This window comes from Hemitrygon akajei, chromosome 16 (assembly GCF_048418815.1).
Source record: "Hemitrygon akajei chromosome 16, sHemAka1.3, whole genome shotgun sequence".
Taxonomy (NCBI): Eukaryota; Metazoa; Chordata; class Chondrichthyes; order Myliobatiformes; family Dasyatidae; genus Hemitrygon; species Hemitrygon akajei.
Genome location: NC_133139.1, coordinates 68,766,017 through 68,910,195, shown reverse-complemented (window position 1 = coordinate 68,910,195; position 144,179 = coordinate 68,766,017). Strand labels below are relative to the sequence as shown.

Genomic DNA, 144,179 nt, shown 5'->3' with positions numbered 1-144,179 from the left:
GCTTGGATGATCTCATACAATTAGAACATTTTCTCATAAGATGTTTTCTTGCACAGCAGACAATAAACACCACCTCACCTTTTTGCTCTCGTTTTGCACTACTAATTTATTTTATAAAATTGTATTTCCTTTGTTAAGTTACAGTTTTTACAAATGTATTGCAATGCTCGGCTGCCACAAAACAACAAATTTCATTTGTCGGAGATACTAAACTTGATTCTGATTCTGATTCAAGTCACCCATCAGGCACCCATTTACCCAACACTAACCTCATTCTCTATTTCACTACATTCCCATCAACTCGGTATGTACCACTCACGTAGATATACAAGGGGAAATTTACAGTCGTATCAAACTATTAAAACCTCCAGCTTTGTTATTTATCAGTAGAAAGTTCTAAGGTTATGAGACAGAGTGTGAATTATTTAACTAAAAGTGTCCTTATTCAAACTTTACATTATATTTCATTTCATTCGGCTATTTTATAAAGGTTTTATAGATCATCTGCTACTTAAAGTTCAAGCTCAAGATCTACAAATAGATGTGTTTAGAAATAACTGTATAAAAGCTAAATCAGCTTACACTTCATGTGATACAAAATTAAAAAACAGCTTAGGGTTTCAGTGTAAGATTTTACTTGGAATCCAAGATCACACTGCAAGAGTTTTGGAACCAAGTCAATACTCTGGTTCCAAGGTGTCAAATTAGCCAATTCTAGGGAACTCCAGGGAATTGGTATTGGTTAATAAGTCTGGCTGACTTGTAAAATCCATCGCAGTGAGATGAGATTTTCTCCTCAGTGAGCGACTAATATTCCACAGACTGAGCTCCCACAGGTAGGGTGGCCCTGGCAGAGGAAAAGCTGGGATTTCCCATGGCAAAGAAACTGCGCGGATTGCTCAGATGATCTCAGGCAATTAGGACATATCCTCGTAAGTCCTTGTTTCTAACACAGCACTCCCTTCAACCCACCGTCTACATCAGCCAAAATGCTGGAGGAACTCTTGTGTGTGTTGCTTGGATTTCCAGCATCTGCAGATTTTCTCTTGTTTGTGATCAACCACATTAGGCACCCATTTATTCTACACTAATCCCATTTTCTATTTCCCACCAACTTCCCCAGTTTCTACCACTCATGTATATACACTAGGGAATATTTACAGTGACCAATTACCGTACCAGCCGGCACATCTTTCAGATGTGAGAGTACTTGAGGACATCAATGCAGTCACAGGGAAAATGTGCAAGGCAGCAGCAGCAGTCTGGGTTGAACACTGGAACTGTGAGGAGGTGGTTATACCAAGAAAGCACAAGAGATTCTGCATATGCACTCCTGATGCAGGGTCTCGGCCAAATCGTTGACTGTTTATTCCTCTCCATAGATGCTGCCTGGCCTGCTGAGTTCCTCCAGTATTTTGTGTTTGTTGTACCAAGAAAGGTGGAGTGGGGTAGTTGGTGGAGTTGCTGCCTTACAGCTACAGCAATCCAGGTTCAGTCTTCCAATGGAGACTGTGTGGAGTTTGCACGTTGTCCTTTTGATTGGTATTGGTTTATTATTGTCACATATACCAAGATACATTTACCTCGCTGGCGACACACGGAAACTGAACCCCTTTCGGACTCAGGGTGAACTAAGAGGACAGGGAGGAGGTCTGGCCCTTGCATACATAGCACACAGGCCCACTGGTGTGTGGACACACCATGGCGCCCGTGAACCAGTTCCCCAGCTATGGGTAAATAACCCCTCTGTTTTTTGGGCAGCCTTGGGAGAGTGAAGGCTAGAGGAGTAAACCCAGACAGCAAATTCGAAGTGGAGCCCCTAAGGCGGCTGGACGTCACTGAACATCCTTCCGGCAGCTCCTGCAGCCAAACTGGTGCCAAACGTACTGCTTCATAAGCTTTCCTTTGGACCACACTGGTGAGGCCGAGAGGGGGATCTTGACGACTGGGATCTCCATGCCTTCCACCCAGGCTTGCGATGACTATAATCAACACCCATTGTCCTTCAAGACAGACGGCTACCAACCACCAAGGTACAGTGAAAAGTTTGTCTTACATACTGTTTATACAGATCAAACCCTTACACGGTGCACTGAGCTGGAATAAGGTAAAACAAGAATAATGCAGAATGAAGTGAAAAGGATACGGAAAAAGTGCAATGGAGGCAAATGATAAAGTGCAAGATCAAAGCAAGATAGATTGTGAGGTCAAGAGTTCATCTTATAGTACAAAGTCCATTCAAGACGGTGGGATAGAAACTGTCCTTGAGCCTGGTGGAATGTGTCTTCAGGCTTTTGTATTTTCTGTCCAATGTGAGAGGGGAGAAGAGAGGATGTCCGGGTTGGGTTGGGGTCTCTGATAAAGTCTGCCGCTTTACTGAGGCAGCAAGACATTTAGATAGAGCCCACAAAGAGCAGGCTGGTTCTCGTGATGCGCCCACAACTCTCTGCAGTTTCTTACGGTCACAGGCAGAGTAGTTGCCGTACCAAGCCATTATGCGTCCAGATAGAATGTTTTTCTGGTGCACCAATAAAAATTAGCAAGGTCCCACAGACACATGCCAAATTTCTTAACCCTCCTGAGGAAGTGGAGGTGTAGGTGAGCTTTCCTGGCCACAACGTCAATGTGGTTGGACCTGGGTTGGGTATGGGTGATGTTCCTACCAAGGAACTTGAAGCTCTCAAGCCTCTCAACCTCTACACTATTGAGGTAGACAAGAGCATGTGTGCCACCCATCCCCCCCCCACCTTTCTGAAGTCTATGACCAGACCTTTTGTTTTGTTGACTTTGAAGGAAAGGTGGTTGTCATGACACATGTTGCTAAGTTCTCTATCTCCTTCCTGAATATGTGGGTTTCCTTGGGTGCTGTGGTTTACTCCCACATCCCAAAGACGTGTGGATCAGAAGGTTAATTGGCCACTGTACACTTCCCTTAATGTGTGAATGATGTAATCTGGGAGGGGCTGACAGGAATGCTGGGATAATCAAGTGGGCTTAGTGTAAATGGGTGCATCCTGGTTTGTGAGGACTCAGTTGGTTGAAGGACCTTTTTCAATGCTGTATGACTTTGCGACTCTAAATGCTCACATGCACATATAAATTTACCGGTTCAAACTCTGCTAACCTGTGCCAAAACTCTTTGTCGTATTAGGGACAGGATCTGCTCTCCACAACGGCCAGAGAGGACTGAACTATTCAAATCTTGTTCTCTCTTTTTTCCCCAGTCCTGACGTTAACTCGATTTCTCTTTTCTTACCTGCTAAGGGTTTCCACACTTCAAAAATCAATGTAACTTTATTATGGAAGTACATATATGGCACCTGAGATGAATTTTCTTGAAGGCAGGCACAGAAAATACAAAGAAATACATTCAAATCAATAAAAAACCACGCAACTAGATGGACAAACAACCTATGTCCTAAAGACAACAAATGTGCAAATAAAAAAAGACTAAGTAAATAAACAAATAAGCAATAATTATCGAGAATATGGGGTGAAGAGTCGTTGAAAGTGAGTCCCATAGTTTGGGGAACAGCTCAGTCTTGGGGTGAGTGAAGTTATCCGTGCGATTCTGGAGTCTGATGGTTGAAGGGGAATGACTGTCCCTGAACTGGGTGGTGTGTGACCTAAAGTTCCGGTACCTCCCTCCCAATGGCAGCAACGGGAAGAGAGCACGGCCTGGATGGCGGGAGTCCTCGGCGATGGACGTTGCTTTCCTGTAACAGTGCTCCTTACAGATGCGAGCGATAGTGCACTGTTTCCCGTTCTCATTTTAAATCCTCAGTCATTTAGTTTTCCCAGTCTTAAGCAAGAACGTGGATCTCGATATATTAGACAAAATGCACATAGCTGAGAAAATTTGGCAGTATTTAGAAGGAAAATCAAATATTAACCATTCAGCTCAGCATTCTGCGACTGTTCCGTACTGGGCCATGCACAGTGGGTAGATCAGCAGGGACACCACAATCCTCTTGTGATTGTTAAACACATTAAGGATGGATATGGATATATTATACACATTTGCTTAGTGTGCCTTTGCAAAAGCAGTCAAATTTAAAAATCTAGCATGAGTGCCATGTCCATGATATCTGTGATATCCAAACTATGAAGTGTAAGCCAAGTAACTCTGGGCTAAGTGGAATTTTATAGAGCATTTGAGGATGACAAGAAATGTCAGCATCTCAGACTTACAGAAAAGTACATTAAAGAAAGAGGCCATTTGGCCCACTGTCCATACTAGCCATATGCAAGAGTAGCTCAACTGGTCCCACGTCCCCACCTCTCCAGACTTCTGCGTGTTCCTTGTATTCTTACCCCCTTCCTTTCCAGACCCCACAATTGAGTCTGCTTCCACTGCTACTCTTGGCATACATTCCAGAACCTCGGCACGTACTGGATAAAAATCATAATTCTGAATCTTTTGTCAATCACCTCCACTCTACTATACGTCCCCTGGCTCTTCACCTTGCGGCCAATGTCATGTTTCTTTATATCGAACCTGAGGGGCCACTCCAATAGTTACCGTTTTTCACCCAATGCTAGAACACCCCACCCCCACACTCAAACACTTCAAGGAGCTTATTTAGGTGGGAATCTTAAATATGAATTAAGATACGTAGCAGAGCACTTTGCAATACCAGTGACCCAGGTTTATTTCCCTCTGCTGTTGGTCAGGAGCTTGTACACGGGTTTCCTCCAGCTGCTCTAGTTTCCTCCCACATTCCAAACGTGTACCAGTTACTAGGTTAGTTGAGCACATGGGTGTAACTGGGCAGTGTAGGGTGGGCTCGTTGAGCTAGCAAAGCATGTTGCTGTGCTGTATCTCCAAATAAAATTGACAAATAAATATTCATTGCTCTTCAGAAACCTGTGCAAATTCCTCTGTCCTCAGTACCCCAACTGTGGCCTCCCACTAGCGGCAATGACAAGGAATGAATACATGGTTTACGATGATCAGAGAAGGTTAGTCGATTGCTGGTTGTATTGTGGTGTGACCACAGAGCTATTTCCTGTGGTCACAAGACCGGAGGAAAGTGCAGATGGTTTTGTTAACATCTCTTTTTCTCTCTTTTTAAAAAATTCCTTATTTGATAAGCTTGAAACCATTTCACATATTCCAGGATTCTCTCTGGCATTTATAGTTATTTAATTTTAAAGAAGAATTATCTGGGGGGGGGGGGTTGGTGTGACAACTGGCATCCCTCTTTGGGTTTTCACTTCATGAGGTTTGTACGGGAGTTGTGTCTGGCTTCTGAAATAGCGTCATTATTAAAACGGTTCTTCTGGAAAGGGAACACTGAGGTTGAAAACCTGTCAGATGGCAAATTTTTGACCTTGCACTATGACCACCCTGCCTCGCCCACCATCCAAGCCTTCTCAAAGGAGGTACAAGAAGTTTAGGTCCCAAACCACCAGGTCCAGGTTCAGGTATTACCCCTCAACCACCAGACTCCTGAACCAGAGTGGATAACTTCACTCACCTCAGCACTGAACTGATTCCACACCCATGGAGTCAATGACTCATGTTCTCAATATTATTGATGTATGTATTATCATTACTTTGTTTTTCTTTTTGTGTTTGGACAATATGTTGCCTTTTGCACCTTAGTTGTTGGTCCATATTTGTCAGTGTGTAGTTTTTCATTGATTCTGTTGTGTTCTTTGTATCTACTCCGAATGCCCACAAGAAAGTGGATCTCAGGGTAGTATATGGTGACATATATGTACTTTGAACTTTAAACTTTGAGTTGAGGTTATTTGAGTGAGCCAAACACTGGAGAAGCAGAGCAACGCATCCAAACCTTTCACAGCAATAACAGCACATGAAATTAACAACACGTGATAACTTTCCCAGTAACATGTCAGTAATACATAGTTTAATGTCATCTCCAGAATGCCATTTACTCCTGGCCTCGGATGGACGAGCTTTCTGGCAAATTCCGTATATGGCACTCTTCAGATTTGACTCTTCAAAGCCTGGGGGGCTTTGTACTTTGAACAGAGATACAGAGGAGTCCCTGGCCTGATTACATCTCACTGAGAGCAGTTGCATTGGAGGGTACAAATCAATGGTTGGACTTGCAGCTCCATGATTAGGGATGTTGCAAGCAGAAGAGACTACGCTTCTCACTGGGAGTACTCCACCATTCATGGCTGTCCTGATTCTCCTGAACCTCCTACCCGCAAATAATAGTATTGGCTTATTACTGTCCAGAAACAGCGAAAAGCTTATCTTGCATACAGCACTGCTCATACAGATTAAATCATTACACAGTACAGTGAGCTAAAACAATAAAAGGGCAGAATAAAGAAGTGCGGTGCAATTAAACAAGATCGCAACGAGGGAGGCTGTAAGGTCAAGAGTCCATTTTATTGTACAAGAGGTCAATCGAGGAGTCCAGTAACTGTGGGACAGAAGCTGCCCTTGAGCCGGTGCTACGTGCTTTCAGACTTTTGTACTTTCTGCCCAATAGGAGAGGGGAGATGGGAGATCATCTGGGGTCTTTGATTATGCTGGCTGTTATGCTTTGTAACTCCAAAAACTAATTGAAAGGAAAAACACGGGAGCTGGGAGATTCAGGTCCACTCCACTTTACTTCTTTAGTGAGGCACTCACATATGACGTGGTGGCGTCGTATAATCAAATAATATATTTACAATTTACTCAAATATCACAAAAGTATTAAATACGCAACACTCCTGCCTGCTTAGCTATAAACCCCAACTCACCAGACAAAGTTTTGAGCCAACATTTTCATCTTGACCATGCCTAGATGACCAGTATGTAGCTCCTCCTCCAACACTTTAGCTCTCAGCTTTGATGGTACAACTCACAATATCCACTTAATGCAAACATCCTCAAGAGATAAAAATGGGAGAACTAGAATTTCTGCTGCACAGTCCAGCCATTTAAGTTTGCCATGCAGACCCGAGTCAGTGTGGGGCCCTTTCTGGTTCCCTTTTGGATCATCTCTGCTGTAAAGGGGAGGCTTTCAATTCGCATTAGGTAGAATACGTCAAGAGGATTGTCCTCTTTTGTAAATTTTTCAGGTATTTCCCTTTCCAAGGGTAAAGGTGACAATCCATCAGCATTCCTAAGATTTGTTGTCCTTTTGAATTCAATCTTGTAATTGTGCACTCCAAGAAACAGAGGCCATTTCTGCATTCATGCTGCTGCTGTTAGTGGAACATCCTTCTGTGGACTGAAAACGGACACTCGTGGTCGATGATCAGTAATGACGATAAACTCTCCCATACAGGTATTGTTTTACACCCCAAACTAGACTCAAGGCTTCTCAGTCAATCTGGGCATAATGTTCTCAGTAGTGATAAGGAAATGTGATACAAAGGCTGTAGAGCATTCATTTCCATCACTCATAACATGTGACATGACTGCATCTATACCATAAGTGAAACATCACAGGCAAACTTCACTGGACAATGTGGATTATAACGTGTGCACAGAGTCTGATGTCACCATTTCCTTTAGCTTTTCGAAAGCCACCTCACACCGCCTTGTTCATTGCCAATTCTTCCCAATCTGTAATAATGAGTTCAAGGGGTGGAGCACAGTAGCTAAGTTTGGCAGGAACCTGTTATAGTCATTGACAAATCCTGAATAGACAACTGTGATATGTGCTTAGGTCTTGGGTCATCCACCACCGCTAGAATTTTCTCAGCACACTTGTGCGTCAATGGTGCGACCGCAGTAAATGATGGTTCATTCAAAGAATTCACACTTGCTGTATCATGCTCTGAGCCCATAATTTTCTATTACTTTTAACACTATCTTGAGATTTTGGAGATGTTCCTTGTCATCAAAAATCGGTAACAAGGTTTGACATCCAGGTAACACTGAGTGCCAAGACAGCCTTGCAGCACCTGGCCCATGGCCCATAGTTTTCTGCCAGAGTGCAGGTGCAGATGCTGCTCAAGAAATAAGCCCTCTGTGAGTATTTATGGTGAGAAACACTTTGGACTCTTCTTCCATCTCCATCTGTAGGAAGGCCTCAGCAAATCTACTTTGCTGAAGTGTTTTCCTCCAGAAAGGTTTGCTAAGATATCATCTATCCTGGGCAGAGGTTATTGATCCACTTTCAGCACTGGGTTGATGGTGACTTTACGATCAGCGGACATCCTGACAGACCTATGCATCTTGGTTACTGGGACCACTTGCATTGCCCAAAGGCTCCACTCAGCTCAAAAAGAATTTCTGCAGTCTCCATGTGATCTAAGCCACTGGCTACCTTATCATGGATGGTATAAACAACCAGATAGGCTTTGTAAAACTTGGGGCTGGCATTTTCATTTAACACTGTTTATCCTTGATATGTTTAAATTTTCTAATGCCATCCTTCTTGATGTTTACATTTTCTAATGCCACCCTTAAACTCTGCTGTGGCATTATCCAGTACCTTCATAAATTCGCTTTCAGTTGACTCTATTACAGGGTATGCGGCATGCAAATGGTAGATGAATCAAGTTGTAGTTGATCTCAGCCAATCACAGCCCTAAAAAACTGGTTCTCCTGTTTTTACCACATACAGGCCCAATGTGGCTTGTTGGTTTTTTTAAATTGTTACTAACGCCATTCCCACAGGAGTTTCCTTTCTCCAGTATATGTTTTTATTTGGATATCTGCAGGTATCAGTTTATAAGAAATAGGAGCAGGAGTAGGCCATCCGGCCCATCGAGCCTGCCCCATCATTCAATAAGATCATGGCTGATCTGTCCGTAAACTCAGCTCCATCTATCTGCCTTTTCCCCCATAACCCTTAATTCCCCTTACTATGTAAAAACCTATCTAACTGCAACTTAAATATATTTAGTGAGGAAGCCTCAACTGCTTCCCTGGACAGAGAATTCCACAGATTCACCACTCTTTGGGAAAAACAGTTTCTCCTCATCTCGGTCCTAATCTTCTCCCCTGAATCTTGAGGCAATGTCCCCTAGTTCTAGTCTCACCTACCAATGGAAACAACTTTCCTACTTCTATCTTATCTATCCCTTTCAAAATTTTGTATGTTTCTATAAGATCCCCTCTCATTCTTCTGAATTCCAGAGAGTATAGTCCCAGGTGACTCAATCTCTCCTCTTCATCTCTGGAATCAACCTGGTGAACCTCCTCTGCACTGCCTCCAAAGCCAGTATATCCTTCCTCAAGTATGGAGACCAGAACTACACACAGTACTCCAGGTGCAGCCTCATCAGTTCAGTACTTTTGAAATACCGATCAAACTCATTTTGTGGAATGACTGAAACAGCCGTGCCAGTGTCCAATTCAATTTTAATTAATTTGCTGTTCACTTCTGGTGTGAGCTATATTGCTTGTCTCTTGTTAGTTTTCACATGGTAAATCTCAAGGCTAATCAGACCTACGTCACTCTCATCATTATCAGCTTTTTCATCAACAGCAAGCAGATTAGTGCCCTTTTTGAAACTACAAATTGACTTTTTATCTCTTTCTCTTCCCTGTGGAGTATATTTATTTTTGTCTGCCTACATGCTCTGTGTATGTGTCCTATTTCGCTGCATTTTCTGCAAGTTTTGCCTTTAAATCTGCATTGGTCTGTTGTACGTGAGCCCTGGCACAACGGTAACACAATTTGTTCGGTCAGGCAGGTCTCTGTTGAGAGATATTGCTATTTTGTTCATACTCGTTTTCATTTCTGATTGCCACTCAGTTGTGTCTCTGGCTGCTGTTTCCTTCGATGCAACTATTTCAACTGCTATATTAAATGTGAGTTATGCTTCAATTAGAGGCCATTTTTGAATGCTTTCTTGTAAGATTCCACAAACTAAACGATCTCTTAGCGGATCATTATGCCCATCACTGACCTGACAATGCTTGAACGATCTCTTTAATACAGTCACATAAGCTGAAATGGACTACCATTCCTTTTGATTCTTCGTATGAACCCTAAAGCATTCTACAATCAACTAGGGTTTTGGTTCTAAATGTTCCTGCATACCATTCTTGATATAAGCAAAGCTCGCTATGGCTGGTTTGGTTGGAGCAATCAAATTTCTAAGCAACCTGTATGCCTTTCCACTTATTGCGCTGGCCCTTGCTTTTTATTGACTATTTCATTTGTTTCAAAATACTGCTCTATTCATTCAGTATACATCACCCAGTTATTTGTTGTGCAATCAAATGCATCTATCTTTCTGATGCAGCTAGCCATTTCTGCTTTATTTTTAAATTTATGATTATCATCACCCAGTATAAACTGTTTATGAACCCATGAGTTTCGTCTGATTTATGCCTTTTTTTTTAAACTCAAATGTCTCTCCCCCCTTTCAAAGAAAAATCATGCCGCACTTCACGGGGTAGGTGGCAGTCTTGGGTTTGTTTTAAAACTAGCTCATTGCAACTGTTACGTTTTATAATTCCAGAAACTAATTGTAAGGAAAAACACAGGGGCCATGAGATGTGTGTTTACTTAATTTTACTTCTTTAGTGAGGTGCACATGTGACGCAGCGGCGTGATGACATTTGCCAATCACGTACTTCTTACATGTAACCCTTAATGCAATATACAAAACACAAAAATGCTTAATCAAATTATATATTTACCATATTACTTAAATATCAATGAAATATTAACAGAACATACATAGAAAATCTACAGCAGATTACTGGCCCTTCAGCCCATAACATTGTGCCAAGAATGTAACCTACTCCAGAAGCTGCCTGGAATTTTCTTACCGCATAGCAATACACTATCGCAATACACAATAGCAATACCTCAGTATACAATATTGGCTGTTTTAAGACTCTGCGACTCCTTTGCTTGGTATTTGTCACAAATTAAGCAAGATTAAGGTTAAGATTAGCTTTATTTGTCACATGTATGTTGAAACGTTCAGTGAAACGCACTATTTGCGTCAGCAACCAACAGTCCGAGGATGTCCTGGGGACAGCCCATAAGTGCTGCCATGCTTCCAGCACTGGGACAGGATGCTCAGAAACTACTAACCCTAACCCATACACCTTTGGAATGAGGGAGGAAACCGGAGCACATGGAGGAAATCCAAGTGGCCACCGGGAGAATGCACAAACTCCTTAGCGGGTGGGAGTACCCCGCTCTTACAGCTGGAATAGTGCTACGCTCACCACTGTGCTACTGTGCCGTCACAGGAGCCTTTGTTCTGGCCGTGCAGGTGAAAGGCCTTGAGGCACCAAAGTTATCCTAATGAAGCACCATCGGCAGGTAAACATCGTCCCTGTCCACCAGTCACCGCTGCAGGCTCCAGGCCAGAAAGCTGAAAAGGCAACCATTCGTTTCCCTCCATTGACACTGCCAGATCTGCAGAGTAAATGCAACATATATACTTTTACTGAATTCCCAGTTGCTAGACCTGCTTTAGGCCCCACTTTTGTTCTGTGTCACTGCCCCACCTAGAGAGTTGCTCAAGTGTCCTTTGTTAACAGGCAGCAGGCAGTGGGATAATGAAGCTACTTGTACGGCAACCTTTCAATCTGTCCAAGATCAGGGGGATTCCACAAGCAGGAAAGTGCAGTGCAATTTGAGGAGGAAACAATGCACACCAGTCTACGTCCTACCTGGAATACCCTTCCCCCACCACCTCCTCCAGATTAAGTTGCTGATAGAATTGTCTGTTACTCTGCTGATGATAACAATGAAATCACTGGTGCCTGGGCAAGGGTCACTGTGATCACACAGAAGAGGGCTTGTGCTCCCTGGTGCGTGCTGGCATTGTTTTTGAGAGCAGGGAATGTCAGGCAAGGGAGTGCCACTGCGACATACTGGGAGTGCTTCAGTCATTTTACAAAAGATTAGAGATTAATGAATGCCTGTTAGCAGTTTCTACCTCAGATCCACTGCATTGATGTAAACATTCTGAAAACAGTAAAGCCAATCCCTGTTGCATCTCACACCAGCAACAAAGCTCACACAGAGTAAAAGCATAAGGCTCCACCAGTTGAGTTATGTCAAGTGGGGAGTCATGGTTTTAGGGGCGAGGTTGGTCATCATGGTAGCATAGCAGTTGTTGTTCCTTTCCGTGCCTTGTGGTGGCAACCTTGCAATTTCTTTTAGCTGTTTTGCCTGGTTTTTTTCTGTGAAGCAGAGTTGCTAGCTCGACGCCCAACCCAGCACGGATGGAAAGCATGCAAGGGAGCCGGCCGGATTCGAACCTCCAAGTCCGGAGCCGATGCCACTACAGCACCGGCCATTAAAGCGCGGCGGCTAGTGCAGCGCTATTACAGCTCAGAATTCCGGTGCCATATTTAAAGAGTTTGTACATTCTCCCCGTGAACTGCATGGGTTTCCTCCAGAGGCTCCAGTTTCCTCCCACAGTCCAAAGGCGGCCCGGTTAGTAGGCCATTGTAAATTGTCCCATGATTAGGCTAGGGTGAAATAGGTGGGCTGCTGGGAGGCATGGCTCGTTGGGCCTGTTCAGGAAATCTGCCCTATTGAAGATTAAACAGTTGGGTCCTGATAGGAGGGAGTTATTCTAAAAGGAGAAATTGAGCAAGATTGGCCTCTTTGCTTCAGGTATTTACAGTAGAAGAAGGGGAAGCAATACAGAGGCAACTAAGCTTTAGAGAACAGCTGAGTGGAAATGCTGAGGGTCTTCCTCTGGCTAGAAAATCAGAACAATGGGGTAAACACTAGAGTAACACACACAAAATTCCAGAGAAACTCAGCAGGTCAGGCAGCATCTCCGGAGAAAAATAAACAGTCGACGTTTCAGGCCAAAACCCCTCTTCTGGTCTGGAAAGGAAGGGGAAGAGGTTGGGTGAGGGGAAAGGTGTATGGATGGGGGAGGGAGATAAAGTAAGAAGCTGGCAGGTGAGGTCAGGGAGTGGGGGATGGCAAAGCTGGCCGATGATAATTCAAAGAGATAAAGTATCACTTCCTGATTCTCACTTCAGCCCCCTCCCCTACCTACCCACCTTCCCCCCTACCTGGTCTCACTTATCACCTGCCAGTTTGTCCTCCTTCCTCCCCACCCCCCAACCACCTTATTCTGGTTTCTGCCCCCTTCCTTTCCAGGACAATGAAGTGTAGTTTTCGGATAAATAGTTGGCAGTTTATTCAAGGTTAAAAATCTCTGAAATGCTCTAACAAAGGGGGCTGTAGATGTTTAGTCAATGAACGTGTTCAAAACAAATTGATTGACTTTGGGCTGCAAAGGACTCAAGGTCAAGATCAAGCTTATTTTCATAGGCACACATACACTGGGTATAAATGCAGAGTGTATAGAAGTTATGGTACAGACATATAAGCCACTAGGAGGCTACAGCTGGGGTACTGGGTGCTCCATAGGAAATGCTTTAAAGAGATAAATATAGAGACCAGCTTTGTTTGTCACATGCACATCAAGACGCTGAAACACACAGTGGAATATGCCTTGTGCGCGATGACCAGCGCAGTCTGGCGACGTGCTGGGGGCAGCCCACAAGTGTCGCCAAGCTTCAGGCAGCAACATAGCAAGACCACGACTTACTAACCTAACTCGTACGTCTTTTGAATGTGGAAAGAAAGCAGAACAACATCATTATGTGCCGTGTCGATTGACGTAGGCGATCACGCTCTCATGACCATGATTGTTCTTGACAAACTTTTCTCCACAAGTGTTATGCCATTGCCTTCTTCTGGGAAGTGTCCTTACAAGACAGATGACCTGGCTATAACTCTTCTGTCATGATCCCTTCTGGCAATCCCCCAGCTTGCTATTTACCTCAGGAACTGGGCCTCAATCCCCTCGTTTAGTTTCCAATCATTCCCAGGTTCCACTAACTACACACACCTGTTTTCCATCAGAAAATGCAGGATAAAGACCCTGTGATCACAACAAGGAGCTGCCAGTTCGTTGGTTGTGAGTAAACTCGTTTCATGGTTTTTAGGACTGCCAATTCTAAGTCTAGCATTGCTCCTGGAAACCGATTCCACGCTTGCTACATCAATAACACCTCCCGACTCTGTCTCCGCACCTGTGTTCTGCACTTGTGGTCGTCCACCGCCTCGCTCATGTAACATCTTCAGAGATTGTCTGGCATCAGTGGTCGCATAACCAAGACTTTTGATATGCAATAGCTGCTCCCTAGGTTTGGCATGACCCTGATTGGGGCATTAAGCAGGTGCTACACCTTGCCCAAGGGTGACCTGCAGGCCAGTGGAAGGAAGGAGCGCCTTACACCTCCTTTGGTCGAGTCGTAACTCCACTGTGCCACCCAGAAAGCAGAGTGCCTGGAGGAAACCCACACAGTCATGGGGAAGATGTACAAACTCCTTACAGACAGCAGATGAAATCGAACCCTAATCTGCTAACTGCTACACTACCTTGCCATCCATATTCACTTCCGGCCCGCTCATAGACATGGGCCGAGAGGCAGTTCAACAGGGTATTAACTGGGATGGAGCATTTTGGATACGAGAGACTGGAAAAGCTGGGTATGTTTACTTTAGAACAGAGGAGGCTGAGAGGTGAGCTGATAGAAGAATACAGAATTACAAAGGCTGAGATAGAATAGACAGCGAGAAACATTTTGCCTAAGTCAGAGGACATTGTTTAAGGTAAAAGAAAAGAATTGGAGGACAATCTTTTTTTTTTATCCAGAAAGTGGCTGGAATCTGGAACATGTTGTCCGAGGGGGAAGTGGTGACAGATACAATCAGATGATTTAGGGGTATTTAGATAAGATCTTGAAGTACCATAGTGTATCAGGGAATGAGAATGATTTCAGTATGTTCTTGATGGCTGGTGTGGCTTTGGTGAGCTAAGGAGACTTTACGCAAGTGAGAAATAGCTTCTTTCTCTCAATTTCCTCTCAATTTCCTCTCAATTTTCAAGATGGTGGTGCAATGCAGCGCGCAGCGGCCATTCCAGGAATGAATATCTGTTATCTGTAAGTAGGGGCCGTGTACAATCCTGATTTGATGGAGACGGACGTGTGAAGCACGGAGGAACATCTGGTGAAACTTTTGAAATGCCTGTTTCGCTGCTGCTGCTACTGTGCAATCGAAAAATCTCCGGGAGGAAGGCCCCGAATCCTCGGCTTTGCCTGTTGCTTGGCGGCCGGGGCCGGGGTCGAAGCGGTCGGCAGAGATGGTGCTCGGTGCTCGGTGTCGGAGGGCTGGTCGGAGGCTCGAAGTTTTCGGACGGACTCGGAGTTGGCTGTGGTCGGAGCTCCCAAAGTGCTGTATCGGCAAGCTGCGGCGCTGGAGGTTCATGGCAGGAAGAGTTTTTCTTCCTTCTACCGTCTGCGTGAGATTATGGGCTGTCGGGACTTTGAGACTTTCTTTTAAACCGTGCCATGGACTGCTCTTTATCAGATTACGGTATTGCTTTGCACTGTTGAAACTATGTGTTATAATTATGTGGTCTTTGTCAGTTAGTCTTTTATCAATTATGGTATTGTCTGCACTGTTGAAACTATATGTTAACTATAACTATATGTAACTATGTGGTTTTGTGTAGGTCTTGTAGCTTTAGGTTTGTCTGATGGGTTTGTAGTTCCTTTCCGGGGAACGTGCTAAGACAGTAGCGCGATATCGGCACGCAACAGCCTCTCCAGACTCTGGATTGGGAATTACCAAATGTTATGTGGTTTTTCTTGTGTGGTCTGTTTTGTGCTTTTTCGTGATATCATTCCGGAGAACATTGTCTCATTTTTTAACTGCAGTGTATTTGTGGTTTATAAATGACAATAAACTGAATCTGAACCTGAACATCAGATTTCTAAGCAATCCATGAACTCCCGTCGTTAATCCTTTTTTTGTACTATTTATTAATTTTGTAATTTATAGCCATGTTACGTCTCTGTACCTTACTGCTGTGGCAAGACAATAAATGTCACACCATATTGAGCAGATAATCGGAATAAACCTGATTCTGAACATGATTTACTACACGTTACTTAAATATATGAAGGTTGCAGAAAGAATGGAGAATGTATTAAAAGAATGGCTCCAGGGACAAGGGACTATTAGACTGGAGAAGTGGATGTTCTCAGAGAAAAGACTTAAAGAAGATTTATTGGCAATGTACCAGACTGATTAAAAGAGGATAATATTTCTATATGTGAATGACACAAGGATCATTTGAAATATACTTAACTATTTCTTTCTAGCAAAAGAGATGAGAAGCCCATTTACTCAGAGAGCAGTTATGATCCGGAAACAGAATTAATCATGCCCTCACAATGAAAATGGATTTGGTGCTTTGGAGAGAATTATTTACGGGACCTCTGGGAAAGAATGAAAAAGCACCTCACAGGGTTACTCTACCAGAAGCCTACACAGAGTTAACCAATCAAATGCCACCTTTCACGGTCATCTCAATCCTGCGGTTCAGTGAATACAACATCTTCCCCATTTCCACCAAGATCTTCCAAATATGAATCATGCTTTTTAATGTTATCTCTTGATTTATGCTTACCTTGCTTTTTGATCACAGCAAGCAATTTAAATTTAGCATAACAAATCTATCAGGATGGATCTTTTACACAACGGCATCCAACTCTGAGTGTATATAGTGGAACAATTTTGAAGCACATGCCTGCCCTGCTCTAGGCTTCTCTAGCACTCCAACTGTAAATTGGTTTCAGTGTACAGCCTGTAAATACTCAGATCATAAAAATATTCTGTTTCTGCCTTGAACGTGCAATGCCTGAAGTGGTTGACCCTTTTTAACCAGTCTCAAGTTAGCCACAAGTATAAAGGCAAAGCCAAGTTGCAAGCAGTGATGGGAAACTGACTGAAGAATGTTAGCCCTTTGCCCCTAGCCTGAGACACAACGTTCTTCTGCTTTGAGTGACTACTTCCATAATTCCCACCAGGCAGAATGTTTACTGAAAACAGGATCTTTTTTGTTGCTTCATAAGGGCCACATTCAAGATTCATACCCAGACAGCACTCGATTGAATTGCACAACCTTTTCCCTTCCCTCAAATGTCTGGGCACATTCCCTTAAGCTGAGCAGCACTCAAACCTCAGGTTTTCCCACCCACCGCTCTGGGAACAGGGAGAACATTAAAGTAGGAAGAAACTTATAGGCAAGATTTGTGTCAAGTGTATATGTATACGTGCTCATAAATGTTCAAAGATCAAAGTAAATTTGTTATCAAGCTATGTATGTCACATACAACCTTGAGATTCACTTTCTTTCAGGCACTCACAGGAAAACAAAGAAATACGATAGAATCCACACAGGAAAAAAAAAAGACCGACAAATATACTATGTGCAAAAGAGGACAAATTGTGGAAATAATTTTTTTTAAAACAAATCGTACTGTGGACTCGTCAGAAGTGAGTTCATAGGCTGGCGAGTCAGTTTGGTTCTGAGGCGGGTGAAGCCGGCCCAGGAGCCCAAAGCAACAACTCTTCCGCGAAATGTCACTTCACGGACATCACACCCTCCAGCACAGGGAAGAGGTGAAGATAAAAAACCTGCTGACAAATAACCCACATGTGATTTTTAGTAAGTGAGGGTAATCGGTACCCTGTATCAATCTTCCGCCTAATAATAAGGGCAGGAAGCCACCCCCCCCCTTAGAACAAAGAGGGCCAAGAAAACACTCCCAACAGTGATCAGCTAACAAAGCCATAGTAAAAGTCTAACCACAGCAGTCAAATCTATTAGTGAAAGTGAAGCTAAAAAGCAAAAGAACTGTGGGTGAAAAACAGCTAACAAAATTAAAATTTATCAAATTAACTCAGAATCGGTCATTGCAAAGCTCCCAAGGTCTTGTTTCATTGAATACTCAAATACTACTTTGGGTTACAATGACAAAGCACTTCCTCGGGTAATTAATGATACCTTTCAGAAAACTACAAATATTTCAGAACCCTTTTCGTATCAAGTGCTTGAGGTCAATTGTTAAGAACTTTTTCCAGTATGAGGGATTATTACTTGTACTCAGCCGTGACTAAATGACGGTGCAACAGAGTAGCCTGGCCGAGCTGTGGTGTGGAACTGCATTCCAATGCCAGGAACCTTGGACTTCGAACTTGAGATTCAAGTTATTCAGGAAAAATGATCTAAGGCTCGCTGACAATCAAAGCAAAGGTCAATGCTCTGGAAAATTGTTTTCTTAAAAAATATAGCATCGATCGCTGGAACTCAGAATGATGGAGAGCAAAAGTTATACTGTGACTCATATAGTAGAAAGTTCCAGCAAGTGACAAGAACGATCAGGCTATTGGACCAACATCAAACACAATACATTTCTTACATGAAAGGCCATTAGTTATTCCTTTTCCTTCATTCATTTTATTTTGGGTTATTTAAATATTTCACGATCTACTTTTCACTTGTGGCCTTAACTCGAGAATGCCCCAGCCTCATCCGGAAGTGCTTCCCAGAGGACAGCATTTAAAGTCATGAGCAGGTGAATTCACGTGGGCTGCAGATGGAACTTGCCCCTGCTGCGGGAGGACCAAACTCATGGTAGAAAGTCTGAGCCACAAACGCCGTATAGTTAAAAAGAACAGTTGTCGAAACGGGAAAAATCAAGTTGTCAAATTGAAAAAGCAGTGCGCTCTGGCATGGTGCGAAGTCTGAGCTAGATTTCTTTTCTAAATATTGTCCCCTAATTCCCTGCTGACCAATAAGACAGAGGGACTGTCATATCACTGATGTGGTATCCAAAAATCATAAACTGGAAGGTCTGTTTCTGGCCCACCTTGAATTCGGTGATCAGCAAGAAATGGGAATCAAAACAGAATTATCATATCTGATTATTATCCAATATCCTTTGCTGAAATGTCTGCAAATATGCGCATTAGGGTAAAAATCCATCCTAGATCACATGCACTAAATGTGTAACAAAATAGACATTTCATTTCATACTCTTCTTCCAAAACTATTTTCTTTTATTTTATTTAGAGATGCACAGTGGTTGTCCATCATATCCAACAACAACAGGAGACCTGTGCAGGAAAGTTTTTGAAGTGGAAAAGCTGTTGCACTGGGGCAGTTCCACTCTCTTGACCTTGCAAAACCAGATCCAGTGGTACAAGTAGTCGCCACAAACTGGGGTCTTCCTTGGTTATAGTGAATGACCATGACTTCGTCTGTGCCTTGTCATGTGTTATGGTTTGTAACTTCAGAAACTGATCAGGAGCCAGGGAAAGTCGTGTATTTAGTTTTTACTGTCAGTGAAACACTCACACATGATGTGATGGCATAATGACGTAACGACGTATGCCATTCACATACATATAACACAAAATGAGTTATGTAAACAAAGAATGCTTAATCAAACAATATATTTACAATATTACTCAAATATTAAATACACGACATCCCTCCATGCTTAGTTATAAAGTCCAATCCTATATAGAATACATCTAAACTCAAATATGTAATGTATTGTTCTCTGGTAATTATATATATATATTTATACACACACACACTGTATACTATATAATACAACCACTACATAGACATTCACAGCATAGTAAATTTTAAATTGTCCCATTTAGATCTAAAGATTTAATTACTTTGGAGGATTTTATACTCTTGTGAGATAACATCTTTCCTGACAAGGAAGTTGGGATGGTGCTTGACGGTGGGACTTGTCACAAATTGTGGACTACTGTCATTGACAAAGTGTTCTGAAACAGCAGTCCTTCAGAAGAGACATCTCAAAGCAGTAGATGAGGCTGTAGTGGAGGCTATAGGGAACACTTCTGGCCACCTTGTAGCTGTATCCACTACTACCAAGAGATTTGTGCCCATGAATGATCAGGCAAAATCCATATGAACCCTGCAAGGCCATTCCCAGGATGGAGAGCGATGGTCCCTCTAAGGTGTGCAGGTGTGTGCGCACACATCTTCTGCTGCTAGTGCACAGAGGAGTTTAAGCTGCGCAACCTCTACCTTGTTGGCATGTTAAGTATAAGTCACGATCACATTTCCTTTTCCGGTTTCTGATGCAGGAGGTGTTGACAATGTGGAATTTGCAATGCTTTGTCTGCAGATATTAGAACTGCCTTACTTATATTGTTTTTGTTGAAGAGATTATTGATTCACTACGTCGAATTCCAAAGAAGCAAAGGGTGTGAAGCGCCAAAGAACTGCTAGTTCATTTAAAGTTGAATGGCTTAATGAAACAGTAGAAAGTGCTACACCAAAAGCTCAGGAGGTCAGGAACGTGCAGCTACGAGTAATATTTACGTACAATACAGAAACTGGTGTTACCTGTGTGCATTGTTGCAATGCGAAAGTTGCTGGAGAATTTAAACAATGAACAACAAGCTGCACGTGGTAGCTTATTATCCTTAGAATAGCTCCAGGTTTACTTCCACTTAAAAATACAGTGTGCACATGTTGTCGTCACTGGGCAAAAAATTGCACAGCACGGGTTTTGCGCACACTGGCCATTACAAATTAGAGGGAACATTCAAGGAGAGGCACTGATTCTGGCATCTTCTGGATGTGCTGACATTCTGAACAGGGCATGGCAAGCTGCTTGATCTGCTGATCTATCCCAGGCCACCAGCCAATGCCTTCATCTTGACCATGCCTAGATGACCAGCGTGCAGCTCCTCCAACACTTCAGCTCTCAGTTTCGATGGTTCATCAAACCTCAATCCCCACCTAAGTCAACCCCCCATCAGGGGCAAGTTTATCTTGGTGCTGGTAAAAATAGGGGAACTGGAATTTCTGCTGCACATTCCAGCCATTTAAGGTTGCCATGTAGACCTGAGACAGTGTCGGGTCCTTTCTGGTTCCCTTTTGGATCATCCCTGCTGTAATAGGGAGACTTCCGATTTGCATTCGGGAGTACATGTCAAGAGGAGTGCCCTCTTCTGCAAAGTGCTTCCCCCCCACCCCCCACCCCCAGCAGAGTAAACTAGGCAATCCATCAGCAATTTCATGAATATTGTCCTCTTGAATTCAATCTTGTGGTTGTGTTCTCCAAGAAACAGAGCTCATCTCTGAATTTGTGCTGCTGCTGTTCGTGGAACACCCTTCTGTAGATCAAAAATGGACACTAGTGGTTGGAGATAAATTCGCTCCCAAATTGGTACTGGTTGAATTGTTTTACACCCAAACCAGGACTCAAGGCCTGTCTGTCAATTCGTGAATAATGTTTCTCTGCAGAGGTAAGAGAACGTGATTCGAAGGCTGTAGAGCGTTCACCTCCATCGTTCATGAAATGGACATGACTGCACCTATACCATAAGGCAAACCGCCACAGGCAAGCTTTACTGAATGATGTGGATTATAATGTGTGAAGTCACCACTTCCTTACCTTTTGAAAAGCCACTTCACACTGCTGTGTCCATTGCCATTTCTTCCCGATGGGTAATAATGAGTCCAAAGGGCGGAATACAGTAGCTAGGTTTGGTAGGAACCTGTGAGAGTAATTGACAAATCCAAGAAAAGGTCTGCAGCTGTGACAGGTCCTTTGCCATGGGACATCCACCATGGATTGAATTTTCTCAGCACACTTATTTAATTCTTGTGCATCAATGGCGTGACCACAGTAAGTGATGTTTGGTTTAAAGAATTCACTCTAGCGGCTCATTGCTCTGAGCCCATAATCTGCTAATCTTTTTGACGCTGTCTGGAGATTTTGGAGATGTTCCTTCTCATCCTCACTGGTAACAATTATGTCATCCAGGTGACACTGTGAGCCTACATAGCCTTGCAGCACCTGGTTTATAGCTCTCTGCCAGAGTGCAGGTACAGATGCTACTCCAAAAATAAGCCTATTATAGCGATAAAGCCGTTTTTGAATGTTTATGGTAGAAATACTTCAGACTCTTCTTCCATCTCCATCTATAGGTAGGGCTCATCCAACTCCACTTTGCTGAAGTGTTTTCATCCAGGAGAGTTTGCAAAGATATCCTCTTTCCTGGGCAGAGGGTATTGATCTACTTTCAGTACCAGGTTGATGGTGATCTCAAAATTACCACGGATCCTGACAGCCCCATCCTTCTTGGCTGTTGGAACCACAGGCTTTCCCCATTCAACCTTGGAGAGAATTCCTTTAGCCTCCATGCCATCTAGCTCATTGGCTACTTTATCACAGATAGTATAAGGGACTGGATGGGCTTTGTAAAACTAGGGTATGGCGATTTCATTTAACAATTTTTTTAAATTTTTTTTTTAAAACACAATTTCAACACCATTTGTATTTTCCAATACCATCCTTGAATACTGCTGTGGCATCATCCAGTACTTTTCCTAATATGCTTTCAGTTGACTCTATTTCAGGGATTGTGGCATGCAAATAGTGGATGGATCTCCAATGACAGAGAAGCAGTTTCAGCGACAGGTTACTATCGATGCAATGCTCCTCAGACAGGATGAAGAGGTCAATACTCCCCAATGCCATTAGGCTTTACAATTCTACCGCCAGGACTTAAGAACTTTTTAAAAGCTATTATTAATGCTTTTTGAGATAGTGATTTAGATGCATATCATATTCTTTACTGAGTTAAGTATTGTATGTAATTAGTTTTGCTACAACAAGTGTATGGGACATTGGAAAAAAAGTTGAATTTCCCCATGGGGATGAATAAAGTATCTATCTATCTATCTATCAATCAAGTTGTAGTTGTCTCAGCCAATCACAGCTCCACGATGCTGGCCCTCCTGTTTCTACCACATTCAAGCCCAATGTGACTTGTTGGTTGTTGTATTCTATTGTTATGAATGTCATTCCCACAGGAGTTATCCTTTCTCCAGTATACGTTTTTAGTTGGATATCTGCAGGCTTCAGATCTTTGAAATGTCGTTCAAATTCATTTTGTGGAATGACTGAAACAGCCAAGCCAGTGTCCAATTCCATTTTAATTAATTTGCTGTCCATTTCTGGTGTAAGCTATATTGCTGGGCTCTTGTTAGTTTTCACATGGTAAGTCTCAAGGCCAACAAATCCCGTGTCTCTCTCATTATCAAGTTTTTCATCAACAGCGTGCAGATTAGTGCTCTTTTTGAAATTGCAACTTGACCTTTTATCTTTTTCTCTTCCCTGTGCAGTATATTTATTTTAGTCTGCCTGACATGCTCTTTGTATGTGCCCTATTCTGTGGCATTTTCTGCAGGTTTTGCCTTTGAGCCAGCATTGGTCTGCTGTATTTGAGCCTGTACCACAATGGTAACAAAATTTGTTCAGACAGGCAGGTCTCTGTTGGGAGGCATTGAAATTTTGTTCACACTTACTTTCATTACTGACTGCAACTCAGCTGTGTCTCTGGCTGCTGTTTCCATTGATACAGCTATTTCAAATGCTCTTTTAAGTGCGAGTTTCAGTTACGAGTTATTTTTGAATGCTTTCTTGTAATATTCCACAAACCAAACAATCTCTAAGTACTTCATTAAGCCCATCACTGATCTGGCATTGTTTGGACAATTTCTTCAATTCAATCATGTAAGCTGAAATTGACTCCCGATCCTTCTGATTCTGCACATGAAACCTAAAGCATTCTGCAGTCAATAATGGTTTTGGTTCTAAATGTTCCTGCATTAAATTCACAATATCTCACTTCGGCTGGTTTGACTGGAGTAGATAAACTTCAAAGCAAACTGTATGTTTTCTACCTATTGCATTCAGTAACACTGTCACTCGCTTTTCATTCCCTTCAAAATACAGCTCAGTTCTTTCAGTATACATCATCCAGTTATCTGTTGTACAATGAAATGCATCTATCTTTCCGATGTAACTAGCCATGTATGTTTTTTTCTAATTTATTATTATTATTATCACATAGTACTCACTGTTCATGACCCCATGGCCGTAGCCATTGCTTGTTGATTTTGTCCATCTTCTGCCCTTTTGTTTCAAATCAACCGCCTCTCTCCCCCTCTGAAGTAAAAGCATGTTGTGATTCAATAGGTACGTAGTCATCCCAGGTTTGCTTCGAAATGTCCTTGTCACCACTGTCATGGAGCTATGAATACTCATGTACTTAGCTTTTCCTTTAGTGAGTCACTCACATATGACGTGGTGGCGTAACAATTATGACATTCGTGTACTTCCTACTTACAACACCTAATGAGTTATGTAAACAAAGAATGCTTATCAAACAATAACCTTTCAAAATTACTCAAATGTTACTGAAATATTAAATACCCTTTTCTCTCCACGAAGCGTTACAGAACCACCTTCCTGGTCAATGGATCTCCCTGTTGATGCCATCTGCCCAGTCGGCCGAAGCTGCCTTCACACGTTTGGGTTGCCAGCAGGCCTCGTACCCCAGTGAGCCGGGGACATGCCTGTCCTAGTATGCGTAAAGTTATTTAGAGATTAGCGTGGTAACAGGTTCTTCCAGCCCAACATTGCCGCACTGCTCAATTAAACCCATGTGACCAATTTACTATTAACACGTACATCATTGGAATGTTGTGGGAGGGGGGAACCGGGGCACCCGGAGGAACCCCATATGGTCACTCCTTACAGACAGGGGTGGCATTGACCCTGGGACACTGGAGTTGTAAAGCTTTCTCTAACTGCAATGCAACAATGCCACCCCATTGTTTTACTGTCTGCAGTAGTGATGGTGTGCAATGTACATACATTAGTATAGTATAGACACACGAAACTCTGCAGATGCTGGAAATCCAGAGTAACACACACAAAATGGTGGAGGAACTGAGCACTTTGTCATCAGGGTTGATGATGGGTCGCAGACGGAGATGTTGACTGTTCATTTCTCAGCATAGATGCTGCCTGACCTGGTGAGTTCCTGCTTGATCAAATGTACAATGGTCTTGCTCATGTCATTGGAATGTCCCAACAGCACTAATACATTAATAGCCAGTCATTCCCGTACACCTGCACACCAATGCAAATATCTAATCAGCCAGTCATGTGGCAGCAACTCAGTGCACAGATCCATGCAGGCGTGGTCAGACTAAACGTCCTAATGGGGAAGAAATCAGTGATTTGGACCCTGGAATGATCATTGGTGTTTTGTGTATCTCAGACACTGTTGATCTCCTGTGATTTTCACACACAAGTCCTACAGTTTACATAGAATGGTGCGAGAAACAAAAATCATCCATTGAGCAGCAGTTCTGGGGATGAGAAATCCTCGTTAATGAGAGAGCTCAGAGGAGAATGGCCAGACTGGTTCAAGCTGACAAGAATGTGACAGTAACTCAAAGAACCACGTGTTACAACAGTGGTATGCAGAAGAGCGTCTCTGAATGTACAACACGTCCAGCCTTGAAGTGGATTGGCTACAGCAGTGGACGTTTATGCATACACACTCAATGGCCACTTTTCCAGGTACAGGAGGTATATTAACTAATAAAGTGACCGCTGAGTTTAAATGATAAAGTCTCCAGTAAATAGCTTCAAAAATAGATCCATGTTCTGGGAAACTATGAAAGGTCAACATTTGGACTATATCATCTATTCAGAATTAAAGCTACAGCTGACTTAAATTAAGTAATTAAGTAATATGACTAGGAGATGAATCTTGAAGGAGTCTCCTATGACTAACAGTGTTACACCTAATCTTATATATATCTCATTCCTGGGCTATAAGTGAAGCCATTTTTCACCAATTTGCAAAACAATCTATGATATGGGTATGAATTCTTGGAGAAAAAGTTAATACCTAAAAATCCCAGTGAAGATAAAAAGAATAGTTGTTGAAGCTGGAGTAATCGAGTGATAGAGATTAAAAAGCAGTGCACTCTGGAAATACACGGCAAGTCAGTGTCTCAAAAGATTTTTTAAAATGCTTTTTAAAAACATCCATCACAGCTAAAGTCCTGTCCACCACTGAGCACATCTACAAGGAGCACTGCCTCGAGAAAGCAGCATCCATCAAGGACGTCCACCATCCAGGCCATGCTCTCTTCTCACTGCTGCCATCGGGAAGGAGGTACAGGAGCCTCAGGACCCACACCACCATCAACCATCGGACTTCTGAAGCAGCATGGATAACTTCACTCACCTCAACACTGAACTGATCATCGAACACAACCTATGGACTCACTCTCAATGACTGTACAACTGATGTCCTCAACATTGCTTGTTTATTGTGCACAGTTTGTTCTTCTTTTGCACATTGTCAGAGTTTCTTTGTGTGTAGTTTTTCATTGATTCGATTGCAATTCTTTCTTTTACTGTGGATGTCTACAAGAAAACGAATTTCAGAGTAGTTTATAGTGACGTGTGTACTTTGAACCAGAGCCATCTAATTCTAATTTTAAATACAGGTAGTTCCGCCATATATTTGCAATAATTCCTGTTTCTGTTCAAAAGGAAAGGGGTAGATCTATAAACAGATGTTGATGGGAGAAAAATTCACTAGAAAACCTAAGCCGATATTGAAATGTTTTAGTCACTACCTTTGTTGCATGTTGGATTGCATTGCAGCCGCAGGCAAATACAATGTGTGACTCTCACTAGCAGTTCCCATCACAATCATTCCCATTACACGTTGCACACAGGAATGACCAACATCTTTGTCGATTATGCTTCAGATATTTATTTATGTATGTATTAGTCTCAAGGCCAGAAATAACAACAGTCATTATCAGACCTAAACTTTCCAATCCTTATTTGGGAATATCAACTGAAAGAATTTTGCCTTCCTGACCCTAAAAAAAATAGTTTCCCGTGACATCATTAGCTCCAGCACACAAGTAGCTGCATGTCTGAACTAACAATGAGGCAATCTAGCTCAATGGTGTGTCTGTGTCAGGGCTTTTGTCGTGGTTTCATGCGAGAGGCTCTGACGTTCAGTAATGTTGGTCTTTCTTGATGAGTTCGCCTTCAGGACCCCATCCATAGTGAGCACGGACACTAAGTGACAGGACAGTCGGATTCCAGCCACGTGCTAATGCTTCATAAACTGGCATATGAACCACCTATTCTACTCCTAATGCAAGCACCCTAAAATGTCCTGCATACAAACTTGGGGATGCTACATATCTGACCCTTCGTATCCAGTAAGTAATAAAAATTATAAGGGCTCAAAGGATTTTAGGCTATTGATGATAGCAAGGCTTCAGCAAAAAGGAGAACTCCTAGAAACAACTGTCTGACACCATCCTGAAATCCTTCAATGTCACAAGCCGAAACTATAGCAATCATTTCCATTTCTATGGAATAAAGGCAGAAGATTCTGGAACTATTCAGTAGGTCGTGCAGCATCTGTGGAGTGAAAATTGAGTTAATATTTCAGTTTATCAACCTGTCAGCAGAGAATCGATCTCACTGATCTCAAGTTTTAACTCTGTTTCACCCTCCACAGATACTGCCCGACCTGTTGAATATTTCCAGCACTTTTGTTCTAACGTTTGGTTTCCAGAATCTACAGTACCTGTTTGCTTTTCTATTTACATAGCATATTTAATATCTCACTGTTAGTTCAGTGAGTTCTTCAATTTGCCTATATATGAACAATGTCTTATGAGTAGGACTTTACAGAGCCTGCAAATACTGGAAAGGGTATTGTTTTCATTTCAACCTTTCCTACAAAGGAAGCAGATTCCTGCATTCCCTTAAGAAAACTAACAGGAGAGAATTACGTCTGTCATCACAACTGCCAAACATATATTATATTTCAATCTTTAATTATAAGCCATTTCATTTATAGACAAGATGAGATTGCCAAGGCATGATAGCATTAGTATCCGTCCCTACCCTGCAGTGTAGTTAGGTTAACAGTCATCAACATTGAAGATCTGGAGTCACACCTAGGCCCAACTGAGTAATGACGGCAGATTTCTTTCCCCGAAGGACATCAGTGAACCAAATGGACACTTATGACCGTGCAGTCTTTTCACAGTTTCTGTTACTATTCCCAGATTGATTTCATTGCTTGAATTTGCAGTCCCCAGCTACTGTCACAGGATTCATTTCTGCAGCCAGCAGTGCAGAACCCCGGCTGCTGGTCCAGTAACTTAACCACTACATTACTGTCCAAGTTCAAATCTAGTATAACTGAGATTTATAACAACGATAAGATTTGTCTCTCACACATGCTGTGAACCTCGTCATTTACCTCGACAACCAACACAGCCTGAGGCCACCCTCAACTGTTGCCAGGGCATGCCCACAGCTCACCAGCCACAACCCGTCCGTCTTTTGGACTGCGGGAGGAAACCTGAGCACCCGTGGACACGGGGAGAACATACAAATTCCTTACGGGCAGCGGTGGGAATTGAACCCCGATGGGTGACTGTTGCTGCTGTATGACTCTGAGGGTCGGACAAGAAAGAGTCACATGCTGAGATCATGTGCTCAGTGCAAAGCCAGAATTAAACCTTCCAACTTTTAGTGGTTCAATTACTTACGGGAGAAAAATTGAGTTTCTAATGTTCCAATGCATTGCATAGCAGAGGTCCTAGTGATTGCAACCTCCTCTCCAACCTCATTAGATCTTTGTTAATACAAATAAATATCCTGTTACTTCAATATTGTGCTGAAATTCCTTCTCAAATAAGAGAGATCATATCAGTGGAGAAGCCAACTGTTTACTATAGCCCATCTTTAAGTGAGTAAGATGCTTGTCAACAGGCAGGAGTGTTGTGAAAGAAACATGAAATTGACAGACTGAGATTGGAAATTAGCTTGGAGAGAAATGGTAATCAGATCTATAAAGACTCTAGTCTGCTCGATCCTTTGTTTTGCAGTGCTGTTGGAACATTTGAATCATAACAGGATAATGCAAAACTTGTTCTTCCTGAAAGAGAGCTTTTCAGAAAAAGCAACACATGAGGCCTGGGGACAAGTTTAAACTTTCTGTGATTGCCTGATTTTTGATATACAAAATCTGCAACAGAGTTTGAAAAGAGTTTGTCACAGCCATTTGGGAGGATTTAATTGCAATATTCAATACTTGTTTTTTTTCTGCTGTTCATCCCATCTAAGTTTCCTTGATACCACACACTGTGCGTTTTCTGAACAGACAAATGTTTTATTCTGAGATTTCTACCAATGCTGGGATATAGTGAATTTCTATTGCTGTGCCAGTTTCTATTGGCAAGGTTGGCAAGGCCATATAAAAGAAATCTAATTACTGGGATTTAATTCTACAGAGTTTGCATTGTAACATACAGAAGTTATGCAAAAACTAAATTTAACCTTGATTGAGCCATACTAGGAATACTGATTTTACTTAGAGACATGCAACACTGAAACAGGCCATTCAGCCCACTATGTCCATGCTGACCCATCTGTGCTACACCCATTTACCAGTACTTGGTTTATGGTTTCCATATCCTGGCGATTCAAGAATTAATCCTAATACTTCTTAAGTGTTAGGGAGTATACATCTCCCTTACCTTCTCAAGCAACATATTTCAAATTTGTAATCACCCTCTGATTGAAAATAAAACTTTCTCTTAGATCCCTTCTAACCCTCTTACCCCTCATCTTAAACTATGCCTCTGGTTTTAAATGCCCGCCTTTATGGAGAAAAGATTCACACTCTCCAGCTTGCTATCTCCTCACAATTTTGTAAATTTGGTATTTTATAAAGGTAACCGCCTTCAGCCTTCTCTGTGAGAACAAACCCAGTCCATCTAGTCGGATCTCGAGTGTCCTATGCCAGGGAGCGTGCTAATAACCCTTCTGTTTCCTCTCCAATTCTGGTCACCATATTGGCCATGGAGGTTGCACCCCAGCATAAGCCAGCATGAGCCAGGCAAGAACAATATGGACGGCAAACTATTCCCCACGTAGCTGGCTCCCCATCTCCATGCAGCTGATGAATCCAAAGGTGCGGCAGACACCGATACAGTTTGGCACTAGTGTTGCCAATCAGCATTGAAATCGACATAGGACTGCCTTAGGGGCTCTAGTTCCGGATTTTTCCCTCGAGGTTCACTCCCGAAGCCTTTTCCATGAGTGGGTACAGCCACAGGCAGCGGAGGTTTGAGATCAGAGTTTTCCTTCTCCTAGATGAGCAGCCAAACACAGCTGACAAAACCCGTCCGCCCAAAGCAACAGGTTATAAGGTGGCAGTAACCTGCCTTTGCCCCTTCTCCTGTCAGGAGAAACAGTTCTGCCCGGTTTAGTAGCTAAGCCCCATATGAAAGCCAGCAGATGGACTTGGTTGACAGAGGCTTTTTGAGATGCACTCCATTGGAAGCATTGAATAGGTAGCGGGAGCTTGTCCCCACTATCTCCCAGGCTATGACCACCTTAAGGAAGTATATTATAGAAAAATTATCCACACATTAGAAAGGATGCAGAGAGGTTTTAAATAATGGTGCCTTTGTATTTAAAGGTACTGGGAAATTATTAGCAGCCTGATCTCTTTAGTGGTTAAAAGACTGAAGATTGGTGACCTAAAAGAGGAGTTTAGAATCATGAAAGTGTTTGTTGAAGTAGATTGGGAGAATGTTTCACTTGTGGGAAAAAAACATTGAAGCTATCAATAAAAAAAAATAATCACCAAGAAACCAAGATTCAAGGTTAAAAATTTAAGTTTGTTTATTGTCAGTATACGAGTGTAAAGGAGAAGAAAATGCTTATTACTCCAGATCCATTGCAGCGTTAAAAAACACAATAAGCATAATAAACACCATAAATACAAATATAAAACACAACATACAAATGACGAATTCACAAGAAACTTCTTTACCCAAAGGGCTGTGAGAATGTAGAATTTACACAGACTAGGAGTGGTCAAGTTGAATACCGTGGATGCTTTTGAAGGGAGATTGGACAGGCATATGAGAGAGAAAGGAAAAGAGACGAAGATTGAAGATTAGCTTCATTTTTCACATGGACATCAATACAGTGAAGTGTGTCTATGACAAACACAGTCCAAGATGTGTTGGGAGGCTCTTTGCAGGCATCACCACACTTCCAGCACCAGCATAACATACTCTCAACCTGCTAACCCTAATCCGTACGTCTTTGGTATGTTTGTATGTGATGCACCATCAATAACTCTCGGAGACGTGGGTTAAGGTAGGCTTTTATTGGCTGGAAGAAAGCACAAGCAGCAAGCGACCACCACACAACATCCTGGAGACTGAGGAAGGAGCAGTGCCTCCAATCGCCTTTATACCGGGGTCTGAGGGAGGAGCCACAGGAGCAGTCAGCTGGGGGGGGGTGTCCAGACAGGTATATGTAATTCACCACAGTATGGTCATGGAGAGAACATACAAACACCTTACAAGGTGGTGGTATTGAACCTTGGTCACTGGCGTTTCACTAACCGCTGATCTATCTTTCCACTGGAAGTGAAGGTGGATTTAGATTTTTTTTAAATGGGAGGAGGTTTGAATGAATGCTAGCGTGGATGGTTTGGATCAAATGGCAGGTCTCTTGTATATTGCTACATCCCACCATTCACAGAAATGTCACTTCAATGCACAGCTACAAGAACTGACATTTCCCCCCCCCCCCCCCACCCCCATCCCCATACATCAGCAACCAAATCCTCATTCATGGGAAGATTAAATTTAGAATTAGTGTGTTTATTTTCTTAGGCAACAGGCATGGGTCTTAGCGTTTAACATTGTTGAGAGAAGGACAATACAGAATTAGTCAAGGTAATTTCCCATCACCTTTCCTCTCCTTAATTTACATGTTTATCGTTTGGTTCAGCTTCACAGATGGTGGCAGTGTATCAATACTGATTAAGTATGCATCAGGTGTAGAGTGAAAAAAGTATCTTGACAGATCATCTGTGGGATTTTACACATTACAGTATTTCAGGATGGGTCTTGTCCTGAAAACAGTGAAGTCATCGCAGCAAGTAATGAGAGAAATGGTTATTGATATTTCTTCTCTTTTCTTATTTTGACTAAAATCATTGAAGGCCAATTCTAATACTGTGAGCGTCGGGTCAGCTGGTTCACCAACTAACCAGAGACCAGAAATCAAGCCTGGAGTACTTTTTAAAAACACAAGAGGTTCTGCAGTTTCTGAAAATTCTAAGCAACATGCACCAAATGCTGGGAAGGGACTCAGCAAGTCAGTCAGTACCTATGGAGGGCAATACTCTTTGCCCTCTATCACCCAGCAATATACCCCACTTAACTTTCAGGACAGCCCAAAACAAAATCAGAGTCATAGTTATTATCAGTGATAAAGGTTGTGAAGTTTGCTGTTTAGTTGCAGTACAGTTGCAATACACAAGTATATTATAAGTTATAAGAAAAACATATTTTTAAAATAAATAAATAAATTTTCTTGTGTTAAAGGTATGGGTATCTTAGTCTAACCACAGGTAATTTATTACTTATCCTGCAGATGCTGGTAACACACACAACGTGCTGGAAGAACTCAGCAGGTGAGGCAGTATTTTATTTATTATTTAATTGGATCCCATGACTAATGCAGTGTTGCCAACACTTCAGATCTCAGGGCCTCGCTTTTAAACTGCTCCTGTGTTCCTTCAGGGATATACCATCCTGGTATAGCAGGTGGGATTTTAGTTGTATTCCTGGTTATCTGTGATCCTCCTTGTTGCTGTCTGAGATAGATAGATAGATAGATAGATAGATAGATAGATAGATAGATACTTTATTCATCCCCATGGGGAAATTCAACATTTTTCCAATGTCCCATACACTTATTGTAGCAAAACTAATTACATACAATACTTAACTCAGTGTAAATATGATATGCATCTAAAATCACCCTCTCAAAAAGCATTAATAATAGCTTTTAAAAAGTTCTTAAATAGTTTACTAAAATACATTGAATGGTAACTTAAGCTCAGTCCTAACCCCGGCACTTTAACATATCTTACCCTGGCAGTTGAATTGTAAAGCCGAATGGCATTGGGGAGTAATGATCTCTTCATCCTGTCTGAGGAGCATTGCATCGATAGTAACCTGTCGCTGAAACTGCTTCTCTGTCTCTGGATGGTGCTATGTAGAGGATGTTCAGGGTTTTCCATGATTGACCGTAGCCTACTCAGCGCCCTTCGCTCTGCTACCGATGTCATACTCTCCAGTTCTGTGCCCATGACAGAGCCCGCCTTCCTTACCAGCTTATTAAGACATGAGGCGTCCCTCTTCTTAATGCTGCCTCCCCAACACGCCACCACAAAGAAGAGGGCGCTCTCCACAACTGACTTATAGAACATCTTCAGCATCTCACTACAAACATTGAATGATGCCAACCTTCTAAGGAAGTACAGTCGACTCTGTGCCTTCCTGCACAAGGCATCTGTGTTGGCAGTCCAGTCTAGCTTCTCGTCTAACTGCACTCCCAGATACTTGTAGGTCTTAACCTGCTCCACACAGTGGATTAGGGAAACAAGAATTCTACAGTTGCAAAGTCCAGGGAGGAATGGCAGGGTAAGTGAATACGCTACTGGAGAGATTCAACTCCTGTCACTAAATAAAAAGATGTTCCGTGTCACTCTTCTAACCAAGTTAGAACTTCTGGGCAGTTCAGTTTATGGGTCAGATTTTGTTTTCAAACACCGGAGCAAACAATGTCAGTGATCAGGGACCAGGGTCCAATTCGCGCTGCTGCATGTTCCCTTTGTGACCGCATGGGTTTCCTCCCACATTCGGGTTGGTGAGTTGTGTCATGCTAGGTTGGCCTGGAGCTGTAAGCATAGTGACATTTGCACGCCCACAACTCACCAGTATGAGGATGTGCTGGCTGCCCTTGTACTTGTGTTGGTCGTTGACACAAGCAAGACATTTCACTGCTTGTTTCGATGTACAGGTGACAAATAAAGCCAAGCTTTGTCTTATCTTAATCAACAGATCAAAGCCAAGCCAGATCAAAAGTAACCCAGTTTAAAAATTATTCAATTTTGTTTTAAATAAATTTAATGAGGTAGCCTTTACTACTTCACTGGGCAGAGAATTCCACAGACTCACTACTCTCTGGGAAAAGCAGTTTCTCCTCATCTCCATCTTAAATCTATTCCTCTGAATCTGGAAGCTATGTCCTCTAGCTCTAGTCTCACTTACCAGTGGAAACAACTCTCCTACCTCTATCTTATCTATCCCTTACATAATTTTATATGTTTCTATAAGATTCCCTCTCATTCTTCTGAATTCCACTGATCATCTACCCAGGCGACTCAATCTCTCTTCAGAGGTTAACCCCCTCAACTCCAGAATCAACCTTGTGAGCCTCCTCTGCACCACCCCCAAATCCAGTGTGTCTTTCCACAAGTAAGAAGGCCACAACTGCACACTGTACTCCAGCTGCGACCTCAACAACACTCTGAACAGTTGCAGCATCACCTCCCTGTTCTCAAATTCAATCCTTCTAGCAATGGCCAACATCCCACTTGCCTTCTTTATAACCATAAGACACAAGGATCCCATTCAACCCCATACACCTGCCCTCTTACCATATCCTTTGATGCCCTGACTATTCAGGGAACGGTCAACTTTCACCTTAAATATATGCATGGTCTTGGCCTCCACCACAGTCTGTGGCAGAGCATTCCACAGATTCACTACTCTCTGGCTAAAAATATTCCTCCTTACCTCTGTTCTAAAGGGTCACCCCTCAATTTTGAGGCTCTGCCCTTTAGTTCTGGATACCCCCACGATAGGAAACATCCTCTCCACATCCACCCTATCTAGTCCTTTCAATATTCCGTAGGTTTCATTGAGATCCTCCTGTATTCTTCTAAATTCCAGTGAGTACAGGCCCAAAGCTGCCAAACGCCCCTCATATGTTAACCCCTTCATTCCCAGAATCATCCTTGTGAACCTCCTCTGGACTCTTGTGTTGCACCTGGAAACCAACCTTTTGCAATTCATGCACGACACTCTCAAGTCCCTTTGCACAACAGCACGCTGCAATCTTTCACTAGTTAAATAATAATCTGACCCTCTAGTTACCTCGCAAAGTGGATGGCCTGACATTTACCAAAGTTATACTCCATCAGACAAAGCCTTGCCCACTCACTTTATCTATCTATACCTTTCCATTGTCCACAATCTCTGCACAAATTGCTTTTCCATTCAGTTTAGTTTCATCAGCAAACTTAAATATGCTATACTCAGTCCCCTTTCCGAATTATTAGTGCACATCAAGATGGTCTTAAAAATGGAAAGTGCTCTGGGTATGATTTTACCCCAGAAAAAATAATATTGTAACATGATAATAAGGCTGTTTATCAGGAAGGTGGTTATAAGGAAGAAGAATACAATGGAAGAGAACTGGGCATAGGTTCAGTACGAAATTACATATTCAGCAGCAGAGTAAAATCAGTCTGTTTCACATAATGGTTAACATTTAAACAATGAATGCATATTTTACAATACAGCCATTTAAGTCAACTAATGTAACAAGAAAAGTTGTTCAGCCATGACTATCAGGAAAAGTTAAAGATAATTAAAGGAAAATGCTTAAAACACTGCCATAAAAAGCAGTGACCCTAAGGACTGGAGAAATATTGGACTTGGCAAAGAGTGATCAAGTCATTAATTATGATCAAGAAAAGAAATGTAGAATAAGAGTTGAGTGAGAAACATAAAAACAGAGCTTTTATGGACATGTAAGGAAGGTGAGGATTAACTGACGTTAATATGGATCTCTTACAGACTGAGAAGGAAGAAATTACACAGTGCAAGATGGAAATGGCACAGTATATTTAAACTTGCTTAAGCCCATCGCCCCTATGGTGTATTTACAGAACTGTAAAATTAAACAAATAATTTTTCTTGAATTGCAATTTAAATTTACAGTAAATTTTAAAGTAAGGAGTAAGAAATTCCTACAGAAACAGTGGTGCACTCTAGGTATACGGTGAATAAGCTGCAGAAGAACAACAGTATTTGAGAAAATAATGGAGTTTAAAAGTTGTAAACCCTTATGGGACTTGACACCATAGGTGTAGAGTTAATGTTTTTCTGGCCAGGTATTCAGAAACAGAAATCACTCTCTCAGAATGAAGAGTCCACACTTCAATCTCAGCCCACACTGAGGGCCGAGATGAGAGGAAGTTATTTCACTCAGAAGATGAATCTTTGAAATTCTCCCGTGCGGGAAGGAGGTTCAGAGGTGAAAGATTTGCCATTATCTTATTCTGACTGGTTGCATTGCAGACTGGTATGGAGGCTTCAATGCACAGGATCGGGAAAAAAGCTGCAGAGCATTGTAAACTCAGCCAGTTCCATCAAGGGCACCAGCCTCCCCACCATCGAGACCATCTTCAATAGGGTGATGCCTCAAGAAGGCAGCAAACACCTTTAAGGACCCTCACCATCCAGGACACGCTCTCTTCTCATTGCTACCATCAATGAAGAGATGCAGGAGTCTGAAGACACACGCACAATGTTTTAGGAACAGCTTCTTCCCTTCTGCCATCAGATTTCTGAAAGGACCATGAATCCCAGCAAACTACCTCACTTTTTCCATTACTTATTTAATTTTTTATATTTCTTATTGTACATTATAGGAATTTTTAATATATTACATTGTACTGTTGCCACAAAATAATAAATTTCACAGCGTATATCAGTGATAATAAACTTCATTCTGCTTCCGACTGATCAGACAAATATAGCCAAATAGACCACCCTTGCTTTGACTGTTTCATGTTCTGAGGTTAAGCAGTTGCATACCTGAATGCTCAATACTCAGCTACTTGCCTGCTTCAAATGTTAATTCCAATGGAATTATCAATCTAAAATATTGGTTCAGTCCAATCGCAGTATGGCCGTCAAAAATATAATGCAACTTGTTAGACATTAAGATGCATGGTAAAATGAATCAGGGAGAGGGAGAATCCAATCTGAAACTCAAGCAGGCACTATTGGAACTGCCCTTTGCTATTGCAAACCGTGTAGAAGTCATGCTCCAGCAATCTGTAAACATGGTCAAAAGCTTAACAATACGCTCCTGTTGGAGATGGTATCAGGAGTTATTTATGATTTAGATTTGAATTGGCTGATTGAGAAGCAATTAAAGCACAGAAAGAGTGCATGTGCGAGAATGGCAGTCATATCCTAGCAAGCTATCACTGAAGCGGTGTACACACGTCATTAGGATCGCAAAGGAAACAATCCATGATCCCACACAGTTGCATCCTTCCAAGGGCATTGCCTCCATCGCAGTTAATGAACGCCACGCTCTTTGAAGAGTCACGCTTGCTATATTACGGCCCTGTCTTTTTTCCACATAAACAGCAAGATTTATCTGATTGCTTGCATCAATACTTGTGTTCCAGTGAATGAAATGCAAAATCAAATGAAAGATAAAGGCTTCTCTTCAATACATCACACAGTGGGCTTCAAATTCTTCCTAATGTGAAATCATGTAGGTAAATAGTTGCACAAGAAACAAACTATTTCAATGGAAATCATGGGGGAATGTCTCTTTTACGCACATAATTTGCAAGGAACATGCATCTATCCCACACTGTAGCAGCATGGTAGGGCTTAGATATTGGCATAGCTGTTAGCATAGCACTTTACAGTGCCAGTGATTGGGGTTCAATTCCCACTAATCCCTGTAACGAGATTGTACATTCTCCCCATGACCACATGGGTTACCTCTGGGTGTTCCGGTTTCCTCCCACATTCTATCAGAAAGGGCATACGTGTGTGGGATAGTAAGCTGTGGGCATGCTACGTTGGTACCCGAAGCATGGCGATACTCGCAGGCTGCCCACAACACATCACAGACAATGACAAACGATGCAACTCACTGCATGTTTTTCAGTGTTTCAAAGTACATGTGACAAATGCTTAAAACTAAAAGTAAGTTCAGGAGTCACAGGTGAAGCATGTACTTTCTTATGTTAAGTCCCTTAATGGGTAGAGATCTTAAAACAAGGATAATGGGTAAAGTACTGGCAAATGGGATAGAGTGTAGGCAAGTGCATCATCAAGCTCTTGGGTAGAGGGAATGACATAGACTTTTCTAGACAGGGATCAATTTCAGAAATTAGAAATGCAAAGAGGCTTGGGATTCCCTGAAGATTAACTTTCGGATTCAGTCTTATGGTCTTCTCAAATGGAAACACCGCTGGAGGCAGGAAATGGACCCTACTGCTCTTGTCTTCTGCCTAAGATGTTCCAACAATTATCGAAGATCTCACTTCCACAATACTCAACTGGGTGTCTTGTTGGCACCTCGGCAGAGGACAAGATCAGCAAGATGTTCCTTACCAAAGAAAGTAGAAGACCTTGTCCACAGAATTCTTAGGAACTTAATCTGTTATTACTTTGAGAAGAATCCATAGTTGTTTGCTGTATGTCTGTTTAGAATTTTCTTCCTTTAGTGTCTCATTGTTTCTTTTAAAGTTTGTAGGCACCAGGTAAAATGTACCAGGCTTTCTGAGAATTTCAAAGAATCTTTTTCCTTAAAGCAAAGACCAACCTGGTACACAGTCGTGACAAGAGATGTTTTAACCAGTTAGCTTCTGAAGACCTTGACCCCTGTTAAAGCTTGTGGCCATTGAACCATTTTTGATACGATAATGCAAGCCTCCAAGGGAAAACTTGGTGTGAAATTAGATTTTAATGAAGATGGAAAACTAGTGGCATTGTATCTGAATTCTAACTGGATACATCACTGTGTGGCTTGCAGGGGCCGCTGCACAGGATTGGATGAATCTGTGGAGGGTTGCAAACCCAGTCAGCTTCATCGTGGGCACTAGCTTTCCCAGCATCAAGGGCATCTTCAAAAGGTGATGCCTCAAAAAGGCAGCATCCATCATTAAGGACTCCCACCACCCAGGACATGCCCTCTTCTCATTGCTACCATCGGGGAAGAAGTACAGGAGTCTGAGGCACACACTTAATATTTTAGGAACAGCTTCTTCCGCTCCACTATCAGATTTCTGAACAGTCCATGAACCCATGAACACTACCTCACTGTTTTTCCCCTCTCTTTCTGGACTACTTATTTAATTTCTGATTCAGATTCTGATTTGGAATTCGTCATGGGACATTGGTCACAAAACTCCACCCCATTCTTACAACTAGCCTTCAGAAACACATTCGGTGTTCACACGCTTCCACTTTACTGCTGCAGGAAATTGGACATTAACTGAGCTTGTTCCTTTAAATCTGATGTTAATCCTGATGATTTAGAATTAACGTGCTCCCATTATTAGAAGATAATTCACAAAATCTTTGTGTACTATGTCTGGAAATCTTGGAAGGGGCAGAAAACATTTTGGCCAGACATCTTAAATGTATTATGATGTCATTTGTTGGTTTTATTTTTTCCCAAAGCAAGCGAGGTCACCTTGGCGAAGATAAGAAATCAAAGGACATTTTTAGGACCTAATTTCTTTTGTTTCTGGTCAGTAAATTGCATTTTTTAACTGGACAATTTAAATAATATGTTCATACTTGCCAACCCTAACATTAATTACATATCTTTAACTGATCTTGAATTAAGTGGCTTACTTGGCAATTACCGGGCAAATTGATTTGGGCCTGAAGTGACATATTGTGCCTATAAAAAGTATTCACACCCCTTGGAAGTTTTGTTTTACAACATTGAATCACAGTGCATTTAATTTGGCTTTTTGTTTTTGACACTGATCAACAGAAAAAGACTTTCGTGTCAAAGTGAAAATGGATCTCTACAAAGTGATCTAAATTAATTACAAATATAAAACACAAAATAATTGGTTTCATGAGTATTTACCTCCTTCAAGTCAGTATTAGTAGATACACCTTTGGCAGCATTTACAGCCTTGAGTCTGTGTGAGTAGGTCTCTATCAGCTTTGAACATCTGGACACTGCAGTTTTTCCCCATTCTCCTTTACGAAACTGCTCAAGCTCTGTCAGATTGCAATGGGATCATGAGTGAACAGCCTTTTCCAAGTCCAGACACAAATTCTCAATTGGATTGAAGTCTAGACTCTGACTTGGCCACTCCAGGACATTAACTTTGTTGTTTTTAAGCCATTCCTGTGTAGCTTTCTTTGACTTTATGCTTAGGGTCATTGTCTTGCTGGAAAACAGATCTTCTCCAATTTGCAGTTCTCTTGCAGACTATATCAGGTTATCCTCCAGGATTTCCCTGTATTTTGCTGCATTCATCTTATCCTCTACCTTCACAAGTCTTCCAGGGCCTGCTGCAATGAAGCATCCCCACAGCATGATTCAGCCACCACCATGCTTCACAGTAGTGATGATATATTTTTGATGATGTGCAATGTTTGGCTTACACCAAACATAGCATTTAGTGTGATAGCCAACAAGCTCAATTTTGGTTTCATCAGACCATTGAACCTTCTTCCAGCTGATTTCAGAGTCTCCCACATGCCTTCTGGCAAACTCTAGCCGAGATTTCATAAGAGTTTTTTTTATCCCAACAGTTGCTTTATCTTTGCCACTCTCCCATAAAGGTGTGACTGGTGGAACACCCGGGCAACAGTTGTATGTACAGTCTCTCCCATCTCAGCCACTAAAGCTTGTAACTCCTCCGGAGTTGTCATGAGTCTCTTGCTGGCCTCCCTCACTAGTCCTCTTCTTGCCTGGCCACTCAATTTAAGAGGATGGCCTGTTATAGGCAGGTTTTACACTTGTGACATATTCTTTCCATTTCTTGATGTTTGACTTGACTGTACTGCAAAAGATATTCAATTACTTGGAAATTTTCTGGTATACATCGCTTGACTTGTGCTTTTCAACAACCTTTTTGTGGAATTGCTTGGAGTGTTCTTTTGTCTTCATGGTGAGGTTTTTGTCAGGATACTGACTCACCAGCAGTTGGATCTTCTAGCTGCAGGTGCATTTTTACTACAATCAATTGAAACAACTTAACTGTACACAGGTGATCTCCATGTAGCCAATTATGTGACTTCTAAAACCAATTGACTCTGCACCAGTGATGTTTTGGTGCATGTGTCATATTAAAGGGGTGAATACTTACGCAATCAATTATTCTGTGTTTTATATTTGTCATTAATTTAGATCACTTTGTAGAAATCTGTTTTCACTTTGACAAAAGAGAGTCTTTTTCTGTTGATCAGTGTTAAAAAAGCCAAATTAAATCCACTGTGATTCAAAGTTGTAAAACAACAAAACATGAAAACTTTCAAGGGTGGGTGAAAACTTTTTAAAAGGAAAACTGGGTAAGGTTGGTGCATTTCTTTCTACATCTTTTCAGTTGGTGGTCAAGATTACCATCTGGTAAATGAGATGCGATGCTACAGTCCCCAGTTGACCTGAAGAGGTGCTGATGATCCATCTTCTTGAACCACTACCCTTTTTGTGTTAAAGATACACCCAGTTCCGTTAGGTAGAGCCGCATTGGAATTTAGGCCCAGCAAAGTCGAGGAATGATGTTTCTGCCGATATATTCCACAGGGGAGCCTCTTGTCATTTGTGTTTTGTGTTTCTTCCTTTTCTTCATCTTCCTCCTCACTGCCTCCTCTCCTAACCGCTGCTGGTGACACTTTGGAAGCCTTAATCTTTGGCTCCGGTTGACCTTCCATCAGGCGAACACAGGAGTGTGACTCTCCGAAGGCTTGGGGGGATAGGATGCTTTGGACAATGCCTTTCTTCATGTCTCTTCTGTTTCCATTTAATGGCGTGCTTGCCTTCAGGTCTTTGGGAACCAAGCTTCCAGAGACTGTGTAAAGAGAAGCCAGCCCATAGATCAGCCTTTGTCCACTCAGCTTGCTCAATCAAGGAGACCTTGCCCCAAGCCCTTCTCTTTCTCTTAGGCAAAAGGATCTAACTACAGTCAAGAACCAAGGATCAATTTTATTCATCATATATACATTTACACGTATTAGGAATTTGCTGTGGTGTGTTGGTGTGACATATAACAACAAAAAAACAGCATTCAACCACTATAACCATATATAACCATATAACAATCACAGCACGGAAACAGGCCATTCCGGCCCTCCTAGTCCGTGCCGAACTCTTAATCTCACCTAGTCCCACCTACCCGCACTCAGCCCATAACCCTCCACTCCTTTCCTATCCATATACCTATCCAATTTTACCTTAAATGACACAACTGAACTGGCCTCTACTACTTCTACAGGAAGCTCATTCCACACAGCTATCACTCTCTGAGTAAAGAAATACCCCCTCGTGTTTCCCTTAAACTTTTGCCCCCTAACTCTCAAATCATGTCCTCTCGTTTGAATCTCCCCTACTCTCAATGGAAACAGCCTATTCACGTCAACTCTATCTATCCCTCTCAACATTTTAAATACCTCGATCAAATCCCCCCTCAACCTTCTACGCTCCAATGAATAGAGACCTAACTTGTTCAACCTTTCTCTGTAACTTAAGTGCTGAAACCCAGGTAACATCCTAGTAAATCCTAGTAAAAGTATAGAGAGTAAAGAATTATATAAAATAAAGTTAGGAGTACGGCTCTGGAATAAAAACAACCATGATTACATAAATACCAGCATGTGTTTACAATGTAAACTCCATTATTAAAAAGCAGTTTAAAGTGCTTACAGTGCAGTGATAGGGGTAACAGATTGGGGGGGGGGCGGGTAACTAGAATAGTTGATCAGATTAACTGCCTGGGCAAGAAGCTTTAAGGATAGCATGAAGTTTTTGTTTTAGTAGCTCTATAGCGCTTTCCCAGAAGGGAGCCTTTAGAAAAATCATTTTGCAGGGTGGGTAGCATTCACGATGATGATTCCTGTCTACTTCTTTGCCTGGGACACATACAAGCCCTGCAGTGACAGTAGGCTGCAGCCAGCGACCTATTGTGCTGACCTGACAGTTTGCTGCAGTTTTTGTGCATTGTGAGAAGATGCTGCACCAAACCAGACAGTAATGGCTGAAGTGAGGGTGCTTTCTATGATGGCAGTGCAGAATTGCACCAGTACGTTCTGGGGAAGAAGGAATTTTACCTGTGCAGCTTCGTACATTATACTGAAAAGAGCTTGTTTTCTTCTAGCACCAAGGCAACAAGAGGTCAATTTCACCCTGTACTTCTACTGTCTGCCCTCTATCTGTGTCCCAGTGCCATACAGAGAACACTCCGCACCCTGTGATCCCTATGCCCTGCTCCACAAAAATCATGGCCAATCTACACCCAAGTGCTCAACTTGCAAGTGTATGCTTTATACTACGGCAATTTCAAGTTACGGTCATGAACAATCTGGTATCAAAATGCCAGCTGACACCAGACTTTCAAACAGCACCAACTCAGTGCCTGTTTCATCTGAAGCATTTAACAACAGATAAACTCTCAGTGCTGCTATCAGCTCCTTCCAGATTTCCAGTGCACACGGGACAAAGCGACAAATGAACTGAAGTAAAGGGAATAGGATGTCTGAACTTCAGGACTATTGTTCCATTTGACAGTAATGAACACCCTATTCTTAACAGATTGCACTGCCCAGCTCTTCACAAGCCTCATCCAGCTCATCTTAATGAATGAATACTATATTCAATCTGTCTCAGCGTGCATGAAAGATTACATAAAATGGAAGCAAATATCTGCTGATACCGTCTCTTTATTGGAATACCCAAGTGAGAATAAAATGTCACATTTATTAAAGAGTCCAAAGTCAAAGCCAAAAGTCCAAGTAAATTATCAAGGTACATTTATGAAACCATATGCTACCTGGAGATTCATTTTCTGCCAGGCATTTACAGGAAAGTAAAGAAATACAGTGCTATATGTAAACAAAGACTGCTAAACAACCAATGTTTAAAAGAAGACAAATTATGCCAATAAAAATTTACACCCTGAGAACATGAGTTTGTAGAGTCCTTGAAAGTGAGTTTGTAGATTGTGGAATCAGGTCAGTGTTGTGGTGAGTGAAATTATCCACACCAGTTCAGGAGCCAGATGGTTGAAGGGGTAATAACTGTTCCTGAAGCTGGTGGTGTGGGACCTAAGATTCCTGTAGCCCTCCTGCCCGATGGTAGTAGCAAGAAGAGAGCGTGGCCCAGATGGAGGGCGTCCTCCCTGAAGTATTCTACTGACCAACTTCAATATACTGGAACTTACATGGCTCTCCTAAGAATTAATAGAATTGGGTTTAATGTCACTGGCGTATGTCGTAAAATTTGTTGTTCTGTGGTAGGAGTACATTGCAATATGAATTGGATCAGCCCATGATTGAATGGTGGAGCAGACTCAATGGGCCAAGTGGCCTACTTCTGCTCCTATATCTTATGGTCTTATAACAATAGAAACTATAAATTACAATAAGTACATTATATATGTGTGTGTGTGTGTGTGTGTATGTATGTACCTATAGTCACATATAGTCACATGTATTTACATATGTACATACATATAATGTACTTAAATATAAATTAAATAAGTAGCACAAAAAGGGAGGAAAAAATATCACTGGGAACAAAGAGGGTTGATGTCCCTTCTGATACATAAGGAAATATCTACCAAAGCAAAGATTTATATTTGCAGAAAGTACTTATTTTTAAAATGTAGAGTTGTAGATCTGCTGTTGGGCTGCAATGTGAGGTAATTATCAGGACAGGCTGCAGCTGTCTGACTTCAGCAGCGTTTACAAGGGTTAAAATTACCAGTGGCTCCTGATGACTCTGTTGACACTCACTCAACTCGAAGTTGACAGCCTGAGTGGGCCGGAGAGGTGAACTCTCTGACCTTTGCAGCAGAGGTCAGGTGCAGTGATATCTGAGTTAGTGTTGACAGCTCTGACAGAAACAATGCTTTGCGGTTATGCTCCAGGTCTGCAGAACCTCCAGCATCAGCTTCAGAGGTACTGTGGAAAAAATTTAGAATTACCTAATTCTCCCACTTCACAAACAAGGCCAACACCATGGACTGGAGGAGTTCCCTCCTCCACCTGAGTTTCACCGCATGCAAATAATTAATATTCTCCCATGTTATCTAAATGTCTGCCATGTTCTCTTGCTGGTCCTTCTTTTCCTCTGATTAGAATAATCCGAAAAAACACAGCCCATTTCTGGAAAAGCCCTGCCCAGCATTGAACACATCTACAAGGTGCACTGCCACAAGAAAGCAGCACCCCCACCATCAAGGACCACCACGTCCCACCCCCCACCATCCAGGCCACGCTCACTTCTTGCTGCTACCATCCGGAAGAAGGTATACGACCCTAATCCCTGCGACCAGCTTCAGGAACAGTTATTACTCTTCAACCGTCAGGCTCCTGAACCAGTGTGGATAACTTCACTCACCACAAAACTGAACTGATTCCACAACCCATCGACTCACTGTCAAGGTCTCCACAACTCATGTTCTCAATATAATTTATTTACTATTTATCTATCATTATTATTAAATGTTTTTTTAATATTTTCACAGTTTGTCTTCTTTCACACATTGATTGTCAGTTTGTGTGTAGTTTTTCATCGATTCTATTGTATTTCTTTGTTCTACTGTGAATGCTGCAAGAAAATTAATCTTAAGGTAGTATTCGGTGACATATATGTACTTTGATAGGAAATTTACTTTGAATTTTAAGTCTCAAGTGGATGAGGATTGGATATGTCCTGATGAAGGGACTCCACCCAAAATGTCAACTCCTTATTCCTCTCCATAGATGCTGCCCGACCTGCTGAGTTCCAGCATTGTGTGTGTGTGTGTGTGTGTGTGTGTGTGTGTGTGTGTGTGTGTGTGTGTGTGTGTGTGTGTGTGTGGTGTGTGTTGCTCTGGATTACCAGCATCTGCAGAATCTCTCATGTTTATATTTGTTTAACTTATTTAGTTTTCAAGATATAGATTGCTTTGGCAGTGCCAGCATTTATTGTCCATCTCCAAATGCCCTTGAAAAGATGGCATTTTCCTGAATCCCTGATGTCGGACTGCAGGTGGCCCAGCAGAGACAAGAACAGATTGCCGATTTTGGAATCTGGAGCCGCAAACACAATGCTGGAAGAACTCAACGGGTCAGAAAGCATCTGAGGAGAGAAATGGGGAAGGAAATCTCTCTTCACAGATGCTGTCAGACTGAGCTCCCCCCAGCATTTTGTTTACTGCTCCAGATTACAAGGGCCATTTCGGAAGAGGCAAACACATTGATTGGCTCTATTTGTCACATGTACATTGAAACATCCAGTGAAATACATTGTTTTGCACCAAATCAAATCAGCGAGGATTATGCTGGGGGCAGCCCACAGTGTTGCCACACTTCCTGTCCCAACATAGCATGCCAACAACTTACTCACCCTACCTGTCCATCTTTGGAATGTGGGAGCTAACCAGAGCACTCATGAGAAACCTATGGGGCCACGGCAGAAACATACCATATAACAATTACAGCACGGAAACAGGCCATCTCGGCCCTTCTAGTCCGTGCCGAACGCTTACTCTCACCTAGTCCCACCCACCTGCACTCAGCCCATAACCCTCCGTTCCTTTCCTGTCCGTATACCTATCCAATTTTTTTTTTAAACTCCTTACAGCATATATGTCAAACTCAAGGCCCGCGGGCCAAATCCGGCCCGCGGTGGAATTATCTTTGGCCCGCGAGATAATATCTAATTACTATCAAAGCTGGCCCCAGTAATCGAAGCGCCTATGGCGTATGATATGGCTAATGCTGAGTTTATTCAGGTACCAGGTTTTCAGGGTTTTTAGTGTTTATTCGGCAGTCTTCTTCATAAGAAACGGAATTTGTAAAGTGAAACACTTTGTAGTTATAGCAGAGACTGAGACACATGAGAGCAGGCTGAAAAAACGGAGGCAACGAAAGCTGCGTTCGCACGCGTCCGACTGATCCGGCCCGCGTGAAGCTGCATTTTGCTCAATCCGGCCCGTGACCTAAAATGAGTTTGACACCCCTGCATTACAGGAATCAAGCCCCAATTTTACAAGTGGTGCTGTAAAGAGTTGCTCTAGCCGCCTGAGGCTGGAGTCAGATTTGTCCTTATCATCACCGACTATTTGTTTTGTAAAGCTTAAATTCCTAATTAATGGCTGAATTTAAACCCCTAGTGGGATCTGTACCCAGGTGACTGCTTTTTTTTAGACTGGCAGCCTGTTTGTCTGGGAACTAGTGTTTTGTACACCACAAAACAAGGTTTTAATGAAAAATAAAGTAGAGGAGCTACTGTGAGGTGAGACAAAGGTTGTGTTTTTCCTTCAGGATTCTCCATATCTGAAGTGCTAAAGCACAGATGCGGAGTGATAACACAACTTCTACGATTTTAGCCACTTGCATTGGCCTGGGCCACTTACGGCATTGATGAGGACCGCCTCAGAACTTCTCTGCTGTGGCTCTTCCTTGTGGCCACAACCCCCCTTCAGTCGTGACACCCACAGCCCGTTAACCCCCCACCACCCAAGGTCACAATCTGTAAAAAGGCAAAAAAACACGAGATTTACTCTGATATTTTCACATCACTGATATTGCACGCATGTATTGGTACTCTCTTCCTTCAAAGTACAGCATAAATCATACACCAGACACACCACCTTCTTCACCTCATTCATTTGTCCATATCCTTCAGTATATTTCTTAATGGACACTTGGTGTGAGTTTTCTATGTCCTTACTTTGATTTCAGTCCAACTGCTGAGAACTGTCCATAATCATAGAAGCAGAATTAGGCCATCGCTGGAGGAATTCAGCAAGTCAGGCTGCATCAATGGAAGGGAATGAACAGTTGACATTTCAGAATGAAACCTTCACCACGCCTGGAAAGAAAGGTGGGCGGAGGAACGGGGCAAAGTGAGAAGCTGGGAGGCGAAAGGCGGAAAAGGTAAAAGGCTGGAGAAGAAATCTGATGAGAGAGGAGATTGGGTATGTGGAACAAGATGCCAGAGGAGGTGATAGAGGCAGGTACATTTAAAAGACATTTGGACAGGTAACTGGACAGGAAAGGCTTAGAGAGAGATATGGGCCAAATTCAGGCAAATAGGATTAGTGTAGACAGGTATCAGACCCATTGGGTTGTAGAGCCTGTTTCCATGTTATGTACTGGAACTATGAATTCTCTATTCCAATGGCCTTGTCAATCCAAAAGTCATTTATTTTTAATATCTCCAATATAGCTTACAATGAACAAACACATTGTTTTCATAAAAACAAGATATGCAGACATCTACAAGGAGTGGTGCCCAAGGAAGGCAGCATCCATCATTGAGGATTCTCACCACCCAGGGCATGCTCTCTTCTCATTGTTGGGAAGGAGATACAGAAGCCTGAAGGCACACACTCAGCGATTCAGGACCAGCTTCTTCCCCTCTGCCATCCGATTTCTGTATGGACATTGAACCCATGAATACTACTCCACTACATTTTTTTATTTCTACTATTTTACACTACTTACTTTAACGTAACTGTTTAATAGATGTGTATATATACTTAATGTAACTCAGTTTGTTTTTCTCCATATTTATTTATCATGTATTTCATTGTGTTGCTGCCATAAAGTTAAATTTCCTGACATATGCCGGTGAAATTAAATCTGCTTCTGATTTTTGAGATGCTGGGAGTCACAAAATGTTGGAGGAACTTGGCAGGTTGGTCGGTATCTACGGAGCGGAACAAGCAGTCAACATTTCGGGCAGAGACCCTTCATCAGGACTGGAAAGGAAGGGGGAGGAATCTGGAATAAGAAGGTGAGAGAGGGGAAGGAGTACAAGCTGGAAGGTAACAGATGAGGGGAAAGGTGGGTGGGTGGGGGAGAGGGGATGAAGGAAGAAGCTGGGAGGTGATCGGTGGAAAAGGTAAAGGGCTGAAGAAGAAGGAATCCGATAGGAGAGCAGAATGGACCAGGGGAGAAAGGGAAGGAGGAGGGACACCAGAGCGAGGTGATAAGCAGGTGAGGAGAAAAGAGGGAAATGGAAGAAATCCCAATAACAAAACATTTTCTGTCGTGGAACTTCACTTGCTACGAGGATTTCTTTGCAAATGGAGTAAATTTCTGAGTAAAACTGATTTCTTTTAAACAACCATTCATTCTAAAAGTAGTGCTTAGTGTTGTAATTTGCATTTAGGTCCCAGTATGAATAACGCAATGAACTGAAATTCTAAATTGTTTGTAATAAGAATCACCCCTGAGTGTATTTGAAGTTATTTGTTGGCTCCGTGATTATCTAGCTTCATAATGATTTCTGTTGTTTATCTGCAGGGCCGTATTACTTTGCAGTGAAATGTCAAATTAGAATGAGAGCATGTCCTAGGGTAGAAACCAGGGACAATGGCCCAGTCTAATGTCGTCTGACGGTCTTCATAAAGGTGATTGGTTTTGACAGCTCAGGCTGTGCTGTTGTTTATTTTTTTCCGTGGGGCAGGGAGGTGGTAGGTTGTGTTCATTCTCTCCAAGACAATGGGCAAAAGTCGGAAAATGCAGGGACAACACTCCAAAGGCTCAGCCCTCGGCCGCGGTGTTTGTCCTACTTCACACAGGGGCACGGCTGTCTTGGATGGGAACCGGGTCACCGAGCTTCAGCGCTGTCACACGAACCTTATTAAGATAATAAACGGGTCTGCTTCCAGTCGGAATGTACTTGCCAAGTGATGGAGAAGCACACTGCTTTGACTATTTCACAATATACCACCCTGCTGCCCTTATCACGCCCGCCCGTCCCTTCATCCCCTTTCCACCGTGCCACACCAGTGGCCACTTTATTAGGTACAGGAGCGGTCTTCTGCTGGTGTAGCCCATCCTCTTCGAGATTCAATGTGTTGTGCATTCAGAGACGCTCTCCTGCACAGCACTGTTGTAATGCACAGTTACTGTAGCCTTTCTGTCAGCTTGATACAGTCATTCTCCTCTGACCCCTCTCACGAACAAGGTGCTTCACCCACACAACTGCCTCTCACTGGTTGTCTCTTGTTTGTGAAAATCCCAGGAGCTCAGCAGTTTCTGAGATCCTCAAACCACCCCATCTGACACTAATAATCATCCCCACGGTCAAAGCGATTTAGATCACATTTTATCCCCATTCTGGTTTGAACATCAAATGAGCCTCTTGACCATGTCTACGTGCTTTTATGCATTGAGTTTCTGCCACATGACTGGCTGATTAGATACTTGCATTACCAAGCAGGTGTACACGTGTACCTAATAAAGTGGCCTCTAAGTGTATAGTTTTCCTATTTCCGGATTTAAATCTCCCTTGGAACAGTGTTCTTTACCACCCTGGAAGCAAATTCAGAGTTGAGTAGAAGTTCAGACATCAGCACCTATATTGTCTGGAAAGAGAAACTCGGTGTCCATAGTCACCAGCTCTGTGATTGTAACTGACTCGGATAGATGGACTTTCATCTCAAGAGAATTTTCCAAGGTTCATATCAAATGATAGAAATGTTGGTGCACATTTATTCAGAAAATGCTTTAGAAATTTCTCCAGCCACACTGCGTTCTGGCAAGTATTTCCATTCCTCTCAGAGTTTCATCAGATATAAGTTTAAGTATTTATCTGATTCATAGCTGGACTTAATTCTACTCTGACTCAATATTTACACATCAGAAAGGGACAGTTAACCAGATGATCGACAACCAGCAAGTTTGTGTTACATGTTGCAGCCCCCCCCCAACACCCCAACCCATTTTATTTTTGTAGAAATTCAACACAGCGATTACCCTCACTACTTGCACACACCATTTCACGTCTAAGTTACTCCCATGAATACTCCACCATAGATACGAGTCATGAATTTGGGCAATTGTCTCCCCTTTTGCTGTTTGATCAGTCGTGAGACGCCTTTGCCATCTTGGATAATATAAGGGGGATGGCACGTAGGGTAGCGGTTAGCGTAAAGCCATTACAGCGCTCGAGACCTGGGTTCAGTTCTGCTGCTGTCCGTAAGGAGTTGGTACCTTCCATCCCGCTGTTCCAGCTGTCTCTCACATTCCAAAGTCATACAGGTTATTCAGTTACTTAGTGACATGGGTGTAATTAGGCTTGAAGGGCCTGTTACAACGTTGTATCTTTAAATAAAATAAAGCACAGCACAGGTTGGCTGAAGATAGAGATGCCTTATTCCCTATCTTTCACCATCTCCTGGTGTTGCATTTGGATCCTGAGTCAATAGCAATGTTCAAAGTAAATGTTATTATCAAAGAACATCTCAGTCACCATACACAACCCTGAGATTCGTTTCTTTGTGGACACACTTGGCAAATCTATTGGATAGTAACTATAACAGGGTCGATGGAAGATCAAACAGAGCGCGAAGTGCAAACTGTGCAGATGCAAATATAAATAAACAGCAATAACACGACCATGAGATAAAGAGCCCTTAAAGTGAGGCCATTGGTTGCAGGAACATCTCAATGACAGGGCAAGTACAGTGTCAGAATCTCCTCTTATTCAAGAGCCTGATAGCTGAGGGGTAGTAACTGGTCTTGAACCTGGTGGTGTGAGTCCTGGGGCTCCTGTACCTTCTCCCTGAAGGCAGAGAGCATGACCTGAGTGGTGGGTATCTCTGATGTTGGGTGCTCCTTTCCTACAGCAGCATTTCATGCAGATGTGCTCAATGGTAGGAAGGGCTTTACCAGTGATGTACCTGGGTTGAATCCATTACCTTTTGTAGGATTTTCCATTCAAAGGCATTGGTGTTCCCATACCATTCCATACAGTATGCCTAAGTAGGTTGCAAAACATCTTTTTTGTAAAATTCTAGGAATGTGGGAGCCCAGCCACTATAGTAGAATTATATTTATATGCAAGTGGAATGAGTGAAAGTATTTGTATCACTAAGCTAAAGAAGAGACATTAGAATGAGCCACTAATAGTTTAAGATCAAACTTAATGACAATAATATCATTAAAAAGTTAACTGGATTTAAAGAATGGAAAAAGTCCGGCTTGTATATTTCCCAGAGAAAGACAGATTAGACAGAGATAGCACAGGCTCAAGAATGTTTGTAATCAGGAAGTATATATTAGAGCTGGAAAGTGGCAAACCCTACACATGTGCCCATGTAAAAGAAAAAGGATGCCAGGGATTGACCAGTCAATATCTGCTGAAAATCTTACCAAGTACTGTATATCCTCTATTATCCACAATGTGAGAAGAAATTAGAAAATGCTCAGGAAAAAAAAGAGTAGGAAAGGTCGTCATGCATTGTAGTTGCAGACGATTTTGAATGAATTTTTCAAAGAAATAATAGAATAGATTGTGTGGGGTAAAGACGTTGGCCTCCACAGATCTTCATAGATCTTGGGGCAAGTGAAGTTATTGCCTTTGGTTCAAGAGTCTGATGGTGGAGGGGCAGTACCTGTTCTTGAACCTGGTTGAGTAAGTCCTAAAGCTCCTGTACCTTCTTCCTGATGGCAGCAGTGAGAAGAGAGCAAGTCCTGGCTGGTAGGGGCTCCTGATGATGGACGCCGCTTTCCTGCGACAACCTCAGTACAATCTCCCTGTCACCGTGTGGAAGGCAGTTCAGGGGAAGGAGGAGAAGGGATTTCTTCATGGAGAATTTGTAATTCTCAAAAGCAGGGTGTGGGGAAGGCTCAATCATTGAATTCTTTCAGAAAGATTAGGGCATTACAGGAAGCTGGCTATGGCCATGTGGTAGGTAACATGGTGGTTGGCGTGACACTCAGAGCAGAGTTCAATTCCGGCACCGTCTGTAAGGAGTTTGTACGTTCTCCCAGTGAAATGCATGGGTTCCCTCCGAGTGCTCCGTTGTCCTCCCACTATCCAAAAATGCCCCACCTGGTAGGTTACTTGGTCATTGGAAATTGTCCAGTGACTAGGCTAGTGTTAAAAAGCTCGGTTACTGGGCAGTGTGGCTCGTTGGGCTGGAAGGGCTGTTCTGCACAGTATCTCTCAGTAAATAAAAAAAACTAAATAAGGTAGACCATTCAGATTCAGATTTATTTTTCACATGTACGTCAAGATTTACAGTGAAATGTGCTGTTTGTGTCAACAAATCAACATACCCAAGGATGTGCTGCAGACAGCCCGCAATTTTAAAAAATCAGGCCGTGGTTTCAATAAGCGTCAAAGCAGACTTAAAGAACACAAAGGCCTTCTCCAGCTCCAATTTCTTGTATTCTTACATGAAGCTTCCACTTACTGATTAACTAGTAATGTTTCATCCACCAGATGGAGTATTACAGGAGATCTACAGAACCTCCAGATGAACAACTAATAGCAGCTATTAATGCTATTCCCCTTGGATATCCGCTGATATCCTGCCAAATTAACAGGAGGAGACAAGGAACACAACGCAGAATTTCTTCTCCCTTGAAAGCTACCCTTGCTGACAAGCGAGGCTGTTTTCCCTTTTATGTGCAAGGTCAAGCAGTGTACACTGGCAGATTGCTCCATAATGTGAGATGTCACAAACGATTTTGTCCTTAGCCCACATCTAAAAAACGTGCACATTTCAGCGTGTGTCGTGAGATAGAGATCAGGAGTGGGAGCCAATGGTTTAAATTCCCTTTCCTAGGACAGGAATATAAAGCTAGTTTTATCCAAAGTTGCCCAATTTGAGGTCAGTAACTCAGTCTGGGTTGGGAATTAAAGCTGGGATCTATTCTTACCGATAAAATCTATAATTGATGTCATCTCTATTAAAGAATAAGTAAAGCATCAAGTGAATTAAACCTTTTTTTTTGCCTGTTCTGCTTAAAGAAATTGGCCTGGATCTTCATCTGTGCAAGGGGAAAAAAAACAAAATTTTACTTCAACTTGTAAGTTCAGAAGTTCAAAGTTCAAAGTAAATTTATTATCCAACTACGTATACGTCACCCTGTACAGTACTAACTTGAGATTCATTGTCCTGCGGGGATTCAGAGAAATACAATAGAATCAATGAAATCTACACACAAAAGGCTGAGAGGCAACTAATGTGCGAAAAGAAGACAAACTGTTTAAGCTGTCAATAAATAAACAAACAAACATAAATAAAACTATCGACATCTAAGTTGTAGAGTCCTCGACAATGGATCCATAGGTTGTGGAATCAGCTCAGAGTTGAAGTGGGTAAAGTCATCCACCCTGTTCAGGAGCCTGATGGTTGAAGAGTAATAACTGTTACTGAACCTGGAGGTACGGGAACTAAGGCTCCTGTACCTCCCGCCAAATGGCAGCGGCGAGAGGAGAGAACGGTCAAGATGGTGAGGGTTAATACTAACTGTTAATAAACATTTTGGTGCAAAACTTTCACATACCTTGGCATCTTTTAGGTTCCCAAAGATGCCAGTTGCATGCAATAGCCAAAATCTGATTCTGTCAAGAATTAAAAATATATCATTGGTCAACAGATGCTGTTGTTTTCTGGGGAAAAAATAGCTTCTAACAATACTGAAAGTCATTGGGAGAATGTTGCACAGCTGTCTACGGAACAAACCTCAAGCACACTGACCCAAATTGGGAGCCCAGTCACCACACCCTTGGTAGTTTCAAGACGCCTTCCTTCAAATTTGTGACCAGAAAGATATAGAAGGACGTCACTACGATTTGAGGAGTGGAGCTGTGGGAAGAGGCTAGTTCTTTGTTCCATGAAGTGTAGGAGACTGAGAGGTGCATCAAACAATGAGGCGAACAAGTAAGGTGAATACACTCAATTTATTTTCTCAGGGTTGGGGAATCAAGGTCTAAAGAGTATAAGTTTAAGTGAGAGGAGAAAGAAATTTGAGCAATTTCTTTATACAAAGGATGGTGTGTGTGTGTGGAATGAGATGCCATGTTTGAGGATAGTACAATAACTTTTTTTTAAAGGTATTTGGACAAGTACATGGAATGAAAGGGTGGAAAGGTTTAGAAGGTTATGGGCCTATTGCTGGCAAGTGGGACTAGCCTAAGTGGGGCCTCTTGGTCAGCATAGACCAGCTGGGTCTGCTTCCATGCTGCATAATTCTGTGAATTCTATAAATATCAGAAGAAATTATGTTTAAAAGGGAAGTGAATCCATGCTCATCAAACGAGAAGTAAGTCAAAACGAAGCAGGAGAGAGATCCGATAAGAGGTGGTATCAAAACTGTCTTTAGCTTCCTTGTAGCTTTGAAAGTAGACTTCAAGGAGTCTCAGGACAATATATCTAGCGGTCATTCAGCTGTACGAGCTTCAAAAGGAAAGTGCGGGCAGGAGGCAGCTTTCTCACATGCCAGAAGGTTGCCACAGAGGTACCTGCAGAAGCACCATGCCCTTCGTACAGACATTGCACTCAGTAAAACTCCAGCACTCTGCACGGTGCCCACACACACGGACACAGTGGTGACAAACGTGACAAAAATCAGCAAAAATTCCGAGGCACGTTTCTGAAAAGGTATTCCTGACTTTGACTTTGGAAGTAGTGCAGATCCTTCAGTTTATTTACTACATGAAAGTTGAGTGCGATCTCTGAGAACAATAAACAAATGCTCACATAAGTTCCAGGTGTTTGATCTAGCAATGGTGAAAGACTCAATTTTATCCAAGTCAGGATGGTGTTTGATTCGCTGTGATATTGTATGTACCTGCTGTCCTCTTTCTTGTACCAAAGTAACCTTGAGCACTGTGCGAACGGGACGCACCATGACCACGGTGCACTGATGAGGAAGGGAGTGGATGTTTAATGAAGCGGACAGAGGTGCCCGTCAGATGGGCTGCATTGCCCAGGCCAGTGTCAATACATACATACAGGCAACGAGAAATTATCCCATTATCCCTGCAATCCCAGTAACCTCCCTACCACCTTTTACTGATGATGAATGGTTTGGGAAGCCAGGGTGATGGCGTTCAGACCCGGTCAGTGCTCTCAACGGGGTGAGAGAGTCAGTGATCACGGCCAAAGGGGCGAGAGGGTCAGTGATCACTCCCAAAGGGGCCAGAGGGTCAGTGATCACTCCCAACAGGGCCAGAGGGTCAATGATCTCTCCCAATGGGGCCAAAGGGTCAATGATCTCTCCCAATGGGGCCAGAGGGTCAATGATCTCTCCCAATGGGGCCAGAGGGTCAATGATCTCTCCCAATGGGGCCAAAGGGTCAGTGATCACTCCCAAAGGGGCGAGAGGGTCAGTGATCACTCCCAAAGGGGCCAGAGGGTCAGTGATCACTCCCAATGGGGCCAGAGGGTCAGTGATCACTCCCAAAGGGGCCAGAGGGTCAGTGATCACTCCCAAAGGGGCGAGAGGGTCAGTGATCACTCCCAACAGGGTCAAAGGATCAGTGATCACTCCCAACGGGGCCAAAGGATCAGTGATCACTCCCAATGGGACCAAAGGATCAGTGATCACTCCCAACGGGGTCAAAGGGTCAGTGATCACTCCCAACGGGGCCAAAGGGTCAGTGATCACTCCCAACAGGGCCAAAGGGTCAGTGATCACTCCCAAAGGGGCCAGAGGGTCAGTGATCACTCCCAAAGGGGCGAGAGGGTCAGTGATCACTCCCAAAGGGGCCAGAGGGTCAGTGATCACTCCCAACGGGGCCAGAGTGTCAGCGATCACTCCCAACAGAGGCCTCTGTTCAGACCAGGAGTGAGTTCCAAGTTACGGAAGAACTATTTGATATTCTGAGATTCATGCGATTGGACTCCTTCAGTTTTTTGGCATTTTCTTTCTTGTGGCCGATCGGCGGGTGGGTGATCTGTAGGTTCTTTGTGTGTGGGCGGGGGTGGGGGGGGTAGAGGCTTTTTTATGTTACTGTCGCTGTTCTTTATTTGCGAGTGAGGGGTGGCTCGCTTCTTTTCTCTGGGGGTGGGGTTGGGGACCTGTTGCTATTGACGCTGTCTCTTTTTTTGCTGTGGGTGAGTGCGGGTAGCCTAAAGCATTTTTGGATCGTGGGAGGAAACCTACGCAGTCACGGGGATAACTCACAAATTCCTTACAGACAGAGACGGCAGGACTACTTCAAAGGCACAGGCTGGAGTATAATCAGGAAGGCGGCTGCCTACGATCATCACATCAGCATTGGTGAAGATGCAGTATCAGTGACCGGCTATGTAGGAAAGAGCACGGAGGACATTGCCGTGATTAAACACTTCGTCACTAGGACAGCGAGCTGCTTACTGTACACCTTACTGTTTACCTGTGCTGCACTTTGAATTATATGCAATTAACTTATTTCTAGTATAAGATTTTGGTTTATGTGTTGTGTGTGATATATGTTGTGTGGGAGCTCCATGGTCCGGGGGAGCATTGTTTGACAATAAACTTGAACTTGGACTTAAACTCCTATCCCTGGGGCTATAAGGTGTTGCACAAACCACACCGCTAGAAAACCTCTATAAAAGGTGAACTGAGTTCACAGAAGTAGGCCTGCTCTTCCAACCAGTTTCTGCCCTCCTGTCCACACCAGTCACGATGCTTATCTGCGCTAACCTCACTGGGCTTCATTAGGCCCTTATCCAAATATCTTTTAAAAGCAATCATTGTCCCTGCCTCTGCCACTTCCTCTGGCAGCTCATTCCATACCACTATCACCCTCTAATGTGGAAAAACGTGCCCCTCGGATCTCCTTTAAATTTCTCTCCTCTCACCTAATACTCATGCCCCGTAGTTTTAGACTTCCTCACTCTGGAAAAAGAATCTGACTATTTACCTGTCCATGCCCTTCAGTAAGGTCACCCCTTAGGCTCTTGAGAATGACACCGACCTATCTAGCAACACACACAAAATGCTGGTGGAACACAGCAGGCCAGGCAGCATCTATAGGGAGAAGCACTGCCCATGTTTCAGGCCGAGACCCTTCATCAGGACTTCGTCGACCCTTCTTGGCGAAGGGTCTCGGCCCAAAACGTCGGCAGTGCTTCTTCCTATAGATGCTGCCTGGCCTGCTGCGTTCCACCAGCATTTTGTGTGTGTTGTTGTTTGAAGTTCCAGCATCTGCAGATTTCCTCGCGTTTGTCTGACCTATCTAATCACTCTTTACAAGCAAAGCCCTCCATTCCAGGCAACACCCTTGTGAACATTGTCTGCAGTTCTTCTAATACCACCACATCCTTCTTGTGGTCATGAACACAGTGCTCTGAGTGTGCCCTGACTGACGTCTTCTACATTTGCAGCATATCTCCCCAGCCTTGCCCTCTGCAGCCAAGCATGCCAAATGCCTTTTCACAACTCTACCAACCTACAGTGCCGTTTTCAGGGAGCGATGAGCTTCCTGCCCCAGCTCCCTCTGTACATTAACGCTCCTGAGGTCCTTGCCATTTGCTGTAAGTGCCCCTGTAGTGCTTAATGTCCTGAAACGCCTTACCTCATCTTTAAATTTCACCTGCTACTATTATAGATAACTTTATTGTATTATTAGCATTCTTAAATATCCACTTTGCATGATAGCGGAGAGATGACATCTCCCGTTCATGTGATGAAACTTCCAGGAATACTCTTCACCAGTGTTAGTAACACTCGTAAGAACACAATAGGGACAACAGAAGCCCCACCATTCAATATGACCAAGGCTGATCTGTCTTCGACCTCATGTCCTCTTCTGTTCCAGTTCCCCATAGTCCAGTTAGACACAGAAATGTATCTACCTCTTCCTGTATTCCCCCTGATAATTTATGAAACCTTCAGGGTAGAGAATCCCAGAGATTCACCACCCTCTCTCCATAAGAATAAATTCCTATGCACATTTGCCTCCCAATGGAAGACACAGTCCTGTAAAGATCCCGAACATTAACAAACTGGGTAACATCCAGAATTTAGTCAATAAACAATTAAATAGTTCCATACTATGTTCTTTTGTCAGATACATAAAGCTGCATGAGAACTTGAAGCTATCTGTGCAAGACGGTAGGTTGGAGTTAATCACAACTGCCATCCTCTGAGACGGACTTATATCTCCCCCTGGTGGTTTGATTACCAAATAACCAAATTTAATTAAAGTCTATTTTATTTTGATTTCCTGAGGGGCACAGGTCAAATGGCAAGATATTATAAATGTTAGAAAGCTTAGGGGAGATAAATCAGCATTATTATTTATTCCTTAGCATAGATTAATAATTAATTTCTATATAGGTGCAGTTGAGAGCATTCTGACTGGCTACATCACAGCCTAAATGGAGGCTCCAGTGCACAAGACTACAAGAGGCTGCAGAGCATTGTAGACAATGAAAAGCACAACTCTCCCCACCAGTGAGGACATCTTCAAGAGCCAGTGCTTCGGAAAGGTAGCATCGTTAACTAAGGACTCTCACCATCTTCTCATTACCAGTGTCGGGAAGGAGGTACAGTCAAGTCAAGTCACTTTTATTGTCATTTCGACCATAACTGCTATGTACAGTACATAGTAAAAACGAGACAACATTTTTCAGGACCATGGTGTTACATGACACAGTACAAAAACTAGACTGAACTACGTAAAAAACAACACAGAGAGAAAAAAAAAACTACACTAGACTACAGACCTACCCAGGACTGCATAAAGTGCACAAAACAGTGCAGGCATTGCAATAAATAATAAATATGACAATAGGCACAGTAGAGGGCAGTAAGTTGGGGTCAGTCCAGGCTCTGGGTATTGAGGAGTCTGATGGCTTGGGGGAAGAAACTGTTACACAGTCTGGTTGTGAGAGCCCGAATACTTCAGTGCCTTTTCCCAGAAGGCAGGATGGAGAAGAGATTGTATGAGGGGTGCGTGGGGACCTTCATAATGCTGTTTGCTTTGCGGGTGCGGCGTGTATTGTAAATGTCCGTGATGGCAGGAAGAGAGACCCCGATGATCTTCTCAGCTGACCTCACTATCCGCTGCAGGGTCTTGCGATCCGAGATGGTGCAATTTCTGAACCAGGCAGTGATGCAGCTGCTCAGGATGCTCTGAATACAACCCCTGTAGAATGTGGCGAGGATGGGGGGTGGGTAGGAGATGGACTTTCCTCAGCCTTCGCAGAAAGTAGAGACGCTGCTGGGCTTTCTTGGCTACGGAGCTGGTGTTGAGGGACCAGGTGAGATTTTCCGCCAGGTGAACACCAAGAAATTTGGTGCTCTTAAGACTCACACTCAACATTTTAGGAATAGTTTCTTTCCCTCCACCACTGGATTTCATGAACCTCATTTTGCTTTTCTATTGCACTAGTTATTTATTTTCTGTAATTCATCGTAGCTTTTATTGTATTGCTCCCACAAAGAAAACAAATTTCATGTCATACAAGTCAGTGATAATAAACCCGATTTGATATATAATTAGGAAACAGTTAGATGTTCTTTAATCATTAAAAAGATAAATGTCCATGTATTTTTCCAGTTATTTCATTACTAATTCATTCCCACATCAATTACTTTTAGAATACAGAATACAAAAGTAATTCATGTGAGAACGACCTACAAGTGACATTACCTCCCCAAATGAAATAGCCTTTTGTTAATAATTAGCTAATTGTTCTTTCATGAGCATAAAAGGAATGTGTTAGCGAGATGAGGTAAACACTGATTTTTGATTCAATGTTTAACAAATCTATTTAGAAAAAGAACTTCCAAAGAGGACTGGTTATAATCTCCTTCCTTAATAATACGATGGAGCGGAGTCGACCTTCATTTATATTCTCACCATCCATGGGTCCTGTAGCACTTCTCAGAAATGGGCATACTTTGGAAATGTTGTCACTGAGGTAGGGTGACATCTTGTGCACAGCAATGCTCCTGGATAGCACAGTGATCACAACAAGGTGACTTGCTTCAGTAGAGCTGGTTAACTGATAAATATTAACCAGGACCCAGAGATAAACTCCACAGTTCGTTATCAAAATAGCTCCTTTTATACCTACCCAAGAGAACAGCTTAGCTTCTCAGCCAAACACAAACACCTTGAACTCACTCATTCCACTGGCGTGTCAGTCTAGATATTTTGGCACACAGAAATTTAATCGTTATCCTTTCTGAGTTAGTGGTGTGAGCGCTCCTCACAATGACAGATGACGATACCGTGTGCTGACGATACTAAGTTTGCTGCAGTTCATTCATGAGCAGGACTGTTGCTAGGTAAAACACACACAAAATGTTGGAGGAGCTCAGCAGGCCAGGCAGCATCTATGGAAAAGAGCAAACAGGCAACGTTTCAGGCTGTTACTCTTTTCCTAGATGTTGCCTGGCCTGCTGAGTTCCTCCAGCATTTTGTGTGTATTGCTTGGATTTCCAGGATCTACAGATTTTCACGTTTGCTGTTGCTACGTAGGTCTTTCATTCCCCAGCATAGACCGTTGGGGAAAGCTGCCACGAATTCAACAGCTCTCTGCTATAATTCAGTTACTTCATTTTCTCAGTGTTTCGCATATCCTTCCAGCTTTGCCTGTCTATCAAAAGTAACATTGTGCTTTCTTTGTTAGAGAAGGCTGTGTATTTCTATCAGAAGACAAAACACTGCCAATGTTGGAAACACTAAACAGAAACTTGTTTCGGTCACCCTATTACAGGAAAGAAGTTATTAAACTCGAAAGAGTGGAAGAAAAGATTTACTAGGATTTGGCGGACTTAAGGGTCCGAGTTACAAGGAGAGGTTGCATAGATCAAGAATTTATTGCCTGAAATGTAATAAAGGGGTGATCTGATAAGTTCTTGCTTTGTGCGGGTGGCAAAAGGTTACACAGAGAACATAGAACATAGAACATGAATAGTACAGCACATTACAGGCCCTTCGGCCCACAATGTTGTGCCGACCCTCAAACTCTGCCTCCCATATAACCCCCCACCTTAAATTCCTCCATATACCTGTCTAGTAGTCTCTTAAACTTCACTAGTGTATCTGCCTCCACCACTGACTGAGGCAGTGCATTCCATGCACAACCACTCTCTGAGTGAAAAACCTTCCTCTAATATCCCCCTTGAACTTCCCTCCCCTTACCTTAAAGCAATGTCCTCTTGTACTGAGCAGTGGTGCCCTGGGGAAGAGGCGCTGGCTATCCACTCTATCTATTCCTCTTAATATCTTGTACACCTCCATCATGTCTCCTCTCATCCTCCTTCTCTCCAACGAGTAAAGCCCTAGCTCCCTTAATCTCTGATCATAATCCATACTCTCTAAACCAGGCAGCATCCTGGTAAATCTCCTCTGTACCCTTTCCAATGCTTCCACATCCTTCCTATAGTGAGGCGACCAGAACTGGACACAGTACTCTAAGTGTTTTATAGAGCTGCGTCATTACATCGCGACTCTTAAACTCTATCCCTCGACTTATGAAAGCTAACACCCCATAAGCTTTCTTAATGACCCTATCTACCTGTGAGGCAACTTTCAGGGATCTGTGGACATGTACCCCCAGATCCGTCTGCTCCTCCACACTCCCAAGTATCCTGCCAGAAGACAGGAGAATGGCGATGAGAGGCAAAATAAAACAGCCAAGATTGAAAGGCAGAGTAAACTTAGTAGGCCGAATAGCCTAATTCTGCTCCATGTCTTTTGGGCTTATGACAAAGGTATATAAAATCAGAGGCACATAGACAGCGTCTTTTTCCCAGGGAGAGGACGCTGTAGACAAGCGGGTGTAGGCTTAAGATCAGAGGCAAGAGATTTAAAAGGGACATCCGGGGGAAGCTTCGTTGCCCAAAAGGGAGTTTCCTAGTTGGAATGAGATGTCAGAAGAGTGGCTGAGGTGGGCAGATTAGAAACATTTAAAAGCCATCATTTAATGAGAGCGCAGATGGGACTAGCTAGCTGGGCGCAGAGTCGACGTCAATGAATTGGCCAAAGGGTCTGTGTCCACACTCCGACTCTGATCAGCAGCCAGCATATGTGGAATATGAAACATTAATTTTCAAATTAATGCACCCCTCTGAAGAAAGAGCTTTAACTTGAAGTATTGAATCTGCTTCTCTCTCCACAGACGCTGCCTGATACACTGACCAGTCCTGTTTTCATAGTGACGTTCTATCAGGCCATTCAGCCCCTCAAATCTGTTCCACCATTCAATTAGATCATAGCTGATCTGTGTTATGATTCCATTTGACCAGCTTACCTCGTACCCCTTAGTAACAGAAAAGATCCGCAGGACTTCCAGAGTTCTGTAGCAGGAAGAACAGATTTCTATTAAGGTGGTTAAGATCACCAGCCTCCCCAGCATCAAGGACCTCTTCAAAAGACAGCATCTGTCATTAAGGACCCCACACCCCCCCCCCCCCCCAATCACCCAAGAAATGCCCTCTTCTCATTACCACCATCAGGGAGGAGGTACAGGAGCCTGAAAGCACACACTCAATGTTTTAGAAACAGCTCCTTGCCCTCCGCCATCAGATTTCTGATCACGTGCGCCACCTCACTACTTTTTTCACTGCTTATTTAATTTTTACGTCTTTCTTATTGTAATTTTTATCACGTTTTGCACTGTACTGCTGCTGCAAAACAGCAAATTTCCTAACATATCCCAGTGATATTAAACCTGATTCTGATTCTGGGTTTTGAATCTGAAGGCTTATCGTGTGTTGGCCTTCTTTAGTTCGGGGATATGGGGTTCATGAAGCCATTGCATCTCTGTAGAACTCTGCTGAAACCAGAGTTCAGTTCTGGTAGCTGCATTATAGAAAGCTTTAGAGAGGTTGCAGAGGAGACGTACCGGGACGCTGCCTGGATTAGAGAACATGTTTGATGAGGAAAGGGTGAGCAAGCGGAGGCTTTTCTCTTGGGAGCAGAGGGGGATGAGGGCTGACTTGATGGAGGTGCATAGGATGATAAGAAGCACTGATAAAGTGGCACACGCAAAGTGCTGGAGGAACCCAGCAGGTCAGGCAGCATCCATGGAAGTAAACAAACAGTTGATATTTCGGGGCTGAGACAAGTGGGCAGCCAGCAACTTTTTCCCAGACCAGACCAGAAATGGCTGATATGAGAAGCATAATTTTAAGATATAGGGGCTATGTCAGAGATAGGTGGGGTTTTTTTACTGCACCATCCAGGCCACACTCTCCTTTTGCTGCTGCAGTCAGGAGGCATGGGAGCCACAGGAACCATGCCACCAGGTTCAGTAACAGGTATTACCCTCAAGAGGGGGAAACTTCACTTGCCCATCACTGAAACGTTCCCACAAACTTTGGGCTCACTTTCAAGGAATCTCTATTTCATGTTCTCAGTGGTTATTTCTTATTCATTTATTATCATTATTATTTCTTTTCCCTTTCTTCCTTTTTGTACTTGCCCAGTTTGTGGCTTTCGAGCGTTGGTGGTTTGTCCGGCCTGTTGGGTGCGGTCCCTCGTTGATTCCATTGTGTTTCTTGTATTTACTGTGAATGCCTGCAAGAAAACGAATCTCGGGGCTGTATATGGTGACGTATATGTACTTTGATAATAAATGTATTTTGGACTTCGAACCCACAACACTGAGTTACATCAGTCGAGTCCATAATAAATATGGCCGGGAGTCTACAACAGATCCCTAGGGCACTCTGTGATCAAATCATCTTATCATTCCTGTCAACTAAGTCCCAGGCCAAGTCAAAAGTCTGTTCCAATTCTGCACAGTCTGATTTGTAATCTTACATAGGGAGCCATAGAAATGGAGACACAAAAGGCTACAAATGTTGGAACTGTAGAAATGCTAGTGCAATGGCAAAGCACCACAATATTTGCAAACTTGAAGTGGGGTTGGAAAATTCTGCAAATACAGGAATGATATACGTCTAGAGCAACACCCACAAAATGCGGAGCAACTCAGAAGATCTGGCAGCATCTATATGGAAAAGAATAAACAGCCAAAGTTTCAGGCCGAGACCCTTTATCAGGACTGGAAAGGACAGGGAAAGATGCCACAATAAGAGTGGGGATGGGGAGGGAAGGAGGACAAGCTGCAAGGTGGTAGGTGAAGCCAAATGTGTGAGGGAGGAGGGATGAAGTAAAAAGCTGGGATGTCATAGGTGGAAAAGGTAAAGGGCTGGAGAGGAGAGCAGGCCATGGGAGAAAGGGAAGGAGGAGGGGCACCAGGAAGAGGTGGCAGACAGGTGAGGAGAAGGGGGGGGGGGGGGGGGGCAAGAGGAGATGTACCAGGATGCTGCCTGGATTAGAGAACGTTTTATGAGGAAAGGTTGAGCAAGCTAAGGCTTTTCTCTTGGGAGCAGAGGACTGAATTGCAGAAGAGAGAAGAGGAATGGGGAAAATATGACCAGAAATTGGAGGAATTGATATTCATGCCATCAGGTCAGAGGCTACCTAGATGGATAATGAGGTGTTGCTAATCCAACCTGAGGGTGGCCTCATCATGTCAGAAGGGGGAGCCATAGATAGACTGACATGTTGGAATGGGAATGAGGATTGGAATTAAAATGGCTGGCCACGAGGAAACCCTGTAATTTGCAGATGGAGTGAAGGTGCTCAATAAAGCAGTCCCCCAGTCTATGCCAGGTTTCACTGTTGTAGAGGAGGCCACATTGGGAGTGGCCAAAACAGTAGAAGCACAGGTGAAGTGTTGCCTCACCTGGAAGGACTGTTTGGGCCCTGAATGGGGGTGAGGGAGGAGGTGAATGGGCATTCTGCTTGTACGGATAAGTGCCAGGAGGGAGATTAGTGGGGAGGGATGAATGAACGGGATTCAGAGAAGGAATGATCCCTGAAGAGTGTGAGGGGAGGCAACAATGTGTAAGGTTCCATTGAAGATGGCATATTCTAACATCTCAGTGTCTGAATGTGGAGCAACACACAAACTCAGTGCATCAGGTAGCACATAGGGAGCATCAAGGAGCACAGGAGGTATATCCGTTTGGGTTACCCAGAGAAATCAGTGGTGGCAGAACATTGCTTTGGCAATGGGCATAGGATTGACTTCGATGGCACAAAACTACTGTGCCATGCCAATGGCTTGTGGGACCGCCAGGTGAAGGAAGCCATAGAAATAAAACTGGAGAAAAGGAATTTTAACAAAGATGAAGGTCTCACTCTAAGTAAGAACTGGAAATCATTGGATTCAAGGTGGGACCTTGGAAACCTGATTGGATGAGGACTAACCAATCAGCACAGGCGGACTATAGGAGTATAAATACAACCGGACTAGATGTGCCCAGGAAGATGGCAGAGTTTGTATGCGAAACATCGGTTAAAATCGATACCTGTATCTGGCTGGAAGTCCGAGAAGAGTTTATTCATATGTATTGTGTCTCTCCAATCTCTTTCAACACAACTGCCCCACAGGGACATGTGCTTAGCACCCTGCTCTACTTGCTTCACACTTATGACTGGTGGCTAAGCACAGCACCAATACCATATGCAAGTTTGCTGATGACCATGACTGTTGTGGACTGTATCAAAGGGAGGTGATGAATCAGCATACAGGAAGGGGATAAAAAAATTAGTTGAGTGCTGTAATAACAACAAGCTCTCACTCAATGTCAACAAAACCAAGGAACTGTTTGTAGACTTCAGGAAAGGGAAAGCAGACGTTCCTGATCCCATACTCATCAGAGGTGGAGAGGGTTAGTAATTTTAAAGTCCTGGGTGTCACTATCTCAGTCCTGGACCCATCATATAAATATAATTGCAAAGAAAGCACAACGGCACCTCTACTTCCTCAGGAGTCTGTGGAGATTCAGCAAATCATCAAAAACTTTGACAGACTTCTATAGATGTGTGATGGAAAGGGTACGCACTGGCTGCAAAGGCTCTGAGTGGAAAATCCTACCATAGGTAGTGGATTCAGCCCGGTACATCATGGGTAAAGCCCTCCCAACCACTGAGCACATCTACATGAAACATTGCCATAGAAAAGAAGCATCTATCATCAAAGATCCTCACTACCCAGGCCTTGCTCTTTTCTCTGCCATCAGGTAGAAGGTACAAGAGCCTCAGGACTTGCACCACAAGGTTCAAGGACAATTACTACCCCTCAACCATCAGGCTTTTGAACGAAATGGGGTAGCTACACTCATTCTATTTCTGGTGCTCCCACAACCAATGGTCTCACTTTAAGGACTCTTGATCTTAGTACTTCATTCTCTCGTTATTTATTTACATTTGCATTTGAATAGTTTGTTGTCTATTGATCCTGCTTACAGTTATTGCTCCATAAATTTGCTGAGTACACCCACAGAAAAACGAATCTCATGGTTGTAAGTGGTGACATGTATGTACTCTGATAATAAATTTTACTTTGAACTTTGTATTTTGTTCTCTTAAAATCTGCATCTACATGAAATCTGCATCTTAAAATTTGTATAATCTCCAATTTTGTGATGAAAACTCGTTGAGCTGAAACATCAATTTTGGGTTTTTTTCTGTTAGAGTTGACATCAGGTTTTATTGAGTACTTCCAGCTCAATTCTGACTTAAACACAGCCAGCTGATCAGAAAATATCATCAGGGCAGAAAAATAAAAACTGCATATTTTGCAGAAAAGAACACAATAATATTGTTTTTTTAATGTACTTCAGCTTGACACTGATCTCTGCAACAATTCCAAATGACATTAAAATGTACGTTTTCTTTATTATCTAAATTCAGCCCTCATTTTTAGGAGATTTATAAAAGAACAGATTTATTTCCCTCAGCAATGAATTTTTAAAAACCCTCAGAAACAAATAAATTTGTATTTAAAAATTTATCATCTGTTTTACACTCACTTCTCAGTGGTGCCGTTAATTCTACTGCTCTCTATTATTCCATTATTATCATTTTAGCGTTTCTTCTTGCACTATTGTCACAATATTTTCACAAATTGCACCACAATATTTGAGCTACATGTCTGTGCTGGTTGCTGTAATTATTGTTGCATTTATTATTACCATGTACAGTGTTTACTCTGTGAGCGCCATGCAAACAAGGAACTAAATTGCAGTTCAGCAATAAAACTAATCCTAACCTTATCTTATAAATATAATTATTAAAGAAAAACAAAACAAAATTAAAATACTTATTTTTTCTCCTATTGGTTAATAAACGCTGTATATTAAAGAAGTGTCTTATACTCCTGTAAAATTAAATGGCCATTTTAGATGTTCATAAATACTTTAGAAATACTAATGTTTTGTAAGAAGTCGAGGGATGTAAAAGGTTTTCGACTCCGCCGGGACTCGAACCCGGAACCTTTGAATCGCTTCAGCCGCTAGAAGTCCAATGCGCTATCCATTGCGCCACGGAGCCACCTGTTGGATCCAACTTGGAAATAGACTATTCATTCTCGCATCGGAAGCGTAATGCTCAACCCAAACAATGTGATTGCTTATACCCCTCTGTATATGCCCCCCTGACTCGCTGAACTCCCCCAGCATTTTGTGTTTGTTGCTCAAGATTTCCAGCACATGCAGAACTTCAGATAATTACTTGCCATTTCTTCTTTTTAGCTATCACCTTGCTAAGTCAACATCTACCCCAGGAGGCTCCAAACTATACCACCACGTCCTCTTCGCCGATGAGGTAATGTGAAATTAATGTCCATGTCTGTGTGGTGGGGGGGGGGAGAGCGGCGGCCGGCTCGGCGTCCGATAAACCGGCGCCCATACCGGCTGCCGCCGCTAGGAGCCGCCCGTACCGACCCGGGACAGAGAACGTCAGCAAGCCGTTGCCCCTGACAACGCGTCCGCCGGGGCCGAAGGCGGCCGCCGATCGTTCGAATGGAGGAGGTGTTCAAAATGGCGGCCGCCACAGTCAGTTAAAACGTTGACGTGATGGCTGCGTATTTAAAAATAATGTTCATTACCTTTGAACACGCTGAGTGGTTGTGCTGCGCAATATTATAAAAGGTTGCGATTTTCAGCCTTCCGAATTTTCTTCTGGAATGGAGAACGGCTTCATATAATCTCAAATTCAGCTTTATTACCCCTGAGATATGCCGTAAAAATTGTTTTGCGGCTGAGGTACAGTGCAATACCTATATTACAATTAAATATATTAGACTGTTACATATATAATAATAAGATATATATAGTACAAAAATAGAGCAAGATAGTGTTCATGAGTTAATAGACTATTCAAAAATCTAATGGTTAAGATTGAAGAAGGTATCTTTAGGCTCCTGTGCCTCCTCCTTGATGATAGTAATGAGAATAGTTATGATAGAGCTGACAGTCTACAACACTCTGCAGCTTTTTCCAATCATGTGCAAAGATTAGTATGGGGCCCTCCATACTAAACGGTGATGCACCAGTCAGATTGCTCTCCATGTAGAGCATCTGTAGAAATTTGTTAGTTTTTGATGGCATACCAAATCTCCTCCTCAATCTCCTAATGAAATATTGCCGCCAGCGTGCCACCTTCATGTTGGGCTCAGGATAGATCTTCAGAGATGTTGACATCCAGGAACTTGAAGCTGCTCACCCTTTCAGCTGCTGACCCCTCAATGAGGACTGGTGTGTGTTCCCTCGACTTCCCGTTTCTGAAGTCCACCATCAGTTCCTTGGTCCTACTGATGTTGAGTGGAGGTTGTTGTTGTTGTAACACCACTTAACCAACCGATCTAGCAAACACTTGCATGCCTCCTCGTCACCATCTGAGACTCTGCCACCAACAGTTGGGTCATCAGTGAGTTTATGGTTGGTGTTGGAGCTGTGCTTAGGCACACGGCAACAAGTTGTAAAGAGAGTAGAAATCTCAAGGACTACAAAATATTTTAATATTCCATTCTACTATTATGTACACGCCTGTGGAGCTGGGAAGTGAGGTTAATATAAGATGTTATGCTTTAACAAGTGAAGGCAATGAGCCAAATGAACTCCTTCCATGTTGTGCATGACTCTAATTCCAAAGCATTAAACTGTGCATTTTTTCTCTCCATATACTTATGTATTGGATTGCATTAGGTGTACATAGCTGACAGTGCAATTGGGTGAAGAGTTATACCACCAATGGTAGCACATTTGGCTGAGTAAGGATAATGAGGATTCAGTTTCCATTCTCAGTGCACAGAAATGTAGGTTGCTTTGGTAACAAGGAAGTCCTTTGTTGTCAGAGGTGCTGTAGAATCATAGAAATGGCCCTTTCAGTTCATCTCGTACATGTAGACAGCAGTGCTGGTCTATGCTAACCCCATATGCCTGCATTAGACCCAAATCCCTTTATTCTTTACCCATCCAGGTACTTATCCAAATGTCTTCTAAATGTTGAAATTGTATCTGCTCTGGCAATTTGTCGCAAATATTCACTACCTCTCAAATTTCTCCCTTGTCATCTTAAACCTGTGTCCACTAATTCTTGACTCCCCCGTCCTCGTAAAAAGTTTCTAACTGTGTCTCTTATCTATGACTCTCATAATTTTACAAACTTCTGTAAGGGAACCTCTTGCATCCCAGTGAGTGAAACACAGCCTGTCCAATTTGTCCTTGTAACTGAGACAAGAAAGACCTCAGATGCTGGAAATCCAAATCAACACTCATAAAATACTGAGGAACTCAGTGGGTCAGGCATCATCTATGGAGGAAAATGAACAGTCATTGTTTTAGACTGATGCCCTTTATCAGGGATCTTATACAGGATGTGAAGAGGAGTCCTATTGAATTTTCTTGGCACAGTTCATTTTACTCCATGGATGCTGCCTAACCATTCCTCCAGTGCATATTTCTCCTTATAACTACAGCCCTGCATTCCAGTCAAAGCGACATGCTAGTGAACCTCTTCCTCGCTGTCTCGTTTGCTACCACATTCACTATCTTTTGCATAAAATTTCAAGCACAGATCAAGTTTTCTCTCACAGTTGGATGCAGCAATGGAGTCATTCCTAGTGTCCTGCGCAACACTCATTCCTCAATCAATATCACTATAACTGATTTTCTGGTCATGATCTTATTGCTGCTTGCTGTACATAAATTAGCCTGCTTATATTATACCGGTAATAATGTCTACAGTTCAAAAGTACTGTTTTTGGTTTACAACGTTTTGCAACATCCTGGAATCATAAAGGATATGCTATAAATTTAAATCTTTCTTCATTCAGCTAACACAGAGTAGTGCAAAGGGCTATGAAGAGGCACCAAGAAAGGACACGACACAATAATAAAAAATTAAGGACATCACTGACTACGCAAGGAAAAACAACTTCGACTGTACCAGTGACACCTCCCTCCCTGACGCCCTCAACAACTTTTATGCACACTTCAAAACGTGCAACACCACGCCACCGTGAAAGCTACCTCCTGCCAGGAAAGCAGCCACTGTCTGCAACAGCAGCCAATGTAAGAAGGACTCTGCAGGGACTCAACCCCTGTAAGGCAGCCGGGCCAGACAATTTCCTAGGCCAAGTACTCAAGGAGTGTGCTCACTGACATCTTCATGGATATCTTCAGGACATCATTCATGCAGGCTGCTGTGTCCACATACTTCAAATCAGCTACCATCATCCCTGTACCAAAGAACTCTACGTTTTCAGATCTAAATGACTACCATTCAGTGGCATTGATGCTAATTTACATGAAGTGCTTTGAACTGCTGGTAATGTCACATATCAAATCCATTACTACTACATTGGACAGTCACCAGTATGCTTACGGACAGAACTGCTCTACGACAGATCCCATAGCATCTGTCACACACCTGGCCCTGTCATTAGAAAACAAGGACTCTTATGTCAGAGTACAGTTTCTGGATTTAATTTTGGTATTTAACACTATTGTCCCACAGACCTTAGTGAACAAACTCGTACTCCTCAGTCTAAATATGCAACTGGGTGTTGGACTTCCTAACCAACAGACCTCGGGTATTCACGATGCACAACTGCGCCCACCCTTCCCATTATCTTCAACATGGGTGCCCCCCCCCCCCCCCAGGGCTGTGTCCTGAGCCTATTTACACCCTACTCACACATGGCAGCGTGGCCAGACACCTGAGTAGTCGCATTGTCAAGTTCACCGATAGCATGACAATGGCGGGGCTTATCATGAACAACAATGAGGCAGCCTACAGAAGGAGGTGGAAGAGCTTGTTAACCTTTTCCTCAATGTCAACGAGACAAAGGAGATGGTTTTTGACTTCAGGAGAACTTGCACCACTCACACCCCTCCCTCCATCAACGACAGAGCAGTGGAAACTGCAAGCAGTTTCAAACTCCTGGGAGTTCACATCTCACAGAACTTCTCATGATTCCAGAACATATTACACACAACCAGGAAAGCTCAGCAATGCCTCTACTTTCTGAGGAGGCTGAAGAGAGCTGGACTATGCACACCTATACTTACATCATTCTAAAGATGCACAGTAGAGAACATCCTAAAAAGTTGCATCACTGCATGGTACGAACACTACACTGGTGGACAGAAGGCTCTACAAGCAGTAGTCAAAATTGCCCAGTGAATCACCGGCACCAGTCTATGTACAGAAAGGTGCCAGAAAAGGGCCAGTAGCAACATGAAGTATCCCACCCACCCTTCTCGTGGACTTTGTCCCACTCCCTTCAGAGAGGGGGCTGCGTAGCATCCACTCCAGGATCACCAGACTCAAAAACAATTACTTTCCTCAAGCAGTAAGGCTGACCAACACTTCCACCCACAAACCCACACTCCACTCCCCCAATCGCCACTACTTTATCACTTCCTGTCAGTCACCTTATCTACAGACACCCCCATGTCTAGTGTCACTTCATGGACATACAATAAATCTAGATATATAAGCTATCTTACGTATTTATATTTATTGTGTTTTTATCGTTATTGTGTTCCTTAACGTGCTTTTTATGTGCTGCGTCAGATCGGGAGTAACAATTATTTCATTCTCCTTTACACTTGTGAACTGGAAATGACATTAGACATTCTTAAAGGTCTTATGGGCATACAGAAAAATTGGAGAGGGTTCAGTCTTGACAAAAACTTACAAGGCTGTGAAGTCTTCGGAAGCCATTTCCCAATCCACATAAGAATGCAGGCTCAACCTTCAATCTGATCTCCAGGTGGATTTATTTATATATGTAAACTAAACAAGCTATGTGCCCCACACTGTGGTGAAGCATAGATTTCAGAGTGCTGGCAAATCACTTCCAGCAGAGGGTGCACAAAACCAAAAGAACTTTCCAGAAGCTTCAGCACTGTAGCCACTTACTGGAAGTTAATACTTGGAGAAAAGTCCCATTGCAAGGGGGCAGAGTTCCCAGTGAGAAAGGAAATAGGTTTCAGTTGGCATAGTAACAATCACATTACCTGATTAATCTTGCCAAAAAAGCAGGTACAGACCTACATGATTTATGAATAGTGATCAAACTCCAGTTGTTTGTTGAAGGAGCATAAACCCTTGAGAGTCACAAGGCATAGAATAATTAACACACGCAGGCCATTTGGCCCATTGTATCTATACCACTTCTTTGAAAGGACTATCCATTGAGCCCCACTGTTCCTAATCCTTCCCATATCCCTTCAAGTTCTGCTCATTCATGCATACAAATGGTGGATCTTGCTGAAGAATTTAGCATGTTGGCCTGACTCAAATCAAAGAGGCCTTGGGAGGGAGATCCCCCTCTTTGATACAGTTGCCATGGAGAAATGAGTAAGTGTTAGCAGTAACATGGTTAATACAAACAGGAACTGCAGCCTGTTTCAGTTTGGAATTTGCTAGAGGCAATGGCGTACATGGCTACTGTCCACTTAATGCTAGGGGTAAAGAGCAATATGGAAGGACTAATTAAATAGTTCGTTTAACAAGCTGGCATAATCACAACAGATCATTTGGGTTCTTTCTGGAAACTTCTCATAAAAGACTCCCAATCATTACAGTATTTTAAACCAATCTGTACATTGCAATACTGTTTGAGGATGCATTGAGGAAGTAGTATATTGATGTGAAAATCATACTTGGAACTTCACTTGCATCATCTGACACTCAGTTTCAGTGCTTCTTGCATGAATTGTGGCTATTTTAAAATGTACAATTGTGTCAGGCCAATAGCTGACACTTCCAGAAAGGATTCAATTGTGTGACGTATCTTCTTCTTAGGCAGTCTTTCAGGGCCAAGGATGATTTGCTGCTGCTCCAGTTTTGGATATTTTGAAGAGGTGAAAGTGGCCTATGCTGGAACTGCAGACTCTATCACAAGTTGAGCAGAAGATGATTTTGGGACGATGTGCATTTCTGCGGTTTGCGTAAGACTTGTGTGTCTTCCCGTCATCAAAACTGAGGGCTCTCATTGCCTCCTAAATGCTTCTCCATTTAGAGTAAGGATCCCCACTAGCCAGGTAGAAGCTACATTTTTTTCAAGGTGATTTTGAGAACATCTTTGAGACACTTTTTCTGCCTTCCTGGAAATGCCTGTCTATACAGAGCTCAAAGTATATAGAGCTCAGAGCTCAAGTTATTTTGGGAGTCTTCTGCCAGGCTACCAACAATGCATCTCAACACTGCAAGAGCCCTGCTGATGAAATTACTGACCTTGGAAAGTTGATCATCATTTCTATACCTCTCCTGCCAAATGTTTTATAGGATTTTGTTGACATAATATTGATAGTGATTCTTCAAAACTAAAGACTTCTACAGTAGGTTATGATTGACTTCAGAGCAGCAGTAATCACCTGATGTATGGATCACTATAGACTAGGCGCTTGAGGCTTTGGCCTTTGTGCAACCTCAGTCAGCCAAAGACAGCCTGCTGCACTGGGGAGTGGTGAATTCTGTTGTCAACACTTGCCTTCATTCAAAGGTGTTCTCAGGCTGCCTTGATAAAGTGGAGGATTGTTTGTGGTGCCACTGAGAACCTTAAGAACCTTAATGATGGTCCTGAGGTAAGAAAATTAATAGACAGTTTCAAGCCTCTGGCTGTGGTTATTGATTGTCATCGTGTTTTGTGGCAAAGGAAGATTGATAGAGGGCCTTACCCTTCTGGATTTTGTATGTGAAGACCATCCTTTTGTATACTTCATTGAAGGAGTCAATAACATGCCACTTGATTTCTAAGGTTGCGGTTATCTTGATTCTGAGGTAGAGGCAATGATAATTGAAGAGCTTCCTGCTCGAACTTTAGACCAATTCCACTCCATTTGGAAGCTTGTTGGAAATGAGGTGCAGCATTTTAGAGAGGAAGTTGATGTGTTGGAAGGTTCAGTGCTTGCTTGGTCCTTTTCTGTGCTAGTATTGAATGGACCAGTCTGATAGGACCACAGCTTATATACTGTATAATTGTGTGGCAGATGTAGAATGGTAATGAATTTTTGAAGGCAGACACATTGGAGTACGATTCTTCATAATCTGTCTTTGCAACGGTGTCAACCACTTATGTAAAAATATTCAAAAATATTATGTACTATGTATGATTGGAGCTGTGCTTTATTTTTCATTGATTTTTCACATGTGGTATCTCTTGATGGAATTTTCCTTATGAGTCTGAGGGGAACTTTTCATCCACTGAGAGAAGGCCATTGGAGAAGATCCTTGTGAAGATTTTCATGCAGTAGATTCTAGGAAATGTCACTAAAATGACCATAATCAGATGTCTCCTTTCTTGGATATCTTCTCATATGAGAATCATGAATTAGTGCCAGAAGTACTTTTCCACCAAGTTTTAATATCTTGGATGGAATTTCTCTGCTCTGGTGGCCTTGTACAGAATAATGGTCCTCGCATTTAGCATTCAGGGTTAAGAAATTACTTCCCCAAACTGCATGAAGAAGCAAATTATTTGCTTGAGGCAGGCAAAAGCAAACTCCATTGGAAGTACATAAACTATCTGTGAATTTGTATCACTTTAATTGACGTATAAAGTACTGACAGTGGTATTTCATCCATTGTCCATCATTCTGCTCCTATCATCAACTGCAGATGAGATAGGATTAAGTACTTTCAGGCTCAAGATTAAGTATCTCACCCTGGATTTGGTAATATTTTTGCTTAATGGACTTGCATTCAAACTAGCATAGTGTCCTAGGTTATAAAGTCGTATTCCACTCTACAATTTGAAGTTACATCTCTGTGACTTACATGAATTGTTTGAAAGATATCCTTAGTTCTATTTTACCACTAATTGTGATTTTCTCAGAATCAAAGAACAGTGCTCCTGTTCATTAATGTTAAGTAAAATGTCTTATAATACATATAATATGCATGCTGTTAAGCCAAATTGCCTGTTTCTGTACTGCCTACACTTCATAGTATTTTGAAAAAATAGGCCTTGGGCTTGGGAAACCATTCTCTAATTCAAGAAGCACTCATGCCAAATAGAACTCCCCCATGTGCTGCAAACTTAAGTCAAATCATGGATTGAACCTTTTAATTCTCTTCACTTGCTATAGTTCTATTATTTTCTGTTTCTTGAGCCACTAATGAAGCAAGGGGATTTGAAAAGGCTTTAATTGCCTGTCAACATTTTGTTCGAAACAACCAATTATAAATGCAATTTGCTACACCAAGTGAAACAGTGAAATATTTTCCCTTCCTATTCTCAGGACCTTAACTCCCTTTATGACTTAAGTGCATTAGAGTGAAATGTTGGTAATATTTACTACATGATATTCTTATTTTGTACTCACATTTCCTGGTCTCTTGGTTTCCAATCCTGTACAAATGACTTTTCACTCCAGGCTGGTGTCTATCCCTTAGTAACTAATGAAGAAGTGAAAAAGGTAAACAATCCCTAATAAAGGCTCAATGTCCAGAGAACAGTACATCCAGGAAGTCTTGCCAGCTACAATCAGACCTTTAAATATATTCAAGTATATTTTAACCATGCCTGGTTTATTCTTGCCTAGTTTAGACTTGCCTGTTTGATCATTTGTAGGTTTTCATGGAATTCCTTTGAGCCAGCTATGAATGGCATTTGGGGTAATGTACTGACACGTCTACTCTGAACACATTGTCGAATATGTGCAGACTCAAACTATTAAAAAATAATTCACTGAGAAATAATATATTTGTATCTTGTCTTAATTATCAGTGCACCTTTTCCTTGTTTTGTTTCTCTTTTTAAGTTTCCTCTATTTTGTTTATCTTTGCTCAGTCTTGAGTTTATCTGCCCTGTGCGGAGTGATTCCCAAGTCCTAGCCTGTGACTTCTGCAAACCAATCCCTATGTAAAGATTCTTTATTCAACTCCATGTTTGTCTCTGGTCTCCACTGAACTTCCACTGGTTGAAGATATGGAACTTCATCATAACAACCCTAGTTCAAATCCAGCCTGACTTACAGCAAGACTGAGCCACAACATGGACCCAGCAGAGAATTAACAGCTCTAATCAGTGCTGGCTAGCCAGGAAACCATGATGAGTAGACATGAGCATGTGCTCCAGCAGATCGTGACTACCCTGCAGACACATCACCGAGATCATCCAGCTGAGCCGGCAAACTCCTGCTGCCACATAAACTCCCGAGTCTCTGAACCTGCCAGTGCCCAAGCGATTTGGTGATAGTCCAGGGACCTGTCGAGGTTCTGTTACTCAGTGTCCTCTGGCTTTCAAGCTGCATCCCACCAAGTTCCCCTATAACCACTGCAAATTGGCCTATGTCATCTCTCTAGGGTCTGGCAAAACTCTTGACTGGCCATGGTGCTCTTGGAGAAGAACTCTTCAAATTGTGCAAATGTACACCAGGCAGATGAAGAGGGTGCTTGACCACCCAGTCATCATATAAGAGGCGGCCAACTGGCTCCTCCAACTTCTTCAGGTATCTGTAGCATGGCTAACTACACAATCAAGTTTCACATCCTGGTGTTAATGGGCATGTACTGCCATGGGTTATCAGGAGAAATTGAAACCCATCCGGGTTGACAATTGTCCCCAGGAAAGGACAGCACTGCACCGAGACCTCTAGTACTGCCAGTCTCTGAGCCCCTCCAGCTTCATCATTCTTGATGTAGTCATGCACCCTTCCCCTTCAGCTCCCTTAAACTTACTCCAGAGGAATTGATGTACCTTGACAGAGCACGGCTTTCTTCAATTGAACGGGACTGGAGAATGAAGGGAAAGTGTTGCCTCTACTGTAGTGAGTCAGGCCATTTCCATTCTGCCTGGTCAGACTCATCTGGGGAAGGGGTGTGACAGGTTCCACAACTCCTCCCAGGTCTGCTACTTCCAGAGTCGTGCTGCCTGCCTCCATCTCATGGGAGAGCAGCAACATGCCTTTGGAGCTTTCATGGATTCTGACATGGACCTAGGTTTAGCAAGATATCTCCAGGTTCCTCTGGTCCCTCTTGACCAATCAGTCATAGCCACAGCTCTGGGCCCTGGGAGGGTCTCACTGCTCCCATATGTCTACATATAGAACATACCAACACGGCCCTCTTTCACCTTATTCATTCTCTGGAGATCTCGTTGATCTTGGGACACACCTGGTTGGCCCTCCACAGCCAACAAATTACCGGTGCACTCCATGGATGGTCTTGTTGTTGCCAGGCCCCCTGCCTACCCACCTCCTAGGCTGCCTCCTGCTGCCTCTCCCGAGCTGTCCTGAGTTCTGCCCACGTATGCAGAAGTGTTAGAGGGTGTTAGTAAGAAAAGGGTCTCTACACTCCTGGCTCATCGAACCTATGTCTGCACAAATGAATTGGTGCCCATGTAGGGTATAATGTAATTAGTGAAGATATACAGAATTCACAACCACCGACATTGAATTGGGGTTCACTTTAAAAGATAGGTCTGGTGTGATTACATAATTACCCTTACCATGCTTTGTATTCAGTTTTTTGGTGTTCAATAAATGAGTTGCTATGGTTTTTTTCCTTAAACATAAAATGCCTCGCATTGTTTTTTTTTGCGAAAACCTACACTGGTGACCCCGATGCTTTAGGATGATTCCAGGGTTACTGAACATATTCACCAACACAGTCATTTTGAAACTGCCAGAGCTTTGGGAGCAAAATGCCGTCACTTGGTTTTGTACAAGCCAAGGTCCAATTTGAGCTACAAGAAATCACTCAGACCACACCAAATTCTACTATGTGGTAGCATTGATCAAAAACTCCATGGCTGGAGAGTGGTGAGTTTATTAGAACACGCACCTGAGCACGATAAATACCAATCGCTGAAAACTCACCTTTCATAGAAATTTGGACCATCAGAGTCTGAACACGCCAAACAGTTGCCGTCTTTGCCCAGCCTCGGTGTCTCTCCTGAGAAATCACCATCCTTGTTTTATTTTTAAAGAACTCTTCATGCAGCAAATGCACGATCAAGTTCGCATAGCCCTCGCTTATGCACTTGAGGAGAATTATAGTGAGCTTACTAAAATGGTTGATAGTCTACGCTCATCCAGGCTGCTGTACATAATTTTTCTGCTTTTCCCTGCTTCAGTAAGTCGGGTCAGTGAGGCCTCCAACATAAGCACACAAAACAGACAATGCCAAGTCTATGTTTTTACCACGCTCACTTTGGTGCAAATGCTAAGAAGAGCCGATCACCTTGCAGCTTCAACATTGCCAGCACATCAGGACATCAGGGGTCTGTGAAAACTGTGGATTCCAGCTGCCAAGGTGGTCTACTGTTCATTACGGACTCTCTTTCAGGGTGACACTTCCTGTGTGACATGGATGCTCAAGTGAGTGTGCTGCCAGCATCACCTATTGATGAGAAGGCAATGAACAACAAAACCTCCCTGGAGGCCGCCAACGGCAGTAGGATCCACATTTGATTGATTGACGCTGTGCTTCAGTGGACATTACCCATCCTTTGTCCTGGCTAAAGTAGCTAGACTTCTGCTTGGTGCAGATTTCTTGTGTGCTCAAGGACTGTTGGTCGATCTAAGAAATGCCAGCTTGTGGATGTCAAGGGTGTCAGGGCTTGTTACCCTGGTCTCCCAGTAAGTTCCCCACAACAACTCTGTCAAGCGCATGTACCACTGCATGTGAGTTTATCCAACTGCTGGGTGAATTCCCAAACCTCACCAAGCCCACATTTCTATACTACAGACACAGAACATGGGTTCAAGCACCACATTCCCACCACATGGCCCACCAGTCCATGCCCGCACACATAGACGACCCTGAAAAGCTGGCAATTGCAAAGGCTGCATTTGCCAATATGGAAAGACTTGGCATTGTACGCTGGTCAAGTACCCGCTGGGCTTCGCCCCTCCGTATGGTCCCTAAATATGATTGTGGTTGCCAAACATATAGCAATGAGGTCTTAATGAGGTCACCAACCCTGACTGTTATCCGGTCCCACAAATGCAAGATTTTTCGGCACAATTAGCCGGAAAGATCATTTTTTCCTAAGTCAGTTTAGTTAGGAGTTACCGTCAGGTGCCCGTGCACTTGGACATTCCCAAAACAACTGTGATAACCCCATTCAGCCTCTTTAAGTTTCTACACCCGGCGTTTGAGCTGAAAAATGCAGTACAGACTTTCCAACAGCTGATGAGCTCAGTATTAAAAGACAGATTTTCTTTTTGTCTACCTGGATGACATACCTGCCTCCTGTGCATCGAAATTCGAACGCATATCTCATCTCTGCACTCTCTTCGAGCGCTTAAGCCAACACAGTTTGGTTATTAACTGCTAAATGCCAGTTTGGGTTGTCAACCATTGACATTGTTGGCCATCGCATCTCCACAGAAGGTGCAAAACCACTCCATCAAAAGTAGCCGCTATTAGAGAATTCCCACCACTTCACACTACAGGAGTTTTCAAGTATGGTGAATTTCTATCACTGCTTCATTCCACAAGCTGCTGAACTTGTGCTCACACTGCATAATGCATTTAAAGGCAATGCCCCTAATCAAGTGCTTGACTGGTCAGCAAACATGAGCAGGGCATTTGATGATGCCAAACAAGTTTTTTCCAACATGACCCTACCGATGCATCTGCTCCCCAATGCACCTGTGGCCATTTAGTCATTACTACTGACATTTCAGCCTGTGCTGTGGTTGGAGGTGTGTGGCAGCTGCTCGCCTTCTTCAGCCGGGAGCTCCGTCCCCCCGAAATGAAGTAAAGCATGTTTGACCACAAGCTTCTCAGTCTCTATCTGGCTGCACATCATTTCTGGCCTGTGACCATCAAACTTTACAACTCCTCCCTCGAAGTGTCAGACACCCTGAGCCAATAGGCTGGTCCTAGACTAATTTCCACTTGGCATAATTTACTTATAATCATTTAATTATTTATGGGTTTATATTGCTATATTTCTACACTATTCTTGGTTAGTGCGACTGTAATGAAACCCAGTTTCCCTCGGGATCAATAAAGTATGTCTGTCTGTCTGTTTTCTAGAGGGTCGCCATTTCACCACAAATGACCACAAACCCCTAATCCATCTGCCACTTCTCAGCCCAGATTGACAGAATATTATACCCTCGGTCTGCATGGTAGCAATGCCACCTGGGCTACATATCAGAGTTCGCAACTGATATACAACATATAGAAACATAGAAAACATACAGCACAATACAGGCCCTTCAGCCCACAAAGCTGTACCAAACATGTCCCTACCTTAGAACTACCTAGACTTTACCCATAGCCCTCTTCTAAGCTCCATGTAGCCATCCAGGAGCCTCTTAAAAGACCCTATTGTTTCCTCCTCCACCACCGCCGCCGGCAGCCCATTCCACGCACTCACCACTCTCTGAGTAAAAAACTTATCCCTGACATCTCCTCTGTACCTACTTCCAAGCACCTTAAAACTATGCCATCTTGTGCTAACCATTTCAGCCCTGGGGAAAAGCCTCTGACTATCTACATGATCAATGCCTCTCATTATTTTGTACTCCTCTATCAAGTCACCTCTCATCCTCCGTCGCTCCAAGGACAAAAGGTCGAGTTCACTCAACCTATTCTCATAAGGCATGCTCCCCAATCCAGGTAATATCCTTATAAATCTCCTCTGCGCCCTTTCTGTAGTTTCCACGTCCTTCCTGTAGTGAGGTGACCAAAACTGAGCACAGTACTCCCAAGTGGGGCCTGACCAGGCTCCTATATGGCTACAACATTACCTCTCAGCTCTTAAATCTCAAACCTCAATTGAGTTTTTTTTAACTCAATCTCATGATTGATGAAGATCAATGCACCGTATGCCTTCTTAACCACAGAGTCAACCTGCATAGCAGCTTTGAGTGTCCTATGGACTCGGACCCCAAGATCCCTCTGATCCTCCACACTGCCAAGAGTCTTACCATTAATATTATATTCTGCCATCATATTTGACCTAACAAAATGAATCATCTCACACTTATCTGGGTTGAACTCCATCTGCCACTTCTCAGTCATTTTGCATCCCATCAATATCCCGTTGTAACCTCTGACTGCCCTCCACACTATCCACAACACACCCAACCTTTGTGTCATCAGCAAATTTACTAACCCATCCCTCCACTTCCTCATCCAGGTCATTTATAAAAATCACAAAGAGTAGGGTTCCCAGAACAGATCCCTGAGGCACACCACTGGTCACCAGCCTCCGTGCAGAAAATGACCCATCTACAATCACTCTTTGTCTTCTGTGGACAAGCCAGTTCTGGATCCAGAAAGCAATTGCCCCTTGGATCCCATACCTCCTTACTTTCTCAATAAGCCTTGCATGGGGTACCCATAATGCCTTGCTAAAATCCATATACACTACATCTACAGTTCTACCTTCATCAAAGTGCTTAGTCACATCCTCAAAAAATTCAATCAGGCTCGTAAGGCACGACCTGCCCTTGACAAAGCCATGCTGACTATTCCTAATCATATTATGCCTCTCCAAATGTTCATAAATCCTGCCTCTCAGGATCTTCTCCATCAACTTACCAACCACTGAAGTAAGACTCACTGGCCTATAATTTCCTGGGTTATCCCTACTCCCTTTCTTGAATAAGGGAACAATATCCTCAACCCTCCAATCCTCCGGAACCTCTCCCATCCTCATTGATGATGCAAAAATCATCGCCAAAGGCTTAGCAATCTCCTCCCTGGCTTCCCGCAGTAGCCTGGTGTACATCCCGTCCAGTCCCTGTGACTTATCCAACTCGATGCTTTCCAATAGCTCCAGCACACCCTCTTTCATAACATCTACATTCTGAAGCTTTTCAGTCCACTGCAAGTCATCCCCACAATTGCCAAGTAGTGAATACTGAAGTATTTATTAAGTATTTCCACTATTTCCTCCGGTTCCATACACACTTTCCCACTGTCACACCTGATCGGTCCTATTCTCTCACGTTTTATCCTCTTGCTCTTCATATACTTTTAGAATGCCTTTGAGTTATTCCTAATCCTGTCTGCCAAGGCCTTCTCATGGCCCCTTCTGGCTGTCCTAATTTCATTCTTATGCTCCTTCCTGCTAGCCTTATAATCTTCTAGATCAGGGGTCGACAACCTTTTTGCCTCTGTGGGCCAGATCGCATATTAATGAGCGGACAGTGTGCCAGATAAATGCCATAAAAAACTTGAAATATGGGATCTATCCATTTAAATACATCTAGTTATGTTTTGCCTCAAATTAATGAATAACACATGCTATAAAACCCCACGGGCCATAGGTTGCCTACCCCTGTTCTAGATTCATTTCATTACCCAGTTTTTTGAACCTTTCGTACATTCTTATTTTCCTCTTGACTAGATTTACAACAGCCTTTGTCCACCATGGATCTTGTACTTACCATCCTTTCCATGTCTCATTGGAACATACCTACTCAGAACCCCATGCAAGTATCCCCTGAACATTTGCCACATTTCTTCTGTACGTTTCCCTGAGAACATCTGTTTTCAATTTATGCTTCCAAGTTCCTGCCTGATAGCCTCATAGTTCCCCTTAATCCAATTAAATGTTTCCCTAACTTATCTGTTCCTATTCCTCTCCAATCCTATGGTAAAGGAGATAGAATTGTGAACACTATCTCCAAAATGCTCTCCCACTAAGAAATCCGACACCCGACCAGGTTCATTTCCCAATACCACATCAAGTACAGCCTCTCCTCTTGTAGGCTTATCTACATATTGTGTCACAAGAAACCTTCCTGAACACACCTAACAAACTCCACCGCATCTAAACCCCTCACTCTAGGGAGATGCCAATCAATATTTGGGAAATTAATATCTTCCTCCACAACAACCCTGTTCTTATTACTCCTTTCCAGAATCTGTCTCCCTATCTGCTCCTCAATGTCCCTGTTACTATTGGGTGGTCTATAAAAAATGCCCAGTAGAGTTATTGACCCTTTCCTAATCCTAACTTCCACCCACTGAGACTCTATAGACAACCCCTCCATGACTTTCTCCTTTTCTGCAGCCATGACACCATCTCTGATCAACATTGCCATGCCCCCGCCTCTTTTTCCTCTCTTCCTATCCTTTCTGAAACATCTAAAGCCTAAACCTTGAACCATAGAACCATAGAACCATAGAACATTACAGCACAGAAACAGGCCTTTTGGCCCTTCTTGGCTGTGCTGAACCATTTTTCTGCCTAGTCCCACTGACCTGCACCTGGACCATATCTCTCCATACACCTTTCATCCATGTACCTGTCCAAGTTTTTCTGAAATGTTAAAAGTGAGCCCGCATTTACCACTTAATCTGGCAGCTCATTCCACACTCCCACCACTCTCTGTGTGAAGAAGCCCCCCCCCCCAATGTTCCCTTTAATCTTTTCCCCCTTCACCCTTAACCTATGACCTCTGGTTTTTTTTCTCCCCTAGCCTCAATGGAAAAAGCCTGCTTGCATTCACTCTATCTAAACCCATCATAATTTTATATACCTCTATCAAATCTCCCCTCATTCTTCTACACTGCAGGGAATAAAGTCCTAACCTATTCAACCTTTCTCTGTAACTCAGTTTCTCAAGTTCTGGCAACATCCTTGTAAACCTTCAAGTCCTGGCAACATCCTGCCATTCTTACCCTTGCACCATCCAAGTCTCTGTAATGGCCACAACATCATAGCTCCAAGTGCTGATCCACACTTTAAGCTTATCCGCTTTATTCATGATACTCCTCACATTAAAACAGACACATCTCAAACCATCGGACTGAGCGCATCCCTTCTCTATCACCTACTATCCTTCCTTTCGCACTGTCTCCAAACTTTCTCTATTTGTGAGCCAACCTCCCTTTCCTCTCGCAAACACAAGGAAATCTGCAGATGCTGGAAATTCAAGCAACACACACAAAATGCTGGTGGAACAGGCCAGGCACCATCTATAGGAAGAAGTACAGTTGACGTTTCTGGCCAAGACCTTTCGTCAGGACGAACTGAAAAAAAAGATAGTAAGAGATTTGAAAGTAGGAGGGGGAGGGAGAAATCCGAAATGATAGGAGAAGACAGGAGGGGAAGGGGTGAAGCTAAGAGCTGGAAAGGTGATTGGCAAAAGGGATACAGAGCTGGAGAAGGGAAAGGATCCTGGGATGGGAGGCCTAGGGAGAAAGAAAGGGGGAGGGGAGCACCAGAGGGAGATGGAGAACAGGCAAGGAGTGATTGTGAGAGGGGCAGAGAGAGAAAAAATAAGGAAGAGAGAAAAAAGGGGGGGAATAAACAAATAAATAAGGGATGGGGTAAGAAGGGGAGGAGGGGCATTAACAGAAGTTAGAGAAATCAATGTTTATGCCATCAGGTAGGAGGCTACCCAGACAGAATATAAGGTGTTGTTCCTTCAACCTGAGTGGGGCTTCATCTTGACAGTAGAGGAGGCCATGGATAGACATATCAGAATGGGAATGGGACGTGGAATTAAAATGTGCGGCCACTGGGAGATCCTGCTTTCTCTGGCGGACAGAACGTAGGCGTTCAGCGAAATGGTCTCCCAGTCTGCGTCGGGTCTCACCAATGTATAAAAGGCCACACCGGGAGCACCGGACACAGTATACCACACCAGCCAACTCACAGGTGAAGTGTCACCTCACCTGGAAGGACTGTCTGGGGCCCTGAATGGTGGTGAGGGAGGAAGTGTAAGGGCAGGTGTAGCACTTGTTCCATTTACAAGAATAAGTTCCAGGAGGGAGATTGGTGGGAAGGGATGGGGGGGGGAACAAATGGACAAGGGAGTCGCGTAGGGAGCGATCCCTGCGAAAAGCAGAAAGGTGGGGGGGGGGAGGGAAAGATGTGCTTGGTAGTGGGATCCCCTTGGAGGTAGCGGAAGTTACAGAGAATTATATCTGGAGGCTGGTGGGGTGGTAGGTGAGGACAAGGGGAACCCTATCCAGAGTGCAGTGAGTGCATACAGAGGACCAACCAGGTCCTGGAGAAGACCCTGAGGTGACATGTCGGGTAACCTAACCATTCGGAGTGATCATCAGCTCTGGGAAATTTGCTCAGAACATTCTGTGTCATGATCAAAGGGTCTAGCTTTCCACCAAAGACCTTCCTCTACGGGTTACCTCTCAGAAACTGGCACCATGCTACATCAGACCGTACAACCCAGTCACTTACCATCTCCAGCTGCCCGACGCCATGCGTATCAGCCCACCTTCCATTTCTCCCTTCTGTGTAGTCTGCTAGCACCGGTCCTGAGTGCCCCCAGCTCCTCACATCATCGACGGTCAGCTGGTGTATGTCTGTCGGCTTCTGGATTCCCATCTGGTTTGCGACCCAGAGAAAAGTTACGGGTTCCCTCCCGTGATACTCTGGACCCAGACCTGATCAGAGGCACCCACTGCCACCACCCAGATAACCCTGGGCCATCAGGTACCAGTCACAGGGGGTAGGGTCCTGTCATGCTTTGATCTGACCACTGAGACACACCTGGATCCTCCACTCCTCCTCCCCTGATTATTAGTTAATTATTTTCACCAGTGTCTTGTTCCAGTTACCAGTTTATGTGTGCCTTGTGTCTCTATCGAAGTTCCCTTTGCTTTGTTTGATTTTGCTCAGTCTTGAGTCTACCCACCCTGTCTGTAGTGATTGTCAAGTGTGTTTTCTACAAACCAATCCTCAAGTAAAGATCCTTTATTCAACTCCATGCTCACCTCTCTCTGCATCTGAGTTCACCTGGTAGTCTACTGGTTAAAGGTACGGAACGTCGCCATAACAACCTGGATTCAAACCCAGCCTGGCAGCCACCTGAGTTATAGAAGGTCCATGTTCAAGTGAGATCAGGGTGAAAACTGACAGTAAACATCATTAGCTTTCACTCTCTTCTTGTTACTAACATCAGCAGGAGGCACAGGAACCTTGGGTCCCACACCACTAGATTCAGAAACATTTATTACCCTACAATCATCAGGCTCTTGAACCAGTGTGTGATTGTTACTCTTAATTGCTGTTTAACTGCATGAGTAGATCGGTGTAATATCACAGTAGTACTCTGGGCAATATGTGTCTAATCCCTGTATGGCAATTCGGATATAAAATAATGATTCTTTGGAAATAAAATAATAACTCTGTCAAATGATCATATAAAGCCCTAACTGGTTAATTGCAGTGGAGACGCAAGGCTGCAGATGCTGTAGGAACTCAGCCAGTAAAGCAGCATCTGTGGGAGGGAGGGCAATATCAATGTGTTGTTTCAAAACCCTGTATCAGAACTGATGAATTGCATGAGCCATGGGTGGGAAGGGGCTGGACAAGAAGAGACAGGAGAAGGTGAGGTATGTAGAGATACGTTTGGTGGGACATTGCAGTTTGTTATTATGATACAGCCTGGATCCTGTGACTCTAGTTTCATAGAATGATCTGGTGTATCCCAACAAGACTCTCATCTATATCTAACAGAAGGAGGCTTACCTATGTGGGAGTTCATCCAACATAAGACTGTATGCTTTAAGAAGGTAACTCACATCACTGACTCAAGGGAAAACAGGGATAGTCAATAAATGTTGGGTTTCTCAAGCAGAATTCAGCTGGTCTTGTCAGCTATGACCATTTTCAGGAATTAATTAAAAATAAATTCTTGCAATGTAATCAACAACTCGAAAGAAAGACAGGTCTTTGTTTAGATGATGTTCTTGTGAGTGTAATAAAGGTTGTCATCTCTTTATGGAACAGGCAGTTACCGTATATTAAATTCTGCATCAGAATTACTTAATACCATCTAATGCTCATTAGAGACATCATTAATTGAATAAAACCTTGCATTAGTGGGATGAAATCAACTATAAACTTTCATAGAACGAGGGTGACAGTGTAGTGTAGTGTTTAGTGAAAGTGGATTACAGCACCAGCAGCTTGGGTTCAATTCCACCGCTGTCTGCAAGGTGTTTGTATTTTCTCCCGTGACTGTGTGGGTTTCCTCCCACATTCCAAAGATGTACAGGTTAGTAGCTTAATTGATCACCTGGTATAATTGGGCAGCGTGGGCTCATTGGGCCAGAGGAGCCTGTTACCATGCTGTATCTCTAAATTTAAAAAAAATTAAAAGTTGTGCATTTAGTCTAACACCCTCTTTTTGAAAGATACTGTTTAAATTGCTTCTAGCACCCTTTCAAACCCCTCTCAAAAATAAACATTATATAACACAATTTCTCACTCCCTCTTTTTTTCAGAATTTTCTCACATCTGTATTTTTTTTAACAGGTCTTCTTACAGAGAAAGGGAGGAGAAAAAAGTTTTCCTATCTATCAAGCACTACAATTTTGGATTCTTCCTATAATCCTCCTCTAACTTTTTTGCTCACAGATATCCTAAAGTACATGACTGTAGAGTGAGTTACAGGAAGAAAATTAAGTCAGTTATCATCAGAAATTCTGCAGGAATAGCATAGAATTATATTGATCATACATAAGAGAAAAACTATTTAGTTAATACTCCTATATATGCACCTATAAACTTTTTCCCACTCTTCTTTCTCAATTTATCCCTCTATCCATTCTTCCTCATGACTTTATCTAGATTCAAATGCACCTGTGATACATGGAACAACTATTCTTCACCATAATGAACTGCATATTTCCACCCATCTCCAGCCAGAAAATTTCTTTTGCTGTATATATTATTGATCACCTTAATCTCATGGCTCCTAGTCTGTTATGGAACCTTCTCTGTTCCTGCCCCAACAAACCCTGCCGTAATTGCTATCAAATGAGGGTAACCAATTCTCTTCTCAGGGAATCCCAATCCGTTCATTTTTTCCTGAAAGAGATGACCTCCTAAAGTTCAGTAAGCAGTCTTGTGAATCTTTTCTGTACCTTCTCGTGTACTTTGTTATCCTTTTCTAATATAGGTACCAGAATATTTTTCATTAAGTAAATTCAAAACTGATAAGGATAAATGGTTAGATTAATGATTCCCAATGGGGACAGTTACATGCCCTAAAGGGACATTAGGGAAAATAGAAGTTGTTGGGAATTGTTCAAGATTCATGGGAGGGTGGAGTGCAGTAAGTGGCACCCTAACTGGAGATACGAGACCCTACCGACCATTAGTAGAGCAGGCACTTCCAAATAAAAGAATGAGACATTGGAACACAGGAAGAACCATAGCTCTGTGGGCAGTGAAATAGAACCAATCAGTGAACCTGCCAACCCCAAGGATTCCTCTTGAGGTGTTAAAAGCAACCTCAGCTTCAAACGTGGAGTCAAGAACTATCTTTGGGGATTATGAGAACTTACATGATTGGTCAATTGCGCTAACTGGAATAGTATAAAGGTAGCTTGCCGAACACCAGCTCTATCCCAACTAACATTCAGATTCCAATCTGAATCCTTGTCAATGTAATTTTTGCTGTTATCATCTTCAGCTTCGCCTCACTGTTCCTTTTGCATGGCGCTACCATCATTCAATCCATGTCAACTCACTGCCATCGTCAATATTCGATAGGCATTTGCAGTTTGTGTTAATTTTTTATTTCGATTTAGCCCCATTAATGATGGATAAATACATATGGTGAGATCTCTATGACTCTGAGGGTGCTGAAGCCTTGAATTCTAATCCTGCTAAAAAAACAGAAATGACAGAATGTACGTCAATACAATGTAACATATCTGGAGTATGGTTTAATTCCGTTCCCATCAGATCAGCGATGCCCTATGTGTCCTATTTGTACCATCTAATGAAGCCATGAAACCATCAAGGTTGCAGGAACACTTCAGTAAAAGGCATCCCGAAAAGGCCTCGTATGATATTACTGTTCTAGAAGATGAAAGAGGCATTTGAAAAGTGTTGTACACTCGAGTCATTTGCAAACAAAGCTAAGAGAAGACCTTGATGGTGGTCTCATTGCTTCTTATAACATTCCCAAAATGATAGCAAAGTGTGGAAAACCTCATGCAATTAGTGAAAGATTAATAATGTCATTATCAGAAGTGCTCACCACTGTTCTCAAATGAATACTAGTATTGTAAAATCAATACCTCTGAGTAATAAATCAGTAGCTCATCATATAGACAAAATGAGTAAAGACATTGAGTATCAACTGTGCACAGAGCTACCAAAAAACAGAATTTACGATTTTACTGGATGAGTCATCGTGCATGACAACGAGGCATTGCTAATGGCATATTTACAGTTTATCAAAAATGGAAAAGTTTATGAAGAGATTCTCTTTTGTAAAACGTTAGAAACAAATATCAATGGAGATTCAGTCTACTATTTGCTGAAAATGTATATTGAGAATAAAAGTATTCTGATTAGGAACATGATTTCTTGGACAACAGATGGAGCACCATATATGGCAGGTTAGATCTGGTTTAGTGGCATTTATGAAAAAGAAATTCCAAGTCAGTTTGCAATCCATTGTGTAATTCTTCATAAACATCTCACAGCCAAAAACCTCAGCTAAGCATGACTCTTGTAATATCTGCTATCAATAAAATTAAAGCTCATCCATTAAATAGCAGAATATTTTACCAGCTATGCCAAGATAACAGTGAAGAATTTGAATGCTTGCTTCTTCACACTGAAGTGTATTGTCTGTCAAAAGGCTACTGCTTAAAACATTTCTTTGATCTTTTTGACACTGTGGCTGAATTTTTGCTCAAAGTTGGTAAGAGATTGGGAAACAAAATTGAACTTCTACGTGGAGATGTAGCATACCTAGCCGATTTAGATGACAAAATGAGCATTCTAAATATGAAATTGCAGGATGAGAATTTCAATTTAATCCAGACAAAAAGTGCAATGTCCACTTTTATCAGAAAATTGGAAATACATTAGCAAAACATTGGGAGAAGAATGTTCTTACAGTCTCCCTGCATAGAAAGTATGGCACTCTCTTTCACAGACAGTGATTTGCAAGAGTACTGCTTACACCTGCAGTCACTGAAGAAGGATTTTCAGAATCGATTCAAGGATTTGAACAATCTGGAAATTCCAGACTGGATAATTAACCCATTTCTTTGCAAGGTGAAAGAACAGGAAGAGAGCTTGCAAGAAGGAACTATCAAAATTCAGAATGATGAAGAAGCAAAAATGCTTTTCAAAAATGTCAGCTTTTGTGGTACATGGCTACACTTTCATATGAAGTTTCCTGGTCTTTGGAGAAGAGCCAAACTGCTCTTTATTGCATTTCCATCCTCCTACCTTGTAAAAAGAGGCTTCAGTGCAGTGAACCACATACTCACAAGAAACAGAAACCATTTGGACACTGCTACACGTGGAGACTTAAGGATCTTGTTGTCACTCTTGAACCAGATATTTCAATTCTCGCTAAAAACCATCAAGTTCAAGGATCACCTTGATATCAAAGCTTCTGTACAGCACACAGGTACTGTGTAAGCTAATTTAAAGACAAATAAAAATTAAAAGCAGAAACATTGTTCATATGTTGGCATATGGTAGACATGTTTTTACACTCTGGGGGTGCCAGAATGTATATTGTGCCTAAGAGGTGTATCGGCAAGTATGAACATGCTTTAAGGGGTGTTGGGCTAAAAAATGTTGGGAAACACTGGGTTAGATTTTAAGGGAATCAAGGGTCCCGGAATCGGCAGTCTATGCAGATCAATACTGGAACTCAAAGGCCAATGGCTGGAAGCCCAGGGTCTGCGAGTCCACAGGGGAAGTCATAGGTCCGATGTCTGTGAGTCCACTGGAGGCTGAAGGAGGCCTGCTCTGGGGGTGGGGGGGTGTTTCAATAATAATAAGTACTTCATTGACTTCAAGTGGGAAATTCTCTCATTACAGCAGCAACATGTAAAAATACACTTAGCAGTGTGCAGATTTTACTAATAATAAAGTATTGAATAATAATATACACAATAATAATTTACCAATGTTCAATAATGTACACAATGCAAATAAGTCTGATTCTGAGAATCAGATACAAAAGTGGAACTCAGGACTACAATTAGTTCAGCCCTAATTGTTTTAAATAGAGTGGATGTACGGTTTACATCTCTTCCTTGTTATGGTCTAATCAATATTTAATGTTTTATAGATTCTGCTTCCATCTCTTGAGAAATGACCCAGTTGTTTAGCTGACTCTTTCCCTATGGCCTGAATTATGGAATGAATGGGTTTGAACACTAAATGGTAACAACTCGTGCTTAAGTAGTACCTGTAACCTGCTTCAAGCAGCCCTCAGTTATACCGGTGCCAGAGAAGGATGTGGTGGCCTGCCTTATTGACTATCATCCAGTAGCACTTACATCCACAGTGATGAAGTGCTTTGAGAAGTTGGCGACAAAACCTATCAAATCCTGCCTGGGAAGTGACTTGGTTCCACTCCAATTTGCCTACCGGAGCAACAAGTCCACAGCAGATGCCACCTCACTGGCTCTTTACTCAGCCCTGGAACATCTGGACAGCAAAGATACACACATCAGGATGCTCTTCATTCAGCATTCAATATGATCATCCCCTTAAAACTAATCAATAGCCTCCAAGACCTCGGCCTTACCATCTCCTTACGCAACTGGATCCTTTACTTCCTCACTTGCAGACCCCAGACAGTTCGGATCGAAACAACATCTCCTCCATGATCCACGTCAGCACAGGTGCACCACAAGTTTAGTCCCCCACTCTACTCACTTAGCCCAACTGTGTGGCTAAGCACAGCTCCAATGCCATTTTCAAGTTTGCTCATGACACCTCTGTCATAGGCCAAATCAAAGCGGTGATGAATCAGCACATAGCAGAGAGATTGAAAATCTGGCTGAGAGGTGCTGTAGCAGCAACCTCTTACTCAATGTCAGCAAGCTTATTATTGACTTCAGGAGCCAGTCCTCATCAGAGGATCAGAGGTGGAGAAGGTTAGCAACTTTAAATTCCTCAGTGTTTGTTGTTATTTTGGAGGGCCTGTCCTGGGCCCAGCATGCAGGTGCTATTACAAAGAAAGCACAGCAATGCCTCTGCTTCCTAAAGTGTTTACAAAGATTCGGCCTGACATCTAAAACCTTGACAAACTTCTGTAGATGGGTAGTGGTGAGTATATTGACTGGCTGCATCATAGAAACACCAATGCCCTTGAACGGAAAATCCTACAAAATATTCAAAGTTCAAAGTAACTTTATTATCAAAGTACATATATGTTACCATATACAACTCTGAGATTCAATTTCTAGTGGGCCAGTGTGGTGAACTACATATACCTGTCTGGACACGCCCCCCCCCGCTGACTGCTCCTGTGGCTCCTCCCACAGACCCCGGTATAAAGGCGATTGGAGGCACTGCTCCTCCCTCAGTCTCCAGGATGTTGTGTGATGGTCACTTGCTGCTTGTGCTTTCTTCCAGCCAATAAAAGCCTACCTTAACCCACGTCTCAGAGAGTTATTGATGGTGCATCACATACTCAATAAATCCATAGAATAATAACCCTAACAGAATCACTGAAAGACTACACCAACTTGGGTGTTCAATCAGTGTGCAAAAGACAACAAACTGTGCAAATACAAAAAGAAAGAAATACTAATAATAAGTAAGCAATAAATATTGAGAACATGAGATGAAGAGTCCTTTAAAGTGAATCTGTAGGCTGTGGGGGTATTTCAGTGATAGGGCAAGTGAAGTTATACCCTTAGGTTCAAGAGCCTGATAGCTGAGGAGTAATAACTGTTCCTGAACCAGGAGGCATGAGTCCTGATGTTTCTGTACCCTTTTCCTGATGGCAGCAGCGAGAAGAGATCATGTCTTGGGTGGAGGAGGTCCCTGATGATGGATGCTGCTTTCCTATGGCAGCACTTCATACTGATGTGCTCTGTGGTGGGGAGGGCTTTACCCATGATGGACTGGGCCTTATCCACTACATTCTGTAGGGTTTTCCATTCAAGGGCATTGATGTTTCTATACTAGGCAGTGATGCAGCCAGTCAATATACACTCCACCACACATCTATGGAAGTTCATCAAAGTTTTAGATGTCATGCTGAACCTTCATAAAATCCTAAGGAAGTAGAGGCACTGATACGGCCCAGTCCATAAAGGGTAAAGCCCTCCCCACCACTGAGCACATCTACACGAAACACTGTCACAGGATATCAGCACTTGAGGAGATATCAGAATATTAAGGAGTTGCATTTAACCATTTTGAAGTGAGATGCCATTTCCCTTTGAAAGCAGCAGGGACGGAGATGAAGAAACTGGGGTAAAAGCCAATGTTTGGCGTATCCTGATGCTTCTTCACATGATCGTAATATGTGCAGTTCTGGTGGCCATGCTGTGGGAAGGATGTGATTAAGTTCAAGAGGATGCAGGCAGAGATTCACAGGAATGTTGCCTGGACTCGAGGGTTTGAGTTAAAGGAGAGAATGGATAAGTTGGGACTGTTAATAATGTACTGGTTACACTCCATAGTGTACTGGTTAGGCACAGGAGTACATTCAGCCAGAGACTCATTCCACCGAGATGCAACACCGAGCATCATAGGAAGTCATTCCTGCCTGTAACCATCAAACTTTACAATTCCTCCCTTGGAGTGTCTGACACCCTAAGCCAATAGGCTGGTCCTGGACTTATTTCCTCTTGGCATAATTTACTTATTATTATTTAATTATTTATGGTTTTATATTGCTATATTTCTACACTATTCTTGGTTGGTGCGACTGTAACGAAACCCAATTTCCCTCAGGATCAATAAAATATGTCTGTCTGTCTGTCTGTCTGTTCCTCCTGGAGTGTTGGAGACTGAGAAGTAAGCTTTAGAGGTTTATAAAATTAACAGGGGTATAGATAGGGACAGAGTAGGAGAATCTAAAGTTAGAGGGCATAGATTTAAGGTGTGAGTAAATTATTTAAAGGGGTTCCAGTGGGGAAGTGGGCAAATGGAACAAGCTGCTGGAGGAGGTGAAAGAGGCAGGTACAATTACATTTAAAAGACATTTGGACAGTTGACTGGACAGGAAAGGCTTGGAGAGGGTTATGAGCCAAAATCAGGCGAATGGGATTAGCGCAGACAGGCCTCTTGGCTGGCTCAGACCTAATTCTCTATTCCAACGGCCTTGTCAATCCAAAAGTCATCTATTTTAACATTTCTTTGATAATGGACAAACACATTGTTTTAATAAATACAAGAGATTCAGCAGATGCTGGAAATCCACAGCAACACACAAAATGCTGGAGGAACTTATCAGGTCAGGCAGTATCTAAAGAGGTGAATAAACAGTTGACATTTCGGGCAGGGACTCTTCACCGGGACTGGAAAGGAAGGGGGGGAAATCTGGAATAAGATGGTAGGGAGAAGGGAAGGAGTACAAGCTGGAAGGTGATAGGTGAGGCAAAAGGTGGGTGGGTGGGGGAGAGGGGATGAAGGAAGAAGCTGGGAGGTGATAGATGGAAGAGGTAAAGGGCTGAAGAAGAAGGAGGTCAACAGGAAAGGAGAGTGGACCAAGGGAGAAAGGGGAGGAAGAGGTGCACTTAAGGGAGCTGATTGGAAGGTGAGGAAAAGGGGTAAGAGGGGAGCCAGAATGGGAAATTGAAAAAAGATGGAAGAGGGAGTGGGGAGAAATTACCTGAAGTTAGAGAAATCAATGTTCATGCCATCAGGTTGGAGGCTACCCAGGTGGAATATGCGATGTTGCTCCTCCAACCTGAGTGTGGTCTCATCATTGCAGTAGAAGAGGCCATGGACTGAAATGTTGGAATAGGAAGTAGAATACCTTTAAAGTGCCTCAGATTTTTTTCTCTCTGGGAGTTGCCTTGAGCAGTGCTCTGGATATATATTTTTTTAAATTGCTAGGCAATCTTTGTGGTTGGTAATCTTGATTAGATACCGACAAGAGGGAAGGGCAATGTTTGCACAATCTCTCCACTTACTAAACTGAATGATATGCATTAGTGTTACATAGGTTTGCCGTCACAGTGTCCTCTAAGCTAAAGGGTGGAGTACAGCACTGGGATATTCCATGTTTTGTGGGGGCACTGTGCCTCTCAAAAGTTCAGTAAAATGGTAACACTAAAATAGAATGACGTCATTTTAATTGTTAGGCCGTTGTGCTAGAAACTGTTTGATGATGCTGCTTCACTGAAGCAGTACCCCTGTCAACCTATATGGGCTTACCTATCAGCAACCTTCAGTCCCCTTGTACCTTTCCGCTAATAGTTTTCCCTGGAGGTGCGGTTCCCCTGGGCTGTGTTGAGGTGCTCTTCCTCTTCTGAATAAAACCACTAACCTAAATGGCTCTATCTTACGGTTAGCGGATCAAAACTGGAGCAAACAACATACAAGGTAGGCAAAAATTACCGATCGGTGGTTCTCTATGGCACATCAGCTGAGGCTGGGTGAGAAATGTGTGGAATGTGATTAATGAAATGGTTGAAGTTTTATTCTGTATTTACAAGGAGAGTTGTGCAAGACGTGTACAAACCAGTACCAGCGTGTTCAGGCTTCTGAAGCCATGAGAGAAGTAATTTTATCTCCTTCAAAATGGAAAGAAATTTTTGGAAGGAACATTAACCTAAATAACTAATTTGAATGTAAGTTATGTATGTGAGAATTGAATGGTGTGTGAGCATAGATTTAGAGGGATGGACAAAGGATACAGGGGCTATGGATGAAAGGGACTACAATGAAACAGAACATAACAGCAACAGGACCTTCAGCCAACAATGTTGTGGCAAATCAATTTTAAATTAGTAATCAAATGGCTAACTGAACTAATTCCCTCTGCCAACCCAGTGTCTACATCCTTCCATTATAGAAATGTTTTTTTAACTGTGCGGTTATGATATGTAACTTGCTATCTACAAGAAGCATAGCTTTCAAAAGGGGGAGAAACTTGACAGGAAATAATTTGCTGGTCTGTTGTGAAAAGACAGGGAATGAGACTGACCAGCTACCTTGATAAGGAACCAGCGTAGTCTCAATATTTCCATGTCTTAATAATTCTGAGTGTGTTCTTTATCGATTCCTTCTACTGTCAGCAAAAGCATTTCAGAATTGCTGATAGAGGAATTGTTACAAATCACATTTGCACATTTAAGGCACTTTAAAAGTAGTCCTTTAAAAGCACTACTTTGCCATTTTCCCAGGAGCACAAGAAAATAGGATCAGGTGTAGTCACCGGACCACTCTAGCATTCAATATGATTGTAAGACCATAAGCTATAGGAGCAGAATTCAGCTGTTTGGCCCATTGAGTCTGCTCTGTCATTGGTCATAACTGATTTACTAATACTTACCATAAACTCCTTTTGCTATTTCATTTTAACAATACTTATGAAACAGCTTTAACATAACAAAACATCAAGGTGTATCGCAGGAATGCTGCTGATCGATACTAAAATTCTGCTACATCAGAAAATATAAGGACAGGCTACCAAAAGATTTGTAGTATAGGTTTTAATCAGCTTCTTTGAGGTTCTCACAATCACTGATCTGCAGTGTCCTCCTTTTCGTGCCAGTTCGCACACCCCGACATTCCTCAATCTACCAAATATTTTTCAATCTCCACTTTAAATATATCTAACTATCTCTAGGGCCTCAACCTTCCCTAGACTGTAGAGAATTCCAGAGATTTATTACCCTCTGATAGAAAACATTTATACACATCCAGCTTTAACTGACCAGCCTTCATTTTGTGACTGTGATCTTTGGCACTGGAGAGTCACTGAAACTGGTGATATAAAGGTCTTTATTCATCGCAACAACCAAACATTCTCTTGGATATCCTCTCCACAGAGTCTCAGAAAGCTGAAGTAAATCGCAATCTTACACCATTCAGATCGCTGGTAATAGCAGATGATTCAATACAAATTCAATAATTACAATGACACAGTTTATTACAAAATTTTGAGTCCTAAGAGTTACATATCTACAGTGGGAGGCACCTCTGATATTCAAATCCCTTTGCTGGGACAACGTCATTCACAAAGATGGTCTAAAAGCTTCTGAAGACAGAGAACCCAGACATTCAAAAGTTAATGATGTGAGGCTGACTCTCTGAGTACACAATATCCCAACCATTGATTAATCAGCTACACTCGTGACCATGTATGATATGCTAAGTGACATAATCAGTCTGGTCTGCAAGCTTTGATGGACTCAGCCACAATGGTGCAAAATAACTTAACCTATGTCGTCTTGCATTTGGCTATACAAATGAGAACTTCGTATGGTCACTTAGTAAACCTTAGCAGCCATCCCATGCTGTGAGCCAGCAGCCTGTGCGCTAGACAATTCTGTTTGTTTATAAAGCCGTCTTTTTAACTTCAACCTTGCAGTTTACATCTAGAACTAAAGGTAGGTTTGCATTTGAATTAATATCTGCTATGTTCATATCAGAATCGGGTTTAAAATCACCGCAATATGTTGTGAAATTTGTTAACTTTGCAACAGCAGCTCACTGCAGTACATGACAAACATAGAGAAAAATCTGAATTACAGTAAGTATATATCTGTATTTAATAGTTGAGTTAAAATAAGTGGTGCAAAAACAGAAATAAATTTAAAAAGTAGTGAGGTAGTGTTCATGATAGAGCTGGATAATTTTACAACTTTCTGCAATCCTGTGCAGTAGCTCCCCCCCCCCCCCCACCCCCAAAGCCCACAAACAGCTCTTTGGTGTTACTAACATTGAGTGCAAGGTTGTTGCTATGACACATCTCAGCTAACTGGTATAGCTCACTCCTGTAAGTCCTCTCATCACTATCTGAGATTCTGCCTACAATGGTTGTATCACCAGCAAATTTATAGATGGCATTTGAGCTGTGCCTGGCCACACAGTCATGGGTGTAGAGAGAGTAAAGCAGTGAGCTAAGCACACATCCCTGCAGTGTGCCAGTGTTGATTGTCAGCAAGGTGGAGATGTTATTTCCAATCCGCACGGATTGTGGTCTTCTGGTTAGGAAGTCAAAGATCCAGTTGCAGAGGGAGGTATAGAGGACAGGTACTGTAGCTTTTTGATCAGGACATTTAATTGCATAACTCCTGAATCCTTAATGCTACATCCCCTTGATCATGATTTGAGCCACGATCCTTGTGGGACAGAGTATCAAGGTCTGTTGGTTTGCAAGGACCCAGCATCAATCAGAAATGTGTCCTTATATTGCATCATTCACCTCTCAGGACATCCCAAAGTACAAACGGTTTGTATATTGTAGTCAACAGCATAGCATTGGAAGTGCAGATATTGTGCACAGCAGCAAAATGTGCTCCCAAAAATACCAATGTAACAAAATCCAGATAATCTGCTTTTAATGATCTTGGGTAAAAATAGGCCAAGGTGTTAAAGAATCATAGAAAATCCAGAAGAAGGTTGTTTGGCCCACTACATCTGCATTTTCTAATTCCAGCCCCCAGCACTTGAGCCAAGGCCCCTATGAATCATTGTCTCAAGGATGTGCCCACACAGGTTTTAAATGTGATGAGGATTTCTCTTTTAGGAAGAAAATCCAAGACCTCTCCACCCTCTGGATGAATAAGTGTTCTCCCATTTCTCCACTTCTATCATTTACTTTCAATATTTCCCTCCTTATTTTTGTTTCCTTAACCAGGAACATTAATCTTTCCTATATATTCTATCTATAAACCCATCTATACATTTATTCTATCTTTTCATCTTTCTAAAGTCCCCAGTTAATATCAGTGTGGATAACTTCACTCAACTCTGAACTGATACCATAATCTATGGACTCACTTCCAAGGATCCTGTAATTTATGTTATCTGTATTATTTATTTCCTATTTGTTTATTTATTATTATTTTGGGGGGTTTTGTACGTACACAATTTGCCTTCTTTTGCACACTGGTTGTTTGTCAGTCTGTGTGTAGCTTTTCATTGATTCAGTTGTACTTCTATGTTCTATTGTGAATGCCTGCAAGAAAGTGAATCTCGGGGTAGTTTATGGCGACATCTACAGTACGTACTTTGATAATAACTTTACTTTGGACTTTGGACTTACCTTGCTTTCCTTTGTTTCAAAGAAAACATCCCCGGCCCATCCTTATTCCTCATAGCTAACATTTTCCAGTCCTGGTAACATTCCTATAGATCTTCTGTGCACCATTCCAGTGCAATCACATGTCATGGACTGCGTCCTGCTCCAATAAATTATGATGTGGGAACTTTTCACACCCACCTGAGAGAACAAACAGTGCTTCAATTACGCATCGCACCTGATAGATGACACCTCTACAGCACTCCCTCGCTGGGATGGACCTTGAACCAATAACCATATGAGGAGAGAGGCAAGATTGCTACCTATCCTCCCTTTGCCCCCTCTCCGCCCATTCGTCAGGTAAGGTTGCTGATGGGGATAGTATTTTTTTATATTCTGTGTGAGAGACGGAATTTATTAACACAGCTATAAATAAGTCTGGAATTAAACAATACTGAATGAACGTGCCCACATTCAACATTTCTATTTGTTCAGAATTCCCATTTCAGGCTGAATCGTTACGTTTGTGTTTCCCAGGACAGAGCTACATTCTGTCTTCATTAACTTTAATAAATAGCAGAGAAATTATAAACAAGGGAAATTGAACCCCCTGCTAATTACCAGATCTTAGTAGGTTGGGCTGCACAATTTTGCACACTGATTACTTTTCCCCTGAGGCATCTGAGAGTAATTTATGTTTGGCCACTGTGATCAAATGGTTACAAGATTATCATCTGCTGATTGTATTCAGCTCCTGGGAGAAGTGAATATCAGAGGCAAGCTGGTATTCTCAGACATTTAGCACAAGGAACGGATGACATATTTTTCCTCAGTGAGGCTCCATGTGGCGTGTTGCATTTCACTGTAAGCATCTGCAGAGGTTTTGAAATATACTCCATGCCCCTATCACATACAAAAGCTGTTCGAGGCTGATCCAGAATGAACATTCTGAAAATCATGACCTTTATGAATAAAGGAAGGCTTGCGTTCTACAGCTCTTTTTTACTAAGTCACTCAAAGAAGTACTCTTGGTGAGTGCTGCTGTCCAAGAAATACAGCAACCGATTGGCACACATCAAATGTCTGCAATTAGTAATCAAACCATCATCAGTCATCTTTTGTAGTGTCGCTGAGTGCGGGTTAAGTATTCGCCATGACAAATGAGCCAACTGCTTTGTCAAACGCTGCCACAAGATATTGCAAGTCACGGTAAGAAGGAAGCAGGTTTTAGTGTAACCAAGAGATGGCAGCAAGAATAAGGACGTCCCCTATATCAGTGTCAGGCGTCTCCCCTGATTTTATGCTGAGGCCACTGAGGTGAGATTTGGACATAAAGTGATCCAACGTGCAGCCCCAAGACTGCTACCACAACCATCAACACATCAGTGATTAGGGACAGTCTGCATTGGAGATCTGACTGTTTGGGATAATAATTAATTTGGCACTGACCTCATTAATCCATTTTTTTTAGCTGCTGGCTGATAACGTAGAATGGCTTCTGTGAAAGATCCATTAACAAAGGAGCTGGAGGAGGAACTGAAACTGAACACAGACGATCTCCGTAGCCACGCCTGGTTCCATGGCCCTATCCCACGACAGGTTGGAATTCCCTCTCTATTTCATTCTGTACCTATGAACCATGAGGCTCAAACTTAATACAACTTGAAAACCATAGCATACAGTTAAATTTCCTTGAAGTTAGTTGAAAATGCTGTTTTTCCAGTATTGTGCAATTGAATTTTTTTAAGTTAAGCATGCGAATAACCACTACAAACCCTTCATGGCCTCAGTCACCTGCATCCTGTTGGAAAGTCTACACAGACTGATGTGTTTTGCTCCTATAGGAACATTGGGTCACATTGTGCTGGGGTTGAATGTTCCCAGGACAAGTAGGTTTTGACCTGGGAATCGGATATTACTGTGTTGGACTTGACCCTCTAATTTCTTATGCTTCAAGGTCATATACACACTATACCAATCCCCACTTTAATGTCCCAACAGGAGCCCTAGGCAAATTCAGGCCCCGACCATTCTGTTGGTCTGCAATTTCCCAGATCACCGAATCTACCAGGTCAGATTTCATTCCTTCTGTTTTGATTCTACTGGACTCTGATCCATCCAATGGCCAGGATTTTTCTAGTACCTAATTCTACCCTCCCCACTCCCTGCTGATTCTGTTAGACCTCTCTTTGCTGATTCTGTTAGACTCATACACCCTCTCTTCGTGTATGAGTCTTCTGATCTCTGACCTCCACTTTTTCTTTCATTCTGGCAGTACCGGAGTCTTTCCCCTCCCTGCGCCACTGATTCATCAGTTCCCAGATTCCTCTCAGGCTCTTTCTTTAATCTGTTCGTCTCTAATCTTTTAATTCCTTATCACTATCCCCTCCACCCCCCATCCCCAATCACAATACCAATAATGCTCCCTGAGCAATCCTCCTGCTTTCAAACTGCGGGGTATCAAAGCCACATTTTACCACCCTCCCTAAATCCTGGCCATGGCAAAGGATCTCTTGGACTGTGTCCACTGACCATGATCACCCACTCCCCCAGTATGACCTTAGCAGAATTAGGTCATTCGGCCCATCAAGTCTGCTCTGCCATTCCATCACGGCTGATTTATTATCCCTCTCAACCCCATTCTCCTGCTTTCTCCTCGTAACCTTTGACGCCCTGACTAATGAAGAACCTATCAGCCTCTGTTTTAACTATACCCAATTGTCTGGTCTTCACAGCTGTCTGTGGAATGAATTCCACAGATTCACCACCCACCCCCACTTTCCCCAGCTAAAGAAATTCCTCTTCAGACGAAGCCAGCCCCTTAAAGGGGCTGAGGGCATATTTTGTAAAAAGATGCAATACAATAAGTGAAAATGTCAGCCGAGGGCCAAGGATAAAAACACCAATTTGCTACATCCATCTAGGTTGCAAAAGAGGTTGCAATAAAATCCTAACCAGTTACCTCTGCAAGGAGGTTTTTTTAAATTATTAATTTGGCTCAGAGATCAAATGAGAGCCAGAATAAAGAACTATAAGACTAGGGTAAAGCATTGATGACATATAGAGGAATCCACATGGGTTCTAATAAACTGATTTTGTCTGAACCAAATGGCAGATCCAATTCACCACTAATGTGACATTCCACTTGCCACGCTGCCCAACTGTGCCCTTTAATTTTACTTTTTTCTGCAGTCACAGAACAACAAATTTCATGACATACCATCACTGATAATAAACCTGATTCGGATCCCGATTCACCGCTTGGATTGGAACTGTAGCCCCACCTATTAAGACAGCAACACATTCATACACCAGTTCCAACACAAGAGAAAACAGTCCTTAAAAAGGTGCAGATTTCACAATGGGGAGAAACTTTTCATGGGAAAAGTGAGGAATTGAGATAAGTGTTTCTTTTTTCAAAAACATCTAAATATAGAGAAGGAAATGGCAAAACTAATACTTCAACAGGAAGTTAAGGTTCCAACAGTTGATTAGATATCAGTGGCTGAACAGGAGTTATGCTCTTGCTATCAAAAGACAATAGTCAGGAACCACTATGCCATCAAAATGGCCGGCTGCCTAGAAAATAAAGGAAGCACCCATGAGTTCCACCACTGTGTTATTGGTGATCATGAAATAGTGCCAACTTTTTCACATTTATTATCCTGCAGAATTTCAAGGAATCATTTTCCTTGGCCTCTTCTAAGAATATATTTAATTCATAGCCAAATAGCAGCAGGATCAGATGTTGATCTTGGACTTCAGCTGATCGGTTGACTTCAGGTCTTATCTCTGATCTCAAGCCTGAAATCTTTCATCCTTTCATCCTAAAACAAATATGGAAAGGCAAATAAAATAAATTTAATATTAGCCAATGAATATCAGATGGAGGCTGATTCTCCTCTTTGTTAACTTAGGAAGCAGAGGCACTGATTGAGAGAGATGGAGATTTCCTCATCCGCGAGTCCCGTTCCAGTCCAGGGGACTATGTACTGAGCTGCACCTGGAAACACGAGTCTCTCCATTTCAAGATCATCCGCGTGGTCCTGCGGCGCAAGGAGTCCTACACCCGAGTGCTGTACCAGTTTGAAAAGGAGAGCTTTGATAACATCCCAGCACTGGTGCGATGCTATGTGGGGAACCGCAAGCCAATTTCGGAGAAAAGTGGAGCGATAATCTTCCATCCAGTAAACCGCACTGTACCCTTGAGGTGCATAGAGGAAAAATATAGAAAAGCATCAAATCAAAGATCACAACATGGACCACAGGCAGTCAAAAGCAATGATCAAAATAAAAGATTCAGCTTAAATCTATTCGAAGGAGTATCTTCAGGCCAGCTTGAAGTGGATAGTAATCTTTTGAGGTAATTATTTATTTAAATAACTCTGGGAACCACAGTGACAGGGCTGAGGGTGGAGCAGTTGGTATACAACTAGATGCAATTGTATACAGGAAGGACAGGCAGATGATAGGATAGCAGTCAGCGGGATGAGTTGCAGTGCAACATGGGAACAAAATCTAAAAGGGTGTTGAATACAGGACCGGAGGTGTTATATTTTAATTCACGCAGTATATGGAATATTGTAGATGATCTTGTAGCGCGGTTACAGATTGGTAGGAATGACATTGTAGGCACCACCTAGTTAAGGCTGAAAGAAGATCATAGTTGGGAATTAACATCTAAGGTCACACGTTGTATCAAAATGTCAGGTAGGTAAGCAGAGGGGTGGGGTGGCTCTGTAGGTAAAAAAATCAAATCCTTAGAAAGAGGTAACATACTATCCAAAGATGTAGACGCGTTGTGGGTAGCGTTAAGAAACTGCAAGAATAAAAAGACCCTGATGGGGGTTATATACAAATCTCTGCACAGTAGCCAGGATGTGGTCTACAAATTACAACGGGAGATTATAAACACATGTCAAAAGGGCAATGTTATGATAATCATGAGTGATTTCAATATGCAGGTAACTTGGGAAAATCAGGTTGGTGTTGGATCCTGAGAGAGAGAATTTCTAGAATGTCTTTTTAGAGTAGATGGCTTTTTAGAGTAGTTTGACTTTGAGCCCACTAGGGGAAGGGCTAATTCTGGATTGGGTGTTGTGCTATGAACTGGATTTGATTAGGGAGCTTAAGGTAAAGGAACCCTTAGGAGAAGTGATCATAATATCATAGATTTTACCATGCAGTTTGAGAGGGAGAAGCTAAAGTCAGATGTATCAGTATTACAGTGGAGTAAAGAGAATTATAGTGGTCTGAGAGAGGGGCTGGCCACAGTGTGTTGGAAGGGGACACTAGTAAAGACGACAGCAGAACAGCAATGGCTGGATTTTCTGAGAGCAATTTGGAAGGCACAGGATAGATACATCCCAGTGGAGAAATACATTCTAAAGGCATAATGATGCAACCATGGCTGACAAGGGAAGTGAAAAGCAAAGGAGAGGGTACATAATAGAGGAAAAATTAGTGGAAAGTTAAGGGATTGGGAAGCTTTAAAAACCCAACAGAAGGCAACTAAAAAGGCCATAAGGAGGGAAAAGATGAAATATCAAGGTAAGCTAGCAAATAATATCAAAGAGGATACCAGAAGTTTGTTTTCAGATACATAAAGAGTAAAGGAGAGGTGAGAGTGGATATTGGACCACTGGAAAATGACACTGGAAAGGTAGTAATGGTGGACAAGGGAATGATGCATGAACTGAATAAGTATTTTGCATCTGTCTTCACGATGGAAGACACTAATAGTATGCCAGAAGTTCGAGGGTGTCAGGGGGCAGAAGTGAGTGCAATTGCTATCACTAGGGAGAAGGTGCTTGGGAAGCTGAAAGGTCCTAAGGTAGATAAGTCACCTGGACCAGATGGACTACACACCAGGGTTCTGAAAGAGGTGGCTGGGAAGATTATGGAGGGATTCTTCTTTCAGGAAGAAGGTTCCGGAGGACTGGAAAATTCCAAATGTTACTTGACTCTTCAAAAAGGGAGAGAGGCAGAAGAAAGACAATTATAGACCAGTTAGCCCAACCTCAGTGGCTGGAAAGATGTTGAAGTTGATTGTTAAGGACAAGGTCTCAAGGTACTTGGAGGCACATGATAAAATAGGCCAGAGTCAGTGTGGTTTCTTTAAGGGGAATAAAGGATAGACAAAGGAGAATCGGTGGATGTAGTGCACTTGGATCTTCAGAAGGCTTGGCAAGGTACCGCACATGAGGCTACTTAACAAGATAAGAGCCCAATGTACAGGAAAAACTTTATCATTGATAGAGGATTGGCTGATTGGCAGGAAGCAAAGAGTTGGAATAAAGAGAGCCTTTTCTGATTGTCTGCCGGTGATTAATGGTTGGTGTTCCTCAGGGGTTGGTGTTGGGAGCACTTCTTTTTACATTATATTTGGTTGCTATATTTGGTTGTTATATTTGGTGCTCTGGCGGGATAGATTAGAGGGCTCATCTAGGGAAACTATTTGGGTGGAACTGAGGAATGGGAAAGGTGTAGTAACACTTATAGGGGTGTATTATAGACCACCTAATGGGGAGCAAGAATTGGAGGAGCAAATTTGTAGTAAGCACAGGGTTGTGATTGTGGGAGATTTTAATTTTCCACACATAGACTGGGAAGCCCATACTGTAAAAGGGATGGATGGTTTGGAGTTTGTAAAATGTGTGCAGGATAGTTTTTTGCAGCAATACATAGAGGTACCGACTAGAGAAGGGGCAGTGTTGGATCTTCTGTTAGGGAATGAAATAGGTCAGGTGACGGAGGTATGTGTTGGGGAGCACTTTGGGTCCAGTGATCACAATGCCATTAGTTTCAATATAATTATGGAGAAGGATAGGACTGGACCCAGGGTTGAGATTTTTGATTGGAGAAAGGCTAACTTCGAGGAGATATGAAAGGATTTAGAAGGAGTGGATTGGGACAATTTGTTTTATGGGAAGGAAGTAATAGAGAAATGGAGGTCATTTAAAGGTGAAATCTTGAGGGTACAGAATCTTTATGTTCCTGTTAGATTGAAAGGAAAGGTTAAAAGTTTGAGAGAGCCATGGTTTTCAAGGGATATTGGAAACTTGATTAGGAAAAAGAGAGATATCTATGATAAATATAGGCAGCATGGAGTAAATGAGGTGCTCGAGGAATATAAAGAATGTAAAAAGAATCTTAAGGAAGAAATTAGAAAAGCTAAAAGAAGATACGAGGTTGCTTTGGCAAGTAAGATGAAAATAAATCCGAAGGGTTTCTACAGTTATATTAATAGCAAAAGAATAGTGAGGGATAAAATTGGTCCTTTAGAGAATCAGAGTGGATAGCTATGTGTGGAGCCGAAAGAGATGGGGGAGATTTTGAACAATTTCTTTTCTTTGGTATTCACTAAGGAGAAGGATATTGAATTGTGTAAGGTAAGGGAAACAAGTAGGGAAGTTATGGAAACTATGACGATTAAAGAGGAGGAAGTACTGGCGCTTTTAAGGAATATAAATGTGGATAAATCTCCGGGTCTTGACAGGATATTCCCTAGGACCTTGAGGGAAGTTAGTGTGGAAATAGCAGGGGCTCTGACAGAAATATTTTAAATGTCATTAGAAACGGGGATGGTGCCGGAGGATTGGCGTATTGCTCATGTGGTTCCATTGTTTAAAAAGGGTTCTAAGAGTAAACCTAGCAATTATAGGCTTGTCAGTTTGACATCAGTGGTGGGTAAATTAATGGACAATATTCTTAGAGATGGTATATATAATTATCTGGATAGACAGGGTCTGATTAGGAACAGTCAGCATGGATTTATGCGTGGAAGGTCATGTTTGACAAATCTTATTGAATTTTTTGAAGAGGTTACGAGGAAAGTTGACGAGGGTAAAGCAGTGGATGTAGTCTATATGGACTTCAGTAAGGCCTTTGACAAGGTTCCGCATGGAAGGTTAGTTAGGAAGGTTCAATCATTAGGTATTAATATTGAAGTAGTAAAATGGATTCAACAGTGGCTGGATGGGAGATGCCAGAGAGTAGTGGTGGATAACTGTTTGTCAGGTTGGAGCCCGGTGACTAGTGGTGTGCTTCAGGGATCTGTACTGGGTCCAATGTTGTTTGTCATATACATTAATGATCTGGATGATGGGGTGGTAAATTGGATTAGTAAGTTTGCAGATGATACTAAGGTAGGTGGCGTTGTGGATAATGAAGTAGGTTTTCAAAGCTTGCAGAGAGATTTAGGCCAGTTAGAAGAGTGGGCTGAAAGATGGCAGATGGAGTTTAATGCTGATGAGTGTGAGGTGCTACATTTTGGTAGGAATAATCCAAATAGGACATACATGGTAAATGGTAGGGCATTGAAGAATGCAGTAGAACAGAGTGACCTAGGAATAATGGTGCATAGTTCCCTGAAGGTGGAATCTCATGTGGATTGGGTGGTGAAGAAAGCTTTTGGTATACTGACCTTTATAAATCAGAGCATTGTAGGAGTTGGGATGTAATGTTAACATTATACAAGGCATTGGTAAGGCCGAATTTGGAGTATTGTGTACAGTTCTGGTCACCGAATTATAGGAAAGATGTCAAAAAAATAGAGAGAGTACAGAGAAGATTTACTAGAATGTTACCTGGGTTTCAGCACCTAAGTTACAGGGAAAGGTTGAACAAGTTAGGTCTTTATTCTTTGGAGCATAGAAGGTTGAGGGGGGGACTTGATAGAGGTATTGAAAATTATGAGGGGGATAGATAGTTGACGTGGATAGGCTTTTTCCATTGAGAGTAGGGGAGATTCAAACAAGAGGACATGAGTTGAGAGTTAGGGGACAAAAGTTTAAGGGTAATATGAGGGGGAATTTCTTTACTTAGAGAGTGGTAGCTGTGTGGAACGAGCTTCCAGTAGAAGTGATAGAGGCAGGTTCGGTATTGTCATTTAAAGTAAAATTGGATAGGTATATGGACAGGAAAGGACTGAAGGGTTATGGGCTGAGTGCGGGCCAGTGGGACTAGGTGAGAGTAAGTGTTCGGCATGGACTAGAAGGGCCGAGATGGCCTGTTTCCGTGCTGTAATTGTTATATGGTTATATGGTTACATGGTTGACAGAAGTGATGGCTTGTGGCCAAGTTTGCAGATGATATTAAGATGAGTGAAGGGACAGGTAATGTTGAGGAAGCAGGGAGGCTGCAGAAGGACTTACACAGATTAGGAGAATGGGCAAAGAAGTGGCATGTGGAATACAGTATCGGGAAGTGTATGGTCATGCACTTCGGTAGAAGGAACAAAAGCATAGATTATTTTCTAAGTGGGCAGAAAATTCAAAAATCTGAGGTGCAAAGGGATTTGGGTGTCCTTGTGCAGGACTTCCTAAAAGTTAACTTTCAGGTTGAGTTGTGGTGAGGAAGACAAGTGCAATGGTACGATTCATTTCAAGAGGACTAGGATATAAAAGCAAGGATGTAATGCTGAAGCTTTGTAAGGCACTGGTGAGGCCTCACTTGGAGAATTGTGAGCAGTTTTGGGTTCCTTATCTAAGAAAGACTGTACTGACATTGGAGAGGGTTCAAAGGAGGTTTATTAAAAATGATTCTGGACATGGAAAGGCTTATCATATGAGGAGTATTTGATGACTTTGGGTGTGTACTCACTGAAATTTAGAAGAATGGGGGATCTCATTGAAATCTATTGAATGTTGGAAGGCCTTGATAGAATGGATGTGGAAAGAATACCTCCTATAGTGGGGGAGTCTACGACCAGAGGGAACAGCCTCAGAATAGAGGGACATTCACTTCGAATGGAGTTGAGGAGGAATTTCTTTAACCAGATGGTGGTGAATCTGTGGAATTTGTTGCCACATGCAGCTGTGGAGGCCAGGTCATTGGGTGTACTTAAGGCAAAGATGGATAGGTTGTTGATTAATCAGAGTGTGAAGTGTTACAGAGAGAAGGCAGGGGAATGGGGTTGAGAGGGAAATTGGATCAGCCATGATGAAATGGCGGTGCAAACGCATAGCCTAATTCTGTCCCTAAATATTATGGTCTTATGCTCTTAATTCCATTAGCAAGTTCAGCTCCCTGATGTCATCTTCCATGTTCCATAAACTTGAGCTCATTGAAACTCTGCTGAAATATCCCATTGGCCATTCACGTTCTTCAATATCACTGGCCTGTATCAATTCCATGCTTACAGTATCAGTACCTAAATTTAGAAATCTAGTTTACAAATCCCTGTATTGTCTGGCTGACAAACTATCCAATTTTATTATTCCACCAAAGGCAGTTTCTAGCTTTCGAGGCCCTAAATTTGTTGGGTGAACTGTCTTTCTCTTTCTCTTTGATACCTTAATGTTTTTGGTCAAATGACCTGATTTCTTTTTTGAAGTCACTGAATGAAGTTTAGTTGATAATACACCTGTTAAGCCCCTTGGGGCATTTTTACTGTGCTAATCCTGGCAGAGACAAAGATATGCCTTATAAGATATGCCAAATAAGACCATAAGATATAGGGGCAGAATTAGGATATTCGGCCCATTGAGTCTGCTCTGCCATTCAATCATGGCTGACTTTTTCTCAACCCCATTCTCCTGCCTTCTCCCTGTAACATTTTACCCCTTACCAATCAAGAACCTATCACTTTCTGCCTTAAAGATTTGTTTTATTTGCAACATGTAGATCGAAACATCGAAGCATACAGTATCAGCATTCAGCACAGTCCGAGAATGTTCTAGGGACAGCCCACATGTTACCATTCTTCCGGCACCAACAGACCATGCCCACAACCGCCTAACCCTTACCCATTTGTCTTTGCAATGTGGGAAGAAACGGGAGCACCCAGCGGAATCCCACACGGTCACACAGAGAATGTCCCAACTCCTTAAAGAGAGCAGAGGGAGATGAATCCCGACTGCTGGCACTGAAGGGCATTACACTAACAGCTACACTACCATACCTACCTATCGCTTGGCCTTCACAGGCCTCTCTGTATCAACAAATTCCACAGCTTCACCACCCTCAGGCTGGAGAAATTTCTTCTTCTCTCAGTTTTAAAGGAAGGTCCTTTCCTCTTATTCTGAGGCGATGCCTCCCAATCCTAGACTCTCCCACTAATGGAAACATTCTCCATCTATCCAGTCTTTCAGGGCTTTCAGTATCCCATAGGTTTCAATGAGATTAACCCGCCCACCTCATTCCTATGAACTCCTTAGAGACCACAAAAATTCCTCATGTCAAGCCTTTCATTCTCATGAACGTCCTCCGATCCCTCTCCAGGGCCAGCTCATCTCTCTTTCAGATACCAGGCCCAAAATTGTTTCACAGTATTCCAAATGCAGTCTGACCAATGCCTTACAAAGACTCGGTAGTATATCCTCGCTCTTATGTTCTAGTCCTCTCAAAGTGAATGCTAACATTACATTTGCCTTCTTAAACTATCAACTCAACCTGCAAGTTAACCTTAAGGGAATCTTGGACTACAATTCCCAAGACACTTTGCACCTCTGATTTCTGAATTCTCTCTCCATTTAGACAACAGTCTACACTTTTATTCTTTATTCTTCAGAAAGGAAAGAAATAAACACAAGAGAAGAAATAAATCAGCCAGAGATCTCTAGCTGACTACTGAGCTGTGCTGGGCAGTCAGGTGTTGGGAAAAGGATATATCTAGTTTAGTTCAGAAGCCAGCCAAGCTTCAAAGGCTCCTTTCAATGAGCCAGTACAGGCTATCAATGCTCCGATCATTAGTCCCATTCTCATAAGCTTTCCCACAATTTTTCATCCATCATGTATTGTGAGAGTCACTGTTGAATCTGCTTACCACATACAGGTAATGCATGTCAGATCATAACTCATTGCAGTGAAATTGTCTGCCTCACTTTTAGAACAACACACACAAAATGCTGGAGGAACTCAGCAGGTCAGGCTGCTGAAAAGGAATAAACAGTTGGCGTTTCCTCCCGAGACCCTTCATCAGGAAACACTGACTGTTATTCCTCTCCATAGATGCTGCCTGACTTGCTGAGTTCCTCTGGCATTTTGTGTGTGTTGCTCCAGAAATCCAGAATCTGTGGAATTTTTTGTGTTTATGATTTGCCTCACTTCTCCTGTGTTTTTTTTTAAACACAATTATTTCAAAAACGTTTCCTCCAGCAATCCACCCCCTTTGCTATTAGAAGCAATTTCTCTTAACATACTCCATCCAAACCATTCATGCCTCTATCAAGCCTCTCTGGAGGAGGTATACATGATTAGTATTGGGTAAAGGGGTGATTTCTCCCTTGTTGCCTCTCCTCACTCTATCCATACACTTGAGATAGCAGCAAAGCTCCTTCTTGGCCAAGAAGGCTTTAATTGGAGCCACCGGTAAACATTTAAACATAAGATTCCAATGTAGTACTGAGGGACTGCTGCATTGCCTAGGCTGTTGCCTGTTGCCAAGTTGGTTTGCTGGTCCCATAACAAAACTACCAGCAAGAGTATGCTGAAATGGAGAAACAAACCAACTCTGTGAGAACCCACAGCTAATTCTCATGATTATCACATTACAGCACTCCAAAAATGTATTGTAGAATGTTTTAAATTCATGAAAGCACGATAGAGTTGGAGGCTCTTTTACAATACCAATTGTACTCTACCATGTGAATTGTTTGATAAGTTAGAAGGGTTAACTAACAAAGCCATTCTATATTTACTGACATGTTTTTATTCTAGGAATAAGGACAAGAGTGGCAGCCATCCAAATATTCTGGACTGGAATGACAAAAAGCCATTGCAGTCTGCCCAGTCTGATAGCTACCTTTCTGGAGGTAAGTCCATTTTAAATCTCGCCTCTTGCACTGCATGCATTCCTATCCTGATAGGATGCATCCTAATAACACTGCCATTTCAGCTTTGAGATAATATATCTAGACTGTAATATCTTTTGCAACTGCACCCAATACTCTTTGATCCTGGGGACTGAAAGCTGTTAGAGATAAAAGTGGTGAATTATGAGCATAGATTGCTGATGCTGGGTTTGTCTTCCCTTGAGTATACATCAAGGGATGATTTAATGGTATCAGGATCAGGTTTAATATCACCATCATATGTTGTGAAATTTTGTTGTTTTGCACAGCAGTACATTGCATAATAATAAAAAACTGTAAATTACATATAATAGAAAAAATTACATTAAATAAGTAATGCAAAAAGAGAAAGAAAAAATAGTAAGGTAGTATTCATGGGTTCATTGTCCATTCGGAAATCTGACAGTGTAGGGGAAGAGACTGTTTCTGAAATGTTCAGTGTGTGTCTACAAGCTCCTGTACCACTCCTTGATGGTCGCAATGAGAAGATGGCATGTCTTTAATGGTGGACGTTGCCTTTTTGAGGCATCCCCTTGGAAGGTGTCCTGGATGCTGGGGGGGCGGGGTTGCTGGTGCCCATGATGGAGCTGGCTGAGTTTACAACTTTCTGCAGCTTTTTCCGATCCTGTGCAGTGGTCCCACTAGGTGCTGATGTAACCAGTTAGAATGCTCTCCATGGTACATCTGTAGCAATTTGCGAGTATCTTTGGTGATATACCAAGTATCCTTAAACTCCTAATGAAATATAGCCATTGTCATGCCTTTTTTGTAATTGCATTAATATGTTGGGCCCAGGATAGATCTTCAGAAATTACACCCAGGACTTTGAAACTGCTCACCCTTTCCGTTGCTGATCCCTCAATGAGGACTGATGTGTCTTCCCTCGACTTCCTCTTCCTGAAGTTCATAATCAATACCTTGATCTTACTGGCATTTAGTGCGAGGCTGTTGCTGGAACACCGCTCAACCAGCTGATCTGTCTTTCTCCTGTATGCCTCCTCATCATCTGAAATTCTGCCAACAGGACGTGTCGTCAGCAAATGTATAGATGGTGTTTGAGCAGTGCCTAGCCACATAGGGCATGGGTGTAGAGAGGGTAGAGCAGTGGGCTAAGCACATATCCTCGAGGTGCACCAGTGTTGATAGTGAGGAGGAGTTATTATTTCCAATCCACACAGACTGTTTTCTCCTGGTGAGGGAGTCAAGGATCCGGTTGCAGAGGGAGGTACAGAGGCCCAGGTTTTGGAGCTCATTGATTAAAACTGAAGGTATGATTGTGTTGAATGCCGAGCTGTAAATAATAAACCGGTATTACTATTGTCCAGGTTATCCAAAGCTGAGTGGAGAGCCAGTGAGATTGCATCCACTGTGTACTTATTATGGAAATTGATGTATCTAAGATAATTAAAGGTTTTCTTGAAACTGTTTCCTCTTGTGGGAGACTCTAGAACAAGAGATCATAACCTTAAATCTAGAACTAAGGTATTCATAGCTGATGTAATGAAATACTTCTCCGGCTAAAGAATTGTTCTTCCGAAATCTGTTGATCTTGGGCTTAGTTGGCATTTTCAAGTTGGGGATTGATACACTTTTATGAGTCAGAGGTACTGATGATTATTGAGTCAAGGTAGGTAATTTCCTGTGGTACAGATCAACCATGGTTTTATTTATTAGCAGGATGCACTTTTAAAGATTAGCTTTATTTGTCACATGTTAATCAAAACATACAGTGAAAAACATTATTTTGTGTCAGCGATCAACGCTGTCTGAGGGGGCAGCCCACAAGTGTTGCCACGCCTCTGGCGCCAATATATCATGTCCACAACTAACTGGAGGGACTGCATGATCTGTGACCTATTCCAGGTTTCGTAATAAGTTTCACGTGATAATCTTGAGTAAAGGCCCTTGATCTCACCCTTTTAAATACAAATCTACAATATATCCACAATTTATAGCTCTCATCTGGATATCCCGAGAAGATTTATCTCATGTTTCAATAACAGGAAGCTCCTCTGACAGTTCAGCATTCCTCAGTATTTTTTATAATTTAATTTGTTAATCTCCTATGGAGCTCCAGTTGAAAACTTGCTAATGAAGAACTATCAAATACGCGTATACGGACAGTGTGGGGAGAGACTGACGGAAAAATTCATTACTATCTTATTCAATGCACTTCTTTCAGATAAGACAAATTTTGACTGAACACAAGAGATTCTGCAGATGCTGGGAATCTTGAGTAACACACACTAAGTACTGGAGGAACTTGGCAGGTCAGGCAGCATCTATGGAGGGAATAAACAGTTGACCCTTCACTTGATCCTTCATCATCTTCATCAGTTTTCATTGAGGCTTGTAAAATCATGAATGGTTTTGATAAGTAAAGCAGAGGGATGAATAGCCAGAGGTTACATGGAGAACACAGGACAGTATAGCCCAGGTTCAGGCCCTTCGGCCCACAACATTTTACTGAACCAATTAAATTTGTAATCAAATGGCCAACGAATCTCTTCTGTCTACTCAATATCCATTTTCCCTCACATTCATGTGCCTATCTAAATGTCTCTTAAAATCCCTAATGCATCTGCCTCTAACACCACTCCAGGCACCCATCACTCTGCAAAGAAACAACTTGTCCCTCACATCTCCTTTGTAATTACCCCCTCTCACTTTAATTTTTTGCCTTCTGGTATTCAACATTTCAACTCAGGGGGAAAATTTACTGCCTGTCTACCCTATCTACACCTCTCATAATCCTATAGATCTCTATCAGACTGCCCCTCAGCCTCCAGAGGAAACAACCCAAGTTTATCCAGCCTCTCATTACAGCACATGCCAGTCTAACATGTTTAAGATGATTGGGAGTGAATGGCAAGAGATATGAGGTAAAACATTTTTCTGCAATGAAAACATGTGAAACATACTGCCTGAAATGGGAAGAAGAGTCAACCGTTACCCGCACAGGAAATTGGATAAATACTGAAAGGAGAAAAGCATGACTACAGTATGAGGCAAGAATGTGAAAGTGCATTTAAATGGATAGTTCATTCAGAGAGTCAGCCCAGAGTCAATCAGTGAATAGCTGCCTTCTAAACTGCATCATTAGTTGACAACCCTGTGGCCTGTCCTTGTGGTTAGGCTGAGACATATCCTAAAAGGGTGGGGCAGGCAAAGGCCGTTTCTGGACTTATGAGGTTTGCATCAGCTTAACAAGTTGATCTCCTTTACATTTTTTTTTTACATTTTCAGGATATGGCATTGTCTATGTTTATTTCCCATTAATAAATACCCTTTAAATTTCTTACTCATGGAAACTAAGATGTAGAAACAAAAGGATGTTAAATGGCTCCTGTAGAATTTACTCTCCTTTTCAGTAAGATCTATGCGGACCCTGTGCCTTGTCCATTTTCCTGCCTGTTTCCGTAACTGGCATTATATCTACTCTGTCTCCTGCACTCACTATTTTCATAGCCCAGCAATAACTTGCCACCAGTTTCTTGAGCTTTAAAATTGGCCAACTTACTTTGAGCAGCTTTATCAACTGGCTTCTGGAAGTTCATATACAAAGCACTGTTCACTTCTGCAGTGATGTCCCCGTGTGTACAGCAACAACCTTTGCTTGTTCCATCCAAGTAAGTTCTGTCTTACCATGACCACAAATTCACACTTGATCCTTCTGACCAACTGAAAGATTTCAAATTTTTCTAACAGTCTATGGACTATAGGCTCACTTTCAAGGACCCTACATGTTCTCATAACTATTTATTTATCTATCTATCTATCTATCTATCTATTTATTATTATTATTATCATCATCATCATCATTTGTTGTTGTTTTTGGTGCACAGTTTGTCTTCTTTTGCACATGGGCTGTTTGTTAGTCTTTATCTGTAGACTTTCATTGATTCGATTCCATTTCTTTGCACTACTGTGAGTGCCTGGAAGAGAGTGAACTGCAGGGTAGTAAATGGTGACAGTTACATCCTTTGATAATAAATTTACTTTTAACTTTAAATTTGGCACATTATTCAGCACAATATTGCCGGCCCCAGCATGCCTTGTTTGAGAACGTAAGCAGAAAGCTGCCTTGCACATTAACTCAGAATTACCTCTCAGATATGAACTAATCTGCTCCTCTTAATCTATATGAAGTTAAAATTCCTAATTAAAATGACTGTGCAATTGCAACATGCTTGCCCATTTCAAAACTCCCCCCGAGATGCCTGTACCCCACTCCAGGAAGAGTTTTATACTAACACCTTGCTCAGCACTCACGATGCATTCCCAAGAACAAGGATGCTAATGGAATTGGCATAAAAGGGTCGTCATACCTTTAGAACAGAGATGAGGAGAAATTTCTTTAGCCTGAGGAATTCATTGCCACAGACGGCTATGGAGGCCAAGTCATTTAAAGTGCAAGTTGACATGTTCTTGATTAGTCAGGGCATCAAAGGTTATGGGAGGAGGGAGGAGAGTGAGGTTGAGAGGGATAATAAATCAGCCATGGCAGAGGAGACTCGATGGGCCAAATGGCCCGATTCTGCTCCTATGTCTAATAGGACAAGATGTGATACTGAAATGGCTGCTGTGCTGAGGACCTAGTGCAAACACCGCCCTTTCTGTTGCTATGCTCTGCTGTCATTGGAAACCTGGATGCTCGGAGCATGGGGTGAACAAATCCACTCCTAATTACCAGCCTGTCCACCCACCCTCAGTCAGCAACAAAGTGATAGATGCTGTCTTCAAGAATCCCATCAGGGAGCACTTACTGGTTCTCTGGTGTCGAGTTTGAACTTTGCCAAGCTCAGACCTCATCAGAGGCTTGGTCCAAATGTGGACCAAAGAGTTCAATTCCATACTTGAAGTGAGATTGACTGTCATCAACGTCAAGGCAGCGTTTGACCAATGTAGCATCAAGGTGCTCTGTAAAACTGGGATCAATAAGCATCGATCAATAAGTTAAAGTATTGAGTACCGGAGTTGGGATGTTATGTTGAAGTTGTGTAAGACATTGGTGAGGCCAAACATGGAGTATTGTGTGCAGTCCTGGTCATCTACTGTACCTACTGGAAAGATCTCAATAAGATTGAAATCATACAGAGAAAATTTACAAGGATGTTGCCAGGACCAGAGTTATAGGGAAAGATTGAATAGGTTAGGATTTTATTCCCTGGAGCACAGGAGAATAAGCGGAGATTTTATTGAGGTATATACAATTATGAGTGATACAGATAGGGTAAATGCAAACAGGTTTTTTTCACTGAGGTTGGGTGAGAGTAAAACTAGAACTCATAGGTTCAGGGTGAAAGGTGAAATGTTTAAGGGAAACACAAGGGGGAACTTCTTCACTCAGAGTGTGAGTGTGTGGAGCAACCTGCCAGCAGAAGTGATGGAAGTGGTCCAATTTCAACTTCTATAAGAAGTTTTAATAAGTACATGGATGGGAGGGGTATGGAGGGCTATGATCTAGGTGCAGGTCAATGGAACTAGGCAGAATAATAGTTCAGCACAGACTAGATGGGCTGAAGGGCCTATTTCTGTGTTGTAGAGTTCTATGACTCTATCAAAGAGAAAACAGTCCATTGGTTGGTCCTATCTCACACAGATTTATATTTATTGTATATCGCAATAGGAGTTTCTCAGGGCAGAATCCTGGGCACAACCATCTTCATCTACTTCATCACAGACCTTCCAACCAACATCAAGTCCATACTTCGCTAGTGATTGTATAATGTCCATTCACAACTCCTTGACAAATGAAGCAGCCACTGACAACATCAAGCTTGGGTTGATAAGCAACATTTATGCCACAAAGGTTCCAGGCGATGACCATCTCCAACAATTTAGCCCTTCCATTCAATGGCATTGCTATCACTGTCACCCCACTGTTACTATCACTCCACCATCAATATTCTGGGCATCTCCGTTCGGCAGAAACACAACTAAACCAGCTATATAACTACCTTACTCTTAAGAGCAGGTCAGGGAGCTGGGTATCCTGTAGTGAGAAACACGCCTCTTGATACCCCAAGGTCGTTCCACCATCTGCACAAATCTGGAGTATGATGCAATGTTGTCTACTTGCCTAGCTGAGTCCAGCTCCACTAACTCTTAAGAACTCAATACCATTACAGTACAAAGCACCCCACCCTTACTCACCACTCGAAACCTTCAATTCCTCTCCACCAGCACACAAAGACTACAGTGCATGCCATCTACTAAATGCACTGCAGTTGTCCACCCAGACTACTCAGATCGCACCCCATAATCTCTGCCGTCACGAGGGACAAGGCAGAAGGTAAATGGGAACACACCACCCACACTTTCTAAGTCAGACACCATTCTGTCTTGTAAATATACTGGCAGTCTCTCATCATCACCTACATCCTAGAATTCCTACTCATGGCATCATGGGAGTACCTTTACCGGCAGGGCTGTAATGGTTCAAGAAGATGGTTCACCGCCAGCTGCCCAGGGATGGTCATTAAATACCATCGATACCCAATTGCTGCGTGCTTTTGTGACCATTGCACATTACCATGAAGAAATGTCTGAGCTGGGGATAACTGACCATCCAGACAAAGCAAATGGGAGACATCTAATCATAAACACAAGAGATTCTGCCGGTGCTGGAAACCCAGAGCAACACGCGTAAAATGCCAGAGGAACTCAGCAGGTCAGTCAGTGTCTATGGAGAAAGAAAAATCTACGGTGAGACAGCATCTCTAAAGGGGAAGATGCTCCAGGAATATGTACGGTCACAGCAGTCACTCCTGCTCCAATCAACGGGGAAACTTGTAGTCCTGTTCATCTTTTTTATGACCGGAAAACTCTGCTGACTATAACGAACACTAAAATCTGCAAGTCCACCTCGTTAGCAAGTGGTATAGCGAAGGTGCTGCTCAGTCCAGACTAACGTGGGGAGCGGGCCTCGATTTGCTACAGCTACTCAGAGAGCAGCCCGTTGGAAGCAGTGCACAGAAAGCGTGTCATTTTTTGAGTGAGACTTAAAACAGGTCCCTACAACTCTGCTCACTACTGTTCAATCACTAGAGAATAAGAAGGATTACCAGACTCTGTCTGAACCAGTGGTAGATGAGGGACTATTGCACATTTGTCCTGACACAACTTCAGATTTGGCCATCCAGCTAGAAGGCTTAATCTCCTTTCAGGTGGATAGAAATGCTGCAACGTCCAGCAAGACCTGTAGAGGAGGTCTGTGTGTCTACGTCAATAAGAACTGGTGTGCGAATGCCTCGGTAGTGAATGACAAATCGTTTTTAAATGGTGGAGTGCAGGCCCTTCTGCTTAGTGAGGGAGTTCACTGCCATCGTGATTATTGCTGCTCATTCCTCACCCCCTCCCCCTCCATCCCTGTGCTAGTCTGGGGAAATGCTATGGGAGCTCCATACAACCTCAAAACCACTCACGCCAATGGCGTCTTCATTGCTGCCGGTGACTTCAATCAGGCCAGTTTAAAAACAGTCCTGCCAGCATGTCAGCTTCACAACCAGAGGAGAGAATACAGTCCTAACGAAAGGTCTCAGCCTGAAACATCGACAGTGCTTCTCCTTATAGATGCTGCCTGGCCTGCTGTGATCCACCAGCATTTTGTGTGTGTTGTTGAGAGAATATATTTGACCTGGTTTATACCAAAGTTTATGGAGCCTAAAAGCCTGCCCCCTCCCCCACCCTCCCTCAGATATTCAGACCACATATCCATTTTGCTAATCCTTACGTATAGACCACGGGTTAAATGAGTTAAGCCAGTTCACAGGGAGATCAGACCTGGCCAGAAGTTGCCATCTCAGCACTGGAGGACCGCTTCAAAAGCACGGACTGGAGCATTTTCAGGGAGCAGATCATCATGTTTCTTTTTCTTCTATTATGTTTTCTCTCTCTCCTGTATCCATTTCAACGTATATTTAGTTCTTAATCCTGACTACTCAATACCACGATTACAATTTATGATCACACGGAAAGGAGGAACTCCTTAGGGGAGTCAGTGTGGTCTTGTGCATGGGAAATCCTGGCTCACAATTCTTACTGAGTTTGTTTCAAATGGGCTACAAAGAACGTTGATGAAGGAAAGGCAGCAGACGTGAACTTCAGCAAGGCTTTTGACAAGAGCCTGCATGGTAGACTGGTCTAGAAAGCTGGAGCATATCAGGTCCATGTGTTTCAGCAAACTGGACCAGATTTGGCTTAGAGATAGAAGCCTGATGGTCATGGAGCAGGGTTGTTTTTCTGACTGGAAAACTGTAACCGTGGTGAATGAATGGTGCTAGGACCTGCGTCGTTTGTCATATGTATAAATGACTTGGATGAGAGTGTTTGTGGTCTGATAAGTAAGTTTGTTAATAACACAAGGATTGGTGCAGTTGTAGCTAGTGAGCGAGGACTGTTATCTGAGGATACAAAAAGGCACAAATTTCTGGGAAGCTGGGCAAAGCGGTGACAGTTGGATATTTTTAATCCAGACAAATATGAGGTAATGCATTTTGTATCATGTAATAGCAGCCAGCCATATCACAGGAAACGGCAGCAGCCTTAGAAGTGTTGACGTTCAGAGGAATCTTGGGCTGTAAGTTCATAGCTCCCTCAAAAAATTGCAACGCATGTGGATAGGGTAGTGTAAAAAAGCATAGCTCAGAGGCTGGGGTATTAATTTTGTTTATTTTGCTGTGTAAGTCATGTATAATTTATGTTAATTTAGTTTGATGCAATTTACATTTGCCATGGTTGTGTTGCTGCTACAGAAAGCTAATTTTGGTGGCATTTATCCTGTAGGTGTGTATTCCTTTGACAATAAACCTGTATTGAGTACAAGAGATGAGGCAACATGTTGCAGGTGTACGAGACATTGGCTTGCTGTACTTTCAACATTGTGTGAAGTTCTGGAAACCACAGTATAAAAAAGGCGTGGTTGCAGTAGAAAGATGGCAGAAGAGGTTCATCAGGATGTTACCAGGAATGGAGGCTTTAGTTCCAAGGAGAAATTGGATAGGCTGGGATTATTCTCACTAAGGTGCTGGAGGATATAGAGAGACCATACAGAGGTTTATAAAACTGCGAGTGACATAAACAGGTTAGATAATCACAGTCTTTTCTCAAGGATATGAAGTCAAAGCTAGTATACGTGAGCTTAAGATGACATTTAAAGGATGTTTTACCACAAACTATTCATTAAAATTGGTGCTTATTCTTTGTCTAAGTGCCTTCTGAGTTTCAAACTCCAACCTATGCTACTCTATCCTGTATGGGGTGTCAGGGAGGGGGTAGCACCTCTGGGGGGAAGACCTGTTGTTCCTTACTTTGGTCCTCAGCTAGCTCTCACCTGTGGCTCCGAGTGAGCTGTTTGCATGTGACGGCGGCCACACCCCGGCAACGGCTTCGACAGGCCATCCTAACCAGGTGAGAGTAGCTGCCGGAGTTTTTTTGAACCTGGGTGATTCAGGCTTGTCTACCCAAAGTGTGGAAAGACTGGATTCGGCGGACTTCGCAGTGGAATCCACCAGCTGGTTCTATGGGCACGAAGGCGTATCCCAGCACGCAGTGTAGAATGTAAAGAGCATGACAAGACATGTAGATCGCACTAGTCATCCACTGCGTTCTGACCCATCTCCAGATGTCTTGACTCTTGACTTGCCACTGGATTCAGATAGACTAGGACGAGAGAGTGAGGTTGACCACCTGCGCAACTCTCCCTCATTTTAATCAAACTCACGCGCAAGTCGCGACATCACAAACACACCCACCATGTCAGTTGTCCTCATTGCTCACGATGGATGTGCACAGGCACTCTATTTTCTAGCTTCATTTCATTGCACTTTTAATTTTCCATTCACCTATTGTGGCTAAAACATGATTTCGAACTAGAACCTACTGTTTTCTTTTTTTAAGAGCTGTTATTAATGCTAATCCTCCTCAGAAACATATCATCCACTTACAAGGTTGAAGTTCTTGTGATTACTGTGTGTATCCTTTGCAACGGGTTTTGATCTCAGCTGGATTAAGATAGATCCCAGCTCAATGGTACCCCAAAATGGCACTAGTAAGTAGAATGTCTTTTTCCCACACCTCGAATTTATCCACATTATCACCTCCCTAATTTTTTTATCCCCGTGCCTATCATTTGGGCGACAATTTAGAGATCCTGTTCTTGGTATTCTCCGAAAAGGAATATGGTGTTGGTCCTGAGAGAGTCGGCAACATAATCAGAGTACTGGTCAAAGTGAGGAGTCAATAACAAGGTTTTAAGGTGGAGATTCCAGAGCTCAGAGGTTTGATAAATATAGGCACAGCCAGCAATTATGGAATAATTAAATGAGCTAGAAGTTTGAAATGAAGTGGTACCAGTATCTTGGAAGGGCTTTGGTATTGTGTTTAATGGCCAGTTGAGAGAAACAGCAGTGCCCTAGCATCTATCTACCCATATGACAGGGAAGACAACAAAAAAATAAGAAAGGGGAGATTGATGTACACTGTGAGATTTATATTATTCATATTGTGTTTCTGTGCCACAGGACCCAGGGACATCATTCAAGCAAATGAAACACAGAAATTAATTCGATCTTCATCAGTGATGTATAGAGCAGGGAGTGACCCATTAATAAACCCCAAAGTGGGCCTAAGGCGCCTTTATTCCCAGTCTAGCATTGGGTCAAGAGGTTCTGAAGGACAGTTACACTCGAAGGCACCTCCAAAACCACTCAGAATTCCGTCTATTGTGGTTCCGGATGTTCCTACAGATCCACTGTTAGATGGAAGCGTCTACTGCGAGCTAGTGCCACACGTTCTAAAGACCGGCCAGAAAACCTCACCGTCAATAACTCACGTGGAGAGACTGCGAGCTGCAGAACGATCGAAGATCAGGACCCGTATGACAGACATGAATTTTTGCCTCCTGGATTTAGATATGAACTCAGTCTCTATGAAGGCCTGCCAAGAGGAAGCTGTGGAGGAAGATGGTTGGACATTCTCTCAGCCACAGCTGGAGACCACCAGCTCATTTCAACCTGACACCTTTACTTCAATCTTACTTCCGCCCGACAACAGATCTCTAGATCCATCTGTGCTTAAGCAACTCAAAGAAATATTCAGTGAACATGATGCAAAGACAATAGCACAGCATATTTTGAAAGTGGACTCTCAGGTACAGTACATGGGCTTTAATTAGTGATGAACCTGATACAGTCAAAACCTTTAGCATTACTGTTTCATCTTCTCAGTCATTTATTTGATTAGGTAAACTGGAGCATTGTTGGCACCAGAATGTGTGGTGACACTTGCTGGTTGCCTCCTGCGTTGATTGTTAACTCAAATGACACATTTCACTGTATGTTTCCACATACATGTGATAAATAAATCTTAATCTGTAAATTGGAGGCTAAAAGTGCATTGAGGAGTGATGTAGGAAACTATCCAGCCCATTGGGTTTGCACAGACTCCCAGCAGATCAATCCCACTGGAGTATTTCATCTTGTTCCCATTTGAAACTGTCTCACATAATTTCCCCTATCAATTCCCCTTCGGTTTTCCTGTTGCCATTCACTTACACAAAGGGATCATTTACTGTAGAATATTAGCCTGACAGAACTGAGCTCTTTAAAATTTAGTTGGTGTTTGAAAAAGTCATAAATATAAATAAATACCCAATGGAATCTGTTTTGGTCTACTTGCGGGTGCAGACCCAAAACTAGAGGCCATACATATAAATAAATCCAACAACAAAATCGGGAGGACCTGTCAAGCCAGAAAATTGTTAGAATTATAAACACAAGTGATTCTGCAGATGCTGGAAGCCCAGAGCAACACAAAATGCTGGAGGAACTCAGCAGTTCACATAGCAGCTGTAGAGGGACATTAAAATGTGTGGCCTCCTGTACATCGGTGAGACCTGACGTAGATTGGGAGACCGGTTCACCGAGCACCTGGGATTCGCCCACCAGAAAAAGCGGGATCTCGCAGTAGCCGCCCACTTTAATTCCGCTTCCCATTCCTATTCTGACACGTCAGCCCATGGCCTCCTCCACTGTCGCGATGAGGACACACTCAGGTCAGAGGAGCACTCCTTATACTCTGTTTGGGTAGCCTCCAACCTGATGGCACGAACATCGATTTCTCAAACTTCCGGTATGTCCCTCCCCCCCACCCCTCCATCTTCACCATTTTTCTCTGGTGCTCCCCCACCCCTGCTCTTCTTTCTTCCATGGCCTTCTGTCCTCTTACATCAGATTCCCCCTTCTCCAGCCCTGTACCTCTTTCACCAATTTCCCAGCTCTTTACCTCATCCCTCCTCACCTCCTGGTTTCACCCATCTCCTTGTGTTCCTTCCTCCCCTCCCCCCACCTTCTTGCTCTGACCCCTCATCTTTTTTTTCCTCCGGTCCTGATGAAGGTTCTCAGCTCAAAATGTCGACTGTACTCTTCTCCATAGATGCTGCCTAGCCTGCTGAGTTCCTCCTGTATTGTGTATGCATGTTGCATCTTGAATCTTCAGATACATCAGAGCAATTTAAGAAACTCTTAGGTTGACATGGATGGAAGTAAATTGGAGGGTTAAGTGGGAGGGAAAGGACACCTACTGTGGTATTGTTCTATGTTCTTACCTCAGTGCTGAATAGCCACTCTTCATTTATGAAACTGTGCCATTTGTCTTAGATCCCTCAGCCAGGTGAAGCATCTTCCCTGCGTATTGCCTGTCAAATCCTTTAAGAATTCTACAAATTATGGTGGGATCTCCTCTTATTCTTAGGTACTCTAGTAAATACAATCCCAGTCTACTCTCTCCTTCTCCTTGTATTGTAATTCTAAATCTGGAACCAGTCTGGTGAATATTCAATGCACTTCGCACTCTACACTCTCTGATGAGTGAGGAGACCGCAACTGGTAAGGCTCAGTCTCCCCAAGGCCCTGTACGATTGCAAACTGGATTTCCTTCCTTCTGTATTAAAGTCCTTTTGTCATAAAGCTACTTGTAATAAACTGATAGCTTGCTGTGTCTGAAGTGTTAATCTTCTGCCACTTGTGCACCCAGGTTCTGTTCAACATCAACACTTCCCAGTCTCTCACCATTTAACAAATACTCCACATTACACTGATAATGGCACACATTCCAGTACTATGCTCCTGCACGACCACTCAGCTGGCCTGCATCTCCTCAGTGCTTGCAATCTCTTACTTTGTTGAGTATTATTTCATGGATTGTGAAAAGCTAGGTTGTGAGCAGCAATGCCCGAATAACCTCACTAATTACAGCCTGCCCAAGATCAATTCGTTTATTCCCAGTCTTTGTTTTCTGTGATAACAAATTATCTATCCACATTGGCATCTTACTCCCAATTCCATGTGCTCTCACCTTGTTGATCAACCTCCTGTGTGATACCTTATTAAATAAGGCAAGAGAGAATTGACTGATACTGGAAGAATCCCTTCCTATCACCCTGAGTTGAATTTGGCTCCTATTCCCACTGCCGAGATTTACACATGAATAAATGTGAGAAAACACATGATGCTACACGCATATATGTTTAGTGTCAGTGAAGGCCTTGACTTCAACGATGGTATATGAGGAAATTCTCAGTATCCACAAACTTGTGCCATTGGAATCCACGCGTTTAAATAAATTCTGCATTTCTTTGTGAGGTTACTCTGAGAATAGGTAGGCCATTCCAACAGAAACAGAAAACACGTCAACACCCTTTGCTAGGAGGAACAAATTGTTTTAATCTCTTGCAAAGATACACATGCTTTGATCTTGTAGGTTGCTCGCCTCGTCAATGTGTCCCCAGAGCAGAAGAGGATGATGGGAGTGAGGTCAGGACTCAATCTGATCACATTGCCCCACGGACACCAGCTGAGGATGGATCTCCTGGACAGGTAACGCCAACAATCTTTGGCACTGAGATGCCAAAGACCTCAACCAATTAAAACTTCTTTTGTTCAGTGTTTTGGGAGATCCACCTATACTTGTTCATTGTAGGAGAGAGGAAACTCAGCAGATAAAGATGAGATGAGGATGTCATCACAAGAGAAGCAAATTCCAATGTCAATTGCTTGTGATGTCTCAGGTTGTACTGCCGCAAGCTCTTTAGATGATGTTACTAAGCTACCCAGCAGATGGAAACATTTAACAAAGTGAAAATTTGGGTTAGAACACACTTGCAGTACTGTGAATGGTCATTTTTTTGGTAGTGTATAACATAAAACTATTGGTGAAACTGCTGAAAAGATTTTTATGATAGCAGGACAGAGATGTTATATTGTTCAGAGAAGATAAAACAATTGGGATACTTCATTCAAAAAAACAGAAAAAGTGAGGACTACCCAAGAAAAGTCTTGTCCTAACATTATTAACTTCCTGGAAAAGATTTGTACTTGAGAGAGGAGATAGAACAAGGGCTATAAATTATGCATATAGGGAATTTAGGGGAAGCCAGCATATGATGGAAATGCAGGACACATATATAAATGAAGTCATTGGTGTGCAGCAAAGATTATGGGAAAAGCAAAGGCTGGCACAATAGTATCACAGGGTGAGACAAATAAGTGTAGAATAAGATATGTATTGAGTGTACCTCCCATCTTTTGGGCTAAACGTCCTGGAGCAACATTCACAAAATGCTGGAGAAACTTGACAGGTCAGGCAGCATCCATGGAGGGAAATGAATAGCTGACGTATTTGGGTCCAGACCCTTCATCAGGACTAAAAAGAAATAATGCAGAAGCCAGAATAAAAGGATGGAAGAAGGGGTGGAGAGAAAGAGAGAGTAAAGTGTAAATCATGTGAGAAGCTTGGAGGTGATAGGTGGAAGAGGCAAGGGGCTGAACAAGATGGAGTCTGATTGGAAGGACAGAAGACCATGGAATAATGGGAAGAACTGGAGAATAAGAAAGACAAAGTTGTGCACGATGGTAGGTCATAAGGGTGGGGGAGGAGAAAAAGGAATGAAAGGGAAATCAGAAGGGGAGAGGGGAAACAGAGGGAAGAGGTTACGAGATGTTAGGGAAATCGATAGTGATGATATCAGGTTGGGGACGACCAAACAGCATACGAGGCGCTGTTTCTCTAATCTGCATCTAACCTCAACTTGGTAGTAGAGGAAGCTGTAGACTAACCTGTCAGTGTGGGAATGGGAAGTGGAATTAAAAAGGCTAGCCAGCAGGAGGTCCTCTCTGTTATGGTAGGCGGAGTGAAGGTGCTCAGCTAAGCAATATGTCAGGCCTCACTGTTATAGAGGAGGCCACATAGGACGCAGTAAATGACACCGATGGATTCACAGGTGGGATACCTGAAAGGACAGTTTAGGGCCTTGAAAGGCGGTAACAGTGGAGGTGTAGAGGCATGTGTAACATTTAGCACGTTTGCAGAGATAAGTGCCTGGAGTGCCTACGTGCCCTGTCCCTGTGGTAAGTACTGTGCGGGAATCAAATAAAGAAAAATGCACTCAGTGGCCACTTCATTAGGTATCTCCCGTACCTAATAAAGTGGCCACTGAGTGGACGTTCATGGCCTTCCTGTGCTGCAGCCTATGCACCTCAAGGTTCAACATGTGTGTTCAGAGATGCTCTTCTGTACACCACTGTTGTAAAGCATGGTTATTCGAGTTACTGTTGCCTTCCTGTCAGCTTAAATCAAACTGGCCATTTTCCTTGGACCTCTCTCATTAATAAGGTATTTTTACCCACCACTCACAGGATGTCTTTGTTTTTGATTTTTGCACCATTCTCTGTAAACTCTAGAGACTGTTCTGCATGAAAATCCCAGGAGATTGGCAGTTTTCAAGCTACTCAAACCTCCCTGTCTGGCACCAGTAATCACTGCACGGTCAAAGTCACTTAGATCACACTTCTTCCCCATTCTGATGTTAGGTCTGAACAACAACCGAATCATTTGACCACGCTTTTATGCATTGAGTTGCTGCTATGTGATTGGCTAATTGGATATTTGCATTAATGAGCAGGTGTAGCTGATAAAGTGGTCACTGAATATACACTAGGAAAGGTATTCTGATGTTTGGTCACAGATAAAACAAAAGAAAATGTAGAGGAAGGCAAACAAATTGTTCACCAAGATTATTATTAGCAATTCACACCAGAGGAAATGCCTATTGGCTATTGGATATTTTCATTTGGATCTTTTGAATTTTAGTCTAGATGGTGGACAGAAATAACAGGTGCTTCAGATGGTGGTTCCAATAGTTCTGCATTTCTGTTATGGATTGCAACCAAGAGTGTACGATAATAACAAAACCAGACATCGGTGCAGCAAGTCAGACAGTATCTGTGGAGAATATTGGGGATTTTTAAAAAATTGATTTTTTAATGCATTTTCTACAACACTACAAACAAAAAAAAACCCAAAAACAAAGTAGAAAATTAGTACAGTGCAAGATAAACATACAATAGTAATATAATACAAAATAAGATAATTGAGAAAGCACCCAAGTTGAAGTCATGTAAATTAGTGTCCTCCCCAAGCCCCACAACAAAAAAAATCTCCAGACCAACCAAAACAAAATGTAGAAAATATAAATCAGAACATTCAAACCCCCAAAACTGTAAATACACTTGAAAACAGAAGATAATAATGCCTACTACCAAAAAAAAGAGCTGAAAGCAAGGGACTGAATTAAGAGGAAAATTATGAAAATACTCAATAAAAGGTCCCCAGACCTTATGAAACTTTAAATCCGAATTAAGAATTGAATAATGGATTTTTTCAAGGTCTAAACAGGACATGATATCGTTAAGCCATTGAGCATGCGTGGGCGGGGCAACATCTCTCCATCTAAGGAGGATTAGACGTCTAGCCAGGAGAGAAGCAAAAGATAATATTCGACATTTAGTCGAACTCAAGTGTATATCTGTCTCACCCAAGAAACCAAACAGAGCAATTAAAGGGTTAGGTCTAAGTGGCGATTCAGAATACAGGATAAGGTTATAAAAACATCTCTCCAAAATTTCTCTAAGCTAGGACAGGTCTAGTACATATGAATAAGAGAGGCCTCGTCACTTTTGCATTATCACAAAGAGGACTAATATTAGGGTAAAATCGAGATAATTTAGATTTGGACATATGGGCCCTATGAACAATCTTAAACTGTAAAAGACAATGGCGAGCACAGAGAGAAGTTGAATTAACCGATTTGAGAATCGAGTCCCAAATCTCATCAGATAAAGGGATATTTAAGTCATGCTCCCAAGCCATTCTGATTTTATCCACAGGGGCACGCTGTAAGGATACTAATTTATCACGGATAAAGGATATTAAGCCTTTACCCAGTGGATTAATAGAAAGAAAGAAATCCATAGCATTTTTCTCGAGCATTTCAGGGAAGTTGGGAATTAAAGGATTGATAAAGTGTCTGATTTGGAAATATCTAAAGAAATGGGCATTAGGCAGATTGAACTTAGCAGAGAGCTGTTGAAAGGATGCGAAGCGATTATCGATAAAAAGATCTTCAAAATGCCTAATGCCCTTTCTATACCAATCATAGAATGTTGAATCATACATAGTAGGTAGAAAAAGATGATTATGTAAGATAGGACTAGAAAGGGAAAAACCATAAAAACCATAAAATTTCCTAAATTGGGCCCATATTCGCAAAGTATGTCTAATAAGAGGATTAACAAATAGTCTGGACAAACTACTAGGGAGTGCAGAGCCAAGAAGTGCAGAAATAGATAGATCTTTAGTGGAATTCAGCTCCATTGCTACCCAATTAGGGCACTCAGATTGGCTATGAAAAAAAGACCAGAAGATAGTGCAACGAATGTTAGCTGCCCAGCAGTATAAACGAAAATTAGGTAAGGCCATGCCACCCTCTTTTTTAGATTTTTGAAGATAAACTTTATTAATTCTAGAACACTTATTCTTCCACAGATAGGACAAAATAATAGAGTCTAAGGAATCAAAAAAGGTTTTAGAAATAAAAATTGGAATAGATTGAAATAAATATAAAAATTTAGGGAGAACGTACATTTTAATAACATTAATACAACCTACCAAGGACATAGATAGAGGTGACCATTGTGACAGACTCTGTTTTGTAGTGTATAAAAGATTGGCAAAATCTTTTAGATTTTTTTAGTAGCTTGCCAAAAAAAATGTTAAAATATCCTTATTGACCTTCTCATTTTGTTCCTTTCAGACATCACTTAATAGCTCTTGGAATTGCAGTGGATATCTTGGGCTGTACGGGAAGTGTTGGACAAAGATCTGCAGTACTTCACAAAACTATCCAAGTTGCAGCCGAGCTGAAAGATTCCATGGGCAATCTGTTTGCACTGTCAGCAGTGATGAAAGCGTTGGAGCTGCCTCAGGTACTTAGATAGACCCTCACTCCTTCCTCCTTTCCCAACTCGTTTCACTTTATCTCCCGCAAGGACATGAGATTCACACCAGGGTACAGCAGAGATGAAAATGAATGATCTTAGTTTTACATTTCACAGAAAGGGGCTACTGTGCCAGAGCCAGTTCATTGAAAACACAATTTAATTAGCTACTATGTCCTGCTTTTTCCCCTCTAACCCTGAAAATTGTTCCTTCTCATGTTCGTCCCCATCCCATTTGAATGTCATTACTAAATCGGCTTCCACTGTCTTTTTGGGTAATGCATTCCAATCAGAACAATTAAATGCATCAAAAATGTATTTTCTGGCCTTCTGATTCTTTAGCCTTTTTCAGTTCTTCACCCTCTGTCGGGTATTGATCATTAAATTATTTAGAAGTTGAGGTGATTTATTGATAGGAAATTCTACCATCTGTATTTGTAGCAGGCCAAGAGTACAAATTTCAGTGAAGTTTGTTTTAATTTAAGTAGCTGAGAAAGGGGCTAGAAAGCTGATGAAGTCAGACAGGTCATTATTATCCAGAATTCACTGACTGAAAGAGCAGTGAAAACGGTTTCATTAGTAACTTTGGAAGGGGAATAGGATAAATATTTACAGGAAATAAATTTGCTGAGTTACAGCAAAATGGCAAGGGAGTAAATCTTATTTCAAAGGGCCAGCACAAGTACAACAGACCCAATTGTTGCTGCAGTACTTAATCTCCCATATGGACTGGTGGACTGTAATACCCACTCTCTCGTGTAAAGTAACAGAATTAGCCTGCAGTCTATTGCAATAGCAAGTTAGAAGTGTCCTGCACTTTCACATCAATTGTAGAGCTTGTCTTACTTTAAAGAAATAATCTAAACAACTTGATTTTAACTGAATCTTGATTTCTGGTGTCTGCTGTCTATGTCCTTATCATTATTTTGAAGGTACTTCCTTATGTGTGGGTACAACTTCATGCTCTGAAAGGGCTCAGGGGACACTCTACTATGAAGTGCAATTTGTCCATATCTGATATCTTCATAAACACACGATTTTCTGTACAGAAAATAGTGATTGTGATCAGCACAAATTTCTTTTCTGTTTTCCCAAGCCTACTACAAATCATTTGGAAGTCTCATATTTCTTAACTGGCTGAGATCAGTTATCTTATTGCAGACCAGATATCCAAACACTGTGGTCTGTTGATGAATGTAGGAATATTCAGAATAGATAGCTATTCTGTTCCAAAGACTGTTCCATTATTGTATTCTAGCTGTATATCTCTTAATAATCTTTTAAAACAATAATCCATCTATCTATCTAAAGCTATAGTTGGTCCATCATACACTGTCTTTTGGAGTAATAGTTTCTAACGTTCTGTGAAGAAATGTTGTGTGATTTCACTCCTATACAGTCTAGCTATAATTTTGAGATTATGTTTTGGATTTCTATACCAAAATAAACCATCTTATATCTATCCACCTTTTAAAATCTTCAGATGTTTTATACAAGATCACAAGAGCCCTGATGGCTTAATAAAAAATAGTGTGTGCTCAGGCTACAGGAATAGTTTATGAGGATAGGTTTGTACAACATTTGCACATATTAATTTGAGTTTAGAAGACTGAGTGGTGATCTAATTACTTTGATCAGATTACCACACCCCCACCTTCTATATACCAGAGAGTCTTGCACTAATTTATAGAACCCATCCGAATCACATGACAATCCAAACCGATTCATTCTATTGATCAATCATTGTATCTGCTCTTAAGCCGATATATCGTCTAAGGTGTCGTACCCAAAACCGAACACAGTATTCACTAAAAATGGATGGGGGTATGATGATTTTGTTCCCATGCCTTTATCGCGTTCAGAACACAGTGGAGCAGTAATTCAGAGTCTCACACACAAAATACTGGAGGAACTCAGCAGGCCAGGCAACATCTATGGAAATGAATAAACAGTCAACATTTCGGGCAGAGACCCTTCTTCAGGACTGGAAAGAAAGGCGAAAGATGCCAGAATAAAAAGATGAGGGGAAGGGAAGAAGAACTAGCTAGAAGATGATAGGTGAAGCCATGTGGGTGGGAAAGGTTAAAGGGCTGGAGAAGAAGGAATCTGATAGGAGAGGAGAGTGGACCATGGGAGGGAGGGAAGGAGGAGGGAAAAATTTTACTGGAAGGAGAAATTATGTCCATGTCAGTCAGATTGGAAGCTACCTAGACAGAATATGAGTTCTTGTTCCTTCTACTCTGAGAGTACCTCATCATGGCAAAAGGGGAGGCCATGGTCCGACATGTCAGAACTGGAACAGGATAGGAATTTAAATGGTTGGGCACCGGGAAATTCTGCTTTTGGCAGATGGAGCGGAGGTGTTCAACAAAGTGGTTCCCAAATTTCCCAATGTAGAGGAGGCTGCATCAGGAGCACCGGATACAATAGATGGCCCCAACAGATTCACAGGTGAAGTGTTGCCTCACTTGGAAGGACTGTTTGGGGCCCTGAATGGAGGTGAGGGAGGAGGTAAATGGGTAGGTGTTGTATTTCTGTCACCTGCAGTGATAAGTTCCAGGAGGGAGATCAGCAGGGAGGGACGAATGGACAAGGGAATCATGAGGAAGCAATCCCTTCGGAAAGTGGAGAGTTGGCGGGAGGTAAAGATGTATTTGATGGTAGGATCCCATTAAAAATAGCAGTTGGGCTTACCGGGTGATAGGTGAAGACATGAGGAACTCTATCTTTGTTAAGGTGGCAGGAAGATGGGGTAACCGCAGATGTCTGGAAAATGGAAGAGATGCAGGTGAGGGCAGCATCAATGGAGGAGGAAGGGAAATTCTGTTCCTCGAAGAAGGAGGACATCTAATGTCCTGGAAAGGAAAGCCCTGTGCTGGGAACAGATGCGGCGATGAAAGAACAGAGAGAAAGGAATAGCACTTTACAGGAGGCACCGTGGGAAGAGGTATGGTCAAGATAGCAATAGGAGTCAGAGATTTATAAAAGATGTCAGTCAACAGTTTGTTCCAGGGTGGAGACTGAGATTGGTAAAGGAGGCGTCATAACTGGACCAAGCGATTTTAAGAGCAGGGTGGAAGTTGGCGGCAAAGTTGGTGAAACTGATGAACTCAGCGTGGTTGCATGAAGTAGCCCCAATGCAGTCATCACTGTAGAGCTGGAGGAGTTAGGGAGTTTTACCCGGGAAAACTTGGAACATGGACAGTTCTACGCAGTCAACAAAAAGGCAGGCATAGCTGGGGCCTATGTGAGAGCCCATGGCTACCCCTCGAGTCTAGAGACAGTGGGAGGAGCTGAAGGAAAAATTGTTGATGGTGAGAATCAATTCTGCCAGACGGAGGACCGTGGTGGTGGAGGGCAACTGGTTGGGTCTTCTATTGTGAAGGTAGCAGAGAGCTTTAAGGCTTTCTTGATGGGGGTTAGAAGTGTAGAGGGACAGGATATCCGTGGTGAAAATGAGACAGTCAGGGCCAGGAAGGTGTTGAGGAGATCGAGAGCACATGAAGTGTCGTGGGTGTATATGGGAAAGGAATGAACCAAGAGGGACAGAATGGAGTCTAGTATGTGGATGTGAGTTTAGTAGAGCAGGACCAGGCCGAGACAATGGGTCATCAAATCCCATCGTGGAAATTGTGGAATTTTAATTTCAGTTAAAGAATTATATATTTTTTAAATTGACATTAGTAGTGATGGTCACAACACCATGAGATTTTTGTAAAAACCCTTCAGAGGAGAAGGTCTGCTCTTTTACTCAGCCTGGTCAAAACATGGCTGACTCTGCAATGGGTTAGCTCACCACTCAATTCAAAAGCATTCATAAATGGACAACAAATGGTAGCTTTGCCAGTGACACCAAGATCATGAAAAAAGTGAATTAAAAGAATTTAAATGTTGGGTCTGAAAATGCAAGGGACTCAACAGAAAGTAGAAACAACGCTACATTTAACTACAAACTTAACAACGTCTCCCAACAATCTCCCCACAAAGCGCAATGAGTTGTGAATGGTTTTATAATTCACAGTCTCCATGCAAAATCAACACTTACAGCACTGTTAGGTCTAGGGATGACTGAGAGGGAAAATTATTCCACACTGCCATGGTGGCTCGGTCAACCTCGCACCTCGCAATTTAAGTCAATCTCAGGCCATGACACTCGGGAACTTGTGCTCATTTTACTTGTGGCTGTATGTGTCGGATCATAACTAAATGTATGGTGAGTGTTTTGCACCTTGGCCCCAGAGGAACAATGTTCATTTAGCTGTATGGTTGAATGACAATAAACTTGAACTTGAACCACAGGAAACACTGGAAAGTAACCTCCCACATTGTTGATCTGGAATTGTTCAATTCCAGGAATAAAGGAGTGAAGAGCTCAGAAAATTCCACCGTTGATGCAACTTGGTCTCTTCCCCTTGCAGATTGTGCGCCTAGAGCACACATGGAGGACCCTGCGCAGAAATTATACAGATAGTGCCATCAGGTTCGAGAAGGAACTCAAACCATTCATGAAATCCTTGAATGAGGGGAAAGGTAGGTATTTCTTTTCCAAAAAAAAATCAATCAGTGACCAGATGAGGGCAGAATTAAGTTAGCATTTCAGAATCAGAAATCCACCCAAATATTAAAGAATAGGCCTCGTTTTCTTTTAAAAGTTAGCTTCAAATATACTCCAAGGCCTCAGTGGTCATGCACTTTGTAATTATATAGTTCTGCTAAGAGTCAACTCTGTTGTTAAAGAGACCAGCATCTGTCTTTAGTAGTTAACTAGGTCTCGTGATTAACTGAGCAAAAGTCTTTGAATTTGGATAATTGGCATAAATTAGATAGAATTATATGCATTGCTGCTACAAACTCATCACTGGATGCTTTCAGAACTTTCTAAAAATCATTTACAAAGCGAAATAGGAATGGTGGTAGAGAGATGTGGAAGCCTGGGATTCTGTTTGTATTCTACCATGACAGCCAGGAAATCAAAATTTTGTTGATGATATTTTTAAAACCTCGGCAGTTTTTCTAAAAATACCTTTTTGCTAATTCATTGTTCTTTATCAGCATAGCCTGCTTGTGACTCTAGAGCCATAGGAATCAGGCAACTCCCAACTCTGAAAAGTTCCCGCAAGCCATTCAGTTGTGCAAAGCAGCCCCGTAACACACTTGGATAATTCTGTTCTTATTCATTGCTGTAGTTAATCACTGTACTATTAGCATATATGGCTTCTAGTGGATTAAGCTCCCAAACCAATCTGCATCTCCATCTCTGCTGTTATTTACGATGCCCCTTAAAGCCTCTCTCATTGACTCACTCCTCGTCATCTGGCCTAATATCTGGTTTGTGTCGTTCAGAGATAACGTGTTTGATAACATTCCCAAGAAATAATGTGGGTTATTAATGCCATACTAAAGATGCTACGTAAAGGGATATGATGTTGTGAAAAGTGCCATTAAAATGCAAGTTCTTCTTCAACACAGCTGAGTTTCCTCTGCGAAATACCACCATTCCACACATTATGCCCATCATCAGGCTGATGGAGACACAGTCTGTATCTGATTTTATGGAAACTTGGGATAGCATCGACTCAGACTGCGAACTGCTATTAAGGACCCTGGAAGCAGCTCGTGTTGCAACAGTGAACACAGCAATATACAGAGCCAACACTGAAGCCAAACTGAAAGGTAGGCTCCTCGCCCCGCAGTATACTACCCGACAAGTGTTAAATCCAGTGTTTCCTTTCAGGACCAGGCCTGGGCCCAGGTCTGTGCTAATTTGGGTCGTGGCTGCAATTCTTGGCGCTGCCAGAAAGTTCAAAGTTCAATTTAAATTTATTATCAAAGTTTGTATGTTTCACCATATACTACCCTGAGATTCATTTTCCTGCAGGCATTCTCAGTAAAACAAAGAAATACAGTAGAATCAATGAAAAACCACACACAAAGACTGACAAACAATTCATGTGCAAAAGAAGGCAAACTGCGCAAATAAAAAAATAAATTATGCTAAGAATATGAGTTGTAGAGTCCTTAAAACTGAGTCGGTAGGTTGTGGAATAACTTCAGAGTTGAGGTGGGTCAAGTTATTCACACTGGTTCAGGAGCCTGGTGGTTGAAGGGTAATAACTGTTCCTAATAATAAGGGTAATAACATGGTGGTATGAAACCCAAGGATAATGTACCTCCTTCCCAATGGCAGCCATGAAAAAGAGAGCATGGCCTGGATGGTGGGGGTCCTTGATGATGGAAGCTACGTTCTTGAGGCAGCACTCCTTGTAGATGTGCTCATGGTGGGGTGGGGGGCGGGGGGTAGAGTTTTTCCTGTGATGCACTGGACTGTATATTTTGTAACTTTTCCACTCCTGAGCGTTGGTGTTTCTGTACCAATCAGGATACTCTCTACTGTGCATTTACACAAGTTAGTCAAAGTTTTAGACAGCTTGCTGAACCTACAGAAACTTTAAGGAAGTAGAGGCCCTTCCATGCCTTCTTTGTGATTGTACTTATGTACTAGTTCCAGGACAGATCTTCTGATAATGCCAAGGAATTTAAAGTTACTGACCCTCTGCACCTCTGATCCCCACATGAGGACTGGGGCTTCATCCCCAGTTGATAATCAGCTCATAGGCTTTGCTGACTTTGAGTGAAAGTTTGTACCATTCAACCAGATTTTCTGTCTCTGCTCACTGTAAAGTTGTGGGTTCGAGCTCATCAAGATCCTAACCAATACTCCCCATGAAGTGCTGAAGGAGTGACGTGCTCTGAGGTAGTCTTTCAGATTAAACGTTAAAACTCTGCTCTTTCAGCTGAACGTAAGCATACCATAGCAATGCTTCTTTGAAGAGCTATTTATTCTGCATCATCCAGCCACCGGTAAAATAAATTATCTGGCCACCTTCACAGGTAGATGATAGTTTAGATCTTATCCTCTTCAATGACCATAGAGTACTGCAGAGTGTACTGAAATTTAAAAAATGCGATAAAATAGCACAGGAACAGGCCCTTCACCCCATGTCGTTCCCTAATACTCCCGCAGACTGTTGGGTTTTGGCCTACCTTTATTTGTCTCCCACAGTGCAAACTTCTGCATTTATCAAGATTAAATTGCATCTGCTTTATCTATCTTACCATCTGATCACCGACTCACCAGTAACCTAAGACCATTCTCCAATTTTCATATCATATACAAATTGACTTGTACATTCATACTCAAATGGTTCAAATATAATGTTACTGGCATCTACCTGAAAAAGTAACACTACACTGTCACTTTCAGCCTCCTCTTTATCTAGCCAATTTTGGATTTAATTTGTCAGAGGCCTCACTGAAGTAATATGCTACTTAACTCTGGGGTTAAGCAGCGAAATCTGTTTAACAGCAACACAAATAATATCAAAGTATCCCTCACTTTTAATAAGCTATAACGTCCCTAAGGGATTGCACAGGAGGGTTAACAAACAAAATTCAACAGTGGACTATGTAAGAGGATATTAGCACAGACGATCAAAAGCTTGGTTATGGAAGTAGGTTTATGATACCTTGGGAGGTGAAAGTATAATTACCAATGATAGATCAGTTAAGGGATAATCCAGAGGTCAGATCTTGAAGAGTATGAGATATGGAAGGTTGTAATGTTGACAGAGGTTAAAGATGGTCTGGAAATGAGCATTTTATATATTTGAAAAATAATCAAAAATACAAAGAATTGCCTTCATGACAGGTCCTTCATTGTAACAACACTCACTGTGAGACATCCTCCCATATATTAAGGACTCTATATGTCTGATGCGAGCCAAACATTCGATGAATATCTGTGGACTGCCCATCCATCACCAGCAGTCAAAACTATATGGAGATGGCAAACGAAGTGTGTTATATTGGGCCAGCAGTCTGCCTTCCTGTAAGGCTGCGACTGGGGTTGACTTGGTTCGGGTTTCAGAGGGATCTGCAAATGCTCGCCTTGCTCATGGAACATAAACTATGGAAACAAATCTGTTAAAACATACTAATGTACAACTTTTACTCCCTTCCCTTCCACCTCAACCTCCTTCCCTAATCACTTCCCGACAATCTGTTTTTGGCTTAACATCTTGTTCTTTCTCATTCAGTCTATCTCATCATCTTCCTTATTCTCTCTCACTTATAGAATCTTCATCTAGAAACCCAGAAGTGTCCAAATATAATAATCCTATAGTGAACAGTTCTGTGTATATCAAGTTCATCTTTTGCCCTTTTTAAATACAGTAATTCTTGCTAAATTTTCTCATCTACAGTACATTCCATGTCTAAGAATTTAGCAACCAAAATATGGACATGATTATAATTCTGCTAGTGCCATGCTTAAGTCAAAAATATAGAGAAGGTGCATGGTCCCTGTTCCCACCAATCCCGGTTCATTTCCCTGACTGTAGGCAGTCTGCCTTTAACCAGATGCATCCAATGCAGCACCATTAGGAAACAATGCATCAAGATACTTTAAAAGAATGTCCTAATTTAAGATCTCACAGGTATTGCATTGAGACGAGGTCAGAAATTTTAACAAGGCACTAATTCTGTAACTAACTCGAGGATGAAAACAGAAATAGAGCCACCGCAGTAGCACAGGGGTTAGCGTGACGATTTTCCAGCTCGGGGCATCGGAGTTTGGAGTTCATTTCCAACGTCATCTGTAAGGAGTGTGTACACCCTCCTCGTGGCCATGTGTGTTTCCTCCAGGTGCTCCGGTTTCCTCCCACAGTCCGAATATGTACAGGTTCATAGTTTAATTAGCCATTGCAAATTGTAAACATGAGAACTTCTGCAGATGCTGGAATGTTTGGTCACCAGTAAGTTTCAATTTTGGCGAATGGAACAGAGGTGCTCGATGAAGTGCCCCCCAACTCCAATTTACAATGGGTCTCACTAATGTAGAGGAGGTTGGGAGACTGCTTCATCGAGCACCTCCTCTCCATCTGCCAAAGCTGAACTTCCCAGTGGCCATACGTTTTAATTCTGATTCCAGCATGTGCCACAATGAGGCCACCCTCAGGGTGGAGGAGCAACACCTTATTATACCTGGGTAGCCTCCAACTTGATTTCTATTTCCTGTAAAATATTTTTTCCCTCCCCCTCCCCTTCTACTGTTCCCCGCTCTGGGCTCTTGCCTCTTCTCACCTGCCCATCATACTCTCCTGGGACCCTTCCTCCTATAGTCCACTCTGTTCTCCTATCAGATTCCTTCCTCTCCAGCCCTTTAGCTTTCCCTCCCACCTGGCTTCACCTATCACCTTCTAGCTATCCTCCTTTCCCTCCTCCCACCTTTTTATTCTGGCATCTTCCCCCTTTCTTTCCAGTCCCAAAGAAGGGTCTGTATATTCACTTCCATAGGTGCTACCTGAACTGCTGAGTTCCTCCATCATTATGTGTGTGTATGTGTTGCTTTGGATTTCCACTATCTGCAGAATTTCTCATGTTTACCACTTACAATGGCCAATTAACCTGCTAACTGGTACATATTTGGACTGTGGGAAGAAACTGGTCATGGGGAGACGTACAAACTCCTTACAGTTGACACCAGAATTGAACTCTGAACTCCAGCGCCCCATGCTGTAATAGTATTGTGTGAGGTGCCCCTATTTCTTTTTATGGGGAGAAGGCAGGAGATTGGAGTTGAGAGCCATGATCGAATGATGGAGCAAACTCGGCGGGCTGAATGGCCTAATTCTGTTCCAATGTCTTATGGTCTTACAACACAAGACTTCAATAATTGGTTTAAATTTTTTCCCCAGATTTTCAAGCTAAAGAAGAATTGCTAGAGGTATTCGCGACTGAATTTGCTCTAAGATTGTTCTGGGGTGCCAATGCAACTGTAGTTGCACGCAAAGAGAGATATGAGAAATTTGATAAAATTCTTAATGCTTTGTCACGGAAGCTGGAGCCTCTGGGCCCTTCAGAGATGTCTATGACAGAACAGACACTCGAGGCCAAGGAGAAAAGGTAAAACAAGTGAAGATCTAATGGCCAACTCATGAGTTAACAAAGTGCGTATAGTGAGGTACTGATCAATGTGACACGGGCCGTATGGGAAATGTCCTTTTCTTCCGTGCGTGCATCTCCTACAGTGTGGAACTTGTTGCTTTCTGACTAATTGTTGTTTCTGTAACATGGACAGCAACTTTCAAATCCACAGCCTCTGGGCACTGAGGAAAACAAGACCAGTCGTTGCATGGGATCAGCTTTCCTCCCAAGTCACACACTGGATGTATTATTTGTATATACAACCTGAATATATATCTAAAGTTCCTTCATTGTCAAGATCCAGCAAATCCTTTGTACATAGATTGTAGCAGTTCATAGTGGTGGCTCATTATAACCTTGTAAATGGTAATTAGAGAGGAATAATACATGCTGGCTTTGGCCAGCAGCAACTTCATCAAAATAATTATTTTAATCTTAACTCCACTCTGATTCTATACCCATGGAGACATAGTTGGTGTTGTAATGGCTTTTATAATGGGCTTGGGCTGCCCCAGCACATTCTTGGGTGTGTTGGTTGTTGTTACAAATGGCACATTTCACAGTATGTATGTGTGATAAATAAATCTTAATCCTGTACCGAATGGATAAATTCTTTACATTTTACCAAAATATGGTCTAAATTTTACAGTGATGGAATCAAAGGAACCTCCGCATAGAAGTACCTTATACGGGTGGCAGTTTAGATAACAATCCATCCGACAACGCAATCATGTCTATGGTAAACAGTGGTCTCCTGTTAACAGTGGTACACATCAACCGTTTGTTTCCCGTGCAAAGCATCAGATCATACCACAGTGTGCAGCGAAGCTGAACTCCCCCTCTTTTTAGCCGAGGAACTTCAACTATAATGATGTCTTGCTGCAAAAGTTGTTTCGTTTTCTCTCTACTTTGACTTTTATTTAGAGATACAGCACGGTAACTGGCCCTCCCAGCCCAACAAGCCCGTGCCTCCCAATCACACCCATGTGACCAATTCACCTAATAACCCGTACAGCTTTGGACTGCTGGAAGAAACCAGATCACCCACGTGGTTACGGGAAGGACATCCCAACCTCCTACAGACAGCAGCAAGTTGAACCCGAGCTGCTGACGCTATAATAGCGTTATACCAACTGCTGCCCAAGATTATCTATATTTACTACATCAGACCGAATCTTTCCAAATGCTCCAAAAATAAGCATAGAATTGATATATCCATCTGAGACTGCCCATTTCAGAGATTTTGGAAACAATCAGATGTACAACATACCACCATCTAATCGGGCTCAGCTTTCATTTGAAATCAGTGCAATCTCTATTGCTCTGTGCATTAGAGACAGAAGTGACCGCAGATGCTGGAAGCAAAAATCGACTGCAGGAGGAACTCTGCAGTCAGGGAGCATCTGCAGAGAGACATGGAGGTTCGATGTTTCAATCGGGACCCTTCATCTGGACTGGTGTACATTTAATTTGTTTTAATTGTGAAAACGCAAACTCATTGTGAATTTAAGCTAGCACAGGATGAAGCTAGCATGAACTTGAAAAGGAAACATGGAGTTTTTTTGTTTTCTGGCCTAATTTGATGTCTATTTTCAGCCTGCTTCTCACCACCCAAGGCTGTTACATAATTTTAGCAGAATAGGACATTTTATCTTACAGACTTTTCTGTTGCTGTGAATCAAGGTCAAAATTCTCGATAAAATCAAAACAAGTTTTGAAAAATTTCATTCATAAAAATAATCTTCAAATATTTCTTCAAAACCTTTTCTATCTCAGCAGCTGAAACTGTTTAACCTTGTAAACAGGCTCATTAAAGAGGACACAGCAGGAATATGAATTCAGTACGTAAACAGACTGAGGTTTCCCCAAGGAGACTCATGGGTGGCTAGGATGGACTGATTGGTGACAAAAATCAGAAGAAAAACACAGGGAAAAAATGTCGCAAAAACAAAGGAGCTGGTTGTGGATTACAGGAAGAATAGAGTCGGGCTAACCCATATTGACTTCAAATGGATCTGAGGTTGAGAGGGTAAACAGCTTCAAGTTCCTCGGCATCCACATCACCGAGGACCTCACGTGGTCTACACACACCAGCTGTGTGGTGAAAAAGGCACCACAGCGCCTCTTTCACCTCGGACAGTTGAGGACATTTGGTATGGGCCCCTGTGGTGAACTACATATTCCTGTCTGGACACGCCCCCCCCCCCCCCCCCGCTGACTGCTCCTGTGGCTCCTCCCACTGACCGTGGCTCCTCCCACAGACCCCTGCTGACTCCTCCCACAGACCCCTGCTGACTGCTCCTGTGGCTCCTCCCACAGACCCTGCTGACTGCTCCTGTGGCTCCTCCCACTGACCGTGGCTCCTCCCACAGACCCCGGTATAAAGGCGATTGGAGACACAGACCCTTCCTCAGTCTCCAGGATGTTGTGTGGTGGTCACTTGCTGCTTGTGCTTTCTTCCAGCCAATAAAAGCCTACCTTAACCCACGTCTCAGAGAGTTATTGATGGTGCATCAGCCCCCAAATCCTAAGAACTTTCTACTGGGGCACAATTCAGAGCATCCTGACTGGCTGCATCACTGCCTGGTACGGGAACTGTACCTCCCTCAATCGCAGGACTCTGCAGAGAGTGGTGTAGACAGCCCAGCACATCTGTGGATGTGAATTTCCCACTATTCAGGACATTTACAAAGTCAGGTGTGTAAGAAAGATCACCGGGGACCCGAGTCACCCCGACCACAAACTGTTCCAGCTGCTACCCATCCGGGAAACGGTACCGCAGCATAAACACCAGGACCAACAGGCTCCGGGACAGCTTCTTCCACCAGGCCATCAGACCGATTAACTCACGCTGATTTGAGTGTACTCTATATTACATTGACTGTTCTATTTATTATAAATTATTATTAATTACTATGATTGCAAATTGCACATTTAGATGGAGATGTAACACGAAGATATTTACTCTTCATGTATGTGAGGGATGTAAGAAATAAAGAATTCAATTCAATTCAGATTCTGGAAATTTGAGATGAAAACAGAAAATGCTGGAAACACTCAGCAGATGAGGAAAGAAAAAATAGAGTTAATGTTTGATTTCAAAGATGTCTCATCTTCAGCTTAGTTGGTGTTGAGGCAGACATGCCAAGTTGACTAGGCAGGTAAACACCAGTTGCTTCATTAAATATTATGACTGAGGCAATAAATCTAGAGCATTCTTCCCTCCCGCCCTTTGTCACTGAGCTACATAGAAAGTAACTGAGAAGATTGCAGTAAGTGCATGCAGAGTTAATTGAACTGGTCACCTGGGTTCCTGTAATAGGTTGTCGGAGCTGCAACATGAATCCTGCATTTGGTTTATTTTTAGCAGAAAGATGATTCCATTATACAGAAGCCAAGTAAACACAAGACCTTAACATTTTGGTATAATGTCCCATAGATTTTCTGTTTGAAATAATTATTTTCACCAAAATTACTCAATCTTTTTTTCCTCTCCAGTTGTAATTCACCTACAGAGATTATCAAAGCCCGTCTGTCTGAATCCATCAAT

General features: G+C 42.5%; 1 protein-coding gene, 2 long non-coding RNA genes and 1 other non-coding gene across 6 annotated transcripts; 2 read left to right on the top strand and 2 right to left on the bottom strand.

Annotated features, from left to right (window-relative positions):
* Positions 1–32,199: 32,199 nt before the first annotated feature.
* Positions 32,200–76,044, bottom strand: LOC140740154 (uncharacterized). The gene is made up of 5 exons (XR_012101803.1): positions 75,967–76,044; positions 68,235–68,405; positions 63,753–63,847; positions 62,580–62,625; positions 32,200–32,384 (listed from the first exon to the last, which is right to left on the bottom strand). It is a non-coding gene; the product is annotated as an uncharacterized lncRNA (long non-coding RNA).
* Positions 67,594–67,678, bottom strand: trnar-ucu (transfer RNA arginine (anticodon UCU)). The gene is given in 2 exon segments: positions 67,594–67,629; positions 67,642–67,678. It is a non-coding gene; the product is annotated as a tRNA-Arg (tRNA).
* On the top strand, positions 68,256–76,342 carry LOC140740155 (uncharacterized). The gene is made up of 2 exons (XR_012101804.1): positions 68,256–68,391; positions 70,464–76,342. It is a non-coding gene; the product is annotated as an uncharacterized lncRNA (long non-coding RNA).
* A 19,178-nt stretch (positions 76,343–95,520) lies between these two features.
* LOC140740152 (breast cancer anti-estrogen resistance protein 3 homolog) lies at positions 95,521–143,643 on the top strand. Of its 3 annotated transcripts, none has more exons than XM_073069117.1 (11): positions 95,521–95,867; positions 100,988–101,115; positions 103,434–103,879; positions 112,177–112,271; positions 122,834–123,462; positions 126,072–126,187; positions 130,462–130,633; positions 135,064–135,175; positions 136,115–136,318; positions 140,401–140,608; positions 143,093–143,643. In XM_073069117.1, the coding sequence occupies exons 2-11, from the start codon at positions 101,008–101,010 to the stop codon at positions 143,097–143,099; spliced, it is 2,097 nt and encodes a 698-aa protein (XP_072925218.1). In that variant the 5' UTR covers positions 95,521–95,867; positions 100,988–101,007; the 3' UTR covers positions 143,100–143,643. The 3 variants fall into 3 exon arrangements, with proteins under 3 accessions (XP_072925218.1, XP_072925216.1, XP_072925217.1); XM_073069115.1 differs by lacking the exon at positions 143,093–143,643 and adding an exon at positions 141,279–142,837; XM_073069116.1 differs by lacking the exons at positions 95,521–95,867; positions 143,093–143,643 and adding exons at positions 99,579–99,876; positions 141,279–142,837.
* The last annotated feature ends 536 nt before the right edge of the window (positions 143,644–144,179 follow it).

Excerpts from the sequence above, each read along its gene's own strand:
- LOC140740152 (XM_073069115.1), top strand. The coding sequence starts at position 101,008 with ATGGCTTCTGTGAAAGATCCATTAACAAAGGAGCTGGAGGAGGAACTG. Across the intron at positions 112,272-122,833 it reads TGATAGCTACCTTTCTGGAG|GACCCAGGGACATCATTCAA; the intron begins GTAAGTCCATTT and ends TCTGTGCCACAG. Across the intron at positions 136,319-140,400 it reads CACTGAAGCCAAACTGAAAG|ATTTTCAAGCTAAAGAAGAA; the intron begins GTAGGCTCCTCG and ends TTTTTTCCCCAG.